Source organism: Chenopodium album, chromosome 12 (assembly GCF_948465745.1).
Source record: "Chenopodium album chromosome 12, dcCheAlbu1.1, whole genome shotgun sequence".
NCBI lineage: Eukaryota > Viridiplantae > Streptophyta > Magnoliopsida > Caryophyllales > Amaranthaceae > Chenopodium > Chenopodium album.
The window spans coordinates 42,760,037-42,904,215 of NC_137845.1; the positions used below are offsets into that span (position 1 = coordinate 42,760,037).

At 36.3% G+C, this 144,179-nt stretch overlaps 8 protein-coding genes, 1 non-coding gene and 3 pseudogenes across 11 annotated transcripts; 5 read left to right on the plus strand and 7 right to left on the minus strand.

The window, feature by feature from the left end:
- Positions 1-17,104: 17,104 nt before the first annotated feature.
- LOC145573437 (small nucleolar RNA R71) lies at positions 17,105-17,203 on the minus strand (annotated as a pseudogene).
- Positions 17,204-27,908: 10,705 nt separating this feature from the next.
- LOC145573438 (small nucleolar RNA R71) lies at positions 27,909-28,007 on the minus strand (annotated as a pseudogene).
- An 11,820-nt stretch (positions 28,008-39,827) lies between these two features.
- LOC145570533 (uncharacterized) lies at positions 39,828-48,306 on the minus strand. Its single transcript, XM_081629653.1, has 2 exons — positions 44,674-48,306; positions 39,828-41,868 (listed from the first exon to the last, which is right to left on the minus strand). Exons 1-2 carry the CDS (start codon positions 45,464-45,466, stop codon positions 41,747-41,749), a joined length of 915 nt encoding a protein of 304 aa, XP_081485779.1. The 5' UTR covers positions 45,467-48,306; the 3' UTR covers positions 39,828-41,746.
- LOC145573388 (small nucleolar RNA R71) lies at positions 46,426-46,532 on the plus strand. Its single transcript, XR_014097430.1, has one exon. It is a non-coding gene; the product is annotated as a small nucleolar RNA R71 (small nucleolar RNA).
- Positions 48,307-50,449: 2,143 nt separating the features above from the next.
- Positions 50,450-52,853, plus strand: LOC145571195 (uncharacterized). The gene is made up of 3 exons (XM_081630266.1): positions 50,450-51,175; positions 51,377-51,466; positions 51,747-52,853. Exons 1-3 carry the CDS (start codon positions 50,450-50,452, stop codon positions 52,851-52,853), a joined length of 1,923 nt encoding a protein of 640 aa, XP_081486392.1.
- A 4,890-nt stretch (positions 52,854-57,743) lies between these two features.
- LOC145571196 (uncharacterized) lies at positions 57,744-58,603 on the plus strand. Its single transcript, XM_081630268.1, has 2 exons — positions 57,744-58,068; positions 58,182-58,603. Exons 1-2 carry the CDS (start codon positions 57,744-57,746, stop codon positions 58,601-58,603), a joined length of 747 nt encoding a protein of 248 aa, XP_081486394.1.
- A 306-nt stretch (positions 58,604-58,909) lies between these two features.
- LOC145570534 (uncharacterized) lies at positions 58,910-82,015 on the plus strand. Of its 3 annotated transcripts, none has more exons than XM_081629655.1 (23): positions 58,910-60,469; positions 60,643-60,714; positions 60,797-61,001; positions 61,109-61,211; positions 68,640-68,723; positions 68,926-69,024; positions 69,205-69,297; positions 72,150-72,242; positions 72,472-72,537; positions 72,632-72,724; positions 72,930-73,011; positions 73,124-73,183; positions 73,267-73,319; positions 73,405-73,571; positions 75,509-75,719; positions 76,257-76,314; positions 78,954-79,010; positions 79,116-79,361; positions 79,631-79,695; positions 79,798-79,854; positions 79,943-80,036; positions 81,131-81,271; positions 81,355-82,015. In XM_081629655.1, exons 1-23 carry the CDS (start codon positions 59,282-59,284, stop codon positions 81,463-81,465), a joined length of 3,498 nt encoding a protein of 1,165 aa, XP_081485781.1. In that variant the 5' UTR covers positions 58,910-59,281; the 3' UTR covers positions 81,466-82,015. The 3 variants fall into 3 exon arrangements, with proteins under 3 accessions (XP_081485781.1, XP_081485780.1, XP_081485782.1); XM_081629654.1 differs by having other exon boundaries at positions 61,109-61,217; positions 81,355-82,014; XM_081629656.1 differs by lacking the exon at positions 68,640-68,723 and having other exon boundaries at positions 61,109-61,217.
- Positions 82,016-85,175: 3,160 nt separating this feature from the next.
- On the plus strand, positions 85,176-88,343 carry LOC145570536 (putative pectinesterase 14). The gene is made up of 5 exons (XM_081629658.1): positions 85,176-85,636; positions 86,370-86,541; positions 87,250-87,456; positions 87,550-87,797; positions 88,075-88,343. Exons 1-5 carry the CDS (start codon positions 85,218-85,220, stop codon positions 88,274-88,276), a joined length of 1,248 nt encoding a protein of 415 aa, XP_081485784.1. The 5' UTR covers positions 85,176-85,217; the 3' UTR covers positions 88,277-88,343.
- Positions 88,344-88,710: 367 nt separating this feature from the next.
- LOC145570535 (putative aconitate hydratase, cytoplasmic) lies at positions 88,711-98,686 on the minus strand. Its single transcript, XM_081629657.1, has 20 exons — positions 98,482-98,686; positions 97,329-97,433; positions 97,063-97,223; positions 96,882-96,974; positions 96,394-96,579; positions 95,421-95,582; positions 94,294-94,438; positions 94,056-94,198; positions 93,890-93,946; positions 93,720-93,799; positions 93,578-93,653; positions 93,251-93,436; positions 92,290-92,357; positions 92,070-92,188; positions 91,481-91,602; positions 90,302-90,400; positions 89,740-90,219; positions 89,523-89,621; positions 89,192-89,434; positions 88,711-89,043 (listed from the first exon to the last, which is right to left on the minus strand). The coding sequence occupies exons 1-20, from the start codon at positions 98,483-98,485 to the stop codon at positions 88,975-88,977; spliced, it is 2,697 nt and encodes an 898-aa protein (XP_081485783.1). The 5' UTR covers positions 98,486-98,686; the 3' UTR covers positions 88,711-88,974.
- A 2,672-nt stretch (positions 98,687-101,358) lies between these two features.
- Positions 101,359-103,094, minus strand: LOC145571197 (pentatricopeptide repeat-containing protein At5g04780, mitochondrial pseudogene; annotated as a pseudogene).
- Positions 103,095-123,435: 20,341 nt separating this feature from the next.
- Positions 123,436-132,175, minus strand: LOC145571198 (subtilisin-like protease SBT1.4). The gene is made up of 4 exons (XM_081630269.1): positions 131,715-132,175; positions 125,627-126,210; positions 124,457-124,693; positions 123,436-124,319 (listed from the first exon to the last, which is right to left on the minus strand). Exons 1-4 carry the CDS (start codon positions 132,173-132,175, stop codon positions 123,436-123,438), a joined length of 2,166 nt encoding a protein of 721 aa, XP_081486395.1.
- Positions 132,176-138,267: 6,092 nt separating this feature from the next.
- On the minus strand, positions 138,268-140,669 carry LOC145571199 (uncharacterized). The gene is made up of 3 exons (XM_081630270.1): positions 140,344-140,669; positions 139,488-139,888; positions 138,268-138,677 (listed from the first exon to the last, which is right to left on the minus strand). The coding sequence occupies exons 1-3, from the start codon at positions 140,667-140,669 to the stop codon at positions 138,268-138,270; spliced, it is 1,137 nt and encodes a 378-aa protein (XP_081486396.1).
- Positions 140,670-144,179: the final 3,510 nt, after the last annotated feature.

Here is a 144,179-nt window from a genome sequence, read left to right on the forward strand (position 1 = left end):
GCCTAGTCCTAGCTGGCTGTTTCAAGGCTATGATATAACATTGTTGGGCCGTCTCTTGACTTCCCTTGAGCTTGGCAGATCTTCCATCATTGGTTGTGTATGTCATGACAAGGTGATAAGTGGAGACCACTCCGCCTATTTTATGGATGAGCGGTAGACCTTCCCATGATCACATAGTAGGGTGACGGGGAGTCTATTTCTAAAAATTCAGCTCGGGCATCACGCCGCCTTGATCCCTCTCCGACACGGACTGACAGCTCAATTATGCCCTCGGAATCAAACCGGACCCATTGAACCTAGTGACTTCGTAGCTCACCCTTTTCAAGTCTCTCTTATCCAGTATCAGCTCTTTGAATGCGCAGATGTATATGATGTTGGTTGAGATGCCACCATCGATTAGCACTCTATCCACCTCCCAGTTTGCAATTCTCATTGTAACTACCAGAGGGTCGTCATGAGGGTAGATTATGTCTTTCTGGTCATACTCGTCGAATGTAGCTCGTGGCTCCGGGGGAAGTGGCGGCCATCTACGCCTTTCATTGTAACCTATCTGATGGATCATTGCTCACAAGTCAGCCCTTTCTCTATTCCCGGTTTCTCCACGTATTGGTCCACCATTGATTACATATACTCTGCCTTTAGGCTTAGTATCCCGATCTCTGCCCTCAGCTGGGCCTCTGTGACCGCCTCTGCGGTCTAACCAGACCTGTCCTCTTCCCTTCGCCTGGAGGAGTAAGAATGTTGCTTGAAGTGGTTCACGTACCCTCTCCGGACTAAGTCCTCTATGTTGTCCTTCAAGTGTGTACATTCATCGGTGGTATGTCCATGGTCCTTGTGGAAGTCACACCACTTGCTAGGGTCACGGTTTCTGTTCACCATCTTGGGTGGTCTCTGCCATTTATCATCAGCTTTGTTCACGCTGAAGATATGGGACCTCGAATGAGTAAGCGGGGTATATTGATCAAACCTTCTAGCCCTGATTCCTCGTTTCTGGTATGATCTTCTTACTCCCACTGCCCAGTCTGCATCCTAGCGACCTTGCTCAGCTCTACTGGGTTGGTCCACCCTGGCTGTATTTTCTGCCCGAGTGGCTTCAGCCCACTTAAGTGGGTCACTTGGTGCTTTTCTGTTCAGCATTATTGCCCTGTCAGTCTCATCTGCTTTTATGAACTCATGCGCTTTGTCTAGCGCTTTAGCCAGCGTTTTGAGGCTTTTTCGCCCCATGTACGCTCTAAATGGTGAGCCCGGTAATAGTCCGCTCTACATCGCTAGCAGCGCTACTTCATGGCTCATGTTTGGGATGCTTGTTGCCTCTTAGTTGAACCTGGTAATGAACTCTCGTAGGGGCTCATCTTTCCCTTGAACCAATGACATCAGCTCGGTGGTCATCTTTGTACGATCCACAAGGGTAACGAAGTGCTCCATGAACATTCTCTTAACCTGATTATATGAATAAACGGATCCTTTCAGGATGGCTCCGTACCACTCGTTTTCCAACCCCTCCAAGGTCGGTGGAAATGTCATACACCAGACTGAGTCTGTCATAGTATATAGTACCATGTGGTTCTCAAATGCTGAAACATGGTTCTCAGGTGTTGTGGTACCATTGTACTTACAACTGGGCATCTTTACTTTCTCCATCGGCTCTTCCAAGATCTCCCTGCAAAATGGGGAATCATCTGAAATCACCTGGATCCGTGCTCGCTTCTCCCTGTCCAGATTTAGTCCTCACTCAGAGGTTGGTGACCTGCTGCGAGCGACTCAAGTCTCCAGGCTGCCCTTATCTTGGGCTGCCTCTTCTACACTTCCAGTTCCAGCACCTTTTTCCTCAGTTGGACCAACTCCTTCTTCTCCGGGGTAAGAGTTACTGGTGTTACCTTCTTTAAGGCTGGCTTTGTAGATGTGGCTACTGGTGGGGAGCCTGTCCCTTTACCGAAATTGGTAAGGACTGCTGCCAACTGCTCTTTACTGCACTTAAAGAGGTTCTGCAGGATGGCTGGCATATTGACGGGCTGTGATTTCTGGGTTATTGGTGTTGAAATGATGGGTTTATTGTTCGCTCTTGTCAATGGCATTCTGTAAGGAATATTTCAAGCATCCCACACTTGAGCCCCACTGTGATCATACACTTAAGCATTATGGCGTCCAAAAGGAAGGAAGTTAGAGCAAAAGAGTCTCCAACAAGTTTTAAGAACTTGTAAACCGTTTCATAGGGTGAAGGTTACACCCCCTTCACGATCCATGAGATCGCTAACTCCATAGTGGTCCAGAACCATGATTGGATATTTGGGGATGAAGGTACAAATCCAACCTTAAAGAGATTGAACTTGCCCTAAAAATAGGCCTCTACTTTATCCTTCTCATATTCATGTGCGCTTTCTGACTTACATACAATCAATATATTAACCCTAAACCTGTTTGATCTATGTTGGTTTAATATTAATGCACAAACAAATCTATTATTGGCAATCACTTGAATTAAAATCATATTAGCATAAATAAAATTATTAATTATCTTATTAAGTGTGATTACAAGTACAAATTCCCTTTAAACTTGTAAGAGAGGGCGTGATCAAGCAATAACAATAATATCAAGCAACATAACAACAACAATCATCATTATCATAATAATAATCTCGTCAAAGCATAATAATATTAGCAAGATCCTAGGCATGATACTAACAAGATTAATAATAAATCCTAGCATGTCACTAAGCAATAAAAATCAAAGCTTTAGCCCTAACATGATATAAGAAATAGGAAGCAACCTAATCATGATATTAGAAACATACATGATATTAGGAATATTATTTATTACCCTAAACATGATACTAGGAATCATAAAGATATCCTAACATGTGTAGGGAATATTTCAAGCATCACACACTTGAGCCCCACTGTGATCATACACTTAAGCATGGTGGCGTCCAAAGGGAAGGAAGTTAGAGCAAAAGAGTCGCCAACAAGTTTTAGGAACTTGTAAACCGTTCACAGGGTGAAGGTTACACCCCTTCACGATCCATGAGATCGCTAACTCCATAGTGGTCTAGAACCATGACTGGATATTCGGGGATGAAGGTACAAATCCAACCTAAAAGAGATTGAACCTGCCCTAAAAATAGGTCTCTACTTTATTCTTCTCATATTCATGTGCGCTTTCTGACTAACATACAATCAATAAGTTAACCCTAAACCTGTTTAATCTATGTTGGTTGAATATTAATGCACAAACAAATCTATTATTGGCGATCATTTGAATTATAATCATATTAACCTAAACAAGATTATTAATTATCTTATTAAGCGTGATTACAAGTACAAATTCCCTTTAATCCTGCAAGAGAGGGCGTGATCAAGCAATAACAATAATAATATCAAGCAACAATAATAACAATAATCATCAATCATAATAATCTCAATAAAGCATAATAATAATAGCAAGATCCTAGGCATGATATTAACAAGATTAATAACAAATCCTAGCATGTCACTAAACATTAAAGATCAAAGCTTTATCCCTAACATGATACTAACATAATAGAAGGAAAAAATAGGAAGCATCATAAACATACATGATATTAGAAATCTTAATTATTACCCTAAACATGATACTAGGAAGCAATAAAAACATCCTAACATGATACCAGGAATTAAAATAATTAAAGCATGATTTCTATAACAAAATAATAACAATTAAATTACTTACTTGGATGCCTCATATCTCTTTCTAATAACAAAATACACACGTTAGTAACTTCAAGGAAAATAATAAACAATTAATTAAATAATTGAAATAGGATTTGAGACCAAACCCTCAGAAATTATAAACCTTTCACGTCTAGGGCAAAGGCAACGTCGAACTTGGCTATGTGTGTCTACAACTAATGTATGCGGAATTTTGTAAGAGGGAAGGTTTAGAAAAAGAATAGAGAGAGAAAGAATAAGCTATTGCTTAAGAGAGAGAAGAGAGAGAATTAGATCGTTGGTGATTGTTGATGATTGTGTATAAAAAACGGAGGTCTAGGACCCTATTTATAGAAAAATAGTCCGAAAACGATAGAAAATACTTCAAGTTCTATACGGAATAAGACTGGCATTTGTCGCCAGGCGACAGACATTAGCGGCAGGCGACAGACTTTGTTGTCTGGCGAAAAACTCTGTCGTTTGGCGCTAATTAAAAGATAAAACGCGCTTTGTACGCGGAATCCTCTTCTAAATATGATTAAGCAGCAAATTCCGTTTTTATCAAATTAAAATCGGGTTTATCATAAAACACTTATTTTATTCCAAATAAAACTCTTTAAAATATAATTATCAATCCTAATACTATTAGAATTTAAAAGAACCTTCTAGATTATTCTAGAAGATTAAAATCAATCCTAATAACTTTAGGGATAATAATTAATAGGCCCTCCTCAAGATCATTAGGCCGTATATAAAATTTATTTCGGGCCCAATTTAGTATTTTGGCCATAACTTCCTCGTTATTCATCGGAATTAGGCTTATAATATATCGTTGGAAAGCTCTTTTCGAGCCCGACCCAACTACACTATTATTGGACCATTATCATGAACCAAATTAAATTGGACTAGCTATTTTCATAAATAAAGCACATTTTCAAAAACAGAAAGAGAGATGTTTTAATAAAAACAACCGCATCACTAGACTTTTCACACTTTCACTTCGTTCGATAATCAAACGACGTGAAAAGTATTCATCACTGGGTTTGGTTTTGGGGAGACACATTTGGTTGTCTACAACATGATACTAGGAATTAAAATAATATAAGCATGCTTTTTATAGAAATATAGCAATAAAACTACTTACTTTGTTGCCTTGTATCTCTTTTTATCAAAACAATACACACGTTAGTAACTTTAATGAAAATATTAAATCAAACAATTAATTTAAATAATTGAAATAGGGATTTGGGACCAAACCCTCATAAATTAGCAACCTTTCACATCTAGGGCGAAGGCAACTTCGAGCTTGGGTAGTGTAGACACTAAAATGTCTCCCCAAAACCAAACCTGTTGATGAAAAACATTTCACCGCCATTATTGGTCGGGTTGAGTATTTAACCTTTGGAGTGCTTAATCAATATTTCCATTCAATACATTTCATAAACCAATTCAGATCCTAGCTCATATCTTAAACCATAACTTACTTTCCACTTTTTGTGTCCACATCACAAAACCGAGATAAACTGATTTTGTGGCCCTATAATTTTGATCCAATTATTATTTGGTTGGATAGGCCTTGAAATAAGCTTTCCAAGAATATATCATAAGCCCAATTCCGATTTAAAACGAAGAAGTTATGAGCAAAGTACTAAACTCGGCCCAAAATTGACACCCTTTCACTAAAATGGCAATATCACCATAAATCATTCTCTCTCCCTCTAAACCAACAATCCTTCTCTTCTTTATTTCTCTCTTGCTTTAGTCTAAACCCTAGCCACCTTATTCTTCCATAATACTTCCCCTAAGCACTCCAAGGAGTCCTTACAACACCCGAGGTTTCGTCCTTAAATCAAGGCGTGAAAGGTATAATTAACTGAGGGTTTGGACCAAATCAACTGTACTTTTAATTTAATTTCAATTTGATTTATATTTTTATTGAAGTTATTAACAATTTATTCATGATACAACAATTTAAAGGAGCGCGCGAAATGTGAGCAATTAATTAATTACTTATTTTATTTTTATATTGCTAGTATCATGATTAGATTAATTTGTATTTGATTTGACTAACAATTTATTGTTAAATTGCTTCCAATATTAATGTTTATTCTATTATATATTTATTGATCACCATATTGCATGTTTAAAGGGAATATGTAATTGAAAATCACGCCTAATAAGATAATTTGGACAACCGATTTAGGTTCCTTTTTAATCTTGTTATTAATTAAAGTGATCACTAATATTTTAGAATTATGTGTTGCATTAATATTCAACAAATTTATCATAATAATAGTTTGGAGCAAATTAAATATTTTGTGTGTCTGCCTTTGAGATTGCAGGAATCACTTTTCACTATAAGAATCGAGTAGAGGCCAATACGGGCGAATGTAACTCCATGACTCACTTCGTACCATCATCCCCGATCCTCCTTTCGTGGTTCCGAACCATATGGTGTTAGTAATCTCATGGATTATGAATGGGGTGTAACCTTCACGGGTCAATCGTTGTTGCCTTTCGTTGTCCCTTTATCTGGTTGTCTTTTATGATCCGTGAACGGTTTACAAGTTCCTTAAAAACTTATTGGCGGCTCCCTACTTTCCTTGTCCCTAATCGTATTATGTCAATTCCCACTTCCTATGAGTGCCAAGCATATTCACACATGCTTTAACGTAGGCGCACTTCAAACGACGCCTACAGCTAGGTGTGTCTAAGTCTCGTGAAGAAGGAATATTGTATTTGAAAAGGCAAGTCTTAGAGAGAGGGGGAAAGAATAAGCTTCTAGCTTGTAGAAAGAAGAGAAATAATAGAATTTGATGATTGTTGGTGATTTTTGGTGATTGAAAACGGGGATTAAAGACCCTATTTATAGAGAAAATAGTCCCGAAACGATCAGAAAAAGATCGAATTCGATTCGGAGTAAAACTACTTCCATCGCGGCGCGATAGTGTCCATCGTGGTGCGATAGAGCTGTTGTTTCGCGATGGTGAACGCATTAATTTAAAACTGTATGGAGTCCTTAATCTAATTAAATTAGACTAATTAACATTCGTACTTATAGTTTAAGAATCAGATTTAATCTTTTAAAACACTTGTTTTAATCCAAATAAAATTCTTTATTTTCTAAAAAATATAATTATTAATCCTAATTCCACTAGAATTTTTAAAATAACCTTTTAGATTAATGTAGAAAATTAAAATTAATCATAATGACTTTAGGAATAATAATTAATGGGGCCTCCACCTGATCATTGGGACGTATATAAAACTCATTTCGGGCCCAATTTAGTATTTTGACCATAACTTCCTCGTTATTCATCGAAATTGGGCTTATAATATATCGTTGGAAAGCTCTTTTCGAGCCCAATCCAACTACATCATTATTGGACCCTTATCATGGACCAAACTAAACTAGACTAGACATTTTCCATAAATAGAGTACGAAAAGAAATATTTTCGAAAACAGAAAGAAGTATTTTTAGTAAAACGACCGCATCACAGGACTTCTCACATTTCACCTCGTTCGATAATCGATGACATGAAAGATATTCATCACCATGTTTGGTTTTTGGGGAGACACAATCAGGTGTCTACACATTCCGAACTTAAAAGAAGAGCTAGACCCTACCGGATCTACTGGTTTCGCCGCCGCTTTGATTGCAGCAGACGTCAATCCGGTGGGGTTAGATTTCTAAGAGATATTAGATTTGGGTTTTTCAGTTGATCCTTTTGGATTCAGAGTTACTGACGCTGTTTTCTGTGGTGTTTGGTTGGTTTCGATAGCCTTAGAGACCGGTGTTTGTACAGTTTCTTCTCCGGCCATGCGGTCTATCAACTAGTCCCTTGCTCAGCTGGTGAACCTCATGTTAGATGATCCTTCCCCTCCTTCTAGCGCCAATTGTTCCAAGTTTGGATCCAAGGGTTCTGCTGGCACGAGCTGGGTCCTGTTGATGACCTGCGCAAGGCAACACACATGAACTGCCCTCGGGGGTGGCTCAAGGAACCCCACCCCCCCCCCCCCTCCGATGCCTAAGTTAGAATGTGTTTTTAGAGAGAGTGTGTGTACTTAGAGAGATAGATGATGTAATAGAATGTTTGTCTAACCTCTTTTCCGCTATACTTTATCCCTTATTTATAGGTGTACGATCTCCTTTGTGGAGAGTCCTACTTGGTCAGCATGCAGGCTGACTTGTAATACCCCGTATTTTCATACGTATTTTCTAATTAATTAATTAGGAATTATTTTATAAAAAGGGTATTTTAGTAAATTTATTATTTGGAGCCAAAATAATATTTGAATTTTGGCGCCAAAAGTATTTTGAAAACTAATCATTATTTTAGATAAGATTTATTATCCATTTATCTTATTTTAAAAACCGGATTATTTACATATTTTGGATATTTTAATTAAAGCAAAATAATTTTTTATTAATAATTTATGATGGCTGAAAATTCCCAATAATTAGCTAGGGATTTCGGATTTTCCATGTATGAAAATCTGATTTTTTTTTTTTCTTTGTTATTTATTGATGAATAATTGGTATTTAATTATTTAATTATTTATTCTATATTATTTATACAATTATTTTATTCCTTAAAATCGAGCAAAATCTTCCTAAATAATCCTAGAGAAATCCGAAAATCTGAGCTATGGGAAGCTCAAGATTTTCGGCCCTCTCTAATTATTTTTGGGGAATTTATTTTGGTAAAATTGTATATTTAATTATCTCCCAAAATCTCTTATTTCCCTTAATTCTAATTCTCCATCTTTTTAATATCTAATCATCATATTTTCTTGCCATTCATTCTTCTTAATTATTCCCCAAGTAATTCCAATTTCCTTATTATTTTTCATGACATACATACATTCCATATTCAATTATACACAATCACCTTAATATCCAAACTTTCCTTAATTCTCTTACTCACTTCTCCAAGTAATCCCTTAAACCCTACTTTGCATAATTCTTCCCACATTCTCTTGCTATAATTCTTGTATGAGCTAGCCTATAAATACCCCTTCATACCTCTCACATTCTTCACACCAATTCTCTTCTTTTCTTCTCCTCTTTTTACATAAATCATCCCATTTATCTTTGAATCCAATTTTCGGGCATTTCTGGTCAGTTTTTGGGGTATTGACGTTTCACAAAAGATTGTTCTTCTCAAAAAATCCTTGAGGTTAGGCTCAAGAATCACCCAATTCAGAGTTATATAGAAGGAGTTATAGCCTCTGCAAGTTCTACCTATTCTTTCCAACACAAATCCAATTCTTCTCTTTTCCTTGGTTCCTTATATTTTCTTCTTCTCTTCTCTTATTCAATTATTATTATTATTATTATTATGGGGGATTTATAAAAATTATTATGAATAGTTTTAATTATATAAAATCAGATTTTTAATGATGTTTATGAAAATTAATTTAAAAGGTTCATGTACATATAGTTGGGAGGTTTTTAATTTAATTATTGTGATTATTTGTTAACCTTATAAGGTTATATTTATTTGTAGGGTGTGTTCAGGTTCCGTTTGTGTGTTTTGATAAGCAAGGATCAAGGTACGTTAGGTGGTTAGATACCTTGAAAAAGATTGATTTGAATGAGCATTTTGAATGATTTCTTGTGATGATTGAATTAAATTGAATTGAATTATGATTATGAAATAGAAGTATGTTTAAATAAATTGGTTTTAATAAATAAATTGGAGTATTGATTTTATATCATGTTTTAAATGAATTAATTATTATTCATGTTTAAAAGGGTTTTATTTTAAAAGCATGTTGAATTTAATAAAGAGGAGTTTTGGAATTATTATTAAAAGTTGAAAGTATTGGATTTAAAGAGGATTCATTGAATTATTATTATTATTAAAGCTTTATAAGCATGTTAGTAATCCCACTATGCGGATTTGGTTTATTTGATATGACTTTGGACTTTGTATGACCGAGTCTTTCCTCAAGAATAGCCTTGTAATATAAGGAGACTAGCTTGGGAGTGTGCACACTTGGGAGAGAAATTGGAATTGGTTTTTGAGTAATTGGATTTGGTTTTGAATAATTGGATTTGGTTTAAAATAAGTGGAATTGGATTTATTGGATATTAATATTGGTTATTGAAATTGGTTTTGGAATCTTGAATTGGAATTATTGATTTAATTATTGGAATGGATGGAATTGATTTCGAAAGCACGTTTATGAATAAATTGAGTTTAATTATCTCACACTTATCGTACTTAGCATATTTTACTAATCCGTATTTCTTATTTTGTTTTGGTTCGCCCTGTTTACCTTAATGGTAAGCAGTGTTGACTAATTTCAGGTGAAGTCATAAATGAGCATTTGGAGTCCCGAGAATGGTTCACCTAGATTAGGAAGTGTTGGTCTTGTGTTTTATTTTGAGTACTCATGACAATGGTTACTATTTTTAGCCTATTATTAAATAAAGAAGAGTTTTGAAGTTTCCGCTACAAAGTATTAGTTTAGTTAGTAAGTTTGAGTAGCCTTACGTAATCACGCGGCGGTAATACGCCTTAGTCTATCTCTACGGTATAATTATACGTATTATACTAGTATTTCCGTAGAGGGAGATTTGGGGGTGTTACAAACTCTATCGAGCTGATGAGCCCTTCTGATTATTCTTCCAGCAGTGAGTACACACCCCGCGAGCCAGTCTAGGAGCCTAGTGATAGCTCAGCAGGAGCTGTCCTATACACTTATATTAAAATGTTACATTGAGTGTTACATTTTTAAAAAATGTTACCAAAGTGTTACTTATAAATCTAATAATTTTGCATTACAAAAAGTGTTACCAAAACGTGTTACATAAACTCAATTATGTACTAGTGCTTGTTGCTAGTATCATGATTAGGTTTATTATGATTTGATTTGACTAACGTTGTTATGGTTAAATTGCTTCCAATGTTGATGTTGGTTTTATTATCACTAGTAGAAAAAGTCAATTTGGCACCGGTTCAAAACCCCCCTAAGGCACCGATTTTGAACCGTTGAGTATTTGAGGGATGTCAATTCATCCAACAAATGCCACCGATTCAAAACCGGTGGCAATATCTAATATTGGCACCGATTAACCGGTGCTATAATTGATTTTTGGCAGCAGTTAACCGGTGGCATAACTATTCCCGGGTAATTTTTTTTGGTATTAAAGTCAATTGGCATCGGTTAACCGGTGCCATTTCATGTATTTTTTTCCTATTTTTCCTGCAATAATAATAATAAAAAAAACCTGTTTTTTTGCAATAATAACCTGTTTTTTCTGCCATTATAATTAATATTAACAAAAATAATTATAATAATTATTAGAAAATTTTGGAATTTGGTACCTTGGGAATGGGGGGTGTTGAATTTTGGTACCCGTTTAATTTTTTTTTTTTTATTTTGATACCCATCAAAGTGTAAAACTATAGGTTTTGGTACCTCCTTCCATGTTCCGTTGAGTTTTCCGTTAGTGGGGCCCATTATCTAATTATTTAATAATTTAATTTATAAAAAAAAGAAAAAACATTTAAAAAAAAACCTTAAAAAATTTAAAAGAAAAAACACAACCACTAATACCACCAGCCACCCACCTTCCGCCGGCGGTAGACCAACCCCGCGCCCAGCAACCTCCCCACAACCGCCACCCAGCCTTGCCTCCCAGCGTCGACACCACCCCCCCCCCCACCAGCCCGCACCAGTGCCCATTATTTCCACTAAACCACCATACCCCATCCCTCCCTGCCTTAGCTTGAACCGAAACCGTTCTCCGACCACCGTAGCCGAAATCAAGGCCACCACCTCAAACCACTTCGCCGGCAGCCCAGACCCCCTCCCCCACGTCGCCGCGACCCACCTTATCTGAAAACCACCACATCGAAACTCTAAAACCCCAAAATCGAAACCCTTGAGTTGGTTTCGGTGTGATGGTTCTACACAAAGCCACGCCACAGCAGCTGCCGCCACGGCTAGGAACTAGGAAAGAAGGGAAGACGGTGGTTGGTTGCTCTAGGGTTTCGGGGAAGGGGAAAACAGGGAGGGAAAGGGAGGGGGTGGGGTGGGGTGGCCCTTATGGTTGAGATTGGAGGAGGGAAAGGGAGGGGGAGGGGTGGCCGGCGCCGGCGCCGGTGCCCGAGGAATTCGGCCACCAATAGCCGAAAGCCGGGACAGGGGTTGGGTGGCAGTGACCGGTGGCAGGCTGGTGTTTTTTTTTTTAAGATTTTTTTTAAAATGTTTTTTCTTTTTTTTTAATAAATAAATTATTAAATAATTAGATAATGGGCCCCACTAACGAAAAACTTAACGGAACATGGAAGGAGGTACCAAAACCTATAATTTTACACTTTGATGGGTATCAAAATAAAAAAATAAAAAATAAAAAATTAAATGGGTACCAAAATTCAACACCCCCCATTTTCGAGGTACCAAATTCCAAAATTTCCTAATTATTATAATTATCATTAATAATTATCAATAATAATTATCAATAATAATATAATTATCATTAATAATTATCAATAATAATTAAAATTAATAATTTATAATTAATAATAATTATAATAAGAATACTTTCTAAATTGAAATAAGAGCAACAATACATACATAGATATAAATAATCCGAAATGCAATACAATAAATAAAAAGTGTCATATATATATACAAACAATACTAATTAATGAATAATGTAGTTAAAAAGTTAACAAAACATAAATTCAAATAGAAGTGACATTTATAAATTAAAGGTGATAAAAGACGCCGACATGTCTCGAACTTCATTAAGTTCCTTGCTTGTCAACGGACCATCCTTTTGTACCTTGCAAAACTTGGAATGCATAAATATTATGTTAAAATTAATTAATTAGGTTAAACATTATGTATGAACCTTTGTTTCTCATAACATGTCAATATTATCTAGTCTTAGCTGTCTAAGGCTTAAAATGACATCAAAAGAGCATTTTACTAAGTTTTAAGACACATTTTATAAAAAATGGCCTAAATAAGGCCTATATGACTTCTACTTTGCCCATTGTCTACGTTTCTTATCAAATGAACTAGTTCTTTCTTATAACATGTCAATGTTACCTAGTTTTAGGTGTCTAAGGCTTGAAATCACATCAAAAGAGCATTTTATTAAGTTTTAGAAAGCATTTTATCCAAAATGGCCTAAATAAGGCCTATATGACTTCTACTTTGCCCATTTTCTACATTTCTTATCAAATGAACTATTTTTTTCTCATAACATGTCAATATTACCTAGTCTTAGGTGTTTAATGCTTGAAATCACATCAAAACAACATTTTATTAAATTTTAGGACGCATTTTACCCAAAATGGCCCAAAAAGGCCTATATGACTTCTACTTTGCCCATTTTCTACATTTCTTATCAAATGAACTATTTTTTTCTCATAACATGTCAATTTTATCTAGTTTTAGGTGTCTAAGGCTTGAAATCACATCAAAAGAGCATTTTACTAAGTTTTAAGACGCATTTTATCAAAAATTGCCCAAATATGGCATATATGACTTCTACTTTGCCCATTTTCTACATTTCTTATCAAATGAACTATTTTTTTCTCATAACATGTCAATATTACCTAGTCTTAGGTGTCTAAATCTTGAAATCACATCAAAAGAGCATTTTATTAAATTTTAGGACACATTTTACCCAAAATGGTCCAAATAAGGCCTATATGACTTCTACTTTGTCCATTTTCTACATTTCTTATCAAATGAACTATTTCTTTCTCATAACATGTTAATGTTACCTAGTTTTAGGTGTCTAAGGCTTGAAATAACATCAAAAGAGTATTTTTTTAAGTTTTATCCAAAATGACCCAAATATGGCATATATGACTTCTACTTTGCCCATTTTCTACATTTCTTATCAAATGAACTATTTTTTTTCTCATAACATGTCAATATTACCTATTTTTAGGTGTCTAAGGCTTGAAATCACATCAAAAGAGAATTTTATTAAGTTCGGAGTATTTTTCATCCAAAATGACCCAAATATGATGGCCTATATGACTTCTACTTTGCCCATTTTCTACATTTGTTATCAAATGAACTATTTTTTTTACTCATAACATGTCAATATTACCTAGTCTTAGGTGTCTAAGGCTTAAAATCACATCAAAAGAGCATTTTATTAAGTTTTAAGACGCATTTCATCCAAAATGGCCCAAATATGGCCTATATGACTTTTACTTTGCCCATTTCCTACATTTCTTATCAAATGATTTTTTTCTTTCTCATACCAATATAGCAAGTACAATGGATGTACACTTTTGAGCTTCCCACTTGAGCTAAACATGTATTCTTCAAGCTAAAATCGTGCTTCACATATGAATTTATAAAAAAAACAAAAACACACAAAAGTTAGTAATTAATTAGTAGCTACATACATTGCTAAGCTAAAACACATCATTCATCAAACTAACAATTACTAAACTATTTATTCACTAATTTTTTCAAAATTACCTATTAAAACATACCAAAATTCAACTAAGAACAAGGTCACTAATCTCTAATTTATTTAAAATTACCCATTAAAACAACCTAAAATTACACATTAAAACGTACCAAAATTCAACTAATTAAGTAACAAGGTTACTTATCTCTAATTTATTCAAAATTACCCATTAAAACAACCTAAAATTACCCATGAAAACATACCAAAATTCAACTAAGTAACAAGGTTACTAGCTAATCTCTAATTTATTCAAAATTTCCCAATAAAACAACCTAAAATTCAGAAAAATTAGGTTAAAATTATATTCAAACCTTAACTTTAATTTGCCTAGCAATTGTTCAAATTGCCAAAAAAATTAATATTAACCCTAGGTGGAGGTGGAAGGGGAGGAGAGATGGAGGGCACAGGACGGCGGTCGGTGGTGGAAGAACCAGGGGCTTCGCGCGGCGGCTTGGCATGGTGGCTGTGAAGAATGAACCTTGGGGAGTGGGCAAACCTCAGGGCTGTGGCCTGTGGCGAACCTCAGGGCAGTGGCTCTCGGGCCTGGACGCGGCTGTGCAGGTGGTGGAGTGGTGGAGGCGGCTGTTTAGGTGGCGCACAATGGTGGAGAGGGTTGTTGGTGTTTTCGAACACCAAATTAAATAAGGAGAATATTAGAGAAAGTGAAAAAGAAAGAGAAAGAGAATGAAGTGAGGAGGTGACGGAGTTCCGAGGCAGCAGTGGTGGCCGACATTGTAGGTGGCGGCAGTGTTGGAGGGTTTTCAAAAGAGGAGGGAATTTGATGAGTGACATTTTTGGCACTCATTTGGTTCCTTTTTAGATGATTTTTATTTCTTTTTATCTTTCTTTTCTTTAGTTTCCCTTAGTTTTATTCTTGTTTTCTTCATTTCGTGCTTTTTGTAGTTAGTTTCTCTATTTCGTGCTTTTTCTTGTTTACTTGCTATTTTTCCCTTTTACTTGCTTTTTATCCTTTGATTGTAGGTTGTGATTGATTGTCCAAGGATTCCCGGGCTTCCTTTCTATAGTTTTCCATTGATTTTCATGCCTAAAGCTTGTGCAAGAAGTTTCAAGTCAATGAGAGGTTCAAGGAGCATGCTTCAAAGTCTTGTTTATGCCTTCCTCATGGCTCATTTTCTTCAAGAAATTCAAGGAAGTTGCTGCCTACCTTGTCCTCCATCATCATCATCTAGGATGCGTGCACCTCGTGAGCAAGGGCAAAGAAGAAAGGAGGAAGCTGCAGCTATGTGCGGGCGCACTTGAGGAGTGTGCGGCCGCACATCTGTCGTGTGCGGCCGCACATCAGGTGTGTGCGGGCGCACATTCCTGGGTACACTCCTTCGAGCGCCCGCACTTACGAGGGTCTATTTTTGGGCGTCATTACCGACCTCTCCTTTGTATATATAGTTATTTCTACCTATTTTTGAAAGAAGAAGTTTTTAGTTTTAGATTGAATTTGATAGTTAGTTTTTGGGAGAATTTTAGAGAGAGAAACTCAAGAACTAGAGAGAGAAACTCATGATTTTTGGTGATTGTTCAAGGATTCCTCATTGTATTTGATCTTTGGATCAAAGTTTTGTAAGGATTTTCTTCTTGATTTCAATACAAGTTTGATTTTAGTTGATTTCATTAGTTTTTCATATTGTTGATGATTGATTTGGTTATTGATTGAATTTTGATTGATTGTTGGTTTAATCTTTGATTTCAAGTATGTTGATGATGAATTTGATGAATGTTGTAGTTTTGATCTTAATTCCTATGGCTAGTGAGTAGTTTTCTAGCTAGGGAGATGGTGAAGCATGTATGAATGATGGAATAGTGTAATTTGGGGATAATTGATGGAGTTGATGATATGATTAAATTTGGTTGATGTTTCATGTGCATGTGTGTGATTAATTGAGGTTTGGCCATCTTTGATTAATACACTAGATTGCATTGTAAGCTTGCTATGATACGGACCATTGATTAGTAGACTTGCAATTTCACGATTGAGGTGCTTTGTGACGTTCCCTAGGTAGTGTTTAGCGTAGTTGACGCTAGTTAGACCTCTAGGTGAACCACCTTAGTATGCTCTTTTGGATACATGATGATTTTCCTTCATATCGCTTGACTTAGTCGGTTTGACCTCCCAAATTACCCGTTTCCATTATGATTGCATGTGGATCCATTGCCCTAGTGTCTTAGATTGATTTTATACAAGTTTGCATTACCTAGTTTAGTCTTAGTTCTACCTCAAACCCCTTCTTGATTCCGAAATAGCTTGATTTAGACATCGTGCACTCTCCTTCCCATCAAAATGGCGCCGTTGCCGGGGAATGGTGCTTGAGCGTATGTTGTTTTTGAGTCTATTTCATTTTGATAAAATACAAAAAGATTTTGTTTCTCTAGGCTACACTTGTAGCCGTGCTACTAATATTTTTGTTTGAGTTTTGCATGCATAGAACCCGCGATCGTCCCCTTGTTCCCCTTGATCCGGAAATTGAGAGGACTCTTTCAAGAAGAAGAGTGGATAATAGATCCTTGGCTTATAGCTCTTCAAGTGAAGAAGAAATTCAAGAAGAACAAGGAATGGGTGAAAATCCTAGAATAGCCTTGAAGGAGCTTGGAGTGCCCGGGGCATATAGGTTTGAGAGTGGAATAGCTCCACCTACTACCCCGGCAAATGACTTCGAAATCCGGCCGGCAATGATCACCTTGATTGAGAGAAGGCAATATAGTGGGGCTAAGAATGAGAGCCCATTGAACCATTTGAAAGAATTTGAAAAATATTGCAACACCATCAAAGTCAATGGGGTCTCTCAAGAATTCATCCGCCTCAAGTTGTTCCCTTTCTCTCTAATAGGAAGATCTTTGGAGTGGCTAGACAAGGAGGTGAAGCCCAACTCCTTGAGAACTTGGGATGATGTTACAAAGGCTTTCTTGTCCCGTTTCTATCCCCAAAAGAAGACGGCGGAGGCAAGAGCCTTGATTCAAGGGTTCAAGCAAAGGCCGAGTGAAAGCCTTTATGAAGCATGGGAGAGATTCAAAGAGTATCAAAGGGAGTGCCCTCACCACGGAATTCCCACATACCAAGTGATCCAAATCTTCTATGGCGGTTTAAGTCCCCAAGGCAAGTCATGTCTTGATGGAGGGGCCGGGGGCCCTATCATGAACAAAACCGAAGAAGAAGTTGTGGACATCATTGAGGACGTGGTGACATATTATGGGGATTGGCAAGATGGGGAGAGAGACTCTTCAAGCAAGCAATCTTCATTGTATTCGGTGGACCATCTCAATGCAATCAACAACCTTTCCTCTCAAATGACAAACTTAGGAAAGGAGGTCACCGCAATCAAAGCTAAGTTGGAGAGCACTTCTACCACTTCTCAAGCTTCTAATCTTCCCTCCCAATTTAGGGGGAGAGGTACTCCTTCTAACTCTCAACCCCCTCCCTCTTCACATAATATGCCTTTAGGTTGCTTGTTTTGTGATACATGTGGATCCATTGCCCTAGTGTCTTAGATTGATTTTATACAAGTTTGCATTACCTAGTTTAGCCTTAGTTCTACCTCAAACCCCTTCTTGATTCCGAAATAGCTTGATTTAGACATCGTGCACTTGATATCCATTCCCTTGGGTTCGACCTTGACTTGCCACTACGCTAAATAGGGGTTAGTTAAGTTACAAATTTTGTTTGATAGGGTGGGGTGGTAGCCCAACGACCTACCGTTCTCCTTCCCATCAAAATGGCGCCGTTGCCGGGGAAAACTAGGTCGTTGGAACATGTGGATCGTATGATCATGACTCTAGTGTTTGTCCTAATGAATGTGTTGATGAATTTGACAACAATGAGTGTGAACATGTTAATTTTGTGTCAAACAACAATTTTCAAAGGTTTGATAATCAAAAAGGCCAATGGAATAGGAATTACCAAAACCAAGGCAATTTTGACAACTATAATCATAATGGTGGTTATAGGAACCAAGGGAATCATGGTTCTCGTGGTAACCATAACCAAGGTTATAGTAGCCAAAATCAAAGCCAAAACTATGGTAATCAAAATCATAATTATGGTAATCAAAACCAAGGTTATGTAAATCATAACCAAGGTAATGGAAACCATAATCATGGTGGTGGTAACCATAATCAAGGTTATGGTTCAAATCAAAATAGGAGTAATTGGAACAACCAAGGAAGGGGAAATTTTCAAAACAATGCTCAAAGAGGTCCCCCACCCGGTTTTGTTCCAAAGACTCAAAATGAAAATTCCTATTCACAACCTTCTTCTCCTAAGACAACCTTGGAAGAGTTGATTGATAATCAAACCAAGATCATTAACACCTATATGGCGGTTAGTGATAAGAAATTCAATGAGATGATGACCCACAATAAGATGCTTGAGACTCAAATTACCCAATTAGCAAGCACTATTAAGGATTTTGCTAGTCCTTCATCTTTGCCTTCCCAAGGTGTTGAACCAAAGAAACCCGTGTACTCTATTGCCACAAGTGGTGGAAATGATTTTGATGAGGGAGTTTCTTGTTCAAAAGAAGGAAGAGATGAGTGTGGTGCTAAGGAGAATGAAGAGGAAAAAGTTGAGTCTAAGGAAATCTATTGTGAGGTTAACAAAAGAGAAGAGTGTGTTGGTGAAAAGACGAGTGAGATAGAGAGATTTCCCGATCTACCATATCCCCAAAAATACTTGAGATTCAAAATGGATGAGCAATTTGGGAAGTTCCTTGAAGCTTTTAAGGATGTTCATGATTCTACACCCTCTACCGAACCAATTCCCGACATGCCTAAGTACTCCAAGTTTGTTAAGGAGATCTTAGAAGAGAGAGAGGATTTTGATGAGGGTAGTTCGGTGGAAGGAGGGAAGTGCTTTAGTGCTCTTATCCATGGTGAACTCCCAAAGAAGATGGAAGATCCGGGGAATTTTTCAATCCCTTGTCAAATTAAGGAAATGGTTTTTGAGAATGCTTTGTGTGACCTTGGTGCTAGTGTTAGCATAATGCCTTTCTCGGTTTTCAAGCGGCTTGATCTTGGTGAGCTTCAACCATCCAAGATAACACTTCAATTGGCCGATCGTTCTATTAAGCTTCCTAAGGGAAGAATTGATGATGTCCCCTTAAGGATTGGAGAGTTTGTTTTTCCGGTGGATTTTGTTGTTCTAGAGATTGAGGAGGATGAACATATTCCAATCATCTTAGGGAGGCCTTTCTTAGCTACCTCGGGAGCTTTAATAGATGTCAAAGGAGGTCAAATTACTTTGAGGTGTGGGAAATTAGAAGAGAGTTTTAAGTTAAAACCAATGCATGAGTCTTTATCTTGTGTCCAAGATATCGCATGTGCTAGTCTTTCTCGTTCCATTGATGGTATGTGCATGATTGATTCTTCTACTAATAATGTTTTTGAGATTGTTGATGATGTTTGTGCAAGTATTGATGATGTTAGTGAAGAAGAATTTGTGATTCAAAAGCCAAAGGATGAGAAAGATATTGGTTTTCCAAATTGGTTCAAGCTTAATTCTCATGAGGAAGAGAAAGCTTCCATGATTAAGGATGTTGAAGTCAAGCCGAAGAAAAAGGCCCGTGACTCGAAGAAAACAAGGAAAAGGAAGAAGTTGAGAAGTGAAAAAGAAGAATTTGAAAAGAATTTTGTGAGAGTTTCATCAAGCAATAATGAGAAGTTGCCCAAGGTTGAAGAAGAATTTGCTCTATCAACCACTTTGAAGAAGGTGGTGTTCTTTGATCCTCCATGATTAGGAGGAAGGGTCGAGCTTAGGACCTTAAGCAAGCGCTTCCCGGGAGGCAACCCGGAGTTTCTAACCTTTCTCTTTGATTTTTGAATTTTCTCATTTTTGTTTCTTTTATTACTTTGTCTTTTCTTTTACTTTTCTTTTAATTTGGATTTTTAGGATGTCCGTTTGTGGGATTGGAATTCAACAAATATGCATGATGGATGGAAGGTGTTCATGGCACAAATCATATTTTGTTCGATTCTAGTCGAAATTTGAGGTAAAAGGGTAAGAATTTTAGAGAGGTAAGATAGGAATTTCATATTTTGAAAGTTGGAGGAAATTGATACTTAGTGAATTTTTGTGGTGTGTACATGAATTTTCAACTTTGAGGACTTTGAAAATGATTTTAGCTACTGCCTATGTTGTTCCTCATCACCATCATGATTCATGTGCGCACCCAAATAGGCAGTAAGTATCAAATTTTTGAGAAAAAAAAAAGAAGGAAGGAGCACGCACAGGGATGTGCGCCCGCACACGAGGCATGTGCGGGCGCACAGCCTGCGTGTGCGGGCGCACATCAGCGCTGTGCGGCCGCACAGATGCTGGACGTGCATTTATCTTCTTCTTCCTCCTTTTTCCCTTCATTTTCTCACTTCCCTCATCTTCCTCACGCACACTCTCATTCAAACCCTCCTTTGTGTGCACTCCTCCACCCTCATTCATCATCCAAAATCACTCAAATCCTCACTAAAATCATTCCATTCTAACTCAAAATCACTCACAAATCTTTCTACACTACAAATTCCTCACAATTTGACCCAAATTTCACTCACTCTCTCTCCTACTCTTGGTGGCCGAAAATTGGGGGTTTTGTGTGGAGTTGGAATTGCTTGCTCAAAATTGGTTTATCTTGCTTCTTTTATGGTATAATCACTAATCCTTGCTTTAATTTTGCCAATTATATCATAAATTTGCATGAATTACAAATTTGTATGAGCATGAATAGTGTAGTATTGATTTTGTGATTTTTGATGCTTGTTCTTGATTTTGGTTGTGATTTGGTGATATTTGATGATTGATTTTGCATGACATTGTGTTGTTTGTTGATTTTGTAGCGATTTTCATCAATTTTGGTTGAATTCTTGTGAGTTGAAATTTTGGAAAGTTGGTAGTATGTGGTGATTTCGGTATTGGCTTTGTGTTTGCTCTTGGATTGATTGAAAAGGAATTTTTCTTGGTACATTGATATTGTTGATTGGTTTGGAATTGGTTTGATTGGAAAGAATTGAGAATTTGGAGTTTGGTGATTTTAGTAGTAAGCGGTGAATTTGGGTGTGGTGCTCTTGGTTCTTTGGTTTGCTACTTGATTGGTTGTTGGTGATCTTCTATACCTCTCACAATGTCTAAATACCTCAAGAAACTCACCAAAAAGCGAAAAACCGATGTTAGCATCGAGGAACCTCCCCGCCTAAGTACCTCCACTAGGCCTAGTACATCTTCTAGGCCTAGTACTTCCAACCCATCTTCCACTCAAACACGACCTCCAACCTCTCTTCCAAAAAAGAAAAATTTTACCGATAAACAAAAAGCCTTTTACCAAAATCTGAAAGATGAAAGAACCCTCAAACAAACCCGCCATTACTTTCAATCCGATATGCTGAAGTTGGGGATTGATAATGATGTGCGGTCATTGCTTTTGAATTTGAGATTGGGGACTTTCATCGCCGATGCCTACCGCACCTACAAGGAGCCTACCTTGGAGTTCTTGGCTACCTTGGAGCTTGTACCCATTGGAGGGGTATATAGGGTGCGGTTCCAATTGTTCAACAACATTTTTGACCAATCTTTAAAAGAGTTCAACGCTGCTTTGGACTTTGATCCCCATGGGGATATTATTAACGTTGAACACTTCATCTTCCCGGATTATGATCAAGATTCTTGGTGGGAAGACATCTCCGTTGGTAGTGAGTTCATCGCCAACAAGGCCAAGATCTCGGATGTGTACCAACCTTGTCTTAGGGTTGTACACCGTCTATTGGGCTATGTCTTGTTCCCCAAGCAAGAGATGGGGAAATTGAGTAAATTGGAGCTCAAGGTCCTTTGGCTATCTACTCGCCCGGAGTTTGTGGGCCGGTTGAACTTGGGTTATATCTTCGCCCAATATTGCTTGGACCTTCGCAAAAGGAGGACGGGAGAGATCCCATGTGGGGGTATGGTCACTAGGCTTTTGACTCACCTTCGCCTCGATGATTATCTCCCATTTTGTAAGGAGATCGGGGATGCAGATTCCATCTACCTCGATATGCAACAATTGGGTCAAATCCAATTTATCTCCAAGGGTTTTAGTGAAGGGAGATATGAGTGGCTAAGGGGCAACGAGCATTGGTGCTTCTTGCCTAACCCTAGCTTGACTTCTTTGGCTAGGATTGCCGACAATGTTTGGCATGTTCCCAGGTCCTTCCGGCCTCCCAACTTTGATTCCGAGGAGGATGAAGAAGAAGAAGATGAGGAAGAACAACAAAATCAACAACAACAACAACATCAACAACAACAACATTTTTCTCCACAACAACAAGCTCCTCATGAGCAAGAACAAGAGCAAGGGCAACATGCTTTTGCCAATGATGATTTGAGGGCTCTTAGTGAGCAATTGAGTGGATTGAAAATCCACGTAGATGGCATGTACGATCAAGACTTTGGGGCCCTCTATGACCAAATAAGAGGTATTCAAGAGATGCAACAAGGTATGTTTATACAACAATAACAACTTTATGATGCGGAAGTTAACCGTGGGAACATTACTCCCCCGGTTAACTATCCGTATTTCCCGCCCCAACAAGGTCCTCTACCTTCGTTTGGGCATCCTTATTGGTCGGGGCCTTCTAACCCCGACACCGAGCGTCACTATTACCCGGACGAGCATGGTAACTATGATTACAAGGCTCCGGGTGGTAGTGACTATAGGGGGGATCCTAACTACCCCCATGTCCATCCCAACCACCCCTTTGAACTCACTTTGCCCGATACTTTCACCCCTCTTGCTCCTTGGCAACACGATCTTTTCAAGGGGCATTATGGGTGGCCCGAGGGGTACACCGGAGGATGGGAGCCTTACCCTCATCCCTTCGATGACCCCGAGCGCAACAAAGACCCCGATGGGGCCGGGCCAAGTGGGAGTGGTGGTGGTGATGGTAGTAGTTATTAGTTCCCTTTTAGCTTCTCATGCTTTTTACCTCCATCCCTCATATTTTTGATACTTGCTTTGTTTTGATCGGGATGTTGAGATGTATTTTCTATCTAGCTTGGGGGAACTAGTAACTTGCTCGGTGACCTTGTTGTTGTTGTGTACATATCTTAGTTGCTTGCATGTTTATTTTCATTCCTCTTTTTGGTTTCCTCATTTTCTTGATCTCTAGGCTACTTTCTTTGTAGCTAGCTTGTTTGCCCTATTTGCTTGGATGTTTGTTGTTTGTGGAGTTGTTTTACTTGGCATGTTGTTGTTGATGATCCCTTATATCCAAATCCCTCAATCCAAATCCCTTAAATCCAAATCTTGTAGTTTAGAGTAGTTCTTTAGTTAGTCTAGATTTTATTTCTTTTATTCTTTATTTTCTTTGGTAGTTTAGCTTCTCTTTCCTTTAGTTGTATATACTTCTTGCTTTGTTTATTTTCTTTTATTTGTTGTTTTCTTTTATTTGTTTTGAAGTTACTAACCATTTTCTTTGTTCATAGTTTCTTTTATTTCTTTTTTCTCACTTGGTTCCTTGAAGAGCTTATGGATATGGAATGCTACGAGGTGGTTTCTTATTGCTTCGTTTATTTTTGCTATGCTTGGAATCCCGGTGAGACCTTTCTTATTTTTCTCTTTATTTTCCTTGGTTGCATAGAATAGGATTAGTTTAGGAGAAGTTGAATGGTTCGAGGATGGATGCTTGTTAACACGTAATGTGTTTGGGATCGGTGACTTTGTTGTCTATCGATCACTTGTTTGTCGATTAGGATTTTTATGTGCTTAACATGCTTTCTAGTCCTTTGCATGCTTTTCTCCTATGTTTTCCTTTCCTATGTCTCCATTTCTTTTCTTTTACTCTCTTTTATTTTACCTTTTTCTCTTACTTTCTTTTATTTTTCTTTTTATTTTTGATGTGATTTTGAGGCATTGTTTTTCATTTCTTTTCTTTTGAGATGAACCTTGTACATTGGACTTGTCTTTTGCATGACTTTCTTCCTCGGTTGTAAAGGTATGCACGGTTTAATATTATGTTCGGTTGACTCTAGGATAGTGTATGCTAGGGTACTTGGTTTGAACTAGGAGGATCATGAAGCCGGATTCTACTTGTTTGTGGTATGTTGGAAGTTGCTTCCTATAGTTGATTTGACACCATTGGTGAGTTTTTGCCACTACCTTGTGAGGTTACTTGTTTTTCTAGCCTTCAACATTCCTTGTATGAGTGGCGTGGATCCTTGACTATGCAAACCTAATCTAATAAAGCTTGATGTATGATTCTCAAACACGAGACCGAACTATCTAGGAAGGACAAAGGCACATTTTTCGGGGTGGTATTTTTCATTTTTACTATATTTTGTTATTTTCTTTTATTTTGGGTTTACATTTGCCTTCTTGCAACCATTTGAGCCTTATCCCTTCTTTTCAAGCCACATCTTTAGTTATTTGACCTTTTGTTTCATTTTCTACCTTTCTTGATTTTTGTGAAGCAATATGATCATTTGAGATGAAGTTTGTGGTGGTTAAGTTGGAATTTTGGTTTTTATGAAAGCGAGATTGTGTTATGATTTCTTTGTGAATAATGGCAAATGAGTATGAGTAAAAGCCGTCCTTTATTATAAAAGGCATGGACAAATAAGTGCAAAAGTTGTAAAAGCCGTCCAAAGTTAACAAAAGGCAAGGACTTTGCAATTACATTATAAAAACAACAAAAAAAACAAATGAAAAGTGAAAAATTCAAAAATATTTTGATGTATTCTTTTCTCCTACTAAGCATTGAGGACAATGCTCCATTTAAGCTTGGGGGAGAAGCGTGTACGCTTTTTGTATATATTTTTGTGAGTATAGCTTCAAGTAAGCTTGGGGGTGTTGTTTTTGTTTGGTAATTTCTTGATTGTGGTGTTAAGGATTGATCACCCTTTTGCTTCACTTTTTAGGAAAATCACCAAATTTTAAAATTTTTGCCTACCTTCACCCTTTATGCCTTACGTTACAACCTTGGGGAAAGACCTTTCGACCTAGATAGTTGAGTCACTATTCGGGGGAGGGCATCATGGGTCATTGCCTAAGGAAAGGGGATGCATAGTCAAGATGTCGAGTAGCCTAAAAATATTTCTTTTCCGGTTCCTTCGAGGAATCATTGGGACACTCACTAAAGGGAGATTTGAGACTAGTGGGAAGAACGCGGTAAGATTGTTTGGGATGAAAGTGAATTGTGATAGCTAGTTCCTATGCCTAGCATACCCTATGTTTCAATCAACCTTGGATATCTTGAAACATGCATACCTTAACTACTTGAGAAAGATTGTCATTCATTTGCTTTATAGTCTTTATGATGATTCATTTCGTAAAGGTTTGTTTTTCTTTCTTTTTCTTCTATGGTTTGCCTCATTGATGTTTGGTGGAGAGTTATGGGTCAAACTCTTAGGATACCCTTACGAGACCTCACTCGTCCTCATAGGCGACTTTGGGGTTTAAAGGGCTTGTTGTAGCTAAAAACAACCGTGATTCCTACGACAATGAGTCTTAGTGTACATTCTTATCTTAAGTCTTTCTTTTTCGTTTTCAATAAAATTTTCATTCTCTCTTTTTCTTGCTTTGTTTTGCTCGAGGACGAGCAAAAGTTTAGCTTGGGGGAATTTGATGAGTGACATTTTTGGCACTCATTTGGTTCCTTTTTGGATGATTTTTATTTCTTTTTATCTTTCTTTTCTTTAGTTTCCCTTAGTTTTATTCTTGTTTTCTTCATTTCGTGCTTTTTGTAGTTAGTTTCTCTATTTCGTGCTTTTTCTTGTTTACTTGCTATTTTTCCCTTTTACTTGCTTTTTATCCTTTGATTGTAGGTTGTGATTGATTGTCCAAGGATTCCCGGGCTTCCTTTCTATAGTTTTCCATTAATTTTCATGCCTAAAGCTTGTGCAAGAAGTTTCAAGTCAATGAGAGGTTCAAGGAGCATGCTTCAAAGTCTTGTTTATGCCTTCCTCATGGCTCATTTTCTTCAAGAAATTCAAGGAAGTTGCTGCCTACCTTGTCCTCCATCATCATCATCTAGGATGCGTGCACCTCGTGAGCAAGGGCAAAGAAGAAAGGAGGAAGCTGCAGCTATGTGCGGGCGCACTTGAGGAGTGTGCGGCCGCACATCTGTCGTGTGCGGCCGCACATCAGGTGTGTGCGGGCGCACATTCCTGGGTACACTCCTTCGAGCGCCCGCACTTACGAGGGTCTATTTTTGGGCGTCATTACCGACCTCTCCTTTGTATATATAGTTATTTCTACCTATTTTTGAAAGAAGAAGTTTTTAGTTTTAGATTGAATTTGATAGTTAGTTTTTGGGAGAATTTTAGAGAGAGAAACTCAAGAACTAGAGAGAGAAACTCATGATTTTTGGTGATTGTTCAAGGATTCCTCATTGTATTTGATCTTTGGATCAAAGTTTTGTAAGGATTTTCTTCTTGATTTCAATACAAGTTTGATTTTAGTTGATTTCATTAGTTTTTCATATTGTTGATGATTGATTTGGTTATTGATTGAATTTTGATTGATTGTTGGTTTAATCTTTGATTTCAAGTATGTTGATGATGAATTTGATGAATGTTGTAGTTTTGATCTTAATTCCTATGGCTAGTGAGTAGTTTTCTAGCTAGGGAGATGGTGAAGCATGTATGAATGATGGAATAGTGTAATTTGGGGATAATTGATGGAGTTGATGATATGATTAAATTTGGTTGATGTTTCATGTGCATGTGTGTGATTAATTGAGGTTTGGCCATCTTTGATTAATACACTAGATTGCATTGTAAGCTTGCTATGATACGGACCATTGATTAGTAGACTTGCAATTTCACGATTGAGGTGCTTTGTGACGTTCCCTAGGTAGTGTTTAGCGTAGTTGACGCTAGTTAGACCTCTAGGTGAACCACCTTAGTATGCTCTTTTGGATACATGATGATTTTCCTTCATATCGCTTGACTTAGTCGGTTTGACCTCCCAAATTACCCGTTTCCATTATGATTGCATGTGGATCCATTGCCCTAGTGTCTTAGATTGATTTTATACAAGTTTGCATTACCTAGTTTAGTCTTAGTTCTACCTCAAACCCCTTCTTGATTCCGAAATAGCTTGATTTAGACATCGTGCACTCTCCTTCCCATCAAAATGGCGCCGTTGCCGGGGAATGGTGCTTGAGCGTATGTTGTTTTTGAGTCTATTTCATTTTGATAAAATACAAAAAGATTTTGTTTCTCTAGGCTACACTTGTAGCCGTGCTACTAATATTTTTGTTTGAGTTTTGCATGCATAGAACCCGCGATCGTCCCCTTGTTCCCCTTGATCCGGAAATTGAGAGGACTCTTTCAAGAAGAAGAGTGGATAATAGATCCTTGGCTTATAGCTCTTCAAGTGAAGAAGAAATTCAAGAAGAACAAGGAATGGGTGAAAATCCTAGAATAGCCTTGAAGGAGCTTGGAGTGCCCGGGGCATATAGGTTTGAGAGTGGAATAGCTCCACCTACTACCCCGGCAAATGACTTCGAAATCCGGCCGGCAATGATCACCTTGATTGAGAGAAGGCAATATAGTGGGGCTAAGAATGAGAGCCCATTGAACCATTTGAAAGAATTTGAAAAATATTGCAACACCATCAAAGTCAATGGGGTCTCTCAAGAATTCATCCGCCTCAAGTTGTTCCCTTTCTCTCTAATAGGAAGATCTTTGGAGTGGCTAGACAAGGAGGTGAAGCCCAACTCCTTGAGAACTTGGGATGATGTTACAAAGGCTTTCTTGTCCCGTTTCTATCCCCAAAAGAAGACGGCGGAGGCAAGAGCCTTGATTCAAGGGTTCAAGCAAAGGCCGAGTGAAAGCCTTTATGAAGCATGGGAGAGATTCAAAGAGTATCAAAGGGAGTGCCCTCACCACGGAATTCCCACATACCAAGTGATCCAAATCTTCTATGGCGGTTTAAGTCCCCAAGGCAAGTCATGTCTTGATGGAGGGGCCGGGGGCCCTATCATGAACAAAACCGAAGAAGAAGTTGTGGACATCATTGAGGACGTGGTGACATATTATGGGGATTGGCAAGATGGGGAGAGAGACTCTTCAAGCAAGCAATCTTCATTGTATTCGGTGGACCATCTCAATGCAATCAACAACCTTTCCTCTCAAATGACAAACTTAGGAAAGGAGGTCACCGCAATCAAAGCTAAGTTGGAGAGCACTTCTACCACTTCTCAAGCTTCTAATCTTCCCTCCCAATTTAGGGGGAGAGGTACTCCTTCTAACTCTCAACCCCCTCCCTCTTCACATAATATGCCTTTAGGTTGCTTGTTTTGTGATACATGTGGATCCATTGCCCTAGTGTCTTAGATTGATTTTATACAAGTTTGCATTACCTAGTTTAGCCTTAGTTCTACCTCAAACCCCTTCTTGATTCCGAAATAGCTTGATTTAGACATCGTGCACTTGATATCCATTCCCTTGGGTTCGACCTTGACTTGCCACTACGCTAAATAGGGGTTAGTTAAGTTACAAATTTTGTTTGATAGGGTGGGGTGGTAGCCCAACGACCTACCGTTCTCCTTCCCATCAAAATGGCGCCGTTGCCGGGGAAAACTAGGTCGTTGGAACATTTGGATCGTATGATCATGACTCTAGTGTTTGTCCTAATGAATGTGTTGATGAATTTGACAACAATGAGTGTGAACATGTTAATTTTGTGTCAAACAACAATTTTCAAAGGTTTGATAATCAAAAAGGCCAATGGAATAGGAATTACCAAAACCAAGGCAATTTTGACAACTATAATCATAATGGTGGTTATAGGAACCAAGGGAATCATGGTTCTCGTGGTAACCATAACCAAGGTTATAGTAGCCAAAATCAAAGCCAAAACTATGGTAATCAAAATCATAATTATGGTAATCAAAACCAAGGTTATGTAAATCATAACCAAGGTAATGGAAACCATAATCATGGTGGTGGTAACCATAATCAAGGTTATGGTTCAAATCAAAATAGGAGTAATTGGAACAACCAAGGAAGGGGAAATTTTCAAAACAATGCTCAAAGAGGTCCCCCACCCGGTTTTGTTCCAAAGACTCAAAATGAAAATTCCTATTCACAACCTTCTTCTCCTAAGACAACCTTGGAAGAGTTGATTGATAATCAAACCAAGATCATTAACACCTATATGGCGGTTAGTGATAAGAAATTCAATGAGATGATGACCCACAATAAGATGCTTGAGACTCAAATTACCCAATTAGCAAGCACTATTAAGGATTTTGCTAGTCCTTCATCTTTGCCTTCCCAAGGTGTTGAACCAAAGAAACCCGTGTACTCTATTGCCACAAGTGGTGGAAATGATTTTGATGAGGGAGTTTCTTGTTCAAAAGAAGGAAGAGATGAGTGTGGTGCTAAGGAGAATGAAGAGGAAAAAGTTGAGTCTAAGGAAATCTATTGTGAGGTTAACAAAAGAGAAGAGTGTGTTGGTGAAAAGACGAGTGAGATAGAGAGATTTCCCGATCTACCATATCCCCAAAAATACTTGAGATTCAAAATGGATGAGCAATTTGGGAAGTTCCTTGAAGCTTTTAAGGATGTTCATGATTCTACACCCTCTACCGAACCAATTCCCGACATGCCTAAGTACTCCAAGTTTGTTAAGGAGATCTTAGAAGAGAGAGAGGATTTTGATGAGGGTAGTTCGGTGGAAGGAGGGAAGTGCTTTAGTGCTCTTATCCATGGTGAACTCCCAAAGAAGATGGAAGATCCGGGGAATTTTTCAATCCCTTGTCAAATTAAGGAAATGGTTTTTGAGAATGCTTTGTGTGACCTTGGTGCTAGTGTTAGCATAATGCCTTTCTCGGTTTTCAAGCGGCTTGATCTTGGTGAGCTTCAACCATCCAAGATAACACTTCAATTGGCCGATCGTTCTATTAAGCTTCCTAAGGGAAGAATTGATGATGTCCCCTTAAGGATTGGAGAGTTTGTTTTTCCGGTGGATTTTGTTGTTCTAGAGATTGAGGAGGATGAACATATTCCAATCATCTTAGGGAGGCCTTTCTTAGCTACCTCGGGAGCTTTAATAGATGTCAAAGGAGGTCAAATTACTTTGAGGTGTGGGAAATTAGAAGAGAGTTTTAAGTTAAAACCAATGCATGAGTCTTTATCTTGTGTCCAAGATATCGCATGTGCTAGTCTTTCTCGTTCCATTGATGGTATGTGCATGATTGATTCTTCTACTAATAATGTTTTTGAGATTGTTGATGATGTTTGTGCAAGTATTGATGATGTTAGTGAAGAAGAATTTGTGATTCAAAAGCCAAAGGATGAGAAAGATATTGGTTTTCCAAATTGGTTCAAGCTTAATTCTCATGAGGAAGAGAAAGCTTCCATGATTAAGGATGTTGAAGTCAAGCCGAAGAAAAAGGCCCGTGACTCGAAGAAAACAAGGAAAAGGAAGAAGTTGAGAAGTGAAAAAGAAGAATTTGAAAAGAATTTTGTGAGAGTTTCATCAAGCAATAATGAGAAGTTGCCCAAGGTTGAAGAAGAATTTGCTCTATCAACCACTTTGAAGAAGGTGGTGTTCTTTGATCCTCCATGATTAGGAGGAAGGGTCGAGCTTAGGACCTTAAGCAAGCGCTTCCCGGGAGGCAACCCGGAGTTTCTAACCTTTCTCTTTGATTTTTGAATTTTCTCATTTTTGTTTCTTTTATTACTTTGTCTTTTCTTTTACTTTTCTTTTAATTTGGATTTTTAGGATGTCCGTTTGTGGTATTGGAATTCAACAAATATGCATGATGGATGGAAGGTGTTCATGGCACAAATCATATTTTGTTCGATTCTAGTCGAAATTTGAGGTAAAAGGGTAAGAATTTTAGAGAGGTAAGATAGGAATTTCATATTTTGAAAGTTGGAGGAAATTGATACTTAGTGAATTTTTGTGGTGTGTACATGAATTTTCAACTTTGAGGACTTTGAAAATGATTTTAGCTACTGCCTATGTTGTTCCTCATCACCATCATGATTCATGTGCGCACCCAAATAGGCAGTAAGTATCAAATTTTTGAGAAAAAAAAAGAAGGAAGGAGCACGCACAGGGATGTGCGGCCGCACACGAGGCATATGCGGGCGCACAGCCTGCGTGTGCGGGCGCACATCAGCGCTGTGCGGCCGCACAGATGCTGGACGTGCATTTATCTTCTTCTTCCTCCTTTTTCCCTTCATTTTCTCACTTCCCTCATCTTCCTCACGCACACTCTCATTCAAACCCTCCTTTGTGTGCACTCCTCCACCCTCATTCATCATCCAAAATCACTCAAATCCTCACTAAAATCATTCCATTCTAACTCAAAATCACTCACAAATCTTTCTACACTACAAATTCCTCACAATTTGACCCAAATTTCACTCACTCTCTCTCCTACTCTTGGTGGCCGAAAATTGGGGGTTTTGTGTGGAGTTGGAATTGCTTGCTCAAAATTGGTTTATCTTGCTTCTTTTATGGTATAATCACTAATCCTTGCTTTAATTTTGCCAATTATATCATAAATTTGCATGAATTACAAATTTGTATGAGCATGAATAGTGTAGTATTGATTTTGTGATTTTTGATGCTTGTTCTTGATTTTGGTTGTGATTTGGTGATATTTGATGATTGATTTTGCATGACATTGTGTTGTTTGTTGATTTTGTAGCGATTTTCATCAATTTTGGTTGAATTCTTGTGAGTTGAAATTTTGGAAAGTTGGTAGTATGTGGTGATTTCGGTATTGGCTTTGTGTTTGCTCTTGGATTGATTGAAAAGGAATTTTTCTTGGTACATTGATATTGTTGATTGGTTTGGAATTGGTTTGATTGGAAAGAATTGAGAATTTGGAGTTTGGTGATTTTAGTAGTAAGCGGTGAATTTGGGTGTGGTGCTCTTGGTTCTTTGGTTTGCTACTTGATTGGTTGTTGGTGATCTTCTATACCTCTCACAATGTCTAAATACCTCAAGAAACTCACCAAAAAGCGAAAAACCGATGTTAGCATCGAGGAACCTCCCCGCCTAAGTACCTCCACTAGGCCTAGTACATCTTCTAGGCCTAGTACTTCCAACCCATCTTCCACTCAAACACGACCTCCAACCTCTCTTCCAAAAAAGAAAAATTTTACCGATAAACAAAAAGCCTTTTACCAAAATCTGAAAGATGAAAGAACCCTCAAACAAACCCGCCATTACTTTCAATCCGATATGCTGAAGTTGGGGATTGATAATGATGTGCGGTCATTGCTTTTGAATTTGAGATTGGGGACTTTCATCGCCGATGCCTACCGCACCTACAAGGAGCCTACCTTGGAGTTCTTGGCTACCTTGGAGCTTGTACCCATTGGAGGGGTATATAGGGTGCGGTTCCAATTGTTCAACAACATTTTTGACCAATCTTTAAAAGAGTTCAACGCTGCTTTGGACTTTGATCCCCATGGGGATATTATTAACGTTGAACACTTCATCTTCCCGGATTATGATCAAGATTCTTGGTGGGAAGACATCTCCGTTGGTAGTGAGTTCATCGCCAACAAGGCCAAGATCTCGGATGTGTACCAACCTTGTCTTAGGGTTGTACACCGTCTATTGGGCTATGTCTTGTTCCCCAAGCAAGAGATGGGGAAATTGAGTAAATTGGAGCTCAAGGTCCTTTGGCTATCTACTCGCCCGGAGTTTGTGGGCCGGTTGAACTTGGGTTATATCTTCGCCCAATATTGCTTGGACCTTCGCAAAAGGAGGACGGGAGAGATCCCATGTGGGGGTATGGTCACTAGGCTTTTGACTCACCTTCGCCTCGATGATTATCTCCCATTTTGTAAGGAGATCGGGGATGCAGATTCCATCTACCTCGATATGCAACAATTGGGTCAAATCCAATTTATCTCCAAGGGTTTTAGTGAAGGGAGATATGAGTGGCTAAGGGGCAACGAGCATTGGTGCTTCTTGCCTAACCCTAGCTTGACTTCTTTGGCTAGGATTGCCGACAATGTTTGGCATGTTCCCAGGTCCTTGCGGCCTCCCAACTTTGATTCCGAGGAGGATGAAGAAGAAGAAGATGAGGAAGAACAACAAAATCAACAACAACAACAACATCAACAACAACAACATTTTTCTCCACAACAACAAGCTCCTCATGAGCAAGAACAAGAGCAAGGGCAACATGCTTTTGCCAATGATGATTTGAGGGCTCTTAGTGAGCAATTGAGTGGATTGAAAATCCACGTAGATGGCATGTACGATCAAGACTTTGGGGCCCTCTATGACCAAATAAGAGGTATTCAAGAGATGCAACAAGGTATGTTTATACAACAATAACAACTTTATGATGCGGAAGTTAACCGTGGGAACATTACTCCCCCGGTTAACTATCCGTATTTCCCGCCCCAACAAGGTCCTCTACCTTCGTTTGGGCATCCTTATTGGTCGGGGCCTTCTAACCCCGACACCGAGCGTCACTATTACCCGGACGAGCATGGTAACTATGATTACAAGGCTCCGGGTGGTAGTGACTATAGGGGGGATCCTAACTACCCCCATGTCCATCCCAACCACCCCTTTGAACTCACTTTGCCCGATACTTTCACCCCTCTTGCTCCTTGGCAACACGATCTTTTCAAGGGGCATTATGGGTGGCCCGAGGGGTACACCGGAGGATGGGAGCCTTACCCTCATCCCTTCGATGACCCCGAGCGCAACAAAGACCCCGATGGGGCCGGGCCAAGTGGGAGTGGTGGTGGTGATGGTAGTAGTTATTAGTTCCCTTTTAGCTTCTCATGCTTTTTACCTCCATCCCTCATATTTTTGATACTTGCTTTGTTTTGATCGGGATGTTGAGATGTATTTTCTATCTAGCTTGGGGGAACTAGTAACTTGCTCGGTGACCTTGTTGTTGTTGTGTACATATCTTAGTTGCTTGCATGTTTATTTTCATTCCTCTTTTTGGTTTCCTCATTTTCTTGATCTCTAGGCTACTTTCTTTGTAGCTAGCTTGTTTGCCCTATTTGCTTGGATGTTTGTTGTTTGTGGAGTTGTTTTACTTGGCATGTTGTTGTTGATGATCCCTTATATCCAAATCCCTCAATCCAAATCCCTTAAATCCAAATCTTGTAGTTTAGAGTAGTTCTTTAGTTAGTCTAGATTTTATTTCTTTTATTCTTTATTTTCTTTGGTAGTTTAGCTTCTCTTTCCTTTAGTTGTATATACTTCTTGCTTTGTTTATTTTCTTTTATTTGTTGTTTTCTTTTATTTGTTTTGAAGTTACTAACCATTTTCTTTGTTCATAGTTTCTTTTATTTCTTTTTTCTCACTTGGTTCCTTGAAGAGCTTATGGATATGGAATGCTACGAGGTGGTTTCTTATTGCTTCGTTTATTTTTGCTATGCTTGGAATCCCGGTGAGACCTTTCTTATTTTTCTCTTTATTTTCCTTGGTTGCATAGAATAGGATTAGTTTAGGAGAAGTTGAATGGTTCGAGGATGGATGCTTGTTAACACGTAATGTGTTTGGGATCGGTGACTTTGTTGTCTATCGATCACTTGTTTGTCGATTAGGATTTTTATGTGCTTAACATGCTTTCTAGTCCTTTGCATGCTTTTCTCCTATGTTTTCCTTTCCTATGTCTCCATTTCTTTTCTTTTACTCTCTTTTATTTTACCTTTTTCTCTTACTTTCTTTTATTTTTCTTTTTATTTTTGATGTGATTTTGAGGCATTGTTTTTCATTTCTTTTCTTTTGAGATGAACCTTGTACATTGGACTTGTCTTTTGCATGACTTTCTTCCTCGGTTGTAAAGGTATGCACGGTTTAATATTATGTTCGGTTGACTCTAGGATAGTGTATGCTAGGGTACTTGGTTTGAACTAGGAGGATCATGAAGCCGGATTCTACTTGTTTGTGGTATGTTGGAAGTTGCTTCCTATAGTTGATTTGACACCATTGGTGAGTTTTTGCCACTACCTTGTGAGGTTACTTGTTTTTCTAGCCTTCAACATTCCTTGTATGAGTGGCGTGGATCCTTGACTATGCAAACCTAATCTAATAAAGCTTGATGTATGATTCTCAAACACGAGACCGAACTATCTAGGAAGGACAAAGGCACATTTTTCGGGGTGGTATTTTTCATTTTTACTATATTTTGTTATTTTCTTTTATTTTGGGTTTACATTTGCCTTCTTGCAACCATTTGAGCCTTATCCCTTCTTTTCAAGCCACATCTTTAGTTATTTGACCTTTTGTTTCATTTTCTACCTTTCTTGATTTTTGTGAAGCAATATGATCATTTGAGATGAAGTTTGTGGTGGTTAAGTTGGAATTTTGGTTTTTATGAAAGCAAGATTGTGTTATGATTTCTTTGTGAATAATGGCAAATGAGTATGAGTAAAAGCCGTCCTTTATTATAAAAGGCATGGACAAATAAGTGCAAAAGTTGTAAAAGCCGTCCAAAGTTAACAAAAGGCAAGGACTTTGCAATTACATTATAAAAACAACAAAAAAAACAAATGAAAAGTGAAAAATTCAAAAATATTTTGATGTATTCTTTTCTCCTACTAAGCATTGAGGACAATGCTCCATTTAAGCTTGGGGGAGAAGCGTGTACGCTTTTTGTATATATTTTTGTGAGTATAGCTTCAAGTAAGCTTGGGGGTGTTGTTTTTGTTTGGTAATTTCTTGATTGTGGTGTTAAGGATTGATCACCCTTTTGCTTCACTTTTTAGGAAAATCACCAAATTTTAAAATTTTTGCCTACCTTCACCCTTTATGCCTTACGTTACAACCTTGGGGAAAGACCTTTCGACCTAGATAGTTGAGTCACTATTCGGGGGAGGGCATCATGGGTCATTGCCTAAGGAAAGGGGATGCATAGTCAAGATGTCGAGTAGCCTAAAAATATTTCTTTTCCGGTTCCTTCGAGGAATCATTGGGACACTCACTAAAGGGAGATTTGAGACTAGTGGGAAGAACGCGGTAAGATTGTTTGGGATGAAAGTGAATTGTGATAGCTAGTTCCTATGCCTAGCATACCCTATGTTTCAATCAACCTTGGATATCTTGAAACATGCATACCTTAACTACTTGAGAAAGATTGTCATTCATTTGCTTTATAGTCTTTATGATGATTCATTTCGTAAAGGTTTGTTTTTCTTTCTTTTTCTTCTATGGTTTGCCTCATTGATGTTTGGTGGAGAGTTATGGGTCAAACTCTTAGGATACCCTTACGAGACCTCACTCGTCCTCATAGGCGACTTTGGGGTTTAAAGGGCTTGTTGTAGCTAAAAACAACCGTGATTCCTACGACAATGAGTCTTAGTGTACATTCTTATCTTAAGTCTTTCTTTTTCGTTTTCAATAAAATTTTCATTCTCTCTTTTTCTTGCTTTGTTTTGCTCGAGGACGAGCAAAAGTTTAGCTTGGGGGAATTTGATGAGTGACATTTTTGGCACTCATTTGGTTCCTTTTTGGATGATTTTTATTTCTTTTTATCTTTCTTTTCTTTAGTTTCCCTTAGTTTTATTCTTGTTTTCTTCATTTCGTGCTTTTTGTAGTTAGTTTCTCTATTTCGTGCTTTTTCTTGTTTACTTGCTATTTTTCCCTTTTACTTGCTTTTTATCCTTTGATTGTAGGTTGTGATTGATTGTCCAAGGATTCCCGGGCTTCCTTTCTATAGTTTTCCATTAATTTTCATGCCTAAAGCTTGTGCAAGAAGTTTCAAGTCAATGAGAGGTTCAAGGAGCATGCTTCAAAGTCTTGTTTATGCCTTCCTCATGGCTCATTTTCTTCAAGAAATTCAAGGAAGTTGCTGCCTACCTTGTCCTCCATCATCATCATCTAGGATGCGTGCACCTCGTGAGCAAGGGCAAAGAAGAAAGGAGGAAGCTGCAGCTATGTGCGGGCGCACTTGAGGAGTGTGCGGCCGCACATCTGTCGTGTGCGGCCGCACATCAGGTGTGTGCGGGCGCACATTCCTGGGTACACTCCTTCGAGCGCCCGCACTTACGAGGGTCTATTTTTGGGCGTCATTACCGACCTCTCCTTTGTATATATAGTTATTTCTACCTATTTTTGAAAGAAGAAGTTTTTAGTTTTAGATTGAATTTGATAGTTAGTTTTTGGGAGAATTTTAGAGAGAGAAACTCAAGAACTAGAGAGAGAAACTCATGATTTTTGGTGATTGTTCAAGGATTCCTCATTGTATTTGATCTTTGGATCAAAGTTTTGTAAGGATTTTCTTCTTGATTTCAATACAAGTTTGATTTTAGTTGATTTCATTAGTTTTTCATATTGTTGATGATTGATTTGGTTATTGATTGAATTTTGATTGATTGTTGGTTTAATCTTTGATTTCAAGTATGTTGATGATGAATTTGATGAATGTTGTAGTTTTGATCTTAATTCCTATGGCTAGTGAGTAGTTTTCTAGCTAGGGAGATGGTGAAGCATGTATGAATGATGGAATAGTGTAATTTGGGGATAATTGATGGAGTTGATGATATGATTAAATTTGGTTGATGTTTCATGTGCATGTGTGTGATTAATTGAGGTTTGGCCATCTTTGATTAATACACTAGATTGCATTGTAAGCTTGCTATGATACGGACCATTGATTAGTAGACTTGCAATTTCACGATTGAGGTGCTTTGTGACGTTCCCTAGGTAGTGTTTAGCGTAGTTGACGCTAGTTAGACCTCTAGGTGAACCACCTTAGTATGCTCTTTTGGATACATGATGATTTTCCTTTATATCGCTTGACTTAGTCGGTTTGACCTCCCAAATTACCGTTTCCATTATGATTGCATGTGGATACTGATACATTGCCCTAGTGTCTTAGATTGATTTTATACAAGTTTGCATTACCTAGTTTAGCCTTAGTTCTACCTCAAACCCCTTCTTGATTCCGAAATAGCTTGATTTAGACATCGTGCACTTGATATCCATTCCCTTGGGTTCGACCTTGACTTGCCACTACGCTAAATAGGGGTTAGTTAAGTTACAAATTTTGTTTGATAGGGTGGGGTGGTAGCCCAACGACCTACCGTTCTCCTTCCCATCAGAATTCGACAGTGAGATGAGGTTTTGAAAGAGGAGGGAATTCGACTACAGTGAAATGAAAAAGGAAAGGGGAAAGAGAAGGAAGAAGTAAGGGGCAGGTTTTTTTTTTGAATTGCCACCGGTTTGAACCAGTGGCCTTTAATACATATGGCACCGGTTTGGGTTGAACCGGTGCCAATTACCTACAACCCAATCCCGCCCATATTTTTCCCTACCGGTTTTTAAAAACCGGTGGCCATTACTCGGTGCCAAATTGACTTTTTCTACTAGTGTATATTTATGATCACCATATTGCATGTTTAAAGGGAATATGTAATTAAATACAATGCCTAATAAGATAATTTGAACAACCAGCTTAGGTTCCTTTTTCATATTATTGTTTGATTGAAGTGATCACAATATTTTAGAATTATATGTTGCATTAACATTCAACAAATTTAGCCTAATATAGTTTGGAGCAAATTTGAATCTTTGTTTGTGTGCCTTTGAGATCGCTGGAAATACTTTTCATGATAAGAATCGAGTAGAGGCCAATACGGGCGAACGTGACTCCATGACTCACTTCATACTATCATCCTCGATCCTCCTTTCGTGGTTCCGAGCCATATGGAGTTAGTAATCTCATGGATTATTATTGGGTGTAACCTTCACGGGTCAATCGTTGTTGCCTTTCGTTGTCCCTTAATCGTGGTTGTCTTTTATAATCCGTGAACGGTTTACAAGTTCCTTAAAAACTTGTTGGGTATAAAGGTTGGATTTTTGTGGAATAAAATGAAGGTTGGATTTTTAGGAGAAAAAAGTGCAAATATTGGAATTTTCTTTTCTATTTTTCCTATTTTTTTTCTTTGCTTTATATATAAATAAGAAAAGTGAGATTACTAATAAAAAAAGATTAAAAATAACGAACAACTAAAGGTGAGAATTGGGTGGGTCGGGCTAGGCCAAGGCCTAAATTTTTGGCCTATTTCTCGAGCCGAGCCGGACTTCGGCCTGAAAAGCTCGTGCCTAAAACCGCCCAAAATGGGTGGGCCGTGTGGGCTTTTCAGGCTATTTTTCACTAGGCTAAAAAAAATTAAATAAATTCACATAAAAATGCTTTTCCAAGCCCGTCCAATTTTTTTGAAAAATCGGGTCGGCCTAACCCGATTTCTAGCCGAAAAAGGCTACCCAAACCCGCTCAAAATCGGGACGGGCCAGCGAGCCGAGCTGCATATAATCAGCTTTACGAACATTGTAGGGTAATAGTAAGGGTCTGTTCTGTTCACCTTATTTCACTTATTTTAAGTCTAATAAGTTCAGATAAGTTAAGTTAAGTTCAGATGAGTTTAGTTTAGGAATAATAAGTTCGAATAAGGGATACCCAAGTTCAAATTACAACTAAAATAAGTATTAATAAGGTTTAATAAGTTCAAATAAGTTTAGATAAGTAAAAATCAGTTGAATAGAACAAACCAGAATTAGTGATTTTTTACCATTTGAATTTCTAAATCAATTCCACTAAAGAATTATTGTTGCAAATAAGAAATCACCAAACTAAAAAAGTTTTAATTATATATTAAAAATTAGAAAACCTTCTATATTCCCTTGAATCTTCATTCGTTAATTTATAAAATGAATTTTTCATTTCCTGCCAGGAAAAGTGATGCTAACTCAATTCTAAATTTAAAATAGCAAACTACAAAAATAGAGATACCCTATATTAACATATCTCATCTATAATAATTTGATAACATAAATAGATATTTTAATGTAGACAAAACCTATAAAAAAAAAATACAAACTTAGAGTAATTTAGCAAAAAAAAAAAAAAAAAAAAAAAAAAAAAAAAAAAAAAAAAAAAAAAAATCAGTGAATATCCGAGCATTGCTTGGGCAAATAACTAGTTATATACGAAAGTAATCACCAGAATTATACAAAAGTACATGTTTGCATCCTGATATAATTAAGTATATAAAATATGAACTTATCAACTCCCCCACACTTGAGATTTGCTAGTCCTCGAGCAAATAATAATACATCATATCAAGAATTTCAAATTTGATTTCATTCCAAAATAAGATTATTGTCACAATCAACGAGAATGGATCAAGTGTGATACGAAACAAGAATTAGCACCCTCATTGACCAATCATTCTTACCGCTTCTTTCCCCCATATTTGTATCCACCCTAGGGATGCTCAACCGTTTAGCTCATGCCTCTCTTTGGTTTGATGACCCTCGTCAGGACTTGCACAAAATCTAACCCTCCACCAATTTGTTGACCAATAGCATATATAGATCAAAAGGACTTTCATATGGTTGTAACGAGGCTAGGATTAAGGGTGTGAATATTTAGGAATGTGGTGGTAAAAATACCAAGCAAAAAGAGTAGTACACAACCTTTAGAAATGGAGATTATATCCAACTCTTACTAACATATCATTAAACTATAACCCTTTTTTTTCATCATACATTCATCATTTTCAACTTATTTCGATTGTACAATAATTTTTTTTTTCTAATTTTATTTTATACTTTCAATTTTTTTTTCTTCCCTCTTCTATTACAAAACTTATGACATAACATAATAATAACATCACTCCTTTTAGCAAGGCATAGGTAAAGGCCATAAGCTTGTAATGTAGGATTAGCCAAAAGATGGATATTACGGCACAACAGGGCTAAGCAGCGGGTAAAAATGCAAAAGAAAAAAAAATGAGTGAGCCTAAATTCTGAAGGTTCTAATCATGAAAGAAAAATAATGTCTTTATCATTTCTCATACACCTTGGTCTTTGGTCTCAGGAAGCTAAGATGCAAGTCCCAATTTGAGCAATCAAGAAGAAGGATAAATATGTAGAAAATTGAGTCTTACGAGGTTCGTGGCCCTCCTTTCGGGATTCATCGCATAAGGGAAAAGCAATCCATCTTACCACAAAGTCACAAAAAATGTGACAACCAATGTCAATGAAGGACTTATGCTATCTTTACATACCCATGTATATATTTTTTTCTTATTGATCCAAAACAAGTCAATTAGTGACAATCAAAACAAAACTCTTTTTTTTCATGAAAATTCTGCAGAAAATTTGGCAGCACTTCCCTTAAAACAGATATATATCAAAATTTTAAACTCATTGAAACCCTGCACAAAATCCCAGCTATGCTTCATACATGGCAACACAGAACAAAACTAAGTATAACTGAAAACACAGAAGGCATTTGCAGCAAATTTCTATCTCTCCTGCATTGTCCTCAATGTTAATAAACATAACAGAAGAGCATAGAAAGAGACAACCTGATGGTGAAGTTATAAGCTTGTTCCTTCAGCGAATCAGGTGATACATCAGGTTGTACATCATCTGAAATTGGGTAGGAGCTACCAGGTGCAGACTACAGCTAGCAGAGAAGTAATTCCCTTCTCTTCATTTATTAGTGTCTAAATCACCATCTTATTTCTAAGCTGCAAGAAAACAGAACAAATAGAAAGAAAAGACAAAATAGGAGCGAGAAAAACAAACAAAAACCAATAAAAGGAAATGGAAAAGAACTTGGGTTGCCTCCCAAGAAGCGCGTGTTTTAAGTCGCGAGCCTGACTATCATGGTACTTAATTTTCAGTAGGTTCTTCTAAGGAGTAAGTCACTCCTGTAGGCACCATCTTATCAACCAAGTAAGGTTTAAGTCGCTGACCATTCACCTTGAAAACTTCAGATTTTCCTTGTATTTCAACTGCACCATATGGATAAACTTTCAGTAAATGGACCAGACCATCTAATTCGCAACTCTCCTAGAAACAATTTCAAGCGTGAATTAAAGAGTAAAACTTTCTGTCCCACTTCAAAAGTCTTGTGGTTAATGTGCTTATCATGCCAAAGTTTAGTTTTCTCTTTATATGTTTTAGCACTCTCATAAGCATCTAACCTAAACTCTTCTAATTCACTCAATTGTAGCAATCTCTTAGCCCCAGCAATCTTAAGGTTCATGTTTAACTCCCTTATTGCCCTAAATTCCTTAAGCTCTATTTCTACGGAAGATGGCAAGATTTTCCATAAACTAGCCTATAAGGAGACATTCCTAAAGGTGTTTTAAAGGTTGTCCTATACGCCCATAAGGAATCATCAATCATATTAGCCTAATCCTTCCTAGAAATGTTCATGGTTTTCTCTAGAATTTGCTTTAACTCTCTATTAGCAAGCTCTACTTGACCATTGGTTTGAGGATGATAAGCTAATGCAACTTTATGTTTAACCCCATACTTTCTTAAAAGAGAATCAAGCGGCTTATTGCAAAAATGAGAGCCTCCATCACTTAGAATCGCTCTAGGAACACCAAATCTAGAAAAAATATTCTTTTTAAGAAATTTCATAACAACTTTAGAATCACCAATTTGAGTAGCTATAGCTTCTACCCATTTAGAAACATAATCAACAGCAACTAAAATGTATCTATTGCTATGGGAAGAAGGAAAGGGACCCATAAAATCAATCCCCCAGACATCAAACAACTCAACTTCAAGCATAATATTCATAGGCATTTCATTTCTTTTAGATATGTTACTTACTCGTTGGCATTTATCACATTTGCTAACATAGTCTCTAGCATCTTTATACACAGTAGGCCAATAAAAAACAGATTGCCAAACTTTAGCTACTGTCTTATTTGTACTGAAATGGCCACCACACTCTAAAGAGTGACAATGATACAATATGTTATGAAATTCTTCTTAAGGCACACATCTTCTAATGAGACTATCAGCACAAAATTTATATAACAAAGGCTCCTCCCAAAAATAATGTTTAACATCCCACAAAAATTTCTTTTTTCTGATGATAGCTTAGGTTTGAAGGAATGATACCACTTACCAAATACTTTACTAAATCAGCATACCAAGGAATACTAGCAGTTGCCATCAATTGTTCATCAGGAAATGTTTCATTTATAGGTAATTCAGAATTATTATCAATTTCCAATCTAGATAAGTGATCTGCAACAGTATTTTCAATGCCTTTTTTGTCTTTAATTTCTAAATTAAAATCTTGTAGTAAAAGAATCCAACGCATTAATCTAGGCTTAGGTTCCTCTTTACTTAACAAGTATTTTAAGGCAGAGTGGTCTGTGAAAACAATTACCTTAGACCCTATAAGATAAGATCTAAATTTATCCATGGCAAACACAACAACAAGCATTTCTTTTTCAGTAGTTGTGTAATTTAATTGAGCATCATTGAGCATTTTACTAGCATAATAAATTACATGCAACTTTTTATCTTTTCTCTGCCCTAAAACAGCACCAAGAGCATAATCACTTGCGTCACACATTAATTTAAAAGGGAAATTCCAATCTGGAGCTATCACAATAGGTGCTGAAATTAACTCTTGCTTTAATTTATTAAATGCATGCAAACATTCAGAGTTAAAATCAAAGGGAGCATCTTTATTTAACAAATCACATAAGGGTTTAGAAATCTTAGAAAAATCCTTAATGAAACGTCTATAAAAACTCGCATGGCCTAAGAAACTTCTAATTCCCTTAACAATAATTGGAGGTAGGAGTTTTTCAATTACTTCTATTTTTGCACGATCTACCTCAATTCCTTTTGCAGAAATTTTATGCCCAAGCACTATACCTTCTTGTACCATAAAATGGCACTTTTCCCAATTTAAAACTAAATTAGTCTCTTCACAACGTTGCAAAATCAGAGAAAGGTTAGCTAGACAATTATCAAAAGATGATCCAAAAACAGAAAAATCATCCACAAACACTTCCATAATTTTCTCTATATAATCAGAAAAAATAGACATCATACAACGCTGAAATGTAGCGGAGCATTACATAAACCGAAAGGCATACGACGAAAAGCAAAAGTACTATAGGGACAGGTAAAGGTAGTCTTCTCCTGATCATTAGGAGCAACAGGAATTTGATTAAAACCAGAATATCCATCAAGAAAACAATAATAGTCATAACCAGCAACTCTCTCTAACATTTGATCTAAGAATGGCAAAGGAAAGTGATCTTTTCGAGTTACACTATTAAGTTTTCTATAGTCTATGCAAAATCTCCAACCAGTCACTTTTCTAGTGGGAATTAATTCATTATTATCATTAGCCACAACAGTCATTCCACCTTTTTTAGGTACTACTTATACAGGACTGATCCAAGGACTATCAGAAATAGGATAAATTATTCCTGCATCTAACCATTTTAAAACTTCTTTCTTAACTACTTCTTGCATGTTAGGGTTTAATCTTCTTTTATTTTGAACAACAGGTTTATAATCTTCTTCTAGCAGAATCTTATGCACACAAACAGATGGGCTTATTCCATTAAGATTAGAAATAGTCCAACCAATTGCTTTCTTTCTTTCTCTTAAAACACGCAAAAGTTTATCTAATTGTTCATCAGATAGTGAAGCATTTACAATCACAGGCAAGGAATCATTTTCACCAAGAAAAGCATATTTTAGATGTGATGGCAGAGGCTTTAACTCTAAAGTAGGTGCTTACACAGTAGAGGGAGGAGGAAGAGGATTACCTTTCTCGAGTTTCTCAAAATGATTATCTCTTTTCTTCCACGGAGGGCATGCCTCTAAAGCATTGGCCATTTCTAACACCACAATATCATCATTATGGTATGTACCTGCACTTGTTAGGCACACTTCAAGGGTATCTTTAGAAATAGAATCAATCATTTCTTTATTTAATTCATCAAGCACATCAACTCTAAACACATGGTCAGTAAAAGAAGGATATTTGGCAGATTTAAACAAATTGAATTGTACCTCTTCTTCACCAATTTTAAAAGTTAACTTGCCATTTTTAACATCAATTACAGTACCAGCTGTAGCCAAAAATGGTCTTCCAAGAATAATAGGCATGTCAACATCCTCATCGATATCAAGAATAACGAAATCAACAGGTATAATGAATTTACCAACTTTCATTAACACATTTTCTACTACTCCTAAAGGATATTTAACAGACCTATCAGCAAGTTGCAAAGAAATAGTAGTGCGTTTTAAATCATTTAAACCAAGCTTCTTATATATAGACAATGGCATTAGAGAAACACTTGCACCTAAGTCACATAAAGCTTTAGAAAAATTAACATCACCAATAGTGCAAGGAATAGAGAAGCTACCAAGATCTTTTAATTTAGGAGGAAGCTTATTCTGAATTACAGCACTACATTCTTCATTCAAAGCAATAGTTTCATAATCTTCCAATTTCCTCTTTTTAGACATGATTTCTTTAAGAAATTTAGAATATGAAGGAATTTGCATCAATGCATCAGCAAACGGAATATTAACTTGCAATTGCTTAAACATTTTAAGAAATTTTTCAAATTGATGATCCACTTTATTTTGCTTAAGCCTTTAAGGAAAAGGAATGGGAGGTACATAAGGCTTAATAGGAACAAGCTTAGGATTAGAATCATCACTGCCTAGTTCAGGTTGCTTTTCAGGTTCAACTTCAGCATTTTCATCAATTACTTCTTTAGCCTTGGCTTGAACAGTTACATCATCAAGGGTTTTACCACTTCTTAAGGTGACAACTTTGCATTGCTCTTTAGGGTTAACCTCAGTTTGACTAGGCAGACCACCTTGGTTTCTAGAATTAATAGCATTAGCCAATTGGCCTAACTGAACTTCCACATTTTTGTTTGAATTAGCTAATTGATCAACCTTATTTTCCAATTTTATGATTCTCTCAGAAGTAGCATTAGCAAGTTTTTCAACAGCCAGTTCCCATGATGATCTCTCTTATTGTGGTTGTTGTTGTCTTTGAAGGAAACCAGGTGGGTTTTGTGGTCTAAGGTTATTAGCTTGGTTTCCTTGATCTCTCCAAAAAAATTAGGATGATTCTTCCAGCCAGGATTATAAGTATTAGAGTAGGGGTCATTTGGTGATCGATTGTAATTAGAAACATATTGAGCTTGTTCAAAACTAAGACAATCATTACTAGCATGGGCACCCCCACAATTTCACAAGACAAATCAGGACTAGAAATAAGACTAACATTACTCATTTTACTGAAAATTTTAGTCAAATTATCAACCTTAGCATTTAACATGTTAATACCATCCACATCATACATCCCTGTACTCTTTTTAGAGACTAATCTTTCACTAGAACAACCATAATTATTAAAAGCAAGTTCTTCTAATAACTTATTAGCTTCTTCAGTAGTCTTACTCATTAAAGCACCACCTGCTGCAGCATCTATAGTACTTCTAATAGAGTGATTTAAGCTATTATAAAAAGTTTGCACAAGTAGCCAATCAGGGATACCGTGGTGAGGACATTGATGTTGCAAATCTTTAAACCTTTCCCAAGACTCATATAATGACTCTAATTCATTTTGAGTGAAATTAGTAATATCATTACCCAATTTAGCCGTTTTAGTAGGTGGGAAAAATTTATTCAGAAAAGCTTGAGATAAAGAAGTCTAAGTAGTAAAAGGATCAGATGATTTAGAAGATAACCATTTTCTTGCTTTATCTCTTAGTGAAAATGAAAACAACCTAAGTCTAATAGCATCTTCACTTACCCCATTTAGCCTAATTGTATCACATTTTTCAAGAAAATTAGCTAAATATTCTAATGGACATTCAACAGGTGACCCCCCAAACTGATCTTGCTGAACAATATGAATTAAAGCAGGCTTAAGTTCAAAATTATTAGCTTGGACAGAAGGTCTTACTATACTTGCAGAGGTTGAACTAGCATCGGGCATTGCATACTCACGCAACATCTTAGCTGGTGGTTCTACCATGTTTTCAGTTTCTGAGAAAAGCGACTCCAAGTTAGGAATTGAAGGTTCTTGTTCAGAAATCTGGAGTCTCCTTAATGCGTGCAACGTTCTTTCGATTTTTGGATCAAAAGGGATTAAAGAACGATTAGTACGTGGCACACTAATATAAAATAACAGTAGAGTATAATGCTGAAACAGAAAATTAGAATAGGCAGAAAAAAAAAATTTCTCCTGTAAACTGCTGCTGTGTGTGCATTAGCAGTAACAATCATTTTTTTCAGATTGCAAATTACAGAAAACAGAATAAAAAATATCAGAAGATTTTTTTTTTCAGACTCTAAACGAAAAAAACAGAAAATAAACAACTAGCAGAAAAAAAAATACGGTCTAATACTGGCAGAAATTAAAATAAAGTCTAAACTAATACGAAAGTTTTTATAGTATGATATTGAATTATTGCCTCCCCAGCAACGGCGCCAAAAACTTGGTCGGGTTAAATCTACCGCAAGTGTACGGGTCAATTACAGTAAATATAGGGTGAGCAAGGTATCGTATCCACAAGGAGGTCTATTCAATTACCAAATTAAGAAACTAAATATTATTTAGACGACGAAAATATGGGAAAAGTAGTACTAAACTATAAACGATTAAGGTTGCAAACTAATAAAAAGATAGACAATAATGAGAAGTAGTTCTAGGTTTCGAGTTTCGCCGATTACTCTCTATAATGAAATTAAACTAATTGCAGGGTTGAACATATATTATACAACAATGATCGAATTACCAAAAGTATGTTGTCTCCTCTCCCAAGGTAGAAAACGTAAATTTAAATCAATCTCATGTCTAATTCGGTGATCACAACTATTGAAATAAACTCATTAAGAAAAGGAATTCAATAAGACCACCCCAAGTGTATAACTATTCCTAAAATTATACTACTTGACGTTTGATAATCCCACGAACTAGTATTGAAAGTTCACTTCCGCTAATAGATCAACACCTTACACATACAATCAATTGGCCAGATTAATCATACGAATTAAAACAAGATTATCAAATTGCATTCATATAAATCAAACCCAAACAAAGTAATTCAATTCATTGATAGATAATAAAAGACTATATCCCTAACCTAGAACAAACGAGTTTAGCCAGACATCACAATTAAGAGAACACAATCAATAATATATGACATCATTAATTGCATAATCTTAAAGAGAGAATAGTAAACTCCAATTATAGAGGTTTGACGCTGCTCAAGGCTCGGTCTAGATGCGTGGTTCGCTGCTGCTCCGTTCTCTTCTCGGCTGCTCTTCGTCTCTTCGTGTGTGTAAGTGATACCCCCTTCGGCTGCGTGGCTGCTCTCTTATATCAGTGAGTTTCGTGAGGGTTTTCTCGTCCGTTTTGCCTCTTGCTGCCGCTGCTACTTTCTTTTGGGAGTATTGAGTTAGTGGGTTGCAAAACATTAAAACCCATTACTTTTCTTAATATGTTGCACGTGAGTTGTGAGAATGTGGGCTTTACTTGCTTTTTCTTATTTTACTTCCAACCTGTAAATGATACAAAATCAAAGACTTTTTAACTTCATTTTTCTATTTAAATCATATAAATAAATCTTCCTCTGCTATATGAGAATTAAGAGAGAAACAAATCTCACTAATCAATATGACATGAGTAAAATAAGAGCATAATTTACAAGAAATGATTATTTGAACTTGGCAAATAAAACTTCAAATTAAGATATAAAATTATTCAAACTATATAGATTATACTCTAAAATATCATTAAAATGATATAATTAAGTATATAAAATATGAACTTATCACATCAACAATAAAAATTTTCTCGCCAAATTTTTTTCTTTTTTTTTCCTTAGATAAAAATAAGATAATTTTTATTAAGAAAAAAGATTCTACACTCTAAGGACTTGTTCACATCAACTTGTTCACATACTTATTTTTTAATAAATACAAATAAGATCAGACCATACCAGAAACATCCAGATCAGAGCAGAACTTTTAATTATTATTTACTTATTTTTAAATATCATTAATCGCGTATTAAAAAAAACTCATGAAAATTACATATTAGAAAATTTTATAACTTTAGATCAGATCAGACTAGATAATAAAAAATTCAGATTAGACTAGATAAGACCTTAATAAAATAAGACCAGATCTACTTGTTTTAGGTTATATAAATAATTTTTATTTATTTACTTTATAAATAAATAAGAAAAGTGAGATAACTGATTAAAAAATAATAAAAATAAAGAAAAACGTAGAGTCATAGTAAATTAGTGATTTTTTACTCTTCAAATTTCTAAATTAATTCAACAGAAATTTATTGATGCAAATAGAAAATCACCAAACTAAAAATTTTCATTATAATTATAAGTAGAAATTCTTTTATACTAGATGAAGCCCGTACGATGCACGGTTTATTTGGATTTTTTAAAATATTTTTTTTTGGTATTTATGTGCTAAAATTTGTTACATGTTTAGATCAAATTCCTAATATCAAAAGATAATATTTTATATTTAATTAATTTAACTTTAAAAATATCATTCGCCAATTTTTCTTGCGTGGCATTTGAAATAATTAATTCTAAAAGAAATTAATAATCTCTTATTTAAATGGCTACAACTAAAATTTATAATCTTACATGGCGCGCTAAGAAAATTAAATCCTACGTGGCTCTCTAAAATCTCGGGAAAAAACTCTCCTTTGTATATATATTAGATTCTTTTAAATCTTCATTCGTTAATCTATAAAATGAATTATTCATTTCCTACTAAAAAAAAGGATTCCAAGGTCCTGTTCATTTTACCTTATTTTTGCTGAACTGAAAGTATTTTTATAAATCTGAAATTATTTTTGCTTAACTTAATTTAATTTTAATTACTGAAATTAATTTTACTGAAATGAAATTATTTTACTAAATTGAAATTATTTTTTTTAATGATTTTCTATCATTTTTCTTCTTTAAAGATACTGAATTTTACTAAATTAAACTTTTTTTACTGAACTGAAACTGTTTTTTACCAAACTGAAATTATTTTTTACTTAATATTATTTTTTAAGCTGAATCGAACAGGATGTAACTCATTTTAAATTCATAATTTATATTTAGTCTATATTAACGTGTCTCATCTATAATAATTTGATAACTTAAATAGATATTTAATTGTATATACAAAACTTATATATATATATATGTGTGTGTGTGTGTGTGTGTGTGTGTGTGTGTGTGTGTGTGTGTAAAATTAAATTAATTTATAAAAATATTTTTCCATTGAATATCTGAGCACTACTTGGGCAAACAAGCTATTAACTATTACTAAAACAAAACATGTTGACATCATTAAGGGACACATGTTAACTTTCTGTGAAAAATTTTCCCGACCAAACTATTTTGACATCATCCTTTTTTTATCTTCAAATTTTCATGATTAAATAAATACAATACTTCTTTTAAAATAAATTAATGAAATTATGATTCCACTATTTTTAAAATACTTCTTATAAAATAATTTAATGGTGTCTCTAAAGAAGAAATGCAATGGCAACAAGGGCTTTCAAAAGAGGAGTGCAAGGAAGTGGTGCTTGATGGGTGGACGAGTGGTGCGGGGTTGAGTATGGCAAGGAAGATAGCCTACTGTGGGGAGAAGTTGGCCTCTTGGGCAGCTTTGACTTTCGGCTCAATTAAAAAGAAAATAAAAATTGCTGAGCAAAAGTTAGCAGAGCTACGTGATGGTACCATGGATGGAGCTCGTCTAGAACTGTGTTTGAATATCACAAAGGAGCTTAATTCTTTGTATATGCTTGAGGAGAGTTATTGGCACACGAGGGCTAGAGTTAATGAGCTCCGAGACGGGGACAAAAACACGAAGTACTTTCACCACAAGGCTAGCCATAGGAAAGCAAAAAATCGAATTGTGGGTCTTATGAATGATGATGGGGTCTGGTGTGACAAAAAAGTGGACATCGAAAGATTAATTGAGGCCTATTTCTCGAATTTGTTTGCTACGAGCTCTCCCACAGGTTTTCAAGATGCTCTTGCGGGGTTGGAAGAGGTTGTGCCGAATGACATGAATGCTCTACTGGATCGTGAACCCTCGGGAGATGAGATTAAGGAGGCCTTATTCCAAATGCACCCAAATAAAGCTCCAGGACCCGATGGTATGCATGCTTTATTTTTTCAAAAATTTTGGCATAGTGTTGGTCCTGAAATTATAAATTTTGTGAAAAAATGGTGGAGAGGTGAGGTTGATTTCTCCAAGGTGAATAATACTTGTGTTGTGTTGATCCCAAAATGTGATGAGCCGAAAAGTATTACAGATTTTAGACCAATTAGTTGTTGTAATTTCATATATAAAAGTATTTTTGGGTGATGTTATTTCACAAAATCAAAGCGCATTTGTTCCCCATAGGTTGATTAGTGATAATGCTTTGGGGCTTTTGAGATTTTTCATGTTATGAAGAGGGGTGGGGAAGGTAGAGAGGGTACGATTGCTTTGAAACTGGATATGAGTAAGGCCTACAATCGTGTGGAGTGGGTGTTTTTGGTCAAGGTGATGGAAAGAATGGGGTTTTCAGAAAATTGGATTCATCGTGTTATGAGTTGTTTGGAAAGCGTTAAATTTGCCTTTAAATAAACAGGCAGATTTGCGGGGAAGTTATCCCATCGAGAGGACTTCGTCAGGGTGATCTGATTTCTCCGTACTTATTCTTATTGTGTGCTGATGCTTTTTCTACTTTGATGGCTAAAGCCGCCAAGGATAATCTTATTCATGGGGCTAGAATCCGCAGAGGGGCACATAGAGTATCTCACTTGTTTTTTGCCGATGATAGTATCCTTTTGCTAGAGCAAATGTCAGAGAATGCTTGGTGATAGCTGATATAATCAGTAAATATGAGAGATCATCTGGTCAGAGTGTCAATCTTGGTAAAACAGAGGTTGCTTTCAGTAAAAAGGTGAGTACTAGTAGAAGACAAGAGATTATTGATACATTGGGTGTTTGTGAGGTAGATCGCCATGAGAAGTACCTTGGACTTCCTACTATAATCAGCAGATCGAAAAAAGCTATTTTTGTGGCTCTTAAGGAGCGGATTTGGAAGAAGCTTCAAGGGTGGAAAGAAAAATTATTATCAAAGCCGGGGAAAGAGATTCTCATTAAGGCTGTGGCTCAGGCCATTCCAACATATATGATGAGTATTTTTAAAATCCCTAATGGCATCATTGATGAGATCCATTCTATTCTTGCTCGATTCTGGTGGGGGTCTACTGATGAGGGTAGAAAATTACATTGGCAGCGTTGGGAGATTCTTTGTCTCCCGAAGAGTCGAGGTGGTACGGGGTTTAAAGACCTGCGGTGTTTTAATCAAGCTCTACTGGCAAAGCAATGTTGGCGACTATATCATAACCCGGGCACTCTCCTTCATTCGATCTTAAAAGCGAAATATTTCAAGAATGGGGATGTGTTAAAGGCGGAGTGTGGGTATGATCCGAGCTACACATGGAGAAGTATGTGGGGAGCGAGGGCTTTGCTCCTTGAGGGAATGAAATGGAGAGTGGAGAATGGCAGCGACATTATGGTGTGGAGTGATGCTTGGCTCCCTGGAAATACGTTTGCTCTAGTGCTAACCCTTAATGTGTCGAGTGATATGAAATTGCGTGTTATTGATCTCATTGATCCACATTATAATAGGTGGGACACGGATTTACAAGGTAATTTTGCAGCTACTGACCGTGCTTTAATTTTATCAATTCCCTTACTGCCTAGTCGTCTAAGGGACACTATGTATTGGTGGCCTGGGAAAGATGGGATATACAAAGTCAAGTCAGGTTACTGGCTTTGCAAAAATAGCTCGACTATGCTTCATTCCCAGGGAGATTTTGACCTATGGAAGCGTCTGTGGAAGCTCAATTGTCCTCCCAAGCTGCTTCATTTCCTATAGAGAGCTTGTAAGTAGAGCTGTGAAAAGCTGACCCGACTCAAAATATCGACCCGAACCCGATTATTAACTGACCCATCTGAACCCGAAAAAATGGTGACCTAAGCCCGACCTGACTCGACCTGAAATCAACCCTAGACCCGAGTTGACCCGAGTATGTGAGACCCGAACCCGAACATGAATCGACCTGGAGATGACCTGACCCGAATGTAACTCGTAAATTATTGACCTGAACCGAACCCAACTTGAACTGAAATTGACCCAAACCCGTTTTAACCCGTCAAAACCCGACTTGTTACTAACCCGACCAAAATTGAACCCGACCCGTTCCTAACCTGACCTGTTACAAACCCGGCCCGAAATCAACCCGACTTGTTATTGACCCGACCCAAATTCAACCTGACTTGTTATTGACCCGACCCGAATTTTACCCGACCTATTACTAACCTGACCTAAAAATTCAACCCGATCTGTTACTAACCCGACTCGAAATCAACACGACTTGTTATTGAACCGACCTAAATTCAACACAATTTATTCCTAACCCGATTTCAAATCACCTTAAATGCACAAAAGAAAGGAGCATCATCCCTAAATTTAAGAATTAAATATAGTATATATTTGTTGTATGGTCAAAGGAGATAATTATGTAATACCTCGTATTTTTATACGTATTTTAATTAAAATAAGTATTTTGAGGAGTATATAATTAAATTGAAATGTTTTATTTAAATATTTTAATTATTTATTTTAATAAGTTTGGAAATATTTTATAAAAGGAAAGTTTATTTAATTAATTATTTTAATTAAGTTGGGGTTTAATTTAGGAAAGTTTATTTTAAGTAAAGTTTTATTAAGGAAGGGATTAGGAAAATTAAAAGAGGAAAGTTTTGGGAGAAGGGTTTCTAGATAAGGGGTATAAATAACCCACATATGAGGCAAATCAACTTTGCCCAGAGTGGAGAAAACCCAAGGTAAACTTCTCTCCTTTTTCTCTTTATTTTTCTTTTATTTTTCTTTCTCCATTTTCCCCTTCCCCTTTTCTATTTTTTTTCGGCTGCTCCTCCCACCACCACTGCCGACCACCGGCAGCAGGTGGTTGCCGCCGCCAGCAGCAGGCAGCCACCGGCGCTGGCAGCCGGCGTGGTGGCTGCCGCTGCCTTCTTCCTCCCCTTTTTCGAATGTAAAAAAAAAAATTGTTAAAAACTAATCTATGCTTAAATCTAATTGTTAATTATGAGTTTTGGGATTCGATTTTGATGTTTGATTATAAGTATTATGTTAATTAATTTTCAGATTATGTTTTTAATTAAAAAGCCCCAATTTTTGAAACCCTAGGTTCTTGATGTATAAATTATTGAAGGATTATGATATATAATGGTGTAAACCTTTGATTAAAGCGTTTTAAGACTAAATTACAGCAAGTTTTAATTAAAATATAGTGCTGGAATTTTTGATAAAACGTTAAAAATCAAGTTTCTTTAAGGAATTTTAATTACCCATTAATTGGGATTAAAGTATGATGTTTTAAATATAATTTCAGCTTATTTTAAATTAATTATGAGGGGTTTTATAATAGTATATAGTGCTGGAAATTTGTGTAGAGTGGATTTTAATACTCTTTTATGATTTTAAATTGTAGGAGACTTTGAAGTGAGCGATTTTTATTAATTGTGGCGATATTAAGATCGTATACAAGGTACGTTCGCATACTTAGCATAATTATATTGAGGTAGTAGCATGCTAAATGTGTTTGATTGATTACAAGTAGTATCATGCTAGGTTTGGAACGGAAATTATGATTTGGATGTTATTGGTGATTGGATTATGAAGCATGATTTATTTGTGATGGATTACTGAATGGAAAATAACAGTTTGGAATATTATTTATGAACCACATATTTATTTATGGCATGTTAGAAAGCATGTTCTAATTAAACTAAATGTTTAATTTGGTTTGGAATATTGAAAAGGAATTTTATTATGGTTCATATAATTTTTATTGATGCTATAAGCATGAGGAAATGAGCTATATTAGTGTCTATATACACGAGGAATAAATTGTATGTTGGTGCCTTAGTGCACTTAAGGTGTTTTTAATACCGAGGGATAGGATTTGTGGCGCTTTATGCGTTTAAGGTGTCTTTGACACTGAGGTAGATTTAAAAAGGGTTCAACATTAAATACTATGTGGTCACTAATTATTCAAGAATTAGGTTAGTATATTTGATTGTTTGAATAATTATTGTTGATTGAATGATTATGGTTTGAGAGTCATCACCAAGTTTAATAATCTGTAAATAACATAAAGTGAAAGAGATTGCGCACCAAAACTCTTGGAACGTATATACCTTGAGTATGAACTTATGGGGGGAGTTATGGGGTTTTATATTTAACCATAACATCTAATGGAGTACAGGACGCTGTACATTCCTTTTATTATTATTATGCGCAGGAATTCCGCCACTTACGAGTGGTTTTGATGCTGGCACGGTTAGCTCCCGTGTCAGTAACCTCAATTTATTTGGGGGAGGTTAGTGGGAAACCCGTTCGATGCATAATCAACGCTAAATAAATTATTTAGTGTCTAGTGAGAACTTTTATTAAATGTTGTATGCTTGAAAAACAGGTGCAACAAGGTAAGTCATGTGTTGATAGGTCATTATATGCTAGTGTGTTAATTACGCTTATGTACTCAGCTTTGCTGATTATGTGTTTTGTGTGTTTGTTGGCCTTGTCTTTATCTTGGCCCTATGATGACCCATTTTTAATGGAGAGTAGTGGAAATAGGTAGAGATAAGCTTTTCAGGTGATGAAGCATTTTCATGAAAGGGGCATGAATGAAGAGCGAATCATGCTAGTTTCTATAAGTATATGAGGTGTTTATTGCTTTATTTATTTATGACTTGATTATTATGCGTGACTAACGAAAAGAGTTTTGAGTTCAATTTTGGTTTTAATAAGGGCCTAAAATGGTTCCAAGTTGTAGGTTGATTTTATTTTACTTCGTTTGACTTTGGTTTGACTTTACTTTCGTTGATTGTCTTTTCAAGTTGACTTGTTTTGTATGGTTTTGAAATTAGTCTTCCGCTGTGTGTCTTTGATAGTTGCCTTAGCCATTTTCACGGTGGCGGTGATGTCTTAGATATTCCTATTTAAGGTTTTAAAAAGGGCAAAACAGGTATTTTGAAAGAAAGGAATTTCTAGGGTGTTACAAATTATCTTCCTAAATTATAGACTATAATTCCCTAGTATGTTTCCATATATATTAGGAAAAATTGACGAGAATAATCCCAACTTTTGATTATTTTTTAATAATCCGAACTTTAATATGAACTTGCTTTCAGTGGTCCCAACTGGTCATCAAACTTGATATAACAAGTCACCTAACACGTGTCAAGACTTGATAAGTCAAAAAATAAAATACAAAAATAAATAAAAATAAAATAAAAAATAATAATTAACTAAAAAGTAAAAACCCACAACCCCTCCCTAGCAACTCCAGACACTCCTCCGGCACCATACCCCCATGCAGCCCAATGCCCCCCGCCACCACCTCCGGTCGCATCCAGCGAATTCCTGGCCGACTCTCTCCACTAAGGTAATGGACAAGAATTCAATCAATCGTCAATTCAATCAACAAGAAAGCTAATAAAATTCCGCAATGCCGTCACATCTGGGGTTTAGTGTTGGTGATTTTAGGAGCAGAAGGAAGATTAGGCTTGGAAACACCGCACAAACCCCCGACCTCCACCTTTCCCACCCTCGGAACCCTAGTGAATAGGGGTTTCGAAGGTTGGTGGAGGGGCGATTGGCGATTTAATTGGTGGGGGAAGGTTTTTCAAGGTTTTTTGGGGAGAGAGAGTGGGTTTCGGGGTGGGCATTTGGGGCGTCGGCGATGGGCGGCGCATGGGAGGGGGTCCAGGGAGTGGTGGGGTGACGCAGGCCAGGGGATGGGCGGAGGGTGGTGGCCGAGGAGGTGGCTGGGGCTGGTGGAGGAATGGTGTTTAATTTTTAATTTACTAACTATATTCTTTTCTTTAAAAAAATTAAAATTAAATTTATTTTTTAACCAATTACGTGATGACACGTGTATATTAATTTTTTTTGTAAAAAAAGTTACCTGTTCAACAAGTTACTAGTCACTTAAGACCATTGGAAGAAAATTCATATTAAAGTTTGAATTATTAAAAAATAATTAAAAGTTGGGATTATTTTGGGCGAATCGAGCAAAGTTGGGATTATTCCCGTCAATTTTTCCTATATAATATAGTCAAAGGAAATAATTAGCTTGATAAAAATGATAATTATCTATTTATAGTTAGTTGAACTCGAATATGACTCGACTTGGAAATGACCTGACCTGATTGTAACCGTAAATTATTGACTTGAACATAACCCGACTTGAACCCGAGAATGACCCGATTTGGAAATAACCTAACCTGATTATAACCCACAAATTATTGACTTGAACCAAACCTGACTTGAACCCGAGAATGACCCGACCTGACTATAACCCGCAAATTATTGACTTGAACCGAACTCGACTCAAACCCGAGAATGACCGGACCTGATTCTAACCCGCAAATTATTGACATGAACTGAACCCGACTCGAACCCGAGAATTACCCTAACCCGTTTTAACCCGAATTAAACCCGACCTATTGTTCACCCGACCCAAATGTAACCCGACTTAAACCCGACCCAAACCCGATATGATGTATGACCCGATGTGACCCGACTCAAGCATGACCCAACCCGAACCCGACCCGCATAGATTATGACATTAACCCGAATTGACCCGACACGAGTTCACCCGACCCAAACCCCGACCCGTTTACCCGAATTGATAGCTCTACTTGTAAGGGCTTCCTTGGAGTGAAAGAGAAACTAATGTTTAGACATCTCTTACCTGAGAGCACTTGTATAATTTGTGGCAGCAGCAGTGAGACAATTAATCATGCCACTTTTGATTGTACGCTTGCTAAAGAGATATGGGATGCAAGTAAATATGTTGCTCTCTTAGCTCAGGCTCCAATGTCTTCTTTTGCTGAGAGATGGGTTTGGCTCGCATTAAATGTAACAAAGACTGAGTTGCTTGAAGTCTCAACTCTAGCGTTGGCTGCTTGGAATGGCAGAAATCAGAAAGTTTTTGATAATGCTATTGTGAGCCCTGTTCACTTGGCTGTTGCATATGTGAAGATGGTGACAGACTATGGTGAGTATGCTGTGCAGTTAGCGAAGCCCACACAAGTTCAGTTTTCCCCTTCTGCCAGTTATTGGTGCTGCCCTTCCGAGGTAGTGTGAAAATTAATTGTGATGCGCATACAGGGAGTGTGACTGGCCTAGGGGTTGTCATCAGGGACCATGTTGGTGCTATTATGGTGGCTGCTGTGAGTAAACAAGAAGCGGGATGGCGTGCTGATGTTGCGGAAGCTGCAGCTTGTCTTTGTGGGATGCAGGTGGCTCTCAGATTTGGTTACACTAAAGTCCATGTGGAGAGTGATGCTTGTAATGTGGTCAGTGGAGTGATGAAGAATGCTATGGGTTTCTCCCCATTTTATCAGTTCATTGGGGAGATTGTTAAGCTGTCAAAATCTATTTTCTCGTTTTGTATTTCTCATGTAAAGAGGGCGGGTAACACTCTAGCTCACTTAGTAGCTAGGTGGGATAGTAGTGGTTGTAATGAATACGTTTGTTTTGGTCCTTTTCCGCAAAGTTTAACAACTTTGGCGGAGCTTGATCTAATTTAATAAAATCTCGTCAGATTTGCATCAAAAAAAAAAATGATTCCACTATTTTTCAAATAAAGAATATTAACAACTATTTTAAACAAATAATAGCTATTTAATTCGTACAACGCACGGGATTAAACTAGTTATTAATTCTAATAAATCAAAACATACAATTAATAAATAAAAATTCTCTTTAAAAAAAAAAAAAAAATTCCCAATGCAAATCTTATGCAGTCATGCTAGAGTGGGAAAACATTGAAATATTTAAAGCGGTTCCTCCTTCCTCTTTATTTTTTTGTTCTTAATTTATTTTCTTTTAAAATTAAAAATAAGTAATATTTCTGAAAAACCTGCCATTGGCCCTCTTCTTCCTTCCAGAAAATTTTCTCTTTCCTCGTTGCTTTTTTCTTTAAAATTCAAAGATAATTTTTTCGCCAAATCTTCAAGATCTTCTTCTATCTCTCTCCTCTGATTTCAGATCTTCGTTAACCTATTTTAAATTTCATGGTTTAATTTTTTTGAAATAAAAAATCTGAATTTTACGATATATTTTGTACAAAAATTGAGAAATCTAGGGTTTTTTAATTTTTTGGATTTGCGATTTGTGTTGTAACTATTGTGGATGTCGATAAAATAGTATGAATCGATGAAACGCTGGAGAAATTTATTGTGGATTGATGTTTTGAATTTGGAGAAATGAAGCGTGAGTTAGCGGCATTGGAGATGCAGTCTCCAGTGATTGGAAGAACGACTCGTTCGAGTAAGCGGCTTTCTGTTGGTGGTTCGAGTCCAGTTTCTGAGAATTTAGTGTATAAGAGAGTGAAAAGGTCGACGATTCGAGCTCGAAAATCGGAGGTGTTGAGTAATGGTGGTGGTGATAATGGTGCGGTCGAGGTTTCGGAGGCGAGTGGAGGTGTAGGAGATCAAAATGGAGCTCATGATCCGAAATCGGAGGAGAAAATTGGAGTGCCGGAGGTGCAGGAGGGAGAAATTCGTGTGGCAGTTGGGGTGGATATTGAAGTTGTGAAGTCAGTGTGTGATGAGGAGGTTAAGAATGTGGATGAAGTTTCGTCGATGGCGGTCGAGGAAAAGGGTGTTAATGGGAGCTCTGTAAATGGTGATGATGATGGTAATGGTTTGATGAAGAATGAAGTGTGTGATGATGTGGAGGTGAATGGGGAGCTATTTGAGGAGCAGAATTTGGTAGCTATTAAGGTAGATTATCAGGATGCAGTTGTTAATGGGGTGCATGCTAATGGTGGTATTATTGAAGTTGAGAAAGTGTTGGAAGGAGATTCGACGAAATCTCCATTGAATGCTGTTAATGGTAGAGCCAAGAAATCCTCTATTGAGAGATATCCAAGGCGGTTTACGCGATCAGTATTGAAATCTAAGGTGGATACCGTGGCAACAGGGAATGATTATGTTGATCAAAATGAGGGAAATTCGAAGGGAGTAACGAATGAGGGTAATGGAGAAGTTTGTAAGGAAATAGTGGTCTTTTCTGAAGCCTCAAGGAGTGAGAGTAATGGGGTAGTAAAGAATTCATTAGTAGAGAAGTATTCAAGAAGGGTTACTCGCTCAGCTTCGAAGCCTAAAGTGGATGATAGTGATAGGGAAAAGGCGGTACCTGCTACTCTAGATACGGAAATGGCGGTTGCTGTCACTGTAGATATAGGAACGGTGGTGCCTGTCAAGAGTAGTGAGAATGCAGAGTGTGATGCTGGCAAAGATAGTGAAGAGCCTAGCTCAGCAGTTCCGAGGAGGAAACTGGAGATGAAAATGTCGAAGCAGATATCCCAGGGAAAAGTCCCGAGCAATGTTCAGGAGCTTCTTGCCACAGGTTTATTAGAGGGATGTCCGGTTTATTATGATGGCGGCAAGGTATTATAACATTAACTTACCTTTCCTTTTATAGAATATGGATGTTTCATTGATGTGGAATGATTGTTTTAATGTTTCATTTAGTAGAAGTCGTCTGCTTTCATTCCTTTTTAGCTATTTCCTCAAATATATATGGAAACTAAATGCTCATAGATTTAGACTTTTCATTATAGGGTTTGAAGCTTAATGGAAGAATTAGAGGTATTGGCATACTATGTTCTTGCGGATTGTGCAAAGGATGCAAAGTGAGTATTGGCAGTTGAGGCATTTACCATTATCAGTAACATAATATGTCAATTCTTTGCTTATGTTAATTTAATCGTGTAGGTTATCCCCCCTTCTCTGTTTGAGATTCATGCTTGTAACAAGTACAAACGGGCGGTACAATACATATATCTTGAGAACGGGAGAAGTTTAATTCATATACTAAAAGCATGCAAGAGCACTCGTCTTAGTACATTAGAAGCCACAATTCAAAATGCTATTGGTCCTTTGCCTGAAAAGAAACTTATAGTTTGTCAGAATTGCAAAGGTGAGTTACTACCCTTTTCTAGCTTTATTAAGATGTATCAATTGTGAATTTCAAAATGCATATCTCATGATACTATGTCCTTTGATCCGGCCTTTTTTTGGTTTTAGAGCCATTTTCCTCCATGGACGCTGAAAGCTCAGAGCCAGTCTGCAGCAAATGTGTTATGTTGAATCTGTCCTCAATTGGCCCAGTGTACTCAACTCGTAAACGGTGTAGGTCTGATTTTGAAGCTTGACAATTCTCTTCTGTTCTCGTAGTTGCTCAAATTATGCACCTTATATTCTTTTTTTACTCTACTGCTCGTTTTTGCATTACTTATAAAATATCTTTTTAGGCTAAGATCTTTGAGTTTGGAATATTAATTTGTCCATTAAACTGGAGAGCATGAGTGGGATTACTGTGTTTGATAGTTTAACCTGCATATAAGCTCTAATGGACATCATGTGTTTGAAGTCTGAGTTTGATAGTTTAACCTGCATATAGGCTCTAATTGACATCATGCTTGTTCGAACTATGAAGAGTTGTATTTTCAAAAGTTTTATGCTTACAAGTGATGTTTCTTTTCCTATTACCATGCTCCTCTACGTTTTTTCGATTTTGAAACATTCATCATACTTGCTCCTTTAATTTTGTCATACATGTTCTGTTATGAATAATAGTATAACACTTAATTCTTGGGCATATCAATGTAGACCATTTTCCTAAGAAGTGAGATGAGTGTGAGTGGTGGGCCTTGTATTTCATTCAACTCCCTTGTACCCTTACCTTAAGGACTTGGACTTCGATTATAGTGTGGCAATGGATCATGGACTTGGGTGAACTACTCATGGTAACTCTTAGGCACTTTGCTGGGCAAACTGCTGTATATTGACTGGATTACATAACATATTGGGCTTGTTTTACTATGAATTAGTATAACTTAGGCATCATTAATGGCAGAAATTAGGGGTGAAGAAGATACTTTCAAGAGGTGGATTCTCTCACAATTTGGCAAAGCTAAGTTAACCCAAAATACTCTATTTATATACAATGTAATTATCTCTCCCTAATCTTCTGTTATTTATATAACAAACTCATTGCCTGCTTTCTTTCCAAGATACTCTAGCAAACTTACAATCACATTGTAGTGTTTAGTTGAATTCTACAAGATGCTCTACCCTCTTTAATATATCATAAACAATTTCTGTAGGTTGAGCACTTTTTTCAAGTTTCTATATCCAAAATATATTTTCTTCCGAAAAAAAATAAAAATAAAAAATAACCGATAAACTCTTTATCCAATTCGATTCGTGTTCCGTGGATCTATTCATTTATAAAGAGGCAAGTGGCGGACCATCAATACTAATATTGACATGTTTGGTGCGTCCGAATTCTTTCAAAAGTTTATGGATTTCAGAATTTAGTAGAATATGAGCCTTCTTTTTCTTTTAAAATTACCTCATTTTTTGCAAAATGGTTTAATTTTCTTTCATTCCAACCAAAATAGAAGTCTATTCATTCATCTTTCCAGTAAGATGGTGGGCTCATATGCCTCCCCTTTGTTGAGTTCATTACTTGTCCATTCAGTGACTGTTTGGAAAATGGAGTGACCATAACTTTTAGAGGCCGTTTGGTTCGCAAAGGGAAAAGGGAATGACTAAAAGAAAGAGAAAGAGGGAGAATGGAAAGCAACTCCCATTTATCATAGGTTGTTTGTTTTACTTCAAAAGAATGGAATCAAGTTTCAAAATACACAACCAACAACCAACTCCAGCCCCCCTCCCCTTCAGCGGTGCTCGCTGAGCTCCCCACCCTCCTTCGTCGGCCCCCATCCTCCCTAACGGCGACCAAACTCCCCTTTCCCTGCAAAACTGCCACCCCTCCATCGTCTACCCCCGAACCAACTAGATTGGTATATGTCAATGTCGTCGCTCTCTTTTTTAAGTAATCTTTTGGTAGATCTAGTCGGTAGTTTGTTTTTAGAGTGTTATGTGTTGTTTTTTTTTGGGTGTTTGAGGGTTGTTTATGGGTGGTTATGGTTATTATTGGGATGGTCATGGTTTTTTGGGTGGTTTTTGCGGTGGTTTTCGTGGTGGGTGTGGTGATTTTCGTGGGTAATGGGTGGTGAACATGGTGGGTGAGGGTTATTTCAACTGAAGTTAGGTAGTTTGGGGAAAGATGGTTTGCTTTCTGGTGCATTAGGGTGGTTGCGGTGGTGGCGTCATGTGTCGGCGATTTTTTGGTGGCTAGGTGGTGGTTGGGTAGTGGTGTCGGTGCGTAGTTGATGTTTCAAGGGTTGTCAAGGTAGTTGGGTAAAGAGGAGTTTGGGGGTTAGAATGATTCCCTTGTTGGGGGGGGGGGGGGGCGGTGGGTGGGGAATGAAAATAGAGGAAAATAGGGTAATAGGAGGGGTAAAGGTAGGGCTGGCAAACGGATCAGGTCGGGTCGGGTTCGTGTTCGGGTCAGCTGATTTCGGGTCAGCTACCCCTCAACCCGAACCTGATCCATTTAACTTTTCGGGTTGAAAAGTTCAACCTGAACCTGATATTTTCGGGTTCAGGTCAACCCGAATTTGACCTTATTTAACCCGATTAATTTTCACAAATAACTTGCTACTTACATACTCCCTGATTTTTTCACACACGGAGTTCATAGGATCAGTGCTTCAATTGAAACCAAAATAAACAACATATATAGTCTAACAAAGTAATAAACTAACGATTCTAATTAACAATTACAAACCAATAAACAGTGTGTTGAACGAATAATTATAAAGGGTCATTGTTAATTATACATTACAGGAAGTATAACAAAAACATGAAAATAGCATACATCATCTGATTCATCAGATCATATCCTTAGCATTAATTATAATGTGTTCTTGTAAATGTCCAGCCCTTGCTATCATTAGTAGTGCCGCCGACACCGTACTGCTCATTCTTTCATAATTAAACTGCTCCGTGGGTGATTGATGAAGGTTTAACTCTTGAACTGTTATGTTTGTGAAAGAGAAGGTGTGGAAAGGGAAACGATTTTAAGTCTTTAGGGTTTGAGTTCTTGAGTTGAAGAGAGATAAAAGATGAGGAAAAAATGAAATATTAGGGAGAAAGATAGCTCTTGCGGCTAAAAGGGGTGAGCATATGAGAAGATTTTAGGGTTTTAGTTTTTATTAGGACCCAAATGTGGGCTTGGGCTGACTTCAATAAGTTTTTTTTTTATTTTTATTTTTTTTCGGGTTAGGTGGATCACTTTCGGGTTGGAATATTCAACCTTAACCTAACCCATTTAAATTTCGTGTCGTGTTCGTGTCAACCCATTTAAGTTTTCGGGTCGAAAACTTCAACCCTAACCCGCTATTTTAAGGTCGGGTTCGGGTCGTGTTTTCGGGTCGGGTCAATTTTTGCCAGCCCTAGGTAAAGGGAATGATTGGATTTGCCTATCAGACATCAACAAAGGGATTCATGGTAGTTGATTCCCTTTCCCTTTGATGAATACCGCTAACCAAAGGGCCCCTTATAGTTATCATTTTGTTTCTTTCCTTTTTTCCATCTCTGTAGTTTAGGGGTTATCAATCTCTTTTGTAAATAGTCAACCCACCATTCTGTCCTAGGCTCCTAGCTTTTTGATGCTGTGCTGGTCTCTTTTAGGCAAGTTCAGCATCTCAATCTTTATTGCCTTTATGTATAGATATATTTGTAAGGCTGCCCTGGTCCATGAACTCTTTACTGTTACGTTCTTTGGTTTTTCTCCTCAAGTGTATGTGTTGAATACTGGAAATGTGATTTGGTCCAAAGATATGCAAAATATTTGTCATATTGTGGAATCTAAAACCTTGATTTGTATCTGTTCCCCAAGGTAGTTGCTTTATGTTTCTGATTAGTGTGGCTTTGAAGACAGTCCTGAACCTGAGTGACTAAAAGTTTTTCTATGTAGCTTTGTGATTAATTTAAAATCATCTTTTTAAAGAGTTTTTTCATTTTCTTTGGCAAGTATACTTTTAATTACATTTCATAAATTTACTGTTAGTCTTCAGCAGAGTTGGAATCCCTTTTTACACTCAGTTTGTTTGATGGAGAACTCCTAGTACAGAGAGTGATAAAGAGTTGCTTTTCTGATCCATGTGTATTTGATGTTAATGATAAGGCTGTTAAGAGTTTATCTTCCATGACTTTGCTGTCCTAAAATAAGCTTTTTGTTCTTGGGGGTCTTGTCTTTAAAACCTTAAACTTTTATAAGACTTGCATAGTCATGTCGGACATGGGTATGCGTCCAAATGTCAAGTGGCTTTATTTTTATTTATTTATTTTTCTTTTTTTATGATTTTGGTCCTAAATAAAGTGTCGGGTGTCTATCCATATCCATGTTTGAAGTGTAAAGGATTTAACATGGGTATATAAGGTGTGGAATGTAGTGTTTGAGTATCATGGATGAAGACTTTGTCATATTGCAAATAAAGCTAGGGCAATGGGAGTGTTATGTGACCGAAGCATTCCCTTACAGGGGAATGGAAAATTCTATAGGACTGCCATAAGACCCACCGTCTCTCTATGGTATAGAATGTTGTGCTTCTAAAAAGGAGCACATTAAAAAGTTGGAGGTTATAGAAATGCGCATGTTAAGTTGGATATAAGGGAACACTCTAAAAGATAGAAGTAGAAATGAAGTTATTCGCAAGAAAGTAGGTGTGACAGGCATTGCAGACAAACTAAGGGAAAATCGCTTGCGTTGTTTGAACATGTATGACGGAGACCCAAGGGTGCACCGGTACGAAGATTGGAAGAGTGGGACCACGACAGGGTTAAACGAGGCCACGGCAGGGTTAAATGAGGGAGAGGGAGACCGAAAATGACTTGGTTGGAAGGAGTAAGGAGGGATATGAAGTACATAGATTTGTATGAGGATGAGGCATTGGATCATAAGGGATGGAGGAGGAAGATCTTTTTCGATGTCTACATGGAATAATCAAATTTGGTTCATGTAGCCGACCCACTTATGAGATTAATGCTTTGATTGATTGATATCACTGGAGGAATATGTGGTTCATCGAATTGTATTGTGGATTAGCAATAAAAAAAGCTGTTACTGATTAGGGTAGAGAAATTAATTTTTTCTATGTATTGAAGAGTAATATTGGTATTTTTTATGTTGGATTCTTAGGAAGCTTGGTAGCATACTTGGAGGGATGGATTGAGTCCTATTCACCTTTTGAGACCATTTGGAGGTTTAAGTCTCCCTTATGAGGCTAAGAAGAACCATACATGAAAGTGTGAATTTCAATTTTGCTAGCAAGTGATTGATTAGTCGAAGCTCATTTTCCTTTATTGTTTTCCTTGATCTTGTGTAGTTTGACCTTGTCTTTGATTTGCTTTCCCAACAAGTTTAGGACTTTGGATGTCATGAGTCACTCTTCCTTTGGGAATCTTAATCCTTGTCATCCACATTCAATTAAATATATTATAAATGGTCCTTACCAGATTTGATCTCGTGATGTCAAGATTGTAACATTAAAATCTAAACCACCAAACCATGAAACTTTCGATGTTAATCTTTTAAAGTAAACTAGTTCTAGGTTAAATCTATGTTATGGTTCTCCTTGATTAACTATGCTGGTATCTTTGTGATCATCTTAAGCATGCTAGGCATATCTTGATTTTTTCGATGGAATCATGTTAACTTCATTTGTTTAAAGGTATGATTGTCTATTTTCTATTTACATTATGCAAGATGTTTGTTTGATTCTACCTACTACCTAGCCTCTTTTAAGGGGGGATCAACCATGATGTTGTTATACTACCATCATTTCCTAATAATTGGAACACTTACTATTTTAGGTTCTTTTGAAAAAGGTAACATTTTTCTTTTTTTTTTTTTTGTAAATTTTTAGAACTTAAATTATTAAATTTACCTATAATTGGCCCACAATATTCTCTTGTTAGGTTTTGTGTGGCCTAAATTTCATAAGACCACTTTTATTGTTAATGGTTTATTTTGAATTATGAGCATATGACATTCTTTAGAAATATCTTGCTTGGGTTATGTTTAGCTCACCTTATTTAAGTACCTTATTACTTGTTTCAGATTACATTAGGAAAAAATTGAGAGCATTAGACCTTATTGTTTTATTTGCAAGTTAGCGTACATATTAGGTTAAAGTTTTGTTAAACGAGGCAATCAAATTAGACTGGATAAGTTAAAAAAAAAGGTGAATTAAACATAGCCTTAGTAAATGCACTTATTGGAAAGGTTTATGATTCCTCTAGATTAGCAAACTTAGAAGGTATCTAATGATGAAATTTTACAAATTTTCATCAATTCAATTTCATGAAGCTACACTTGTCAGCTTACATCATTTATATATATTGGTGTTAGGGAAATAATTTGGGAGTGATCCACCAATATGATCTTTTAATGTTTCATCCTCCTAGACACTCCGTGTATGGGGACACAATCTCCCTATTCACTACTTCGTTGTGAGTTTTTTCCTACAACAGTGAGAGCCATAATTGTGTAATTCAAGCCTGATAATTTTGTGTATTTGTACTATCCTACATTAGATAGTGGACATTTGAGTGTTTGTTATTTGTGTATGTTTTGCCTCTATTTGAGAATTTTTACCACGTTAAGTTTCATATCCTGCTTATTTCTTTTCTTTCCTTCCTTCTCCATTTATTTTTCTCAATGTTTACATCTTGACTTTTGCTGTGCACTCACAATGACTCAACCCTAACATTTCTCTCCTCTCCTCTTTATCTATGGATTTTTTTGTCTCTCTCCCCTTGCCTATATTAATTTACCAGATGCATGTGTTACTATTTTAGTGAAGCAGAGGAAGTGTTTTTTAATACCTGTGAAATATAAAGTGAAAAAGGCCTAGTTGGTCCTGTGGTATGTCCTAAAATAAGTGAAAACTTCTCCCTTTCTAGAAAATATTTATATTTTTAGAGAGAGAGAGAGTGACTACTTAATATGTTTATGAAAAATATTTACTAGTATAATTTTTTATTTTTCAGTGGGGATCTTGGGATTTCTGGCACCCAATATTTAGTAGTAGTCTCTCCTCTCTCCTCGCAAGAGAGGCTGCTGAGTTTTGACTCTACATTTCAGTCTATAGTGTGAAACACAAACTTTGACTGCATGGGTTGTATGTTGTTAGTGTATCATGAATCCTGCTTTAAGAGGTTATCTCAAATTCCTTGCTAATCATTAAGCAGCAAGAAATCTGGGATCGTTATATTTGGTTTTATATCTTTATGATTTGCCAATTTCCATTTTATTTTCTGACATGTTTTGTAATATATTCTGATGTATATAATGATATGTTCCTAGACATCCAAGTTGGTAGGGTACTTTTTTTTTTTTTTTTTAATTTGTGTGTGTGTGTGTGTGTGTGTGTGTGTAGAGCCACAAAGGGTAAAGGACTTAGACGGAATTTGATCTTTAACCACACACATTGGAGGCTGTTATCCTATAGAGTTTTGTGGGCGAAGTTTTGTTTTGTACCTTCTAGGATCTTTTAATATTACATGAAATTTTGATGATGTCAATTTGGCAATAGGGCTTTAAATGCCAAAAAGCACTTTTGTTGTTGCTGTTCCTGCTGCTGTTGCTGTTGCTGTTGTATCTACTAATTATATGTGTTCTCCTTTTTAACTTTTTTAGGTCATCAAAGTTTGTTTTTCCTTCCCAATCTACTTCAGCATGTGACATGGCTCAAGATATCAGCCCTAAAAATTCAATTGAAAAGTTAGTATCCCTAGTTTTATCTATTTGTGATATTTTCTTGTAGTCAGCTTGTACATGACCTTTTAGTTGGTGCCTCTTCTTTTTCTGCTAGTGAATGATCGCAGGTAGTTTTACATGTACATTTTATATTTGCTGTTAATCTTCCATATTACTCATTTAGTTATGTTTACCATAATGTTGGATAATTTTATGGTAAATCCAGCTCAGGTGAAGCAATTCTTACTCCAAAGTTGCACACTTCTCAGGCTGATTTGCCTTCTGAAATGCTTCAAGGCAGAAGTCGAGCAAAATTAGTGAAAAAGTTCGTACTTTACATTTATTCCTAAGTTTTCTTTTGTTCAGCTTTTGCTTTCTTTATATTATTTACCTTTTAATATTCAGTGGGTTGCATATTTTGATGCAATATGACTGTGTACATATGTTACCATAAGTCCATAATGGCCTGTAACCTCACATTTGTTTGTTTCTTTGGTGTTTACAGATCAGCAGGTGCTTCTCTTACGCCAAAATTACGCAGCATTTCAAGGATTGGAAGAATTTCAGAAACAAAGATGTCTGAGAAAATAGTAAAAAAGTATGTGTTACCTTCTGACTTTTTTCAGCTTTCCGCATGCTTACTTGATCACCTTTGGACAAAACACAACTGCAAACCAAAATCTCTGTTGCCATTGTCAGGGTTTAAACACTAGAGTGCTCTAAATGCATCTAGCCTTTCTCTTAATTGGTCAAGACTTTTAAGATGTAGTCATGGAAATTGAAAAACATATTGTCATCAATTTTGAAAATAGTAGGCAAGAAAAGGGGATGCGAGTGCGGAGTCAATTTGTTGATATTGTTGTATGTGATTGACTGGCCTATTTTGGAAAAGTAATGTAGCATAATTAGCCGTCAGAATTAGCTCAAATAGGAAGGAAGTCAGTCGGATAGAGAAATGCTATATAAAGAGGTGATCAGTGAAAAAGAAATCTTGACGATTGTTATTATTGAGTGTTTCCTTTTACACTTTGGGAGAGAAAAAGCCTCTCTAAAAGATTGTATGATGGTGATGTCAAGCCCAGCATTAGCTTACCCAATACTTATTAATTCCTCTCTGGATTTTATCTTTCTATCTTTTTATGAGACAAATCTTATGTCTGATTATCCTAATTTTAGACCCAAACACCCAACCCTATATTTCAACTCCCATTTTTCAGCTCTTCAGTTGACAGGAACTGCAACTCTATTTGTTGAACCTAACCTTCATTGTAAACAAACCTACACAGGATGTGACTACTCAATTCAGTTTTCTACCGAACCCATCCCCTTAATTAGTCTACCTAGCGTATGCAACGTTTTTCTTCTCTGCCTTCATTTAACCAAACGTACACTTTTAACTCCAAGGAAGACCTGCAGTTCACACTGGGTTCAGTTCTGGCTAGTTCTATCAATGAAAAGCTGACCAACATTGTAGATTCTGAGAAAATGAAGCTGACTACTATCCACCATAAGGAAAAAGTAGAAGTTTGGGTGGCCGGTAATGTAATAGACTGGTCTATTGGGGAGGGATAATATAGGCTGTTCATAATTAGTTGTTAGAATTAGCTTTGAAGAGGAAGGAAGTCAGTCAGATTGAGAAATGCTATATGAAGAGATAAGCGAAAAAAAAAAGTCATGATATTATTATTGATTGTTTCCTTTAGTATTTGTTTACTTTTTGAGGGAGAGCAAGCCTCTTGAAAGCTAATGTTGTCTTTTATTAGCCATTTTTTTCTACAGAGATTAATCGTGATCATCTTGTTCATCATATCTATAATTTTGATTTTCCAATATGTTACACTGTGGTAAACCACAATCGGTTCATATAGAGAATACTCGCGAGGAAGATTGGGGGGATACATTGCCTAATTTGCCTTGAAGCCTTTTGATTAAAGTTGATTATAGTGAATACTTGTTTTGGATGAGGTTATTCAAATGTTAATTTGTCTCTTCATTAGTTCATGTAAATGCATGTGCTGTTAGTCTTGGGATTTGGGTCTTACTAAAAATAGCCATCTTCCTGAATATTAGCCATATTTACTAAGTTTTGGGATTCAGGGAATTTAAATTAGACCATAAAGAAAACTCCGAACAACTTTGGAAATAAATAAACTTATCCAAGTCTACTTTTTGACCTGATTCAATGTTGGTTCTTATACCAAATCCTCAATAAAGCTTTCATAGGCTGAAATGTGGGTTTGTCAATTCACTTGGTTCACTTGGCTGATAACTTGGCTTCTTTTGTTACAAAAATTTAGGGGATATATTATGTAAAGAATCTTCAACTATTGTCCTCTATTCCTGGAATCTATGATACTGAATTTGGGATGGAATGAATTTCAATAGGTACCGAAAGAAACCCGATTTGCCTGAAACTGTTGTCCTTTGCTTGTAAGATTTGTTATCTTTATGTATCTCAATTATAAATTTATAACATGCAAAAGCAGTTGAATGAAAAATCACTACCTCTATTCCGGAACAATCAAATCAGTTTGACCAGTGCAAGATTTTACCCAAAACAATTGGCTTTCTTATTTTATTGTGTGTAAGTTGGTAGTGGAGTATTTCTAAAAATTCTTTATTATAGTTGGCGGGAAGTGGGTCATTGCTTTTTGAGAGATGTGAGTGAGTATATTATTATTTAACTTTATTTTAGAAAATACGTAATAGTAAATAAAGTGGTCTCAGCATAGAAATAATAAAAAAAATAGTGGGTCTTTTCCTATAATAGAAGCGCAGGTACTGGGAAGGTTGATAAGCTACTGCTATGGCTGATGTCAGCTTGTGAAATAGGTTGGCTAGTGCTTTTGCTGCATGGAAAATTTTGTTAAGTAGTGCTTTTCATATAAGTATTTAGTTTCTTTTGCACCATCACAGTTACATATCTTATTCTGAGTCATTGCTGAAAAGAATATGATTGCCTGGGTCTCTGGATGAGAAAGGTGTAAAGTGCTTTAATATTAATTGCTTTTGCATCGAGTATTTGATTCTTTACAGAGTGGTTGAATGAAACAAAGGTTCTGTCCCAATTGATCATTTTCACCAAGGAAATAAACCTCCAATTGGGCTTGGCTTGCATATTTTAACTTTTGGGCCTTTTGTAGTTATCTAGTGTTGCTTACTCTTGTCTAACTTAGTGGGCTGATAAAATTATTCATTACTCAGATTTTCTGTCAGCCCCTTTTCTTGTTCCTCAATCTAGGTTTTCATAATCAGCATAAGTATCTCTATTTCTTTGTAATACTGAATCTCCCTATTTGTTGGAAAAGTGTGGTTAGTTAGCTATGGCAAGGTAAGAATTCTGCTGTCTAGGTTTATTCTTGGGTACAATGTGATTTTCATCAAAGCTTTAAGCGTTTCCCTGAAACCTGAAAGAAATTACATTAATCATTGTATTTTTCATCATTTCAGTGCACAAGATTCATCTATGTCTCCAAAGACTTGTGTCAGTTCCGTGGTGGGAAAATCTGCAGGAACAAAGGATCACAAGAAATTGAAGAGAAGGTATGGATCGTACATTCAGCTTTATTCCAAATTTGCATCTTTAAAAAATTCATACATTTTGCTATGATGTCTATGATTATGGTTTGTTGTATCAATTTGAAGTAATTGTTTGGATCTGATTCTTTAAAATTGTTTATCGGTGTGATTAACTCATATTACAGTAAGTCTTGGTGTATGATTTGATTTGTTTCCCTTAATAGCATGGATCTCATCTAATTTGTCAAATTAGGTCATCTAAACCAGCCTTGTCTCCGAAGCCTTCACCTGGAAATGCTTGTGCAAAAGTTAAAACAAGGTACATGTTTGAATTCCCTTCAAGGGTAAGTGAAATCATCCCTGCAGGGTTTTGATTGATTTTGACTTGAAATTTTTTCATCTTGTTTGTTTAGGTTAAGAGAAGAAGTTCTGACACCCAAGCCTTCTAAAACTCCCACCGCTCTTAAATCTTCAGAGAAGAAAACCAGTGGGAAAATTACAAGAAAGTATGTTCCCTCTCCTTTTTCTTGCTAATACATTTTGGTGTAGGTCTCAGTTAGAACTGCCATGCTTGATGTTTTGTATGAGCAACTGTCACATCTCTTTATATCACGAGCAGCTATATCTATATGAGCTTAACTGTGATGTTTTATGTTTTGTTTTCATGCGTTGATTATACTTTTTTGTTGTTCATTTGACTTTTGTGTTCAGAGACCTTCGGCTGCATAAGTTGGTTTTTGAAGATGATGTATTGCCTGATGGAACTGTGCTTGGCTATTATGCTAGAGGGCAGGTTAGTGTAAATAGGGATCAGTTTTAGACTTCCGAATATTGTTGCAATCTTTCTAAGTTTATATGTATATAATCTTTTATTTATTTATTTATTTATTTATTTAATTGTGCAGAAATTACTGGAGGGCTCCAAAAAGGGTTCTGGAATTCTTTGTAATTGCTGTGATACGGTGGTGCGTTGTCTGCCTTTAATTTGACCTTAAATACTGTCATTTTCTTTTTGAAGCTTTTTTTTTTCACATGAAATATTATTCAGGTTAGTGCTTCGCAATTTGAGGCACATGCTGGTTGTGCTTCACGCAGAAAACCGTAAGTTTTCATTATAGCATTTTGTGGCTTCTCATTTGGAGTAATATGTTTTTGTTCAACCCTTTATACTTGTGAATGATGATAGGTATTGCTATATATACACATCTAATGGCGTCTCTCTGCATGAGTTATCGGTAACCCTAATCAAAGATCGTCGGCATTCTGCCAAGTACAATGATGACCTGTGCTCTATTTGTGCTGATGGTGGGAATCTTCTTCTTTGCGATGGATGTCCAAGAGCTTTTCATACGGGTAAGCGATGTCCTATATGTACTTTTTCTACCTTGGGCCTTGAGGGATGAAAGGCAGTGCTTTTTTTTTTTTCTTCTTTTCTTAAGGATTCTGTTAATAATAAATGTTCTTTATGTAATGGAGCTCATTCAACTGTCTGAAATTCCAGCAATTTGTAAGTGATCAAGAAAAAAGGAGTGGCAATCGGGTCGGATAGGGTCACTTTCAGGTTCGGGTCACTTCGGGTTTGGGTCAAAAATCCCCAACTTTAACCTGACCTGTCTTAACTTTTCGGGTCAGAATCCCTGACCCAGACCTGATTTGTTCTGGTTCAGGTCAACCTGATAGCAACCTGCTTTGACCTGATTTTATTTACTGTATTTATTTTAATATAAAAAAAAATTAAGGCAATAATTATGATTTTAACTCAAATTTGTCATCCCATTATGTTCATTCGACAAAAAATTATAAATTTAATATGGTTATATTTGATATTCATATTAAACTGGAATCTACAAAGTACAATTTTAGATGAAATGTGAAGTTACATTTTCAAAATATATAGCAAAATATGATCAATATAAAATGTCTAATGCATAAATTTTTAAACCATGAAAAAGCTCTCAACTTGCATGTCTGTTAAACAAAAATTAGAATAAACAGGGGAAAAAAACAAAATAAGGATGAAAGGAAAATTCGACATCAATCAATAGAAAAACAAGGACACAAAATCAGAGAAAGAAAAAAGGACAAACAAACGTAAACGTTTAAGAAATTGACAAAATCAATATATTCAAACAACACAGATTTTTCAATTAAGGAGCAACGACCAAAATAAAACTAAACATCAACAACAACAACAAAGCCTAAGTCCCAAAAATAAAACTAGAGAACATTAAAAAGAACGATGTGAGTAAAAACAAAGTTTTACCTTAAGTTGATGAAGATTTGAGTGAAAATCTGAGTGAGAATCTCACTTAAAGAAGTTGAGAAGAATTGATGATAGAGAAGTAATGAGAGAGGAAGAATGAAAGATATGGGCATGTGACAGTGGGTAGAGAAATGAAAATTATAACGATGTGATTATCTTCGTTTTGCTATGTGTTACTTGCATTTGTAGTTATCAAAGCTTATGAACTGATGAAAACTTTTTACAACGATTTGATGAATTTGTAAACATGGGAATTATCCCTTAGAAATCATGAGAGGACGATTTATTATTACTATCTCTGAAAGTTTATACCTTTTCATGTCTCTTTTTTCTCCTCTCCTCCTGAATTTTTGTACTCTCAGGAGTTAGAACTTAAAAGAATAGTACATGCATCCAAACCCTTGTGGACATGATGGCATTAAAAAGTAGATATGCAAGAAGTAGTTATTAATGGGCAGCCAGTTATACTGATGGATAATGTTTATGTGATTGCCTAATGAGAGCCTCTTATTGTGTTTGTCTCTCTTGGTATGATTTTTTCTTGGCATGGTTTTGTAAAGAGGGGTGAATATTTCATGTTTTTCCGATTGATTTAAACAAGACCCTTGGTACCTTGCTGTGGATGTTAATATAAATCCATCATTGACATTGCCCTAATTTTTTATTTTTATTTTTATTTTATTTTATTTTATTTTTTTTAATTACACTTGTATATGGATGAGGTGTGGACTTGGTTTATATACCTCAGTGGTAAAAGAGAGGCTGTTTGCATGCACTACTTGATTCAAAACATGGCAGAGGTTTTGTTTCGTTCTGTTATGTTGTGATACTGATGTTCATCTTCCTTTCATAAGTTGGTGTAGTTGTTTCATCCTAACTATCACTGGTCAAGTATTCATGACTTTTGGTTTCTTTCCTACCAGTTAAATACATGTGTTTAGTACCTTTATGTCATGATATTAGCCATAGTGACTTGACTTGTATAATTGTTGTGTTCTGTGCTTTTATATATTTTTCTTAAACGCAGAGTGTGCATCTTTACCAAGCATACCTCGTGGAAAATGGTATTGTAAATACTGTCAGAATATGTTTGAAAGGGAGAAATTTGTTGCGCATAATGCTAATGCTCTTGCTGCTGGAAGAGTTAGTGGAGTTGATTCTATAGAGCAGATAACAAAGCAGTCCATTCGAATTGTCAACAACCTTGCATCTGAAGTTAGTGCCTGCATATTGTGCAGGTACTTCCAATATTTCTATTCGTGTTTTTAAATGATCTCTAACTTGCAAGTACAAGTAAACTTATTTGAGAAGGGTCAATGACTCAATGGTGATTACTTTTTAGTTTTTTGTATCCCTTTTCATGTGTGTTATACATGGAGGTGGATGTTGTGGAGTCAAACAAATGCTATGTCAACCTGATAATATTAGTTGTTGAGGCTATTTCCTGATAAGTTGTTGTAGGAGTGGCATGTGTGGATGAGTTGGTTTTGTCAATTCTGCATCTATGCACCTGTTCTGGCTGTAAGTTGAGGCCAAAATGAATATTTTGATCATAACTTAAAGCTGAATGTCAGGAACAAGCTTCCATATTTTTGGTTTCTCATGATAAGAAGAGATTTGCTTGTAATTAGGATCTTATTTTGTTTGTATTTTATTATTTTGGGTTGTTTTGTATGTATGCCTCTAATTTTGCTCTCTTTAAAAAATGATCTTATCATTCTTATTTATGCTATAGTGCATTTAACTCTAGTTTGTGTGAACTATATCTGCTGCAGAGGTTTTGACTTTTGCAAGACAGGATTTGGGCCTCGTACAATTATCCTCTGTGACCAGGTATCTTTCTCATTTTATTGTTTTATCTTGTGCCTATACCATTACTGTTAACGGTCCAAGCATGTCTTAGTTTGAGTAAAATCTTTAGAATGATCTTGGCTTTAAATTTCGGATGTGATCTCAATGACAGTGGTGTTACTACTTCTGCGGGCCATGTGAACAATTTGCATTTGTGAGACCTGCGGCTTAATATCTCAGTCTCTTTATGCTTAACAACCTTTACAATGCAGTGATGCTGTCGGGGATTAATACTATGATTCTGGGCATGTCTGTTCAGTTGGGTGCCAGCTTTTCTTCACTCTTAGTTTTTATTTTAAGATAAAATTGTGAAATACCCTCAAATCATATGCACAATGACATTCTGGCCAAGATTTTGCTCAAATGGCCATATGGAAGGTGGCATGTGGCAATTCTCAAGGGTTTATCTATGTATTATCATTTTTAGTCCAAGGTTAATATATATTTTGTGTGTAATATCCCCTAATTGTATATTTGTATCCTTCGATCTTCTGTGATATACAAAGGGAAGATAAGAAGTTTCCTTAGAGACCAAACTGTAGCATATGGCGGTTGTCTAGGTTTTTAAATTTTTTTTTATTTTTTATTTTTTTTCATACATCTATTCCAAAACCGAGCTTCTTTTGTTTTGTGCATAAATTTCCCTTATAGCGTAATTTTATCCTTCAATTTATTGAAATATTCCATGGGAAGAAACAAACTTTCTCAGCATCCTAACCCTGGGAAAGTGGATGACTCTATGAGTTTCTGAAGATCCTCTCTGACTTCATAGCTTGCCATGTGACTCATGCCCTTCCATCAACTGCCCCTTGTGTGTCATTGCCTTCCTTATGTGCTGGCTGCTCTTTCTCCTCTTTTTTTCCCCTCACTTTTTTCTCTTTTATTTTTTAGTTCTTTGCTACCTCCGTTTCTTATTATTTGCAACGATTTGACAAGAGTAGAAATGTCTAATCGTTGCGAATAATATTAAACAGAGGTAGTATATGTTTTGAAGAAATGTTCATGTTGGAAGCCAAAGCTGCCTTCTTGTGCAGAATCCTCTACCATTCATGTGGAATTATTTATGTGGAATAATTAGTTGGAATTAAGGGAGGGGGGGGGGGGGGGGGAAGAGAGGTCTATTAGTTGGAATTATTTATGTGGGAATTAGGGGGTAATTTTTCTTAAGAAATAGGTTGGGCATGTCAGGGAAATATATATTAGAGTAATCATTTGGTGTCATGGTTTCTATGTCTCAAATGAAAAGCTGCAACCCTTGTGGAAAATATTAGAGTAATGTCCAAGTGGAATGTGACATCCAAGTGGAAAACATTAGAGTAATATCTAAGTGGATATATTAGAGTAATATCCAAGTGGAATGTGATGCAACAAACTCCTTAACTGCTTTACGTACAACGTTAGAGGAAAGACGAAAGGAAAATTTCATTTTCGCGTGGTCCAAAAAATATAATATCGAATTCAAAGTGGAAAATATTTTAAAGAACCCTTAGAAATGCAAGCAAAATTTGATTAGTAGAAGTCAGAATTCTCGAAAAACCAACATAAAAAAGAAACAATAAAATCAGAGCTGATAAACTTACTTGAACTCAGAAATGATAAATCATCAAAGATGAAAGTAATGGTTTAAAAAGACGTCAACCATGGACGATCCATGATCCTTGAAAATACAAAAGCGAAAAAAGAAAAATAATTGAAACCAAAACATCAAAATTTGTAATCACCATGAAGGTTGAGGGATAAAGATAAAAGGAAGGAAGAGATGAAAAAGAAAATAATGAAGATGGTGTCAGACAACCAGTCACAATAGCCAGAGGAGGAATAGATAAAGTCACAATAATGGTTTTTTGGAAATGAAAAGCCCAAAAGATTTACCTTTATGGCTTTATCCAGGTGGATGTTTCAATCTAACAATAAGTATCCCCGTATTTGCTACAACTCATTGCTGACAGTCTAGATGACCTTTTAGAGGTACAATAGGCATTAAATCTCCTGGGATTAATTCTTGAATTTATTGTCTGACTTGATTTCATTTAGGATATCACTTCTTGTTACTCTCATATGAGAGATTGATATGCATTTGATTCTGGATCAATTCTTGAAGCAATTTAGTCAAGGAGGCCCGTTAGTTAAGGAGGCCCATTAGTTAGAATATGCATTAGATTCTGGATCAGTTCTTGAAGCAATTTAGTCTGTTTGATTTGTATTCATTGAGGGTAACAATCCTTGTTGCTTTCATATGAGAGACTGATGCGTATATTTTCTTTATTGACAAGGGAGGGGTGTAATTTTCATGGATTGAGAAGTCAGTAGTAAATTGCAGTTCAGATGGAAAAAGGTTGTGAGTGTGGAAAAACAATAGCAACTGTTGGGGGTTGGAACCATCATGGTACCCAACTAGGTAGTAAACATATAAACAAGTGTGCTTTGGGATGTGGGACATGTTTTATATGCCTGCTTTTGTAAATTCGCATCCGAATAATTGAATGTCAAAGAATTACCTTATAAAAAATCGTGAATGCTTTTGAAGTAGAGGCCATTGTACAATTTCTATTGAGTTTTCCTTTAGTCTTTGATCAAGCTGTTTGCTTGTTTAAAATTAATTTTGAATTCTCTCTTGTCAGTGTGAGAAGGAATATCATGTTGGTTGCTTAAAGAATCATAATATGGCAGACCTTACGGTATGCATCCATCCAATAATATCATACACATCTTATGAATTATCTCCTCCTTTTCTTATCTGCAATTTGATTCAAGCTTGAGATGATGGTGTCATCATGGTTCAGGAATTGCCGGATGGGAAATGGTTTTGTAGCATGGATTGTAGAAGGGTTGAATCTTCTTTGCAGAATCTTCTGGTTCGAGGAGTTGAAAAGCTTCCTAAATCTCTTGTGGATATCATCCGGAATAAGAACATGCACATTGGTTCTGATAGTGGATCTGATTTGGAAGTAAGCTGGAGACTTCTCAGTGGAAAGATTGCATCTCCTGAAACTAGACCTTTGCTCTCGCAGGCTGTAGCTATTTTCCATGTAAGGCTTGTAGGTGCCTTTATTAAAATTGTCTAGACTATTCTAATAATATTGTTCTGTGTTGACTTTATGTTTCATATGTGTACTTGTGTAGTATGACAATGGAAAATTAATTGTATTCTATCTTCAAGAATAGAATTTTTGGGCTTTTGCTTCCTTTTTAAAATTTCAAATTGTATATGATTATGGCAATGATATATAGGTGTTTTTTTTTTTGAAAAAAAAAAATAATCTTTTTTAGTTCCTAAGCTCTTTTCTTCATCCTTCAGGAATCTTTTGCCCCAATCATTGATGTAGTGTCTGGACATGACCTTATACCTGCAATGGTTTATGGGTAGGCACTTTTCCCTTTTAAAATGAGTTCCTATTGCTGCTTTTGTGTAGGTATAACTTAACCTAACATGATTGCTTTGTTTAATTCAATTCTTTCTGACAGGAGGAATGTGGGTGGCCAAGAATACGGAGGGATGTACTGTGCTGTGTTAACCGCCAAGTAAATAAGCTCTCTTCATTTTTCTATTCAAAACATTATGAAATTGTGACCTTTTGGCAACTTGACTTTTTTTCCTCACTACGTGCAGCAAAGTGGTTGTATCAGCTGGAATATTCCGAATATTTGGTCCAGATGTTGCAGAGCTCCCGTTGGTTGCAACAAGCAGTGGTAATCATGGCAAAGTAAGTAGTCTACTGAGAGATAATGACTTATCTAAATTTTCTGTGGCCTTTGATATGGCATCACCTCCTCTAGTAATGATATCCATCCATTATATTTAGGGCCTGTTCTCTTCGGCTTAATTTCAGTTCAGTTCAGCTCAGCTCAGCTCAGCTCCAATCAGTTCAGTTACTAATTTCCTTCTCTCATAAACAATTCAGTTCACTTCAGTTCAGTTCAGCTCCAATCAGTTCAGTAAATCAGAACAGGCCCTTAGGTTATTTTATTATTGATCTGTTGTTGGTTGACACTACAAGTTTAAGTATATTTAACTTTACCCCCACAATATGTCCTACTAAATTTGAAATTTCAAAGTATCAATAAAGTAAAATACTAAATCTGTTTTATTCAGCCACGCTTGGCAATGCATTACTAATTAAACCATTAAATTGTTGCTAGTACACAATTATAGATTTTGATGGTCAAATATATCTCCCGGCATGCATGAAAAGTGCTTGAGGGAGTTGTAAAGACTAGTCAGAGAAATTTAAGAAAAAAAAAGTCCTTGGTGCTACCTAAAGTAAACACATATGAGAGATTAGGGAAGGTATGGGGGTCTAGATCAAATGGTCAGAATAACCTTAAGTTGGATTACGGTTTAGAAGTGGTATCATCAAGGGCCCTGTTCTTGGTACATATTAGGCCCTGTTTCTCATGTCTTATCACTTTTTCATTGTTCTAAAAATCAACTTCTCTTATTGATACACTTGAGCATAAGGTTGCCCTGAACCATAATAAGCATCACTTTTTGCATCCTACACTCATTGCTCTTATTACAATATATCCTAACCCACTTTTTACAAGTTTGCTCCTCCTATGGGTCTTCTGTATCCTCATCTTTATTCTTTAATACATGCTATCTCTGGAGACATTGTCACCTTAATTTATCAACTGCCTTATAAACTATATATTATTTGGTTGCTTCCAACTCCAGCTAAAAGTAGGCATCTCTTTTACTCAAATTCATCCTTGAGCTGGTGGTATTGCACCTTCATAAGTTAGGCATTTCCTGATAAAGTGATTAGGCATTCTAAATTTTCATCAAACCTTCTTGTAGGGTTATTTTCAAACATTATTTGCATGCATCGAGAGACTCTTGGCGTTCCTTAAAGTTAGGACCATAGTGCTTCCAGCAGCAGAGGAGGCAGGATCTATATGGACAGATCGTTTTGGTTTCACAAAGATGACGCTTGACCAGGTAACACTTTTTGAATGTCTGCATTTTTACCCCCAATCTTCTACTGTTTTGCCATCAAATCACAATGCTTACTATTGCTGCAGCTTCGTGAATTGAAGAGAAATTTTTGGTCATTAGTACGTTTCCAGGGAACCTCTATGCTTCACAAGTTGGTTCCAGATTGCCGTGAATTCAAAAGTCTAGCTGATAGTTAGCTTGTAAATTAGCAGAACTTGGTAGAAGACCACATTTTGGGAATCCAATTTATCCGTATACAGGCAGGGATTGCATTTTTCGTTGATTGTAGAGTAGATTTCCAGTTTTAGGATCTGTTTTTCTTCAAATTTATGCAGAATGGTTTAATTATGGGCATATTCTGTATAATTTTTTTTTTTTGTTTTAACGGCAGCAAAAGCTCTGTAATTAATTATGCTTTTCAGCTATTTAACAGTTAAAGGTCAGTTTTTACAGTAAAAGAGAAAAAGAAAGAGGAAAGGAGGGTAGGGGTAGAGCTGATGGATGGGTCGTATTATTGTTTAATATTTTGGATTGTGGAATGGAGTTGTTTTATCTCCTTCAGTTTTAAAATAGTGCAAAAATTTTGTTCAGCTGCTCAGCAATTTTTGAGCCTATGATAAAGTTGTGTTTGGCTGTGCAAAAAGCTGATAACTGTTGCATGGGTCAACTGATTTTTTATTTTTTTTAAATTATTTTCTGAGTATAGTTCATGATGCGTATATGTCCTGTTCTGCTTTTATACGCAGTACTTTAAAACATAACTGTATTCATGTATTTGTATGTTTTATATAAAATACAAAAAATTTAGTGCTTGAAAATTATACATTGTAATGAATCAAACAGGTATGACGACTAAATTTTTCTTTATAAATATTTTGGAAAAATTGATTTCATTTGTAATCAGACAATAAAAAAGAAACATAATATATTGGTGGGTACAAATTTTTTATAGATGATAATTTAAGTAACCTAGCGTAGGCCATAAACATAAGTACCAAGTATGAGCTAGTTTTTCCCTCAAAAAAGAAAATAGTATGAGCTTCTTTTCTTCAAAGTGAAAAAAACTGAGTATTACCAGTAAAGATTTATTTAAGATCCAATTCAATTACTTTCATTTATTACCACTTATTAGAGCTGGCAATCCTGAGCCGATCCGAATGACTCGACTCGTGACCCGAAATTGACCTGAAAATGTAGATTTGAAATTGACCCGAACCCCGACTCATACCCTACCCGAAGTGGAGTTGACTCGAACTTGACCCGATATCCGAATTGACCCGACCCGAATTAACCCTACCTGAAGTTGACCCGACCTGAAATTGACCTGATACCGAAGTGATCCGACCCAATATGACCCGAAACCCGAAGTGACCCAACCCGATTTGACCCGAATTGATTGACCCGAACAGACCCAAAACCCGAAGCGACCCGAATTATACCCGAAATGACCCGATCCAAAATTAACAAATACTCAAAATGACTTAACTGGTTTAGGGCTTAATTACTTTACCCGAATAAACACTTAACAAAATTAACCTAAATTAAACAGTATAATATTGTGTGTATAATACTGTTGAAATGTGCGTGTAATTTAGTACTCGTAATTCATAAAGAGTTCCATTTGATTAAGAAAACTAGTTATTGTTATTGTTATTATTACTATTACTCATAGCTTCTTCTTTTAAGTGTTATTTGAATTTTTTTTCCACTATTCACTTTATCTAATTTGAATTTTGACCAATTCAATGATAGTTATCATACATATGAAACAATACAGTCTTGTGTATATAGTACTGTTGAAGTTGTCTAATGAATATATTATTAATATTCAATTGTTTTACTTTATACTTATTGATAATTATAATATATTATTGGTCAAATTTCTACATCAACATAGACGAAGATTGACCTGACCCGAATTGACCCGACCCAAATTCAACCCAACCCGTATTTGACCCGACCCGAACTTGACCCAATAATTGAACCCGAAGATTGACTCGATTCGAATTGACCGACCCAAAGTGTTGACCCGATACCCGACCTGAATATTGATTGACCCGAAATTAACCTGACCCGTACCTGACCCGAATGACCCGTTTGCCAGGTCTATCACTTACTAATCAAGATGTCAAGAACTAAGTTGACATAATTGTAGAGAAAAAATGCATTACCTATAGCACACATTATTAGGAGTGAAGCAGGGAGGCGGGGACTCGCTCATACACGAAGATACTCCGTTGTACTGTGGCCTCTAAGCGCATGCAGGGAGTTACGGCTAGAGATTGCATCTACTTTGGTGATTGATTTTAGGTGTGTACGGGTGCCACACTGCTACTTGTGCTAGTGTGTTACTTCAATTAAATGGATAGGTGGGTTAGGGTGATAGTGGGAGTTGGGGTGGGTGGGTGGGGGAATGCTTGTGACGTATTACATGCATGGGATCAAGGGCTAAGGAGTAAGTTGGCAAAAGTAGCTTAGGGTGATGATGGAAGGTGGTGGAAATTTCACAATGAAGTTTAACAACTTCTTACGGGTATTTCATTATCGAAATTCGATTCAAAACATGTCAAAATCAGGTTACACGCCAATTAATTTAACATCGATTAATGATATGTTCAATTCACCTGATTCACTTATTCGAACTCATATTATCTTTATCTAAAAGTAACTAATCTTATCTGAGCTTATAAGACTGAAAAAGATGAACAAATCCGGCAGTGCCGTCTCAGACATTTTTGGGGCTCGGAGCAAAAACTTAAATAGGGGTCTCAACCCTAAACTACACAGTGTAATTTATATATAATTCAGCAACAAAATATTTTGCCCCTTATTATTGGATTATTAATTGAATTATTGAATTATTATTTTTTTACCACCATATTAATTAAAATTTTGACGGGCATCACAAAATTTGAAACGTAAGTGACAAGAGGGCAATAATATACTCCTATTTCATAATAATTGCAACACTAACACATATGTCAATACACAAATTTTGACTATTAATATTTGTAATTATATATTATTAAGAAGTATAAAAGGTTAATATTAATGAAAAAAATATATAAAAGTTGATCCAAAAATATTTTACATATGTTTTTTTTTTTTTTTTTTTTTTTTTTTTTTTTTTTTTTTTAATATTGGTAAAAAGTATTGTCAAAGTAATGTAAGCATATGAATATTGAATAGCGTAAAAGTCAAGTTATATATTACGATTATCACTAAACAGTAATAGTAAAAGATTATTAGCATGATTATTGTGGGTATAACTAGTGATAATAAATAGAAAAATCAAATATATATCTAGTATTTAAAAATTCATTTTATTTTGTAATATTTTGTTAAAAAAAGAATTTTTAAGATAACGGGGCCCACAAATAGGGGGACCCTGAGCCGTCGCTCAAGGTGCTCCCCTAATAGACGGCCCTGAAATCCGATTTAGTAATTTGAATTGGGTCAAAACATATTGGCCGGTGCTATGATATCCCTTTTAAGCTAAATTACTACAATGTTATAAAAACCAATAATTAGTTCAATTACCATCAAAATCAAGTAGATTGAATTACCACCATATATCGAGAAGAAGTCAAAATGTACTTGTTGAGAATGACACCCATACGCATGTAGCATCTTCCATCACCTCCATCATTCTCCCTTTCTGTTGTTTAGCGTATTCATCTTCCAATCTTCTTTGCTACCCATTACCCTTTTTCCTACCCTCTTTACTTTCAAGCAAGAAAAAAAAATGTCTTATTAATCTATGTATGATTTCATTATTTATTATAAATAATATAGTAATTCACTATTGCATTAATTCATTTCTTTTACGCTAATCACCCTACACTACTACTCCTCACAAAGTCATCACATGATCACATATTATATAAGAATCAGTCATTTCCCTTCATGGCTTCATCATCTTTAACCCGAAACAAGCCAAGCTTTAGTCATGAAACTCAAAGGCTTCTCTTTGTTTTGGCTCTTAGCCTTTGTCATTGCACTTCTTTCTATTGCATTCACCCTTTTTATGAACTCTTCATCCTCTATTTCACCCCTTGTTATTAAACAAGCGCGTACTTTTGATGACTTCCTAGGCGTTCTTAAGGAATTTGGTGACCGTGTTTGGAGGAGACATCACCACCACGATCAACACGACCACCACGACTACCACCACCCGAAAGAGTCACACGAGTCGTATCGTGAGTCAAAATGGGGGTCTACGTTGCCGTCTTTATACCGCGTTTCTCTTACTTTAACGGTAGATTTGCATGGTTATGGCAATTTTAGTAGTGTACAAAAAGCAATTGATGCTGTGCCAGATTCTAGCTCTTCTTATACTCTCATCATTGTAGACTCTGGCATATACAGGTTAGTCCAGAGCTTAATATGTACTCCGTATTTCCTCCTTTTTTTTTTTTTTTTTAAAATTACTTGCAACAAATTGACTTTTACATTATTTACATACCCTATTTTGACTGAATTTAGTGACTTATAGTTGATGGAAAACATAGTTATGCGAGATCCCATTAGATTTTTATCGGTTAATGCTTTCATAATATATAATTTTTGTAATATTTACTTATTAGCAATTAAAAATATTTATGATTGAAATAATGCATTAGTAAGACCCTGTTCACTTCACCTTAAAAAAATAATATTAAGTAAAATATTTTCAGTTCAGTAAAAATAATTTCAGTTCAGTAAAATTCAGTTATCTTAAAGAAGAATTATAATAGAAAATCTGTAAAAAATAATTTCAGTTCATCAAAAATAATTTCATTTCAGTAAAATTAATTTAAGTTCAGTAAAAATAAGTGGGGAATGGAAATGTTGCAAATAAAACAAAAAATACAAATTGAAATGATAGATAAATGAAATTAAATTAAGTGCCATGTAGCTAATGACCTAGGTCAAAGTATAATACTATCTCCGTTTTATTTTATTTATTACAGCGATTTGGCATAAAGTGTGAGTAGAAATAATATAATCATTGCAAATAATATGAAACAAAGATAGTAGTTTTTTTTTTATATGTTTTTATTGATGGAGCTTAGAGTTAAGATGAGTTAATTGCGTGCATGATATCTACGTATGATGGCAGGGAGAAGGTGACGATTAATGCTAACAAAACCAACTTGATAATCCAAGGTAAAGGTTATGAAAACACAATAATTTCATGGAATGACACTTCGAAATCGACCGGCGGTACAGCCTCTAGTGCCTCAGTCACCATTTTTGGTCCTGGATTTACAGCTTACAACATCAGCTTTCAGGTAAATACATAATTTGGCATGCACTTATATTGAGATTTAGCAACCCTAGCTAGTAACTATATTAGCAAATTTTTAATGATTTAGAATTCTGAATTAAACGCGTCTTAAGAAAATGTTGACTTGTTGAGAGCAAATGACCAATGATAAACTTCATTTTACCCAATATCTGCCTATATAAAGAAGCAATGTAAATAGGGACACACAAGTCAACCTTGTCGATAAAGAGTTATAAATAAGTTTTATTAATTCGCTAAGGTGTATGAATTTAGACACTTTATATCGTGTAAACCTGAGATTCTTATCATTTCTAATTTCCTACAAGAAGGTAAACAAAGAATTTGTTGTGGGTAAGAAAAAGGTGGATATATACAATCTTAGTATCCACTATTTTGTTCGATGACCCCTAGGACTCTTCATTAGCAATATACACATATCTTTAAATGGTATGGAGTTTATGAGTACGAATTCATGCATCACTCAGTGGCCATAACAGACATATTACATTTTGACTTTCGAAAAAACGAATATGTGTCAACTAAAGTGCAACACTCAAGAATATAGAGAGAATAAACAAACTTGTTATTTGGAGACCGTGAAAAAGCAAATTGTGCAAACAGTTTAAAGCGTAGAGAGTATTTATAGTGTTTTACATGTGCTAGAAAGTTCTATTGTATTTTGTTATAACGAACATTGGGTGTTTGAGAAAAGAATACAGCACCTCAACCATCTCCAGGAGATGAAGGAGGGCAAGGAGTGGCACTAAAAATATCGAGTGATGAAGCTGCATTTTATGGTTGTGGATTTTATGGGTCTCAAGACACACTTAATGACGATCGTGGCAGGCATTACTTCAAGGATTGCTTCATTCAAGGTTCTATTGATTTCATTTTTGGAGAAGCTAGATCACTCTACGAGGTTATACTAAACTCTATAGTCTATACTCTTTGTTTTATCGTACGTTATTTTAAGTGTTACATTTGCCTAACAATTTTTTGCTTATCATTGTAGAATTGCACAATAAACTCGATAGCTGGGAATGAACAAGGGGTGGATGGATCAATAACGGCACACGGGAGACAATCACAAGATGAAAACACAGGATTCTCCTTTGTGAATTGCAACATTGGTGGAAGTGGTAAAATTTGGCTTGGTAGAGCTTGGGGACCCTATTCAACAGTTGTGTTTTCCAAGACATACATGTCCGAGGTCGTTTCTCCTGATGGATGGAATGATTGGAGAGATCCCTCTAGAGACTCGTACGTAAATTCTCTCTTTAAAATATTTTTCGAAAACATACAATAAGGATACGATAAGGGAAGTAAAGTTTAATTTTAATGAATGAATAAAGATAAATACAAACACCAAAAAATAAAGATAAATGCAATATATTACCTCGGTTTCTAATTGATCTTAACACTTACTATTTACATGAAGTAAATGTACGCGTTAAGAACTTATAGCAACGGACTAAAGTGAGAAGTGTCGAGATCAAATAGAAGATGTTTTCTAACGATTATTATGTGATTGTAACAGGACTGTTTTCTTCGGTGAATATGAATGCACGGGTCCAGGAGCAAGTTACGCAAAAAGGGTTTCTTATAGTAAGCAACTTAACCAAAATGAGGCAGCATCATATTTGGATGTATCATATATTGATGGAAATGATTGGCTTCTTCCTCAGCAAAAACTTTCATTCTACTCAATAGACACCAACAAAGATGCTGAATGTATGTAGAATTCATATATCATAACAAATTTTACTTCTCGTATTCCATATTTGTCTTACAAACATACTAGAGGTATATTGTTTTTGGTGGGATAATGGGATGTATGAACTCGTTCCTATTGTGTTAAGGGTTACATTCCGTTCTTTGACTGGGTTTTAAAGGATGATTTCAAGGTAAACTGTAATTACGGTCTTTAATTTCTAATAAAACTAGCAGAATATGCAGAAAGCTTAAATTAGATATGTTAAATTCTGCAATGTGAGTCTTTGTAAATGTATTAAAAAGAACCTTATTATTTTCCAGCATTGTAATGAAGAGAAAAGGAAAAAAAAAAAAAAAAGAATAAATAAATTGGAGAAGGAAGAAGAATTGGAGCAACGACGTTGGAGGAAGAGGAAGTGTACAGTGAGAGGAAAACAGAGAAAACAGGGGAGTCAAAAAATTGACTTCTTCAGCGGAAAAATAATTTTTTTTTTTTGAAGTGCTATTTGATAAAATAAATTAATTAAGGTGATAATTCACATAAAGAATGTAAACTAAGGTTTTTTTGACAAGTTTACCTTAAAACAAACACGAAATTTTAAATCACAAGATCCTCACTTATTAACAAAAAATCCCGATTGGAAATTCTTTGTTGTATGAAAGGTAGAGGAGAGCAAGAGAAGACCGAACTTGACCACCAAAACTTATTTCAATCGATGAAAAGTTATTGCTTCATCAATTGACGAATGACATATGGAAGGATTCCACCATGGTCGAAGTAGGCGAGCTCAACCTACAAAACAATTTCATACAAATATTATTTCAGAATTTAGCCATGCACTGAAAACAAAACAATTTCATACAAATATTATTTCAGAATTTAGCCATGCACTGAAAACAAAACAATCGAATTTTAATTAAAGGATGTTAATAATAATCACCTCTGTGTCGAAGCGGAGGGTGCAAACAAAGGACTTTCCATTGTCAGTTTTTACAGTGACATCTTGTCCCGGTCTAATCTCGCTAACTTTTGAAGGGAGGTCAATTGTGTATCTCTCGTGACCAGTTAGTCCTAATGTTTCGGCATCTTCACCAGCCATGAAGCATAAAGGGATAACACCCATACCTACAAGATTACTTCGGTGGATCCTCTCAAAACTCTTAGAGATCACTGCTTTCACACCCTGTAATCACATTATTTATTCTCCATTATTAGGCATCTTCATACTAACAAGAGCAAAGAAACCTAATACACATTTAAAATCCACTTACCTGTAACATTGGACCTTTGGCAGCCCAATCCCTAGAGCTACCACTTCCATACTCAGCACCGGCTATGACAATGGTTTCATGACCAGCCTCCTTGTACCTCTGCAATTATGATTGAAATTGAATGTATTAAGTCTCTTGCAATTAACTTTCCTAACAAAACTAAAAAGTCAACATAAGTATCATTTTTAAAGCAATAGAAAAGAGATTTAGTTTTTACCATAGCAGCATCAAAAACATACAACTTATCCCCAGTTGGAATGTGAATTGTTTTTGGACCCACTTCTCCATTCAAGAGCTTGTTTACAATGCGAATGTTTGCAAAGGTACCCCTTGCCATCACTTCATCATTGCCTCTACGGCTACCATATGAGTTGAAATCTTTGCGATCAACCCCACGTTCAAGTAGAAACTTGGCTGCAGGACTATCCTTGTGGATGCTCCCTGCCGGTGAGATATGATCGGTAGTTATACTGTCACCGACATTAAGAAGACAATAGGCATCCTTTACTCCAAAAGGTCCAGGTGGATCCAAGCTCATATTCTTGAAATATGGGGGTTCATGTATGTATGTGGAGTTTGAATCCCACTTATAGAGGGTGCCAACAGGAACTTCAAGAGAGTTCCACATGGGATTCCCCTTAGTTATAGCTTCATAGGTACTTTTGAACATGTCGGGCAATACGCTTGATTGCACAACCTACACCAGCATAAAGGGCATTAAATTTCATTTTTCATCATTGAAGACAATTACTAAAAAGCATATTTAAAAGGCCATATACCTGAGCTATTTCATCATTGCTGGGCCAAATGTCTCTGAAGTAAACACTCTTCCCATCCTTCCCAGTACCAATAGGTTCTTTATCGAAATCAATATCAACCTATAAAATGCAAGATTATTGGGGGGTTAATAGATATTTTTAACTGTGTCCCCTACAATAAAATAAAATAATTGAAGATCTGAGATGAAAGAAATGAGAGAATAAGAAAAGGAGAAAAATAGTGAAACCATTGAATTCTGTGTTACTTTATTGGTTATGCCCTTCATAATATGAATTATAAGCAGTAGGAATTCTTAAGACATATTTTTGTTTCACTTTGTGCACATGCACAGATAAGTGGAAGATTGTCCCAGAAAAGAAAACCTACTATGGTAAAAAGCTACACTCATACAAACTATATATCCCAGAAACATAAAACATGATCTGGACAGGACATTAAAGAAGCCCGGATTACAGGTAAACACAAGCACTAGGCAAAGTTGCCTAAGAAGTATGAGCCCCTGACAACAGTGACTGCTGGATTCAGACCCATTCTACATGAGTTGTCCCATAAAAATAATAAAAAAAAAAAAAAAAAAAAAAAAAGCCCCTAGGAGAGAGCACTAAAACCACTAGTGGATGCAACCACCCTCAGAAGCAATACATTTATCATAGAATCAATATCCATCCACAAGAATTCTAGACACATCTTTATAATCCAATTCACCCTATCCAGATAGCAAAATATGTAAAATTTTCTTCACCCCTATAATCCTTCAGGGTTGTAGGGTTGTTCCTTACATTCACCATTTAATCTAGAAACTCAAGTGCGGTAACAGAAACATATATAACAAGAATACCAACCATTCATCCAAACCCTTAGTTTTACACCCTCGTCAAAACAAATTATTTTAATACTTTACACAGCCTTGAAATTAAAAACTCTAAAAGAAATAGATATTTATAAAGTATTAAATAATAATGCAGTTCCACAATTCAACAAACCTTCAATTTTGTAACCTTAAGGAAATGAGAAACTAATGCATTATCAAATACACAACTAAAAATAAGAAAAACTTAAAATACCATAAACAATCTGAGCTCATCCCTGCATCTGTGTCAAGGTCTATGTATTTTAACTATCATAAACAACCATTGAATCTAGATAACATGCATATCCAAAGGTAGTTGTGTACTTACAGTTCCAGCCAATGCATAAGCAACAACCAACGGAGGAGAAGCAAGATAGTTGGCTCGTGTCAAAGGATGAACACGCCCTTCAAAATTACGGTTACCAGAAAGTACAGCTGCCGCAACAATGTCTGCATAAACAAACCAGGCACACAATACACCATGGTAGATTAGAAGGATTTCTCAGTTGCTAAAAAGTATCCCTAATACGAGCATTCAAGTTAATGCAATGCATAATATAATAATATGGCATCACAAACAAGACAGACTATACAAGTATACAAATGCCAGTGTCACTGAAAATTCACTATCAACTACTGTATATAAGCATGTTTAGTACTTTTTTAACATTTTAAAGAACTATTCATATGTAGCTCTGCGGATTTCAGAGTGACCTCAAGCAGACTTGTAACAAAAATCAAGATATAGAAAAGAAACTGTAATAAGAGAGCAAAAAATATTACAAAAACCAAATTTCAAGCCAACTATTTTTACCCAGAACAATATGTGGATAACATCAAAGAAGTTTATGCTAGAAAGTGGCAAAACAGAGTAATAGACATAGCTAAAGCATAATTAACACACGCAATGGACATACCATTCTCAGAAATAGCTGCAGAAACAGATTCATGTAGATCACCAGAGTTTCCAATACAAGTTGTGCAACCATAACCAACAATGCTGAAGCCCTGTTGGTCCAAGTATTTCTGCAGACCACTATGTAAAACACAAACCAGAAAAATAAATGATCCATAAACAAGCATTTTGATTAACTTTATTGAAAAATTATGTCATCAATAAATGACGAAAACCATTACCTCTTTTCCAGATATTTTGTAACTACTCCAGATCCAGGAGCCAGACTGGTTTTAACCCAGGGCTTGACCTGATGAAAAATTTATTATATAATTGGCTAAGAGGATGGTAATAAATAAATAAAAGCAAAACAATCCACCAAATAGTATCTAAACAAATTGGCAAACAAAACAATATGATGTACATTTTTTTCGCACCACCTAGAGGGCCAGTGAAAGAGCCACTCCAAACTTTTTTTTTTTTTTTTTTTTTTTTTTTTTTTTGAGGGAAAGCCACTCCAAACTTAAATAGTAACAAGTTCAGAAACAAAAAACATACAACAAAACAGTGTAAGGTTTGGCACAAAAAGTAGATTAATGGTACAGTACTAGTGTATTACTATTACCACCTTGAGTAATTTTTTTCCCCTTTAAGAATAATTTATGTGATACGATATAGCCATTGATAGAATCTCGGATACAAATATTGTTACATGCCTACTATAACATGCCATCATACATTGAACTCGGCAGTTTTTTTAAATTCTAATAAAAATAAAAAATAAAAAAACCACATACAAGGGAATAGTAGGTGCAAGAAAATCATCAAATTTAGAGCTTGGTAATATATAAATCTATAGTCTATACTAGAACCACCAATCCTATTCACAACAGTCTACAATTTACTTCATTGGTAAAACAATTAACAAGTAGGAATGTAATTGTGTTACGAGATTAATATTAGTTACTTTTTATATATAAAAAGAATTATCACTTAAAAAACTTGTTCAATTCATTCAACTGACCACCTTTCAAATGGCAATAAACCAAGGAATTTAAAGAAACATATCATAGAACTGTTAATGTGTCATCATTCTCAATATGATAAGGATTTAATGGCCCCTGCCACACACATACAAAAAGTACGAATTTGAATCCTAAGAGCAAGACATAAAACATAATCATAAGAGGCAAGTTAACTAACCTCTAAACCCAACTCAGTAGCTTTCTTTGCGACCAAAGCAGCACCCAACATAACACTTGGGTTTGATGTGTTTGTGCAGCTTGTTATTGCTGCTATAACAACACTACCATGCTTCAATTCAGCAGTCTGGCCGTTGAATGAAAATTTAACAGCTTTATCCTGCTCTTCTTTGGGAATAGCAAATCCCTACAAGATAACAATGTAATAGGTAATGAATTAACACCAAATGAGAGTCCATAATAACAATATATATAAGAGAGGAATAGTGAAATGAGTAGCACAAGAAATTAGAAACAAGTTAACAAAAAATTAAGCAGATGGTTTTACCTTAAAACCAACTTTATTGTTAAGACACCCATGCCAATCAGCCTTCATTTCCTTCAGGGGAACGCGGTCATGTGGCCTATCAGTAACAGGTCACATCAGCACCATACTATAGATCCAAAGGAAATATTTATAAGAAGCGTACCGTTTTGGTCCTGATATGCATGGCTCAACATCTGCTAAATCCAACTGAAGATATGATGAATAAACTCTTTCTTGTTGAGGCTGATACAAACATAATTTTATTTATATTAGAACATATATGCCAACATCACAGCTAAATGATAAAGCTAAAAAAGTTTGACAAGTTTCAACCTCACTATAGTCAACAAACATTTTGTTTGCCCGTAAATATTGCTCAATCATAGCAACCTGTAATTAAAGAAACACAAAATTTAGTGATGGTCAACTTGATGTAAAAACTAATATAGCTTTAAAAATACAGAAATAAAAGAAAGAGATAAGGTATATGTTAACTCACAGTCTCGTCACTTCTTCCAGTCAATTTTAGGTACTCCAAAGTAACATGATCCACAGGGAAGAAACCCATAGTTGCTCCATATTCAGGAGACATGTTGGCAATAGTAGCCCTGTCAGCAAGTGACAACTGACCGACTCCCTCTCCTGTAAGTGCAAGAAGAAACATAAACTTCTGCAATGACCCTACTAATTAAATAACAACCCCCCACACCTCGACATGTAACCATCCACCAACTTACCATGAAACTCTACAAACTTGCCAACAACACCATGCTTCCTCAACATTTGGGTTGCTGTCAAAACCAGATCTGTGGCTGTAACACCATCACGTAGTTTACCAGTCATCTTGAATCCAACAACACCGGGTAAAACCATGCTCATGGGCTGTACAATCAAACCCACATGGTGTTAGGGAGTAAAAAATCCAAACCCTCTTTCATAAGGACTTATAAATCTCAATTTTTTATTTTTTTTTTATTTAAAAATAAAAAAATAAATAAAAAAAAAAAAAAAAAAAAAAACAAACAAACAAAACAAAACAAAAAACAAAAACAAAAACAAAACAAAAGATGATCCATAGAACCTCTTAAGATATTTTAGTATTAATACAGGGAATAATAAAATAGCATGTATAACTTCTTTTTCTTCTCTATATTTTAATTCAGATCAGTTGTTTATGTCTTGTCTTACATAGGAATACACTTGGTTAAGCAATTCATCTAATAGAAAACTTGTATTACAAAGCAAAGAATAGTGAATACCAAGAAGTGGTGCAATAAAGAAACAGTTTTTTAAAAACAAAAATAATAGTTTAAAAAAAAAAAAATTGCCAAGCACATGTGACAAATTACAATTACGACCACCCAAAAAAATCTAAGGTATTGTTTGGTTGAACAAAAATAAATGGAGGAATTGAAAATCCATATGAGTTTAGAAATACGGGATTTGTTTGGTTGACAATAAAAAGTGGAAAGGTAAGAAGTGCAAGTTAATGGGAATTTCCAATGCCCACAAACATGGGAATCAAATTACCAAGCCTACCCCGCGGTAACTCAAAATTCCCATGATTTGCAATTGCCTTCATAACAATCAAACAAGTTTAGTCAATTCCTAGGAAATTTGACGTGGGATTTTAATTCTAATGTCATACAAATGCTTATGGGAATGAAATTCAATGTCAACCAAACAGCACCTAATACCATACATTTGCGGATATGCACAAAACCATTTTAACCCCTTATTTCCATTTTATAATGTCACTTAAATCAAGTCGTGTAATTGATTTTAGCCTTTCCAGCAACAACATTCACTGCAGCAAATTTTGAATTATGATGTAAAGCAGGAAAATCTTATTTGTGCCACCTACCTGGCCAAGCATAGTTGCCTCAGCTTCAATTCCTCCAACACCCCATCCAGCAACACCTAGCCCGTCAATCATGGTTGTGTGTGAATCGGTACCAACAACACTATCAGGATAAAGGAGTCCCTCATTGTTGAAAACTACCCGTCCAAGATACTCCAGATTGACCTGTAATTTCATGAAAAGTACAACTTGAATAGTGAACATAGTTTGCCCAAAAAAAAATCAAGCCCGAAATCAAGATTTCAAGGAAATTGAAAACATTAGACCTTGCTTCATAAGCATATTGCCACTTGTATAAAAATGTAGAGTCCTTTCAAGTTGGTAAAATTTTGGGTGTCAAAGAAAAATAAGGGAACTTGAGTATAGGCAGTATTATTACCACTAATTACTTTGTTATAAGTTTTACAACAAACTAATCCCTCCTCTTTCAATATATTGTGCTTATAACAGTTAGACTTTATTCTAGTCATCCAATTCAATAAGTAAACCTTGGATGAACTAATAAAAATTAGCCTATATTTCCTCATCTCACCATAATTGTGCTCATAAAAGTCATGTGTTAAATTATTGGGACAACAAAAAGAAATAACTAATATTTATCATACTTAATGGAACAGGAGTAGGTGAATTTTCTATTTAATCAACCACATCATAAAAGACTATGTTATTTAATCAAGAAAAGAAAAGCACACCAGAGTCCAATATTAAAATAAAATAAAAATAAAAATAAAAAATAAACACCCTACCAACTCTATGGTCTCTCAGGAAGGCCCAGGAGCATTCTATTTCAATTAAAACTATTAGAGTACAAAAGCAAAGAGGAAAAAACAAAAGGACAACATGATTAAGCCAGTATGTTGCTAGCACTACATTAAAAATTATATTGTCCTACTAAACACTCCAGTAAGATTGAAATAAATAAATACAAGTAAAAATCCGCCCTTGCAAATGATCAATATCCAGGAATTACTCTTACCTGGTGCACAATTCCAGAACCAGGTGGAACAACAAGCATGTTACGGAATGCTGTTGATCCCCATTTTAGAAAACCAAATCTCTCTCCATTCCTCTTAAACTCAAGTTCCATATTTGCCTGGACTGCGTTTGCAGACCTTGCTACATCAACTTGAACTGAATGATCAATGACAAGATCCACAGGAACCTGCCATGCAAAGTAAGGAGAGTAAAGTTGAGATTACAGGAGAATTTTTTTTTTCTAGTACAATTACTCGGTGTATGGTTCTTAAGAAAATGAAATATGTACAAAGAAAGCACAAATACTAGCTCAAGGCACAGAACATGGCAATACTCTTCCAGTCTTCCCATTTCTTTGTTGGGTTAAGAAATAATTAAAAACCAAGACTGCTATAATAAAGCACAGTGAATGGCTTATATATTACACTGGGTCACAGCCACTGAACTACGATTTTCAGGTTCATCAAAAACATAGAAAAGGAAACGGACCAATGGGTTGATCTTGTTAGGGTCACTGTTAAGGTTCTTCATGGCATCCCTCATTGCAGCCAAATCAACCACAGCTGGCACTCCAGTGAAATCCTAGAAACAAAAACAAAGCTTAATGTATTTGTATTGGTCACAAATCTTCATACATATACCAATACAATACCCAAACTAAATAACAAACCTGTAAAAGGACACGAGCAGGCTTAAAGGGGATTTCAACTAGCTTAGGTGCTGAGTTTTCCCAGTCAATGATTTTCTCAACATCATCCTTTGTGACTTGAAAACCATCACAGTTGCGAATGGCTGACTCCAAGAGGATCCGAATGGAGTAAGGTAACTTCTCTGTGATATAAAACAACCAAGTTAAAAGAAAAATGTTAACTTAATCAAGTAAGCAATAGGTCAAAGTCATAGACTATACCAACAGAATTCTAAAACCAAACTTACCAACTCTTGGATCATTAAGACCTGGAAGACTGTAATACTTTCCAAATTCACCACCACCCGATTTGGGTAGACTGGTGAAGATTCCCTTGTAAGGATGCTCAGAAGCTGAAGAATTGTAGAATCAAAAGATTAGAAGGTTATCAAAATCAGTTTTGTTTAAATGTTATTCAATTTTATTTAGTTCTTTGATTATATTGCATAACCTTTCATGGTTACTCAGTATTTAGTTTCATTCAGTACTTTAGATTTGAAAATTCAACAAATACCGAAAATTTGAATATCCACAAATTCACTGCAGCAATTCAACAAGTTGATTCCCACATTATATGGTGAGGCAATAACTTAATCAAAATTGAAGTCCAGATACTAAAACACTGTGACAACCCGCAATTTTAAAGCTACACTCGGTTGTACACTGGGATAAAAATAGCATTGTCTTGGTTATTCAAAAATGACTTTCTTTATAAACAAGTCAAAGATTTGTTATTCTTAAAGATTACAGATTCTTGTTGATTTATGAACAATACTCCATAGCATAAAAGGCACAAACATTATTCTAAAAGCACATAACTTTATTATACAAGCAATTTGTGATAAATAAAGCAATACAATCGGAAATGCATAATAGCATAAAAGGCACAAACATCATTATTAAAGCATGTAACACCATAATATATACACATTCAAAAAAAAAAAAAAAACATAATAATAAAATCACTTTATAACATCATTGTCACTGCATCCGATTGCATCTAAATCTACGTACAACCGGATGTAGCATCTACCAATTGGCAAAACCAAAAGGTTTTTGAATCTTTTGATCACTCTTAAAGAGCATATTTCCATCAACATCAACTGATATTATATTATCGATGAATAAAAAGTCAATTACTTCAAATATAAACAATCCATGATTTGTAAAAAATCAATCTTACTTGTTTTTGAATCAACCCATATTATCAATAAATTAAGCTCAATCCATTAAAAAATACGAGAAATAAACAATCCACGATTAATTTAATTCAATCTTACTTGTTTTCAGATTAAACCACAAACATTAAATTAATATCTACTGCATAATATAAATAATCCAACAATCACAACATCGATTTTAATTTAAACAAAAATCAAATTTAATAATTAAAAATTATACCCATAGTTGCGATCCTTCGTTGGAATCGTTCAATAGGAGTAGAAGAAGATCGCCAGTGGATCTACCGGGAAGTAGATCGGAGACTCAATGAGAATTGGTAATCGGAAACTGGGTGAGATTAGGAGAAGAGGAGAGAGAAAGAGAATGTAAATGATGAAGCAAAATGAGCAGGTGTTATTCTTAGCAATGGGAAAACGAAAGACGTCTCTGTATCATATCATGACTTGAGTGATTCAATTCCGCCTACTACCAGTGCATTTATTTTTGAATTTCAACCTTTAATTGTGTATATCTTGTTTTTTTTTTTTTTTTTTTTTTTTTTTTGAAAAATCATAAAAAAATAATATACATTTTAAGCGATCCGATAAAAACAAGTCAAACTTTTAATTATATATAAATATAAATAATACAAAATTTCGGGGATTTCAGCCTAAAATAAGTTATAACCAATTAGTGACTTGATTAACAGGGCAAAATTTTATTGGTTTAGCAATTTAATGTAGTTTTTTATTTATTTATTGTTTTTTATTTTTAAAAGATTATTATTATTATTATTATTATTATTATTTATTTATTTTAAAATTCCACTCCCCACCTAAACCAGCCATCGCCCACCGTTGCCACCCTTCCCTGCCCTCCAGGCCGGGCACACCCAGATCCAACCTCCCTTGGCGTCGACGCCAACCCCCTCCTCCTGTTGCGCGTCACCCTCCTTCCCTCTTCCCCTAACCACCAACCCATCTCGAAACCAACATTCCTCAGCCTACAAAACCCCCTAAAACCCATCCCCTCAACTTTGAAAACCCGAACAAAAACCCTAGCGATTGTGGGGGAGGTTTGGTTAGGGTTTTGTTGGTGGTGGGAGATAGTTTAAAGGGGTTTCCTAGGGAAAGGAGGAAGATTTCGGGTTAAGGGGTTGTTGGTTCAGGTGGAGCGGGAAAATAAGGACGTGTGACGCAAGGAAAGGGGTACATAGCTGCCAAGGCACCGGTAGGGGAAGAAGAAGTTGGTAGCGGTGGTTGGCAAGGGAGAGGGATTCGAGGGAGGGGAGTTCGGTGATGGTGGTTTAGGGGAGGGGGAGGGCGACAAAACGATTGGCGCCGCTGGGGGTGGAAGTGGGGGAGGGAGGGGTAGCTGGTGGTGGGGAGAACGAATGAGTGGTGGTCGAAGAGGAGGAATGGCTGGTGGTGGAGAGAAGGAGTGGTTTTTTTTCGTAATTATTAATTGATTATAATTTAAGTGTTAATTAATTGTTATTTCTGTGTTAATTAAATTGTTAAATGAATTTTTTTTAAAAAAAAAAATTTACCGGTCATTTAAGTTGTAGGTAAAATGTCTCGTTTAAAGCAGATTCCCCATAAATTTACCGGTCATTTAAGTTGTAGGTAAAATAATTAAAAGTTTGACTTGTTTTTTGCGGACCGCTCAAAGTTTGTACAAGTATTATTTTTGACAATTTTTTCTTTTTTTTTTAAAAAAATGCAATAAACCGTGACGTATATATCGCTTTACTACTTCCACTTTAAAATACTTCGTTTTTTTGTCTCATTTTGATTGACTAGATCAGACCTCAACCCTCATGGTTTTTTTGGTCCTATTTACGGGTCAAACATGAAAGTATAACTTAAGGGGAAAGGATAAAGGTTCCTCACCTCCAAATACCACAGTTGGGAGGATTCGACCTTATGATGGATTTGACCTTGTGATCTTAAGATTACAAGGTGAATTGCTCACCAACGATATCAAGCCTTGCTTGGTGAGTATAACTTAAGGTTGGGTAATCTTTTTTTTATAAAAAGGTTGCATTTTTGGTACATAAGGTGCATTCTTAACTTAAATTTATTTGTCTAGCTAGCTTAGTTGATTAAAATCTTGAATGGTGATACTTAAGATCAAATCTCATTTACATCATTACCTTAAATAGAATATATCCTTACTTGATCATCCAACCTAATATACTCAATCTGAAACCCAAACTCTATCTAAAATCACTTCACTTGATTTGATTCAACTTAAACCAACCATGTTTCTAATAATTATTTTATTAAACAAACATACCACATATTAGTAATACAAACGAAAATGACTTGATCCAATCCAAACCCAAAGTCAAGTCGAACTAGTCTTACCCAAAAATTACCCAACTCGAAACCGATTCGAGCAATTCAAGTTGGGTAATTTCACAAAAGCATTGATTTCCCAAGATCAATTTCTTTTCTCTTTTATTGCATTTTTTGCATTTTCCCCGAATTGGTTCCCAAACCCATGCAGATTTATAACACATGGACATTTTCAATAGCAAATGAGTGCCAAAATACAACTCCATCACCAAGAAAAAAAAAAGAGTATTAAACTTCCTCTTGAACATATACAAGCAATATAACTGCCAACTAGAGTTGAGGTGCTAATATAGAAGGTAAATCTGTTGAAAAAAAAGGCCAACTCAGTCTGTTCCTTCTCATCACTTACATCATACTGATCGGCTCTAAAACGTGAAACACTTGACATCAAGTGCAATGAGATAAAGTGAGTATTGCAGGCTCGCAATTGTCTGATGGCAGTGTCACAAATGCGAGCAATGAGGTATAAGAAGCTTGTTCAATCACTGCTGGACCAGCAGCTAAGAAAGCAGTTATAACTCAACCAAGGCCAGATATCTGAATCAGAACCTGTATTTCCATCAAGTCAAAATTAGTATCAGTATGCAGTAGCACAGAAGCAAAAACATACACTAGTGATACATATAACATAGGATCAAAGTGTGATCTCCTCTTTCGCATTCTGCAATTCAATAACAAGTTTTTTTTGTTGAACATCTGTAGCAAAAAAATACAATCAAAATGGCATTTAGCAAGCAGCATACAACAGCATGATTAGTCACCAAAAATCTCCACAGGAACAACAACCATTACTAAAATGGTGAAATCGGTTTAAGTCCCTGACTATGATCTCCCTCTTTGTAATGATTGATGCAAACCTCATAAAATTATGACAATCACCGCAAATTCTCAAGTTCTTCATGATCCTGATAGGTGCACCAAGGGGCCGACTGATGACCTCAAAAGTGAATGTAAGCCTTTCACTATGATGTCTCAGCAACATCTCTTTGTTGCTATCATCCACATCATGATGGTCATGCACCATCTCAACTTTATAACCCAACTTCTCCATCTCCTCCATCAATTTGTCCAACTTTAAATAAATCTGAGCAATTCGAGGATATTCTCGTTCTCCAACCATAAAAATATGGACCTTACCTTTAATCTCAATCCAACTTTTACCTCTATCCTTAACAGCTTCACTCTCCTTCAGTAGCTGCCGCGATTTAGCAACATTTTCCTAGTTCTTGTTTGCTGCATATATGTTATAAAACAATACATGATTCCCAGCATTGGTGGGTTCAAGCTGAAACAAATGCTTAGCTGCAATCTCAACCAGCTCAAGATTTTTGAAATTTCTACAAGATGCCAACAGGGAACCCCACATAGATGCAGTGGCTTCAAATGGCATAGTTTTTATCACATCATATGCTTCTTGAATAAATCCAGCACGACCAAAGATGTCCACCAAGCAAGAATAATGGAGAACACTTTGTGAGATGTTGTGTTCTCTCACCATAAGATCAAAGTATTTCTGCCCTTCTTTAACTAGCCCCATATGGCCACACGCAGATAAAACAGAGAGATAAGTCACTTCATTTGGGTACAAACCCATCTGCTGCATCTTCTCAAATAGAATCATCGCTTCCAAGAACCGACCATGCCTAGAGAAACCTGAAATCATTGCATTCCATGAAACAACATTCTTGGTATCTTTATCAGAAAATACAGTATAGGCTTCTTTAATGGATCCACATTCCGTGTACATATCTACAAGAGAGGAAGCCACGAAAATACTTGCACCAAAACCAGACTTAAACAAAGTAGCATTCACTTGGTTCCCTTCAGTCAAAGCACCTAGCCCTGCACAAGCAGAAAAACAGAAGAAAGGGTAAACTGGTTTTGCTCTAACCCAACAGCTTGACCTCTATGATACAACCTCAAAGCCTCTTCATAGAGCTCATTTCAAACATAACCTGCCACCATCGAGCTCCATGTGACATCGCTCTTCTCCTCTAAGCTCTCGAAAACCCACGAGGCCTCCCCCATAAAATTACATTTCGAGTAAACATCAATCAAAGCAGTCCCAACATACACATTAGACTCTATACCCTTCTTAACAGCAAAAGCATGTAGTTGTTTGCACTCAAAAACGACAGATTTCGCTGCACAAGCACAAAGCACACTCGAAACAGTAAACTCACTCAAAGGGGATTCCTCTCTTCGCATTCCTACAAAGAGGGATAAAGCATCATCTGCCCTTCCATTCTGGGGATATGCCCCAATCATAGTGTTCCAAGAAACCAAACTTCTTTCAGGCATTTTATCGAACACTTGACGAGCAGGGTGAAGAAGGTCGCATTTGCAGTACAAATTGATAAGCATATTTGATGTTAAAGTATCAACCCCTAAACCAGCTCGAATGATTTGAGCATGGCAAGCTTTTCCTTCGACAATTAAACAGTTTCTTGCACAATATTGCAAGAGATTTTGCAAATACATTGTCACCGCCATTGAAGATGAGTTTCGCTGCTTGATTGCACGACCTAAAACTATATTTTTTCTTCATGTCTAGCAATAAAGTGCAGAGAAACCCCAGTCATAGTTCATAAGAAAATGAGTTTAGCTGCTTCGTTGCGCGACCTATAGCAAAGTTAAATTAGTATGGTCAACCCAATATTTAGGCAAGAGACCTGCATCATATATTTGAGAACATATCAGCAAAAAGTGTAGAATATTTTTTAACCCTTTTTGGTCAACCCCATATTTAGGCAAGAGACCTGCATCATATATTTGAGAACATATCAGCAAAAAGTGTAGAATATTTTTTAACCCTTTTCTTATCTATATTTATTTGTCATGTTCAATTTATTTATTTTTTTTATTTTTTTTTTATTTTTTTTTACAAAAGATACTACGGAATATTAAAGAAAAACAACATTACAACCTAAATATAAACTAATACAAGAACACAAAACAACCTAAACAACACACACTAAGAACTATTACAGGAAGAACGAAGAGAACAAAATACCGAAAAGGTCTTGCAGCAAACCAATAGCTGCAGAGCCTGGACAACCAAGAGAACCAAACCACATCCATACTGTAGACCAAGAGAAGCCGAATTGACTGAAATAGTCGAGATGGACCAACAACATAGATCATAAACATTGAATAGAACCCTACCTGGCATTGACAGCGAAAGGAAATCGTGATGGAAACTATTGGGAGACGGAAGAACCCGAAATATGCACCTTGTTGCTGAAGAACGGACCTGTGACACCACTCCACTCTTAGGGATTGAAAAGCATATCTGCATCCTAGGAGTATGGGAACCAAACCTATATAGTCATATACCCTAACGACACTATAAGAAATTGTGCATCCAAATGTAGGTTCTCTTCTTGCAACTCTACCAATAGAGAATTGCAACTCTACCAACAGAGAATGCAAGAGAATAAAGGACTTTGCTTAACCCAAACATCAAAGATGGGTAGCCTCCTTCAAGATATTGATTAACAGCGATGACTGACCTTGTTATCACCCAAACTAACAAAGGGATGATAGTAATTGCTTGAATGCCCATATCATCCCACAACCTAGCAATAAGACCTGCAAACCAAACTCTTCCCTCAAAACCACACTCCTCCTGCAATCTCCATATGCAGGGAAAACCATCCACCTGCGCAAATAACTTCACCCCCCGAAGAATTGTTTTAACTACCAGGGGACCACAATCACACCTCGACAAAGCTACTAGTAGGACCACCAACCCAACTAATAAGGGAGAACTTAATCTTACAACCCTTAAAACCAACCAACAAGGCTTAAAAGACCACGACAACACTTCGTTAACTTCCAAAGCTATAACTTTTCTAAGGAACTCTAACTCATGACCAATCTGAGAAAGAGGATTATTTAAAAACAAACACCCAAAAAAATAAAAGGAAAAGCACAAACTTGCGTGAGAAAAGAGGAAAAAACAACGAAAATTTGATAAAACCTCACCGGTAGAAACCCAACACCAAGAACAATCGTCAACGACAACTCAAAGAACCCCTCACTGAACCTAACCTTGGATACGCGAGGAAACCCTAACCTTAACTTCACCTTTATCGTCGGGAATTAATTTACGAAATTCCTTTCAATGGCGGCGTTAAGACTAGCCTTTGGTTCTTAATTCGTTGAAGCTAGCCGCAAAACACTTGACGATGAACCCAATAAAATGGAACCACTGAAGAGGGCCTCTGAATTCTTCTCCAATAGAGCAAAAAACAAAAATTTAAAAAGCTAGAACGGAAACGGACAGGAGAACTGGGCTCGCCGACGACGGCTAGGCGAATAGCGTCGGTCGCCGGCGAGCAGGGGCTGAGAAAAGGTGGAGGCGGTGGTGGATAAGAATGGAGGTTAGAGAGAGAAATGGTTATTTCATTTTCTAATTTATGAAGAGACTCTAATTAGGGCCTATTCAGTTCACTTTATTTCCACTTATTTCAGGGTTAATAAGTTTATATAAAATATGTTCAGATAAGCGTTAATAACTTTAGATAAGTCGGATAAAATAATTTCAGATAAGTTATGATAAGGGTTAATCAGAGCTACCCAAGTTTAATTTATAACTAAAAAAAAGGCATGTTCACTTCAGCTTAATTTTAGTTCAGTTCAGTTCATTTCAGTTTAGTTCAGCTCCAATCAGTTCAGTTTAGTTTAGTTTAGTTCAGTTTAGCTCCTAATTTCCTTCTCTCATAAAATATTCAGTTCAGTTTAGTTCAGCTCAGTTTAGTAAATGTGAACAGGCCCTAAGTTCTAATAAAGGCTAATAAGGGTTTGAGCTGAACTAAACTGAACTGTGAACTGGACTGAATTTATTAGAGCTGAAGTGAACTAAACTAAACTAAATTGAATTGAATATTATATGAGAGAAGGAAATTAAGAATTGAACTGAACTGAACTTATTGGAGCTGAATTGAACTGAAAATAAGCTAAAGAGAACAGGCCTTAAGTTCAGATAAGATCACATAAGTTAAGATAAGTTCAAATAAGTAAAAATCAGGTGAATAAAACGAGACACATCTTTCAAAGATGTGATTGGAGCATTAAAAAGAGAGACATCTTTCAATGATGCTTTCAATAAATGACTATATTGTTATGTAACAGAAGAATAATTTCATGCTTTCCGGGGAAATATGATAATAACCTATAAACTTGAAAAAAAAATACATGATTCAAAAGGTTATATAGCCTTAAGGACAAGTGGTGCACATCTTTGAGTAAAAACTTCTTTTTTGCGGGTATCTTACCTTCATAAAGATGCGAGAGTACGAATGATGTTGTGGGTTTTAGAGCAAACAAAAACACAAGCCTAACAAACTTTTTCAAAATATTTAAGCAAAACCTGTAAAGAGATGGAGAAAAAAAATGAATTTGACGCAGATTTCAAGTGTTCAAGCTCCAAATCAAATTCACATTTACCTATGTATATGGATTATTAAAGCATGCATCAAAAGTATCCACACAGACAATTTTCAAAGATTTTGAAATAGAGTTCACTTATTCACTAGGGTGCAAAACATCTCTACACAGTCAATTAGGATGGACAAGAAAAAAAAATAGTAGAAAATAAATAAATAAAAATAATACGCACACATATAAGCACAAATCATGCATGATGCAATGAGCTCACAACCTAGAGTCTTGGTTCGTTCTATAGTCATACTAATGCTCGGCTTATTAAGGTGTTGATAAGTGTCAATTTATTATATATTTATACTCCCTAATATATGGTTTTTGTTTTGGGTGTTTTTGTGATTTTTCCCTAGGACACTGGTCACGCTCTTCGGATAGACGGCTTGGACACCTGCAAAACACGAATACGAATATCCCGTTGCCAGAATATTCGCCTTCGACGGTCAAGTGTAACCCGAAATCGGAAAAGCTAGAGAGAAAGTAGAGAGAAGTTGAAGCTGTTTTAATGCTCCACTAAATGTTATGTCACAATCCACCCCTCCCATCATAAATGATTGGGGTATTTAAGTTATAGCGGTGGGGAATTGTGCATTCTTAGGATTGTTAACCTAGAATGACGTGCTCTGATTGGCGGCGCAATCATGTTTGGGCACGTGTCTAGATGAAAGGGCCGTTTTGCGTCTTTCTCGGGATTTGGGCCTCCTGATGTAAAGAGGCCCTTTTCTCTCTTTTTCAGGTGCTCTTTGTAGGGCTTGCGTACGTGTCATCTTCCTGTAGGGACACGTGTCGCCCTTTGATTGGGCCACGTGTCACTATGGGATTGGTCCACACTTTGGGGGTAATTTTTCCCCTAAACATTTGCCCCTCAGAGGGGGTGGCTTGTACTCTATGGGCCGCCTCCTCTGATTTTCTACTCGTCTAGATATGCCCGAGTATTCGTAGAAGTTTTGAGCATTTCTTTGGTATGCGGACAGTACCGTCTGTCTTAACAGGGAATTCCTCCCTTGGGCCGGACGTTTTGTTCAGTTCGCCTAAAATTCCTCTATTGGACACTTCTAGTTCTTGAGGTCAGTCGAACGGACAGGCCAACTGTCTTTTTAGGGAGGACACTTGTCATCCGGGATTTCGGGACGACGGTTTGAATTCCGCTGACCTGACCGTCTATTTTAACGCGCCGTTAGCCCGTTCGCATCCCCTTTCATTTAAAATGACAAAATCGGTGTTTAACCATTTGAATTCTAGGTTAACTTTTTTCAAAAAGTAACCGTTCGAATTCTTGGGCGGGAAAGACGGATTTACCGTTTTGCCCTCATAAATTTAACCTACAAATATAGGATGTTAAACTTCATTTTGTTACTTTGGAACTTTGAGAATTTTAGAGAGAAGTTAGAGCTTTTTAGAGAGAGAAAGTGATTCCTCCCTAAGTCCTCGAGAGCTCCGCCGTACGCTTGAGGTTTTCGGTCAGAGTTTTTGAGTTTTCCGGTCAACCTTCAAGACTTTTCCAACATTCTCTAAGTTTTCTGCACGGACGAAGGTAACCGCCTGCCCTTTTACTTCCTCTTTTACTTTGCTTTGTTTTTTGTTTTCATTTTTAAATCTGGCTCAACACTCGGCTTCGTCCGTTTCTCCTCATGAGGCCGGCCGTTCGCCTGGGACTGAGGAGTCTAGAGTGGACGGGAACGAGTCGTCTCCCTCATGCAGTGGGTCCATTTCTAGTGCGTACCAACTCACCTCCACCTATTCTTCTCTGTCCCTGCAGTCGCAAATGGCACGGGCCATGCAGACGTACGATAAGCACGCCACCAGAAATCCAGACGGCAGTCTGGTAAACCCAAGGGTTCCCTATGATCCGAGTATCACGGACAGGGAGACCGCAAACACCACCACAAACACAAACACAAATACCGCCACGGTCAGTGGCAGCGAATGATCGGTGGTCGAAGTGACCGCCTCATTCGAAGAGCGCTAGAGGAGGCAAGGCGTCTCTTTTGCTAGGGAAGCGTCCGGGTAGACTTCGGGCCTTCGCTTTCCTCAATTCGCGAACTCGTCATAGATCCGACCGAGTTGCAATCCTTGAAAGAACCTCAATTCTCTTCTCAGGCGGACGTTGGGGCGTCCGCCCGAATTTTTGAACTACCCCCATCACAAACTACCAGGTCGACCAGGCCTAGGACAGGCATAGTAATTCCTAAACCAGCTGACCTGCCTTCTCGCAGCGCTCCTCCTCTTGGAAATCAGGCGGACGCCAAGATAAAGGATAAGGGCAAAGGGCCTTTGGTACTAGAGGGAGTCTCTATCTCCGAAGGCGGCCGGGGCTCTATGACTAGAAGCTCGGCCGAGGTTGCTGAACTGGACACGGTGTTGTCCTCAGAATTTGGGGCCGCCCCTCACCTTGATGAAGGGGAGGCGGAGAATCAAGAGGCCGAGGAGGCTAATGCGGACAATTTTAAAGATCCGTACGCCTGTCCGGTTGGAGACATGGCCTTGGGCTTCCTCAATGACGGGCTGGAGGAGTTCAAAAGTTTCCTCATGCTAGGGGAGGAGTATGAACTCAAGGTGCTGAAGCGCTCTCATTCTGTGGCTGCCTGGGAGAATGAGCGGCCGCGTTGTCAATCTTTCAGCGTTTACCGCGCTGCCTTAGAGGTGGGATTCTGCTTCATTCTTCACCTGGTCGTCCAGGTTCGACATTGCTCTCTTTCAGCTGATGTCGAACAATTGGTTGAACATCTTTAGGTATCTGGTGACGTGCATTAGGCAGGGCTTTAAGCCTAACGTCCCAATTTTTTGTAAGATGCACTATATGGTCCGCCTGAACTCGGGAACGGACGGATGGTTCATTCTGAGCACCACTAAGGAGTACCTGGTGGTGATGGGTAGGCCATCCAAGTGGCGTGACTAGAAAAACCGTTTCTACCGCATTAAGACAAAGAATGTGGAGTTCAACTTGCGGATGAATCGGTTTAATGCTAAACCCATCCAGCTCGGTCGAGGGCAGCACCGACCCTACAAGCCTCCCGTCCACCCTAACTATGCGTACCAACTTGACTACTTTGGATTCAAAAGGGTGATTAGGGACGACAAGTCGGTGGCCGTGCCTAAGAACTGGATTCCCTTGTCTAGCTTGCTTAGGGACCCAGTATTTATGTCGGCATACGGCCTATACCAAAACCTTCCCCAAGGTGGAAACTCGTACCTTTGCCACTTGCAAGTAAGTTGTGTTGAAATTTTTCTAACTTTTTCCTCTTTCTTGTACAGACAAAGCGCTAGCCATGCTAGACCCAGTGCAGAAGGGGGAGGTGGATATGTCCGAGCTTGACTTAGCTCGGTACAAGGCTCATCAGCAGCTGTACACACAGACCAAGGAGGTACTGGTCATCCGCTTATTTTCTTTTCTTTTTTATTTTTTTTTTATTTTTTTTTGTGTCGAGCTGGTAGGTTGGGAGAGGAGTCCTTCCTTATTTAACTTGGACGACCCGATTTGGGACTCTGGAAGGGGCTTCCTTCCTACTTACGCTCGGATGCTTAATTTTGGCTTTACTTAACTTAAAAATTGCTTTTCTTTCAGTTGGCCACTCTTACCCAAGGTCAAAGAGGAAGCAGCCGGCCTCTGCTTCAAAGGACGGGAAGCCGTCCAAGTCCAAGAAGTCCACTGCCACGAAAGTGACGTCTTCCAGCTAAGCGGCCAAGACCATGCCACGGACTGCTTCAAAGCAGTCTAAAGGAGAACCACCCCGGTTGTCACCTAGCGGGGCCTCCAAGTCCATGGATCCGACTACTGAGTCAATACATGAGAAGTACGTCCATGCGGACGATGGGTGTAAGTCGACCCCGACAAAACCGACCAGCCCGATCTCGACTCTGCATGTCGAGTTAGTGAAAAAATCTGATTGGCAGACGGCTGCCTCTCAGTCAGCCGAAGATCAACTCGATCGCCAGGACGGAGAAGAGGACAAATCTTTACCTCCTCCTTCTTTCAACCTTCCCACCCCACCATCTTTCTCGGATGGTAAGTTGGGTTCTTGACTTAGTCTTTTATTGTTTTTTTTTGCGAACTTATTTTGTTCACTCTAACCCTTTTCTTGCCCGTGTGCTGATATTGCTGAGGAGATGAATATAAAGTTACCCGGTCAGTCACTTACGGGCACGGACCGGAAGGCTATAGGAAGGCCATGCATCGGGCTGTCCCTCAGGAGTAGCGGGACAAGTTCAGCTAGATCAACGATGGCTTCCTCGGCCCTATGATAAATTGCAGTGCCGAGGTAGTTTTCTTTTCGGCTTATGCAGACACCTTTGATCTTTTACTCAAAGCATTTCTCACTTTTCACGTTTGTTAACTTTTCTTTGTTCGAATGCAGCTCTTCTTTCGCCTCTACGCCTTCCAAGAGTGGAAGGACAAAGAGAATGAGAAGATCAAGAAGGCTTGGGCCCAAATCAGGAGGGTAGAGGACGCGAACACAGGCAACGTCGCCCTCCTGAAGATTCATTATGAGACGATCCTCAAAGCCTTGTTCGACAAGACTGATCAACAAACGGAGGACATCGTCAAGATAGGGCAAGCCCTTGAGAGGGAGGAGCTGGCTAGGCAGGCGCTCCAGGTGGAGCGGGACGAGGCGGTCACAAACGCCTCTTAGTGGAAGGAGGGCTTTGAGGCCTCCGAGAAACTGAAAGCAAAATTATCCTCGTCTTAGGAGGCCCTAGAGCCCGCCCAAGATAAGGTGGCATCCCTCAAGCTCCAAGTGGGGGAGCTGAACAAGTCCGTGGCTGACTTGATAGAAAAGTTGAAGGCCCCTCGGCCGCCCAGTGCAATGGAGATCGTCTATATCTAGCAAAAGGCCGAGGAGAGAATCAAGAGTCATTTCTTTGAGGCCTTCCAGCTGATGAGCGAGGAAGGGAAGGCTTCCTATTATCAGGAGCGCTTCACTAAGCGCCTTGAGTACGTCTGACTCAAGGAGGAAGCCGAGAAGGCCGGACAACCTCCTCCAAAACTCGAAGTTACTTTGTCCGAGTATGAAGACGAGGAAGATGATGATGTTGAGGAGAATGAGGTCTAGTCGACTGGCGAGGGGGAGGCGGCCAAGGGGGAGCCGACGGATGTTGCGGCCGAGGGTGAGCCTAGTGATGCTGCATTCGAGAAAGAGTCAGCCTTGGAGGAGCCTGCCAATGGTGATAAGCCGGCTGAGTAAAGAGCTCAAGTCCTCCAGTAGCAATTTTTAAAACTTTTTGTACTTAGATTTTTCCTGTTTACATTTCGCTTCTTTGAACACTTTCACATTTGGCCGCCTATTTTGAGCGGTCTTGTATAAATTTGAAATCTGCCGCCTTGTTTGAGTGGCTTGGTTTTAATTAATGCGATTTTTGCTTTTCCATACTTAGCATTTTTAGCAATGTTTTCATGCTTTATATATGCCTGCTCGTACGAGTACTGGGGGTATGCCCCTTTGTTCGCATTTGCGTAGTCCATATTCCAGGTGGTTTGATTAATTTAGTAGGTTTTATACCTTAAAGGGTATGATGGCTAATAAGTTAATCAAATCATAATAATGATTGCCCTTGGACTAGGTGAATGCCGAATCAACATCATATATGGCCACTTTATTGGCTTTATTTGAGTTGTCCTTTGACACTATCGCTTGGACGCAACTCAAGAAATTTCAAGTAATATCTCAACTTGGAAATTTTTAAGTATTGGTTGGGCTTGTACGCCCAGGCATGCCCTTGTCCCCATTTGGGAAAAGTACCTTGGGCAATTTTATGGCTTCATAATGCTCAATCGTCCAACCATGTTGAGGTCGGACGGTTTGATTGACTTTACAGTCTCTGTGGCCGAGTGGTGTAGCTAAGGGATGCCCTTGCTACACTCCTACTCGGCCGCTCTACAGTGCCTCTTAAAGGCTGAGCTACTATGTTGCAAATAACATTGTTATTATTTTCATTCGACATTTTTGCTTAAATAATCATAAATAAATGGCAAAAATTTAGATAACAATGTTCGACTTTTCATTAATTTTGTCAAAATTACATTGTTGGGGGAGTATGGCTTTAATTACAGTGCTTGATTGTTTAGACCTAGTTGTATGTACAACTTTTTGGCTAAGTACTAGATTTAAACATAATAGTTTCTCAAATTGTCAGTATTCCAAGTACGAGGAATAGGATGGTCATCTAAGGCTTCGAGACGATATGTACCATCTCGCACTTCTTCTCTGATTCGGTATGGCCCTTCCCAGTTCGGAGTTAGCTTTCCGTCTTCATTAGCTCGGCCAACCGCTTCCATTTTTCTCTGAACCAAATTCCCCATCTTTAGCAGCCGCTTGGACACCTTGCGATGTATGCCCTCGTCATTTTGAGACGATAAATTTCATGCCTAAGTGCCGCATTGCCCTTGGCTTCTGGAAGAAAGTCCAGGGCAGTCTTCATGGCCTCCAATTGGCCGATTCATCATATAGCATTACCCGGAGGGTAGGCTCGTACATCTCAATTGGGAGTACAGCTTTAGCGCCGTAGACTAGAAAGAATGGGGTCTCTCTTGTTGAACTCTTGGCTGTTGTTCGAATGGACCATAACACATTGACCAACTCATCTGCCCAAAGGCCACCTGCTTTCTCAAGCTTACGCTTGATACCGTTGGAAATCAGCTTGTTGTAAGCCTCAACCAGGCTGTTGGATTACAAGCGTCCGACCGAGGCAAAATAGTGAGTGATGCCCTGGTCACTTAGCCAATTTTTGAGTTGGCGTGTTTCAAATTGGGGTCCATTGTCGAACTCCATTGACTGTGGCACACCATAGTGAGTGATGATATTTTTCCAAATAAAGGCGGACACATCTATCCATTTGATAACTTGGATGGCCTCAGCTTCAACCCATTTAGTGAAGTAGTCTACTACTAGTAACACATACCGCCTCTGCCCTAACACTGGAGTATATGGCCCCAAGATGTCTATGCCCCATTTTGTAAAGGGGAGCGGACTGCTTATGGCCGACAAGCTATTTATCGAGCGGTGAATAAGGGTGGCAAGCCTCAGGCACTTGTCACATTTTTTCACCATCTTCATGGCGTCCAAATTCATGCTCGGCCAGTAGTACCCCATGTGGGTAGCCTTTTCTGCTAAGGCCCGTCCGCCTATGTGCGATCCGCATTGTCCTTGATGAAGGTCATCTAACACATCATGCCCCTTCTCTGGGGTGTTGCACTTCAAATGTGGCTTAACAAACACTCTTTTGAATAATTTTCCATTCTTCATTTTGAACTAGGCCGCCCTCCTCTTCATCAGCCAACTCTCCTTGGGATCGTCCGGGAGTGTTCCATCCCTCAGATAGGAGACCACTCCATCCATCCAAGTGGAGCTTCTGTCTATGATCTGCACGGGCTCAGCATCAATACTCCTCTTCTCTTTTACTTCCCAAAACATTGATCTGGAGTATCACATGATGCCGAGGATGCTAACTTGGAGAGAGCGTCCGCTTGATGATTTTCCAAATGGGGAACTTGTTGCAGGGTGAAATGCTCTAGGCCCTTGGCCTCATCTTTCACCATCTGAAGGTATTTCATCATGGCTGGCTCCCTGGCCTCATAGTCACCATTAACCTGGCTGACTATCAGTTGGGAGTCCGAACTAGCATTAATTTTTGTTGCCTCGGCCGCCTTACACATTCTAAGGCCGGCCAGAAGGGCTTCATACTCGGCCTCGTTGTTAGAGGCTTGAAAATGAAATCTCATAGCATATTCAAACTTATCTCCCTCGGGAGACTGACAAATGATACCAGCACCACATCTAGTCGTTGTAACAGTTCCATCCACAAAAACCTTCCAAACTTGATCCCTTGCTGGCTGTAAGTCCGGTCGTGTCATTTCAGCTAGAAAATCAGCAAAGGCCTGCCCCTTAATTGCTTTCTTGGGCTCGAACGTGATATCAAAACCTCTTAACTCCAAGGACCATTTAAGCATTCGGCCACTAGCCTCCAATGTTGTGAACGACTTATTTAGCTATTGGTCCGTGTATACCACTATTGAATGAGCAAGGAAGTATGGCCTTAGATTTTTTGATGCCATGAGCAATGCTAGCCCAAATTTTTTAATGGGTGGGTACCTCAGCTCGGCATTGTGCAGGACGTGGCTTATGAAATACACGGGGATCTGATAGATGTCTCTCTCAGCAAGGAGGACGACACTTAAAGAGTGATCTGAGATTGCAAGATACATGTATAGCTTCTCGTCTTTGAGCAGACTAACGAGCCTAGGAAGTGTATGCATATGGTTTTTCAATTGTACGAAGGCTTACTCGGCCTCTTCGGTCCACTCGAACATGGCTTTTTTCTTGATTGTCTGAAAGAAATATCGACACTTATTCCCTGACCTTTATAGATTTCGGCCGAGTGCATCTAGACAGCCGGTCAATCTTTGAACCTCTTTGATAGTTCTTAGAGATTTCATGTCCAAGACCATTTGTATTTTTTCAGGGTTGGCCTCGATGTTGCGTTAATTAATAAGAAATCTGAGAAATTCGCCGGACTCAACACCAAAAACACACTTCTTTGGATTTAACATCATCTTATGCCACCTAGTTCGGTAAATGTTTCTCAAAGGTCATTCAGATGGTCAGCCGGTTGCTTTGACTTGACAATCATGTCATCAATGTACGCCTTCATATTTCGGCCAATCTGATCTCTAAAGATAGTATGACAAGTCTTTGAAATGTAGCAGGGGCATTCTTCAAGCCTAACGGCATGAGTTTGGTAGCAATATAGCCCCTGCTCGGTCACAAATGCTGTTTTTTCTTGATCTTCTTCCATAGAGGGATCTGGTGAAATCCGGAGTATGCGTCCATAAAGCTCATAATGGCGTGTCCGGCCGTTGAATCGACTAGCCCATTGATTTTAAGCAAGGGAAAGCTATCCTTGGGACATGCCTTGTTGAGGTTGGTGTAGTCCACGCACATTCTCCATGTTCCATTTGGCTTCTTTACCAAGACTACATTCGCTACCCAATCAGGGTAGTAACATTACCGAATGAAACCGGCGTCTAACAACTTTTTTACTTCTGTTGCGGCCTCCAGATTCCTTTCTTCTCCATGATTTCTCTTTTTCTGTCGGACAGGCTTTATCATCGGATTCACTGCCAACTTGTAGATGGCTAGATTTGGATCTCGTGCACTTCAAATGTAAACATGTCCTTGAATTCTCTCAGTAGCTTTACCAGGTCATCTCCAAGCAAGCCCACAGCCATGGTACCCACCTTGACCGTCCGATCAGGCTGGTCCGGGTCGAGCACTATGTCCGTTTGATCGCCAGCCGGTTGTGGCCTTAACTCTTTTGGCAGGCCGACGACCATTAGCTGCTACGCCCGCTCTTTTTTTATCGACCTGTGTTTCTGGCCGTCCTGCTGTGCTTGGAGTGACCCTTCATCCGAATTTGGTTCGGACGATCGTGGTCGTCCTCTAGCTGTTGGCTTCACGGCCAGTTGATTGCATTCCTTAGCAATTTTTTGGTTACCATGACTGGTACCAATTTTTTAGTCCGTCCGCTCAAACTTCATTAGCATTAAGTGAGGTACGATTACTGCCTTGGCTGCTGTTAAAGTCGGGCGACCAAGGATGACGTTGTAGCCTATAAGCTCTTTGACCACCAGGAAGCGGATGACAATGTCCCTTCCCTCTCCTTTCTTTCCAAATCGGACGGGCAAATCAATTCGTCCGACTGGGTGAGTGATACTCCCACCAAATCCAACTAGTGGATGGGAGATATCCTGGAGGGCATCCTCTGGAAACTTCAAATTTTTCAGACATCTTAAGCTGATTATGTCGTACGAGCTGCCAGTATCTACTACCACCCAGCCGACCTTTAAGTTAGAAAATTTCATGATAAATACCATAGGGTTATTGTGAGGGGCTTTTATCTCGCCTCGGTCTGATTCACAGACCGTCACTTCCGGGAAGGGCTCGTTTTTCACCCCCTTGGCGTGCATCATTTTTCCCAGCTTCCAAGCATCTTGCTTGATTCTTTTCATGGTCGGGCCGCCTGCAGCAAAGCCGCTTGATATTACGGCCACGAACCCTGAGTCAGTGTTGTTTCCATCATCTTTTTCTTGGTTATTCTTGTTCTTCTTGGATTTGTTGTTTGTCCAAGTGTATGTGAATTTTGACATCAGGACGTACAAATTCAGCATGCCCTTCTTGGCTAATTTATCCAGCAATCTTTTCAAATTGTTGCATTCATTCGTGTCATGCCCCACGTCCTTGTGATAATGACAGTACTTGTTTTTGTTGCGATACTAGGCCGAGCCTCTCAGTGGTTGGGGCTTCTCGAACTCAAATTTGTCTTTGATTTCCATCAGGATTGAGTAACAATCCTTATTGAACTCATATTGTGGTTCGTACATCTTGGCCTTCTTTGATTTTGTCTACTGGCTGTCAGCCACCCAAACTTCCATTTGCTTGTTGTTTCCTTCTTTTTTCTTCCTGGCTGAGTCTTGCTGAGAAGGTTGCTTCTTCTCAGTCCCCTTGGCCGGTTGCTCCGCTTTGGTGAACGAACAAAAATCAAATGCTTCGATGTAGGCTTCGGCCTCCCGCAACACGCCTGCGTACGTCCGAACCTTTTTTCTTACTAGATCAAACTTAAAACCATTATGCCTTAATCTCGGGAGAAATTCAGAGTAGTCCATTTCATCCGACAGATTATGAATTTAGGCTTTTTCTTGGTTGATTCTTTGCACATACGAATGCAATCCTTTATTTTTTCCCTGGACAATCGTTGCCAGGTTAAGGCTGGTCTTGCGAGGAGGTATGTTGTATGAAAAGTTTCCCACAAATAACAGACTGAGAGTAGTGAAACAATTTATGCACCCGGCCGGAAGACTGTTAAACCAATCTTGCGCCACGCCCTTCAGGGTGGCCGGGAAAAATCGACACCTTGTGGCATCATCCACGCTTTGAAGATACATTAAGTTCTTGTACGAGGTGACATGCTCTTCTTGGTTGCCCATACCATCATAGGCACCCACAAGTACACTCTTCACCTTTGATGGTTGAGGAGAGTTGAGAATTTCTTGAGAAAACGGAGGCAACTTGTCACTAAGATTTAACAGACGCATTTGCCAATCAATGGGCTAAGGTTGTGCGGCCCGGCCAGGTACATTGTAACACCCTAGAAATTCCATTCCTTTAAAATACCTGTTTTGCTCTTTTAAAACTCAAAATAGGAAAATCTAAGACATTACCGCCACCGTGAAAACAGCTAAGGCAACTATCAAAGACACACAGTGGAGGACTATCTTTAAAAACATTCATAACCATTCAACTTAGAAGTCAACCAAACGAAAGTAAAGTCAAACCAAAGTAAAACGAAGTCAACCTACAACTTGGAACTGTTGTAGGCCCTTAACAAAACTGAACCAACTCAAAACCTTTGCGTTAGTGTCACATGCATAATATAATAAAATAATTAAAGCAAAAAACACATCATAAACTTATGGAAACTGGCATGATTCGCTCTTCACTCATGCCCATCATGAATATGCTACATCACCTGAAAAGGTTCTCACTACTTGTTTCCACTACTCTCCATTAAAAACGGGTCATCATAGGGCCAAGGTAAAGACAAGGCCAAACAAACACACAAGCAGCAATGTTGAGTACATAAGCGTAATTAAACACACTATCATGCTTTCACCTATCAACACACAACTTACCTTGTTGCACCTGTTTACAAGCATACAACATACAACATGACCCTCCATTAAATAACTAACTGATTCATTTAGCATTAATTACGCATCGAACGGGTTTCGCCCCTAACCTGCCCCAATGAAGGGGTACTAACACGGGAGCTAACCGTGCCAGTATAAAAGAACCACTTGTAAGTGGTGGAATTCCTGCGCATAATAATAAAAGGAAAATACAGCGTCATGTAATCCCAGTAGAAGTTATGGTTAAATATAAAACCCCATAACTCCCCCATCTGTTTATACTCAAGGTATATACGTTCCAAGAGTTTTGGTGCATAATCTCTTTCACTTTACGTTTTTACATATTATTAGACTTAGTGATGACTCTCAAACCATACCACATTCAAACATTATAATTAGTCAAACAATTAAACATACCAATTTAATTCTTGAATAATTAGTAACCACATAATATTTAATGTTGAACCCTTTTTTAAATCTACCTCGGTGTCAAAGACACCTTAAACGTATAATACGCCAACATTCCTATCCCTCAAGGTTAAAAACACCTTAAGTGCATTAAGGAACCAATACATAATTTATTCCTCGTGTACATAGACACTTAAATAGTTCTTTCCTCATGCTTATAGCATCAATAAAAATTATATGAACCATAATATAATTTCTTTTTAATATTCCAAACCAAATTAAACATTTAGTTTAATTAAACATGTTCTCTATCATACCAATAATAAAAGTGTGGTTCATATATAACATGCCAAAATAATTATTTATATTCAATAATCCATCATAAATAATTCATGCTTCATAATTCAATCACCAACATCAACCAAATAATAATTCCAATCAAAATGTATCATAATACTATTTGGAATCAATTATTCAAAGTCTAGCATGTTCCTACATCACCAAATAAATACCAAGTACGCGAACGTAACTTGAATACGATCTTAAAATTGCCACGACTAAAAGAAATCACTCACTTGGAAGTCTCCTACAATCCAAAATCATAACATAGCATTAAAATCTACTCCACACAAATTTCCAGCAATAAATACTCTTATTAAATCACTCATAATTTAATTAAAACAAGCTGAAAATTATTTAAAATCCCTTACTTTAATCCCAATTAATGGGTAGTCAAAATTTTTTTTTAAGAAACTTAATTTTTAGCTTACTAAAAAAATTTCCAGCAATATTAATTCATTAAAACTTGCTGTAAATATGCTTTAAACCCCTCTAATTAAAGATTTAAACCACTCTAAATCATATTTCTTCAATAATCAATTATTTACAAATCTAGGGTTTCAAATTTGGGGTTTTTTTTTTAATTAAAATCAAAATCTGAAAATTAATTTGCATCATACTTATAATCAAACATCATAAAATCATCACAAAACCCATAAATCATAATTAGATTGAAGAATCAAATCAAAAGAATTAAAAAAAATAAAAAAAAATTTCCTTGGATTTGGTGCGCCGGACAGTAGCCACGGCACCACAACCGGCTACTGGTGACGATGCTGCTGCTGCCGCCGGCGATTGGTGGTGGTACGGCGGCCCGCCAGTGGGCGTGGTGGTAGCCGGCGATAGTCCGTGCAAAAAGGAGAAGGGGAAAAGAAAGAAAAAGAAAAGAAAATAAAGGAGAAGGGAGTGAAAATTTACCTTGGGTATTTTCCACTCTGGGCAAAGTCTAATTTGCTTATTTGTTGAGTATTTATACCCTTTTTTCTCTAGAAACCCTCCTACCCTTAAATTCCCTTTCTATCCTTACTAATCCCTTTCCTAATAAAACTTAACTTTTATAAAATTTTCTTTTTATAAAACTTTCCTAAAATATTCCCAACTTATTAAAATAATTAATTAAATAAAACTTTCCTTTTATAAAGTATTTCCAAACTTATTAAAAATAAATAATTAAAATGCCATAAATATTTCATTCCGAATTATTTAAATACTTCACAAAATACTTATTTAAAATAAAATACGTATAAAAATATGGGGTATTACATACGTAGCCTAGTCGAACGGCTGGCCATAATGCTCGTACTGTCCAAAGACAGGGGGATTAAGCAGTAGAATTGCATTGAAATTTTAGGGCACTTGATACTGAAGTGGTTGAACTGGAGTTGGAGTTGGAGTTGGAGTACGATGAGCTTGACTTCTGCTAATCCTGGCCGAGCTGGTGTGCTTGGAGAGGGTGTTGTTTGAGAAATCATCCAGCATAATTAGAGTGGAGGCCGTGTCAGAATAAGTTATTCTTTCACGCTGCTTATGCTGAATGTACTCCCTTGCATCCTTCCAACGTCGAGACAGCTCAACCGACTCCTTATGAGGCTGCCTGGTCTGCCCCCCAGCTGACTGCGTTTTCTCGGGGAGCCTCAATATGTTCGTCCGTGGCATAATGGGCAGCGGTTTCTGCTTTAAACCAACCCTATTCTGGGAAGCGGTTCAAATCGCTTCCCATTTGAAAGGGTAATTAATGGGATGCCCCCCAATCAGCCCAAGTGGTTCAAATCTGTTTCCCATTAGGGGTTTCAAACTGCTTCCTATTTGCTTTTTTACTAGTGAAGCCCCAACTACCACAAATAAAAATTACAAATTTTGCGACCGCCTTAAACGGTTGTTTAAAATAGAGAAAACAATCGCTAAAAAATTTTCAACTGTCAACGGTCGTAATGTGATAGTAGTTATTCACTTAGACGCAAAAAGACATTTTTACGATTGATTAACGGCCAAACAGATTTATTGCGACCATTACCTTTATTTTCAACGATTGTTTGTAAAAATGTCGCAAATTTTACTAATTGCGACCGGTTAAATAATGGTCGCATTTTTTAAGATTTGAGACCATTTTTGGTAGTCGCTAAAATTTCAAAAAAATAAAAAAAAATAAAAATACAAATGGACTGCCACCAACGGTGCTCCAGTACTCCCAAAATGAAAATTCACCAAAATCCCAAAAAAAGGAGGAAATCCCAGTTTATATTCTTGATATATAAAATTTGTTTATCAAGTGGCAAACTCGTAAATAAATCAATAATTTTTTTGTCATTATGACATTATGGTAAATAAATTAAAAAAAATTGTGGGATCCATGTATGAAAGCCGAAAAAAATTTGAAAATAAAATATAAAACAATCATTTCACTGCCTCGCCAACCTAGATCTACCCACCGACACCTACGTCCATCACCGCAATCCTAAAACAACATCAAGAAAATAAACCAAAAAAAAAGTTCCTAATACACTGCCTCTACCAAATTCAATTATCTACAACCCCACTACGCCTAACCAACCCGTTTTCAACTGAACCACCACCTCAATACTTAGCCATCCTTCCCTACGACGTGGCTACACCGATGACCTTACCCCCTGATTGACAGGTTATAGTCGTATCACCTAACCAAAAGGAATTCCTAAAATCACTAACTAAAATAGATAGGGAAGTAGGGTCGTATCTACAGAAAAACAATGTTCATTTATTTCTAATAAATTATTATAATCTAAATTATCAAGTAACAAATATAATTTTTATGTAAATTAATCTAAGAGGACTAATTAAACTATGCAAATAAAACTAAGAGAATATCAAAAAAATAAAAGCCTAGGCCATAGGTTCACCAATAAATAATATTTTGGGATGAAAAACAACAATCAACTATCAATGCATAAATTAACCAAATTATAAAGGGGTTTCGCTACGTATTATAATCATAGAAATAATCTATCGGTATTAAATCACATCTCTCGAATCTTGATTTAGCCATTTATAAATTAACGGCCTATTGAAACTAAGCCTTAATAATAAATTAACTCACTTGTCGAATCTCGATTATATTGCATAAATCATACAATTAAACCTGCGCAAATCTAATTGCATAACATTATAACAATCAATAGGAAATTAACCCAACACATTAACAATCAATAATAATAAATCATCCCTTCATACAATTCATGGATCCCAAGAACCCTAGAATTAAACTATTGGTACATAATTAAATCTAATCTAATCCAAGCAACATACATAAATCAAAATTAAATTCTTACATAAATCGAATTTCATATATAAATTCAAAAAACTAGCTTTTTCAAAGTTCATACATAAATCGAAATTTCATGTTGTAAGGAACAAGTTCAATCGAAAAATTGAAACATAAGACAAAAATAAAAAAAAAACAGAGGAGAGAGAAATTAGAGAAGGAAGGAGAAAAAACAGAGGAAAAGAAAATTATAACGAAATTTTTGATCGAAAATTTTGATGAGAATTAGGAAAGAAAAGAGAAGAGAGAGAATTGGGAAGAAGGAAACCAAAAATTGTTGATCGAACAGAGAAGAGAAAGAATTGGGAAGAAGGAAAAGTGTTGGCGCGAAGAACGTTGATCGAATTAGGAAAAACAGGAGTGCGTTTTGTTGCGTTTCATTTAGTGAAACATGCGTTTTGGGCTGTTGCAGCTACTCTACATGCACAAGCATGCAGCTAAGCATATGCCGAAATCAAAGGCAACTTAATAAATCAATAAGCAAACTCGCAACTCATTCACCCGATCGGGCATTGGGCTGCTCGATCAGGCTCGATCAAAATGGCAGTGTGGTGGACTTCTTTCACATTATTTGGCTTTAACTCGAACCTTTTAACTCAAGTCCAAATTCTCAAATAGTTTGTTCCGTATTTCTTGTAGGAATTTTGGAATTCTTTCTTAATCAAGTCCTTAATCATCAAACTAAATTTCTCTAACTTAGCCTTGAACATATAATATTCGGTCATAATACACGATCAAACTCTAATATCTAATTTGTAGTGGCTCAATACACTCAAGAATCGTCATAAATTTGCAAATCCCTTCAAAATAATATCAACTCTACAAAAACACTATAAAACATATATTAGTAATAAAAATAGCTCCGTAAAGCTCCAATAAGCACAAATATGATCGTGGGACGGGTGATAAATTATATATTACCTCCGTTTTTATTTAGTTGACACGTTTTGACTTTAGCACTATTCACACACCTCCCTTTGACCGTGTTTTGTGCTTATACGTAATGAAAAATATAGTTATGTGAGATCTTGTTAGATTCGTCACGTTATATACTTTCAAAATATCAACTTTTCATAATTTGTGTTTATCGATAATTAAAGATATTAATGATTGAATAAGTACATTGGCAAACGTGACTAAAAAATCGTGTCAACTAAAAAGAAACGGAGGAAATATATATATATATATATATATATATATATATATATATATATATATATATATATATATATATATATATATATATATATAGACTCATCACCCCCCTCAGCTCCTTTGTCCCACAGTCGCGACACCCCCCACCCTCCTCATTTCGTCAGCCCAACATCAAACAAAAAAAACAAGCAAAAATTATATATTAAAAAGGCACATAAAATCCAAAATAAAAGTTATACAATTATTTCAAAATTTATGAACTAAAATTTTATAATGTTGTAGGAGCTTTTATTCATTAAGAAAAGTTACAAATAAACAGATTACATTTGTTTAAAAAAAAAAAAAAAAAAAAAAGAGAGATTAGATAGAGTACAAACAAGCGTACATGCACTTAAACACAAGCTGAAATGTCTCAAAGACACAAGCTGAAATGTCTCAAAGACACAAGCTTGTAGAAGAAACAAGTTCCATCATATATAATTACTAGACCAATCAAGCGACAAGGCTAGTTATTCAATAGCCAAAGTAGTAGTTATATTTGAAGGCATATAATCTTGCAAATTAGCTGCAATAGGATTCTTCACGCAATGTTTTACCGAACTATTTAAATTTGAAGTTGTTACAAACCCATTTTGTTGGGTGCTTTGGTATGGCCAATACGCTGCGATTGGGCTCCTTACGTGATGACTTCCATCACTCCACTCAATTGACCCGTATGTCATGAATGTCATCAACATATCAGCTGGTATATCAAACCCAACCACACTAGTAAATGTTATGGTGTATGATTGTGTTTGTTGACTAGCATCAAACACGAGTTTTGAAGGGGAAACTTTGACACGAACATAAGATGGTTCAGTCAGAGCAGTAACTACATATTCAGCGTTCAGTGAAGTCCCAACATTTTTCACCACCCTTTTGTATGTTACCACATCATCGACAGATTTAAAGACAACCGAAAAGGATGGAACATTGAGATTACCAGGATTCGAATAAATCATTGTGCGACAATCAACCACAGGCGTGCTTTGGACAAAGATTCTAGGATCATTTCCAGTGGAACATAAGAAAGATATGTAGTCACTAGTATCGAGATCATAGACTAGCCCAGGATCGAGAGCAACGTTAGGGCTAATATGGCCAGATCCATGAAGGAATGGTGAGGATTGCTTCCCCGTGGAAAGATCAATGATATTATCGCTGCCTGCTTTGTTGAGGTTGTAAGCAGTAGTCATGATTGCAGACTTGATAGCAGCAGGGCTCCATGTAGGATAAGCGTTTCTTAATAAAGCGGCCAAACCACTTACATGTGGACATGCCATGGAAGTACCAGAGATAATGTTGTATTCCACCTTTCTGTTATCAATATCTAACCCACTAGGCCCTACAGCGTCTGTCCAACCGGCCAGGATATTAACCCCCGGAGCTATGACATCAGGCTCTTTAGGATTTCGGGGGTGATAGGATTGGGACCACGAGAAGAGAATGCTGCAACCCTTGGTGCGGATGCTGAGGGACTTATAACAGTACCTTGAAAGTTGATTCTTGCTGTTGGTTCATCAGTACCGGATATATATCTTTTGATATAATCAAGATTTGAAAATGTTACTGTAACGGCAGGGATGAAAAATGGTTTAGCAATCAATTCATCACCTTCTTTTTCTTTGTTTATCAAAATCATTGCATAACTCTGAACCTCAGCAGAAGTGCCATCTCCAGACTCACAGACCACCATTTTTCCAAATACTTTTGAATTGTCGAGCTCTCCTATATTAATTAAAATAAAATTAAAAACAATGCATATGTATCATAATGTCATACAAGTATGTAGTACTCCGTAAGAGATAAATTAAAGTCCTCCCCCCACCTTACACTCTGATCTTTTATACTACTTATATATTAAATTTGACTACTATAATTTTTTGAGAAATTTATGAAAAGGACCTTTTATGTGATTGACTTTTTGTAAAAGAACCTTTTAAATGAAAATTTGTGAAAAAAGACCTTTTAAGTTGTATTATTTTTGTAGGGGGTACTTGGATGAGTTTTCTTGGTGGTCAACGCCGGAGCTTCGACGTTGACTTTCACGTGTTAATCACGTGAGTTTTCAAGGTTTTTAGGAGGAGAGAGAAAGAAAGAAAAAGAGGGGGAAATGAAAGGGGACTCGAAAAGGAGGGAAATTTAGGGGGGAAATATTTTTAATTTTAAAACTCACATGACTAACACGTGAAAGTAAGCGCTGAAGTTCCTGTGTTGACCATCAAGAAAACTCACCCAAGTACCCTTAAAAACATAATACTACAACTTAAAAGTCCTTTTTCACAACTTTTCATTTAAAATGTCTTTTTACAAAAAGTCAGCCACTTAAAAATTCCTTTTTTACAAATTTCTCTAATTTTTTTTACTATAATAACATAATTAAAATATGGTGTTGGATAAGTATTATTAAAATTCTTATTATAGTTTTTTGGAAAATTCTTTTTTATAAGTTTTATTAATACCTACTTTTTTTTAAAAAAAAACGATTGTCAAATTTGTAAATTGACATTTGTGCAAATTTTAACTTTATCAATTATTATGCGGCAAAGAAAGCTTACAGTATTTTATTTAAGGAAGTTGCAATAAAAAAAAATACGGAGCATAGAAGAAACATAATGAGTAACAAAATTAAAAGGAAATATATTTTTAATGCAATAGTACCTGGATTGCAAAATTTGCTGCCGCTATTTTCACCAGTAACCAGTGTCAGATAAATAGTAGGTACTTGAAAGGGACAATCACTCAAAGACGACCCTGTTATCACCTCACCATCGGTGAACATCACATCCGCCGAGAACTGCCTGTTAATGGTAGAAGCTCCGACGGTTAATATCCACGGTGCCACATTGTTGACGGTAAAATAGTCTGGCCCGCTATTCCCAGCAGCGGCTGAGACCACCACCCCTCTGTTCATGGCATGAAATGCACCAATAGCTACTTGATTTTTGGAGTAAGTTTGGGAATTGCCGAGGGACATAGATAATACGTGAACACCGTCTTGAATTGCCCGGTCCATTGCCTGTAATATGTCAGCTTCTGACGCTTGTAAGGGTGTTCCCCAAAAGACCTTGTAGGCGGCAATGTGTGCAAGCGGCGCCACCCCACGAGCCTGTCCTACAGCGTACTGGTAGTACCCTACATTATCAGCAGGTGATCCTCCCGCTGTTGAGGCACAATGGGTTCCATGCCCATCATAGTCCCTTGGTGACTTTATAGTTTGTATTGGCCCAAACTGCGCTTCATACCTACAAAGTGTGTTGGAATATTTGTTTCAAACTATTAGTGGTTCATTATTATTATCATTATTATTATTATTTAGATAAGTGGTTCTTTCGCCTTAAAAAAAAAAACTCAGGTTTAATAAGTTCAGATTAGTCACAATAAGATCCAACATGTTTAATAAGGTTTAAAAGTTCAAATCAATAAAGTCTAACATGTTTCAAAAAAGTTAAATAAGGTCTAAAAAATTCCAATAAGTTAAATAAGCTAGGTCTAATAAGTTCCAAAAAGTTCTAATCAAGTCGAATAATAATAAGGTAGGTCTAATAAGTTTCAATAAGGTCCAATAAATTTTAATAAATTTAATCAGTTCTAGCTAATAAGTTCCAATAATATCAATAGGGTTTAATAAGGTCGTTCAATTCAGATAAGTTCAAATAAATTCAGGTCCCATAAGGTGAAGAGAACATACCCTAAGTGATTTATTTGTGTTAGTGGAGTTTTAAGAGTGGTGGATTAATGCTAAACATGATATAATGATTGATCATGGGATTATGTATGCTCCTAACTTTTCGTTTAGTTTTGTACTATATACGGAGTATATTTTACTATGTAGTATTCTCTCCGTTTTTAAATACTTGCTCCATTTCTCCATACGCGGAGTTTTAGGAAAAAATAGAGAAAGTAATAAAATATGGAGGTGGTGGGGTTGGTGGAGGAATTAAAAAATTGTAAAACCCAAAAGTAGTAGAGACAATTGAAGGAGAGAGAATATGTAATTAATATTGTTGGATCCACTTAGCTTGGTGAGAGAAATTAATTAAAAACTAGATTAAATCTCGTGCCATGCACGATAATTAATTTCACTATTGTTTATAATTCAATACAATATTTTTAAAAAAACAAAAAATAAAATATTTTGTGTAACGCATGTGGACAAAATATATAACTATGGTATTTTTTAATGTATATAATGAAATGAAACATGAAATATAATGACAACAGAGTGAATTAGATAAATAAGTTTAAAATGAGTATTAAGATTTGTAAGCCGTGCATCGCACGGGTGTTATGCTAATTGTACATTAAACACTATGGGATTGTAACATAAATAATTATTATAGTGTATGTAATACAATTTGGGATAGTGGAAAACATATATAATTTGTGGTGCTTTGATATAAATAACTAAAAATTAAAAATAAAACAAATAAGATTAATATTGTAAAAAAAAAAAAAATTATGCTATTAGGAAGCCGCAGCCTAATAAGAAATTAAAACATTTTGAAATTTCTAAATAGAGAATACATGAATAACAAAAGAAAGCAAAGGGTTTGAAGAAGAAAGCAAAGGGAATAAGAGTAATAGTAATAATAAAGTATGAATCAATTATTTATAAAACGCATCATCTTTTAAATTTTTGTTATAAAATTACTGCATATATAATATATTGAAAATTTGAAGGAATAAAAACTATATAAGGATTAGAAAATAATATATACTCCATATATATACAAAGTAATAGACATTAGAATAGTATTTTATGAAAAATATGTGAATCACATATATATTTTGTTTAAGTAAGCGAATGATTTGATGAATATTTTTAGTATATTTTACAATAAGTAGTTGATGTCACCGTGGAAAAAACTTAGAGGAAAAAATAGTACCAAATTATGAGACGTGTAATTTCTAGAGTCGATTTCTTCCTAGTGTCTGTTTTAATATTACGTTATATATATATATATATATATATATATATATATATATATATATATATATATATATATATATATATATATATATATATATATATTTGAAACAATATTACCTTATAGATTGAATAGTTTAATATAGAATAATAAAATATACAATAAAAGATATGGAAAATATTTGAATCACAAATATATTTTTTTAATTAGAAAAGTGAATCACATAAAATGATTTGACAAATATATATAAAGATTATTTACAATAAAAAGTTTTTTTTTAAAAAAAAAAGGTAAATAGTTTTGGAGGGAAAAAAAAAGCACTAGGAAGTGACACTTGTCATTCCTAGTGTCTGTTTTAGTATTATGTTATTGATTGTAAAAGCTTTTTAAATAAGGAAATGGAGCAAGTATTTAAAAACGGCCGGAAAAAGAAAGTGGAACAAGTATTTAAAAACGGAGGGAGTATGTTTTTCACATGATTGAATACAAGTTTTGCTCTTCTTTCCCTTTCTCATCACTATTTATAATTTCAACAAAGTGTTAGAGCCCATATATAAAGTTTATCCTATTTTTCATACCATTGATAATCTTGGATCCTTGGTACACAATAAATATTTTATTTTCATATTATTTGCTACTTTAGAGTATTATCTGTGAGTTATAAATAATTCTAATGTTGTAAATAATATTAAACGCGGATAGTATATATTCTACTCAAGAATAATATAGCACAACATACTCTGTAGGGGCTAAGCCAGGTTTTAGGGGACCGAAATTTGTACTTTGTTATTGCAAAACTTATGCTTGTGCACAATTATAAATTACCTTTGATTGTATTTTTACTAATCCCTTCGTCTTTTTTTTTATTTTAAAATATATATATATATATGTATGTATGTATGTATGGTTACATTTTGAGTTTGGTGATCAATATTTAAAACATTTGACTGTAGAAAGACGTTGATATAAACATCTAAACCATGAGTTGTTGGATTCAACCTGAAATGATGAATATTCAATATATCATTTTTCTTAGATCGAAATTTTACTAACTTTATATTGAATATATACATGATTAAAATAGTGCATTGGATACTGTAAAAGTTTTTGTCAAAAAAAAAGAAAAAAAAAGGATACTGTAAAAGTCAAAGTATTACTATAGAAAAGAGATAAAAGCAGTAGTTTATAATAAAAAATGTTACTATATCATATCTTAGTGATTGATTAGTTTAAGTAAATGTTAGTGATTAATATCAATATATCATTTTAATAAATTACTATGTATACCTCTGATTTTATATACTTGCTCTATTTCTCCATGCACGGAGTTTTAGGAGAAATTGAAAAATGTAATAAAATATGGAGGTAGTGAGGTAAGGGGAAGAATAAAAAATTGCAAAAAACAAAAGTAGTTGAGAAAATTGGAGAGAGATATGAAATAAATAGAATATGATTTATGTTGGGTGCACTAGGTGAGAGAAATGAATTAAATATTATAAAAGATTTCCAAATAAGAAAATAAAAGAAGTGTTTAAGAACGGAGGGAGTAACATTTACTAATGGTATAATTAGCCAAGTTTGTACATTATATAATGATAAGTGCAAAAGTAAGTAAAAATTAAATAAGAAGAATTAATAAAAAAAAAAAAGAATATGGAAAAACTAATTAAATGAAAGATGTTAGGATCAAAATAAATACTCCCTTCGTCGCATAATATAGTTGTTGTTTGTGTTTTTTCACGGTATTTAAGAAATAGGACAAGAAAGTGGATGAAGTACATTAATAAAAGTGAAAAGTACAATTATAGACAAAAGTTAGAGAGAGAAAGTGGTAAAAAGTACAAGACATGTGCAAAATTCAAGGGTAATGTAAGGAGTACAATGAATAAAGTTAAAAAAAAATAAGGGTATAAGACCCTCTCCAATGATGAGACTTGAGTGAGTTTTTTTTAAGAGAGAGAGTATATTTTGCAAAGGATATCAATAAGCTGGTATCTAAACTTAGCAACTCCAAAAGAAAGTTGCTAAATTTAGATACTCAATTTTGAGTCTCATTTTATAAAAAGTGTGGGCCCTTATCATTATTATAATATGTTTTGTAATTTATTTAAATTTAATTTCTTTTTTCTAAAAAAAACTTTAAAAAATAACGGTGGACCATAAATTGAAAGTGACATTAGTATACTTTAAAAGTCTCACCATTGAGAAATTAGACTTTACATGAGTTGCTAAATTGAGAAGTGGATTGAGTATCACTATTGGAGGTAAAAAAAAAAAAAAAAAAAAAACTCATTTTGTATTTTAAAACTCAAAGTTGAGTCTCACCAGTGGAGATGCTCTAATGATCTTTACATATTATCCAAAAATGAAAACATAAATAATATTTTGACTCTCCAAAATAAAAAAAACAAGAAATATATTATAGGGCGGAGGAAGTATAAGGAAAACTAATAAATTAAAGAAAGGTAAAAAAAATGTGTAAAAAGAAGATTAAGTAGGAATAGAACTTAGGAGCAAGTCTAACAAGTCTACAAAGTGTGACAAGTCTACAACCACTGAGCTAGGACTTACAACATCATTATCTAGTTATTATTTAATTTATATACTATGCAGTAGTATTATAAAGGGGCCATCTATATAATTATTGAAATTGACGTTGGGCCACGAGGCAGGGCCTCCACTGTTTGTGTATTACTTTAAAATAATTAGTGGTTATTGTTTTCTATTTATTTTAAAGTAATACACATATTTTAGATTATTTTAAAATTAATCTAAAATAATAATTAGTGGCTTAATCTTAGAAGTCCATTGAATTTGTTATTTAGTTGATAAGAATTGCTAGTGGTAGTACGTGCAATATTCTTCTTCAATTTGAGTGGTACTTTGTTTATTAGTGGGCTTTAATATTAGGAAAGTACTGTAGTTGTGTTTAGTATTAGCCTATTTAAATGATAGAATTTCTTTTGTACTTAAGTTATTAACTTATTATTACGTAGAATTATTAAGAATCAATATCAGTTTATTATTTGTTAAGCTTCATCTTTTACTTTCATTTATTTCTTTTTACATCAACATCCACTAGCCCCTAGCGGCTCTGCCCCTGATACTCTATATTTCCCCTTTCCATTTTTTTTTCTTTCCCAATTGTGTGGTTTTTTCAACTTCATTTAATCTGATATATGTGATCAGTGATCATCTATTTACACTTTACAGTATAAACAAATGGTAAAATTGGTATAAATTACCTTTTTTGTCCAACTTTTTCAAAAAACCATCTTTTATGTTTTTTTATTTACTAAACCACCTTTTAAGTAGCTAAATTTTTTATTGCACCACCCTTATTTCAAATCTAACAGATTGCATCTCAACCATTCACTTCCAAATCATCAACCATAGCAAAACCTTCCCTTCCATCTCAATCATCACTTCAGTTACCTCAATTTAGGGTTTGAGAATAAACAAATACTACAATTTAATTTTTGTAGCAAAATTAGGTTTGGTTTTTTTAGAGCTTTACTCAATTTAGTCATGCATTTATATAGAGGGAAAGGTCAAATGTTTTTGGGGGTGAAAAAAATACATGATTTAGAAGCGAAAGGCACAAGTTGTGGGCCCCTTTGACGTCTCAATTAAATTTTTCGTCAAAATTTAAAATAGGGGTAGTGCAATCAAGAATTTAGGTAATTAAAAGGTGGTTTAGTAAATAAAAAAACATAAAAGGTAGTTTTTTTTAAGTTGGACAAAAAAGGTAATTTATACCAATTTTGCCTAAATAAATTGAAAATTTAAAGTTTAAATGAGCATGGCCAATGTCTTACCCTTTGTAAAAAGAACGTGCGCCAATAAGCTTATTATTACAAGCACTAGCAGGAAAATCAGGTGCCACTTCGCATATACCCTTCCAGTTGACTGGTTTCCTGTCAATTTTAGCAAAGCTTGGTATTTCAGGTCGTATCCCACTGTCTACGACCCCAATTATGATGCCGGATCCGTGATTGGTTACGGGCCATATTCCAGACCCATCAGAGAGGTCCATGAAGTTTGGTGATAAGGTTGTTGCGGCCTCTACTATCTGGTCAGGAAGGACCGATAGCACAGAAGGATGGCGGCGGAGCTTGGAAGCTAGAGATGCTGTAATATAGGCGGCGAAAGCGGTCGCAGAGTGAGAATAAGTGTAGAGAATGTCTTGTTGTGTTTCATTGGCGGTGGTAGTGTTGGGGGAGAGAGAGTGGAGGATGGAGGAGTACCAGTCATGGGCGGAGGCAAAGGCGTTCGGCATGTGGGAATGTCACATGTGGACGATGAAGGTGGATTTTTTGGATAAAGATGGACGTAAAATAAGGAAAAGGATGAGAAATGGAAGAAGATAGGAGGGCTTAGAGAGAGTTGCCATTTTGTAGCTAGGAGCTGAGCTAATGAGTTAAGAGTTTGTATGCTTTCTTAGATAAATGTGGGTCACCTTATATATTGGTTTTCAAAGTGAATAATGTCATTTACACATTTACTAAAGTTAGACCAGGTTATTAGAATTGTTAGAGTGCATATTCTATATTAGTGTTATTAATTGAAAGAATGATAAGCCGCGCCTTTTCCCATTCCATAAATCAGAACACATACAATGTGTTTAGGGTGCAATAGTTAAGGGTAATAAAGTATTACGTAGTAATATACGGAGTAATTTCAAAAAGGCTAATAAACTAAAATACTCCGTATTTTTTTTGACAACGGCTAATAAACTAATATAATTACAAAAAGGCACTAATATAAAATATCTCACTCTAAAAAGAATAATACGGAGTAAGGTGGGTTGGATCAGACTTAGGGTCTGTTCTGATTGAGTAAACTGAGCTGAACTGAACTGAACTGAACTGAACTTATTAGAGCTGAACTGAACTGAACTTATTAGAGTTGAACTGAACTGAACTTATTAGAGCTGAACTGAACTGAATATTTTATAAGAGAAGGAAATTAGGAGCTGAACTGAACTGAACTGAACTGAACTTATTAGAGCTGAACTGAACTGAAAATAATCGTATCAGAACAGGCCCTTAGTGCCTCAGTGGTACCTTTTTTTTTGTTTTTTGTTTTTTTGTTTTTTGTTTTTTTTTTAAGAAACATACTTCCTTCTTTTTTTATAATACACTATTTTTTTTTCTTTTTGAAAATTTGTATACTCTCTCCATGTTTTAATAAATGTTACACTTACTAAATCCGATCGTATTTTAATAAGTGTTCCACTTTATTTTTTGACAAAAAACTACATTTAAATATATTATCTCTCTCCTCTCATGGTACCCACCTAAACCCACTATTACTTTTTTTCATTATATCTTTCCTCTCACATACAATACTTTTCAATAAACTACTAACCCCACTATCTTTCTTTTATTTTTTAAAACTCTAACTACTTATTTTAATTTAAGCCAATTAAATTACCTAAACCTATGTACCGATCAAACTGTAACACTTATTAAAACACCGAGGGAGTATTAATTGTACCATTTTCTTATTTTGTAAGTTTTTGCACTTTTTGATTGTGTGCAGATAGTCATATAGACCTGGTAAACGAGTCATTCGGATCGGGTTATTTCTGGTCAGCTAACATTTGGGTCGGGTATGGGACAACTCAAGTCAATTAGGGTTTCAGGTATGACTCGGGTCAAGTGTCGAGTCGAGTTCATGTCGGATCATCAATTGCAGGACGGGTTTGTTAAGGTCATACCATTTTCAGGTCAAGTATGTTCGGGTCATATTCTGGTCGGGTCAAAACGGGTCAGGTCATGTTCGGATTGTTCTATTTGCGGATTAAGCTCAAATCGATTATTTTATATTTTAATTATTATAATCAGAATTATCAATTCAGTTTATGTGCTTGTCTACGGTTGAACATGAACAATTTTGGATCAGGTCATTTCGAGAATTGGGTCAAAAAAAGTGTCGAGTACAATCGACTCGGGTCAATTCAGGTGTCGGATCAAGATCAGGTCAATTCCATTATCGGGTTGGGGCAAGTGGATTTTGGGTTGAATTTTTGGTCGGATCATTCGTGTCTTCTCAAGTTCGGGTCAGGATTGTCAGATCTATGTGCCCACACAAAATATTCTTCTTCACATGTAATAACAACCATTATTCCCCCTTTTTTCTCTCCCCCCGGCACTTTTGACATAGTCAATTTTTAATTTTTATACATTTTTTCTTGAATTTCATGCCTACACAAATGATGCAATTAAAAAAACAAGGAAGTATTAGATTTTGTACAAATTATTAGGAGAAATAACTATATAGTATGTATAATATGTATAAACAGGTTAGTTTGTTGAAGAATCAATTATTTTGTAATTTAATATGAGATGGGAGAAAAAATAAATAAAAAGTCATGAAATAAGGAGCATGAGTTTTTTAAAATATTTAAAATGTAATTGTAAGGACCAAACGAGAGAAAAATATAATTAAATACTCTCCCGATTTCGTAATAATCACAACACTTAGGTATACACAAAATTTTAGGAAAATTATAGAGTTAGGACCAAAAGTAAATTTTTTAAAGGCAAAAGCTAATGAGCGCCCCCGAGCGTTACATAAGAGAATTAAAGTTGAAATATTAGAGTTACTAACATTAATTATACCGAACGACGCGTGATATTGTCATGCATTCCAAACTAAATACGAAGTACTATTTTAACCAATATAATTATTCCTTATCTAACGTCTCGGGGCGCTCGTTAGCAAGATCCTTTTTTAAATATAAAGTAATAAAGTATAGTTATTGAGGAAGAGAAATCAATAACTTAATACTAAAACAAACACCGGGAGTGACACGTGTCACATCCTGGTGCTGTTTTTTCCGAATTAGTCTTAAGTACTCCTGGAGTACTATATGTATGGTGCTCCTTGGATACCATTTTACCATATGCTTCCTATGTTATTATGTTAAGACCATGTGTTATTTTACAAAAACATTGGAGTTATTTTGAAAAAACCTTATTTTATGTACAACACACATGCTATTTTTTTAGTTTTGAATTGTGTTTGTTCGTTGCTATTTTTCTTATGCAGACATTGTGTTATTTTTTTTTATTATATAGTTTTGTAATTTCTGTAGATATATATTGCTTATTTTGATGAGTTTTAACTTTATGTTATTATTTCAATTCTAATGTTATTATTCTGCTTAAAACTTGTGTTATTTTTATCTCTTTGTTATCTTGTATAAACATTGTGTTATTTTGGATTGAACCTTATATTATTTCGCTTATTCCCTGTATTATTTTGTTTAAACATATTTTACATCAAGAAATATCTAAATAATTACTGAGAAAAACAGTGAAAGAATTAATGAAGGTTGGAAACAAAGTGAAGAAATAAAATTGAAATATTAGTAGAGATGAATATGGTGAACATAACATACAATATAATAATGTAACAGAAAGTTTCGTACCTAATAACATAATGTTTGATCATAAAGAGTAGCATAATGCACTAAATAAAGTAACATCTGTTTACTGTATAGTAAAATCTGTATAGTAAAATGATTAATGATGATATTGATGTATTACGTAATAACGTTACTGCATAATAAAATAACATTATATACAATATTAAATTATATAATAAACACTTGAAATAACATCAAACAATAACAACCTGGAGTACAAAGAGCATCGTACTCTAGGAGCACAAAAGAAATTGCTGTTTTTCCCTCCAAAACTCCCCTTCCCTTTTTAATCTTTTTTTTTTTTTTTTTTTTTTTTTTTTTTTAATATTTGATTCTATAATAATATCATTTCAAATCTTTTATATTATTTTTATGATAAATATATTTTCCTTTTTATTTGGTGTTTATAATTATTCTATATACATTTACCTAAATAATTATTTCAACTTCTTTAAAAAAAAAAAATTGTTTCAACTCCTTTTTAACTATCTTTTAAATGGAGTAATATTAAATTTTGCCAAAAAAGTTATAATAAATTGATTCATATATAGATGTTAAAGAAATTACTTTAAAACATCACTTAATTTTTTTTTTCAAATACCTCTAACTAATATTTTATTTCAATTTCAATTCAATATAACTATACATTGAAGTTAATGAGGCTATCCCTATTAATATCACATATTAACATGAGTTGTTAATATAGTGGCAAAATGGAAAATAAATGCATTGGTTTCGTTTTATATTCATTTAATAAAACAACGCTGATGTGTACCCGTTCTACTCCAACAGTATGCTAATTCTTTAAAGTGAATGCACTTCATGGTAGAGTTAATATTAGGGGTGAGCAAATATTCAGGGTACCCTGATTTGGAACCGGAACCTGTTCGGAACCGCAGGTTTCAAACCCGGAACCTGTTGATCAGGTTCCGGTTTCGGGTAATAAAATTAGGAACCTGTTGCAACAGGTTCCGGTTCCGGGTAATAAAATTTTGGATCTAGAACCTGTAGGGTACCCTGTTAGTACAGGTTTCCTATAGGGTACATAAAACCGGAACCTATATGGTATTAAATATTCTAGACAATTAGTGTTGGTTTGTTATATTTGAAGTACTATACTAAAGTTGTAAGATTTTATTGTGATCATCTATTTTAAAAAAAATAAATTTGTCACAATTTATCAAGTAATTATTAAGATTACTTTGACAGACAGGGTACCTTGTTTAGGAACCGGAACCTGCAGGTTCCGGTTCCTATTCTTAGGAACCTGTTGCAACAGGTTCCGGTTCCGGGTCTTGATATTTTTACAGGGTACCCTGCTACGCTCACCCCTAGTTAATATCGTTAGCTTTATTTTCCCCGGCAAACTTGCTTAAGGAGGAAAGACAAACCATTAATTCAGCCAAAGAAAACAATCAAGAACTCCTTCGAAATTATACTCGGGTCAAACGAAAACGACATTCAACAAATAATTTGGATCTTGCTACTCCATAAATCATAGGTATGTAATCGAATTATCGATTCCAAAAGATAAAATCAACAACCTTGCCCCTTTGACAATGAAGGTACGAAAGAGAAGACCCACCTTCTCTCTTTCGCAAGTATTATTTGATTCTCTCCTTTGCTCATTAACTTCCACCGTCAAGCTCGACGACCCGCCCCATACTCAAACAACAAGGTGGTAGTTCCAAACACTACCATTTTTGGCGGCTTCGTCGCAAAATTAAAAGAAAACCCTAAGAAAAATGGTGAAATTAAGGGTATGGTAAACCCCAAAGGGGTAGGTGTTTCACTCCTGTACTATTTTTTCCATTGAAAATGAGTTTTTCTAATGAACTTTTCCATCTGCATTAACGTTAGCTGTGCTAAATGTTGAGTGCATATAGACGCATAGCACCCATATGTTTAGCATGCATATAGGAGGGTAATAAGGGGTTTTTATTATTTTTTTTTTCATTTGATGTTTTTCTATAATGGTACATTTTTGTGTCATATAATGTACCATTAAAGTATAAGTTGTATTAATAGTATTTTTTGTGTACTATTATACATGTGGTGGTACTTTTTGTCATCCTATATCGTTGATTATTTTCTCCTAAAATACCTACCAAGTCACCTGTTACTTATTAAGCAGTAATGATACATTTTGTCATCCTATATGTTTCTAAAACATATAGGGCTATGCGCCAATACTAAACCGTGTGAAATAGCGTTCTTTCTGTCAACAAACAAAAAACTGAAGACGACGAGGTGAGTTGTGTGTGGCAAATGGGATATTAAGTGTTTCCGCATTTCTTTCCAAACTTACCCCTAAATATTTAGCACGAAAAGACGTGGATACCTCTATATTAACAAAAACTGTTAATATAGGATATTAACTTGGAATTTCTCCTAGTTAATTACATTTTTGTTTATGAAATTATACTACTATACGTACATATTATCACAAATTGATTTATAGAATGTAGTATAGCTATAAAATAAATGGTGTTTAACTTAACAAATGATTTTTAGATATAAAGGTGATATATTATTTGTAGTTTTGTGTATGTTTGTACTTTTGCTAATAATTTTAGGGAAAAATTGCTGAATAATACCACCTTTTGAGCGTCCACGATATATAATTCCACCTTTGGGATTTTTTTTAATAATCCTACCTTTATACCCAATCCGCTGAAAATGGTCCCGGGTAACTAGTAACTGGTTGAAAAGGTATTTTTTTTATTAAGTGTAATGTACACGTGTCACAATTTGATTTGTCTAAAATTAAAAAAAAAATTAACAAAAAAATAAAATCAAATCAAATAAAAAAAAAACCAACACCACATAAGTTTCAGCCACCACCATCCCCACACACCGCCCAAACCCACCGAAACGACCACCCCTAGAAACCACCGTCACCAAGAAACCACCGCGCCGAAGACCGAGATTCCACCCTAGCTAGTCCAACCCCAAAGGTGGGATTTCGAAAAATCGAAACCCACCAAACCAGACCCTAGAAGAAGAAGGCTGGAATCGGGCGAGGTGCCGGAATCGGGAAGGGGAAAGAGTGGGAGGCGTGGTGGTGTTTTTGGTGGCCGGAATTGCGATGGTGGTTTAATTGCTGCCTGGGTTTCGTGGGGGAGGGAGGCGGGTTGGTGGTTTGGGCGGCTGGAATCGGGGTTTAAACGTGTCTGGGTTTCGCGGGATCCATCCTTTTTTAATGTGTATAAATCATTAATATTAAGCTTCATTTTCTGAATGATATAGTAATCTGCCAATATTATTCCCCCTATTGGCCCCATTAGTGCCGAGTAACCTACAAGCCAGGTATACACAAAACTTTCACTTGATTTGTTATTTGTCGCTCCCATTTTACCGGGTAACGCTCCCTTTTTTTCTTGAAATTCCAATTTTACCCTTAATATATAAATACGGTTTTTTCCTTCCCGACCCACATTAATACAACAAAATTACATTAATTATCAAATACTAAATCACAACAATAATCACAAGACATATGTTGATAAACGTACTTAACAATTTAAAAAAAAAAAAAAAAAAAAAAAAAAAAAAAAAAAAAATTTGGGACATCCGCCTAAAATTTCCGGATGTCCCTAGGTACATCCGCCTAAAATTTCCGGATGTGCCTAGGTACATCCGCCTGAAATTTCCGGATGTGCCAAGGTACATCCGCCTGAAATTTCCGGATGTACCATGGAACATCCGGATTTTTTAGGCGGATCCCATCTTCCGCTTGAAATTTCCGGATGTTCCATGGTACATCCGGAAATTTTAGGCGGATGTACCTAGGACATCCGGAAATTTTAGGCGGATGTCCTACTTACCGAAAATAAAAAAAAAAATACTTACAGAATGATCCGACGCATTCTCCGGCGTACGTATGTTCCACTCGCCGTCCATGACCCAAGACCCGTCGGAAAATTTAATGATTTTTGAAAATAGAAATTTTAGATGGTCGTGGGGACCGATTTGGTTGCAAGGTCGTGGGGACCGATTTTGGGAAGCTCGGGACAACAGTGTCGTGAAGTAAGGGTACCGTTTCATGTATGGTGTCCAAATGGGGAACAAGGTCATTTTTATAACCCATATTGCATAAAGGGCATAGTGGTAATTTCAAAAAAAAAGGAGCGTTACCCGGTAAAATGGGAGCGACGAATAGCAGTTGAGTTTAGTAATCTCCATGGTTGAAAGGCAATGCCTAGCAATGCTGTTAATAGAGCTCCTTTCCAAAATGTAAACTTTGATGGGCTGAGATTAACCAGTGCATTTGCAGGGGCAACTACATTAGCAGCAATATTGGTGGTGATGGTGGCGAGGCTGATTCCGACAGTTGCCAAAATAATTGTGGTGAACCCCCCCAATCTCTCCGAGGAGCTGGATGGGTTTGAGATCACACGGCCAAAGATCACTTTGGTTAAAGAGGTCACGGCTAGCCCAACAAATATGAATGTGCCCATAAATATAGGCAAGCCAACTTGACCTATGATCTGATCCTTTTGGGATTTGGCATGCCTTGTAAAATCAGGGATGTTGAGCGTTAGGGTTGCCCAGAAGCTAATGTTCGCCGTAAGAGAAGGGAAAAAGAGTAAATAAAAAAAAATTAACTCATCCAACTGGTCATCGATTTTTAGGATGGAAGAAGATCAAAAGCCTCCAAAGTTCGGATTATTCCACAATAATCTAAAGTTGTAATTATTGAAATGAAATTCGTGAAAGTTGATATTATTATTTCTAATTTTTTTCTCAAGTGTGCCGAAAAATATTATGCTAAGGCTTTGAGTATCAGTTAGCCAGTTACCACTTTATGGATCCAAATTAAGCTTGAAATTGACAAAAAAAAATAACATAAATGCCTCATTTTGTATGTTAAAAAAATTTTGATTTACATGTCGTTATTTATTAAACATGAAAATTGCTTAGGTAAGGTTTTGGAGGACATTTGGCTTCGCTATGGGTAATTCTAAGTTTATCTTCTTAAGAAACAAGGAGCATTTCTCATAGGGATAAACTTGTCTTTGTAGCTAGTAAAACAAGGATAAAAATGTAATTTTCTAAAAGCAATTTCTCCTTTTGCACAATTACTGACATTTTTTGTTGTACCATTGAAGCAGCTTCTCTCCTCCATTGAAGCACCTTTTGCTCCACCGTTGAAGCAGTTTTTGAGGTTTAACCCTCTAGGGTTAACAATGTCTTTTCTTTCTCCACTTTTTCTTAGGGTTTTCATAGAATTCGGCGCCGGAAGAAATTGTCGAAAATGGTTGTCGAGATGGTGGTTTGGGGTTGGTTTATGCTGTGGTGGTGGGTTGTTGTCTAATCTCGGTAACGATTCCGCCATTGTCACGTTGATAATCGGCAGAAGAAGGAAGTAAGAGAGAGAAGGGAATGAGGGAGAGGAGTGAGTCAGCAATGAATAAATAAATAAAATATTAATAATGTTGCTTTTATTTACAATTCTTGCCATTTAGTGGTTTCTCAAGAAGAGAAACTGGGGCTCCCTCCTTCACTATGGACCAAATTTAAGCTCGGAATTGGAAAAAAAATGATGTAAATGCCTCATCTTGTGTTTTTTAGATTTTTTTTTCCCTTTAAAAATTGCAAAAGGGGGCATGTATGTTAGTTTTTTGCTGAGCTTTATTTGGATCTTTAAAAGTTAAAAAAGACCCTCAAAACCTTACTCGAACAATTTCCCAGATGTAAAATAATGACACTTAAATTGAGATATTTTTCTCAGCATGCAAAACGGGTTAATTACGTTATTTTTTTGCCAATTTCGAGCTTAATTTGTTTTCATAAAGGTTCAAAATGACCCCAAAACTTTGTCCGAGCAATTTTTATCATGAAAATCAAGAAATAAAATATTATTTTTATTAATTAAATTAAATGATTAAAAGGAACCAATTATATTATGTTACGTGTCACCATTAACCCTAATAAATAGCGGAGCTAACGACCGTTAGTCATTAATGGCATTTGGTGAATTTTTGAAAAATTAGATGCCATTCGGTGAATTTTAAAAAATGCGACGGCAATTAGTGTATTTTCAAAAAAAAACTCGGTGACATTTGGTAAAATCACCGTATATAATATGAACAAATTGTACCAATATGTTGTTAAGCTAAAATATTGGTATATGATCCGAACACGTTTTACAATTCTACGATTTATCATTGTAAAAATTTTAAACTCAAAATTTATTTTAGCTAAACTTGTTTAAGGTTGTTGGGTAAAGGCAAGTGGTGTTGATTTCATGTTAATTTTAGGTATGATTAATGATAAATTAGGTTAACAATTATGTGGCAAATAAAGTCTTCTTATGGGACACCACGGCCAAATAAAAAAGTTTATTTACGACGTAAAAAAGAGGTGCACAACTCCAGGACAATCACCGAAACAAAAGACAAACAAATAATTTAAAAATTAAAAGTCCAAAACATGAAAAACGTGATTAGTTTTTACTTTTGACGGACTCCAAAACATAAAAAACGTGACTAGTTGTTGCGACTTCTTTGAGTCAACTACAATACCAACCTAGGCCACGCTATCCTTTCTTTTGACAAGGAACAGGTTTAAGTTAAATGCATGACATAGATTATTAAGGACTTACCTAGGCCACCCTATATTTTTTTGACGCTATCTTACCATAGTCATCTAATAATATGACATGTAGATTACTCCCTTTTGAGACGTTGGAATAGACACGTAATTTAAAAAAAATACTACAAGTAAGTTCATCTAAAATATTTATATATTAAATAAAGAATTCTCTTTTATATTTTTACAGAGTAAATTATAAGAAAATAAAAAGGGCAGGAAGTGGGGGTAGTGAGGAGAGAAAATGTAGGATTTAATTGAATTCTAGGGTTTGTAGTCCCAAAGAGAGTATAGGAAAGTATGTTTTTATTAGTGATCTCGTTTATATTTAGTAACGTGTTAAGTATTGTAGAACGGACGAAAATAAAAACTGTGTCAAGTAGTATAAAACGGAGGGAGTATTAAGGACTGCCTCAAATAATTAGTCTAAGTTAATTTAATTTGTTGTCACTACATATAGATCAGACGGAAATATTGACAAAGATGCTTTTCATAAAGGTGATCGAAAATATACTAAACACGTGGTGAATAGACAAGGAGTACAAAGTACTGTATGATTTTTATACTTTCTCCATTTTTGTAATAGATGCATCACTTTTTAAAAAATTAAAGTTTTAATTTAGATGCATCCCTTTTTAAAAAATTAAAGTTTTAATTTAGATGCATCACTTTCTCTTTTGTTACAGGTAATAAATTTTATTTGTCTATCGATCCTATCACATCACATAGACTAGGGGTGAGCATGGGACGGGTACCCCAACCGTTAGTATTAATGGTTCGGGTACCCGATAACCAATATCACTAAAAGTGATATCCATAAACCGAAACGATAAGTTCAAGTATCCAGGCTTCAGGTACCCGGATTTTCGGATCGGTTATCGGCTATTGTAGACACCTAATTGTGTCCCCCCAAAAACCAAACCCAGTGATGAATATCTTTCACGTCATTGATTATCAAACGAAGTGAAAGTGTGAAAAGTCTTGTGATGCGGTTGTTTTAATAAAAATACTTCTTTCTTCTTTCGAAAATGTACTCTATTTATGAAAATGTCCATTCCACTTTAGTTTGGTCCATGATAAGGGTCCAATAATAGTGTAGTTAGATGGGGCTTGAAAAAACCTTTCCAACGATATATTATAAGCCCAATTCCGATGAATAATGAGGAAGTTATGACCAAAATACTAAACTGGGCTCAAACCGGATTTTACCTACGCCCCAATGATCATGTGGAGGGTCCAAAGGTTTAATCCCATTCCTAAACTAATTAGGATTAATTATAAACTTCTATAAGTTTCTAAAAGATCTTAATTATCCTTTTTGAAAATCAAAGAGTTTGAAATTGGATAAAACTTTCCTTTTTTAAGTCCCAATTCTATTCGAAATGAAAGACGTTCAAAGATGATCAGATATTATTTTTGTACCTCATAATTTTTATCTAAATCTTATATGGTTAGATAGATCATGAAATTATCTTTCCAATGATATATTATAATATTAATTTCAAGCTATAACGAAAAAGATATGAAAGAAATACGAAACTCTATCCAAAACTGATACCTTTCTACTATTTCGGCCATATCTTTTTATCTACAAAATATTTCAATCTGATTCCAATTGGATTGGAAAGTAGACTTCTAGATCTTTCCAACGACATATTATATTACTTATTTTGACTTCTTAATCAAAAGATATGATAAAAACAAAATTCGTAAAAAACTGTCTCGTCGCGCCGCGATGGACTCTGTGCATTAATATTCAAGTGATCGCCAATAATAGATTTGTTTGTGCATTAATATTCAACCAACATAAATTAAACAGGTTTAGGGTTAACCTATTCATTGTATGTTAGTCAGCAAGCGCACATGAATATGAGAAGAATAAAGTAGAGGCCTATTTTTAGGGCAGGTTCAATCTCTTTTAGGTTGGATTTGTACCTTCATCCCCGAATATCCAGTCATGGTTCAGGACCATTATGGAGTTAGCGATCTCATGGATCGTGAAGGGGTGTAACCTTCACCCTGTGAACGGTTTACAAGTTCCTAAAACTTGTTGGCGACTCTTTTGCTCTAGTTTCCTTCCCTTTGGACGCCACCATACTTAAGTGTATGATCATAGTGAGACTCAAGTGTGGGATGCTTGAAATATTCCCTACAGTTTTGGCGACTCCACTGGGGAGGATTTCTATTTTAATTCCTAAAATTTATTTTGGCATTAATTTAGAATGAGTGGATGAGACTCGAAACGTTCTAAGTA

Coding starts and splice junctions, on each gene's coding strand:
- LOC145571195 (XM_081630266.1), top strand. CDS start 50,450: ATGCAATGGCAACAAGGGCTTTCAAAAGAGGAGTGCAAGGAAGTGGTG. Junction 51,176..51,376: donor GTGAGGTTGATTTCTCCAAG/GTGAATAATACT, acceptor CATGTTATGAAG/AGGGGTGGGGAAGGTAGAGA. Junction 51,467..51,746: donor AGTGGGTGTTTTTGGTCAAG/GTGATGGAAAGA, acceptor TGCCGATGATAG/TATCCTTTTGCTAGAGCAAA.
- LOC145570533 (XM_081629653.1), bottom strand. CDS start 45,466: ATGTTTAAGCAATTGCAAGTTAATATTCCGTTTGCTGATGCATTGATG. Junction 41,869..44,673: donor TTTTGAGAAACTCGAGAAAG/GTAATCCTCTTC, acceptor CATATGGTGCAG/TTGAAATACAAGGAAAATCT.
- LOC145570535 (XM_081629657.1), bottom strand. Junction 94,439..95,420: donor AGGCAACTATGCTTGGCCAG/GTAGGTGGCACA, acceptor TTGATTGTACAG/CCCATGAGCATGGTTTTACC. Junction 89,622..89,739: donor ATGTTTTTGATGCTGCTATG/GTAAAAACTAAA, acceptor TCATAATTGCAG/AGGTACAAGGAGGCTGGTCA.
- LOC145571198 (XM_081630269.1), bottom strand. CDS start 132,175: ATGCCGAACGCCTTTGCCTCCGCCCATGACTGGTACTCCTCCATCCTC. Junction 124,694..125,626: donor CAGCAAATTTTGCAATCCAG/GTACTATTGCAT, acceptor TAATTAATATAG/GAGAGCTCGACAATTCAAAA. Junction 124,320..124,456: donor AGCAAGAATCAACTTTCAAG/GTACTGTTATAA, acceptor CCGGTTGGACAG/ACGCTGTAGGGCCTAGTGGG.
- LOC145571199 (XM_081630270.1), bottom strand. CDS start 140,669: ATGGCGGAATCGTTACCGAGATTAGACAACAACCCACCACCACAGCAT. Junction 139,889..140,343: donor TTTACTAGCTACAAAGACAA/GTTTATCCCTAT, acceptor GGCGAACATTAG/CTTCTGGGCAACCCTAACGC. Junction 138,678..139,487: donor ACTAAACTCAACTGCTATTC/GTCGCTCCCATT, acceptor GTAAAATGGGAG/CGACAAATAACAAATCAAGT.
- LOC145570534 (XM_081629654.1), top strand. CDS start 59,282: ATGAAGCGTGAGTTAGCGGCATTGGAGATGCAGTCTCCAGTGATTGGA. Junction 72,243..72,471: donor CACAAGAAATTGAAGAGAAG/GTATGGATCGTA, acceptor TTGTCAAATTAG/GTCATCTAAACCAGCCTTGT. Junction 73,572..75,508: donor TCCAAGAGCTTTTCATACGG/GTAAGCGATGTC, acceptor TCTTAAACGCAG/AGTGTGCATCTTTACCAAGC.
- LOC145571196 (XM_081630268.1), top strand. CDS start 57,744: ATGTTTAGACATCTCTTACCTGAGAGCACTTGTATAATTTGTGGCAGC. Junction 58,069..58,181: donor GAAGATGGTGACAGACTATG/GTGAGTATGCTG, acceptor ATGCGCATACAG/GGAGTGTGACTGGCCTAGGG.
- LOC145570536 (XM_081629658.1), top strand. CDS start 85,218: ATGAAACTCAAAGGCTTCTCTTTGTTTTGGCTCTTAGCCTTTGTCATT. Junction 85,637..86,369: donor GTAGACTCTGGCATATACAG/GTTAGTCCAGAG, acceptor GTATGATGGCAG/GGAGAAGGTGACGATTAATG. Junction 87,457..87,549: donor AAGCTAGATCACTCTACGAG/GTTATACTAAAC, acceptor TTATCATTGTAG/AATTGCACAATAAACTCGAT.